This window comes from Brachypodium distachyon, chromosome 1 (assembly GCF_000005505.3).
Source record: "Brachypodium distachyon strain Bd21 chromosome 1, Brachypodium_distachyon_v3.0, whole genome shotgun sequence".
Lineage (NCBI taxonomy): Eukaryota > Viridiplantae > Streptophyta > Magnoliopsida > Poales > Poaceae > Brachypodium > Brachypodium distachyon.
This window is the reverse complement of record NC_016131.3, coordinates 22817605-22956044: the sequence shown is the minus strand read 5'-3', so window position 1 is coordinate 22956044 and position 138440 is coordinate 22817605. Positions and strand designations below refer to the sequence as shown.

At 45.1% G+C, this 138440-nt stretch overlaps 14 protein-coding genes and 4 long non-coding RNA genes across 28 annotated transcripts; 9 read left to right on the top strand and 9 right to left on the bottom strand.

Annotated features, from left to right (window-relative positions):
- The first annotated feature begins 20762 nt into the window (after nucleotides 1-20762).
- On the top strand, nucleotides 20763-27956 carry LOC100826518 (zinc finger MYND domain-containing protein 15). 4 transcript variants are annotated; one of them, XM_010240090.2, is made up of 11 exons: nucleotides 20763-20918; nucleotides 21728-21841; nucleotides 22482-22577; nucleotides 23402-23448; nucleotides 23531-23631; nucleotides 25109-25196; nucleotides 25982-26090; nucleotides 26391-26541; nucleotides 27138-27209; nucleotides 27509-27622; nucleotides 27713-27956. In XM_010240090.2, exons 2-11 carry the CDS (start codon nucleotides 21792-21794, stop codon nucleotides 27803-27805), a joined length of 921 nt encoding a protein of 306 aa, XP_010238392.1. In that variant the 5' UTR covers nucleotides 20763-20918; nucleotides 21728-21791; the 3' UTR covers nucleotides 27806-27956. The 4 variants fall into 4 exon arrangements, 3 of the variants coding, with proteins under 3 accessions (XP_010238392.1, XP_024319388.1, XP_010238379.2); XR_732647.3 differs by having other exon boundaries at nucleotides 20799-20918; nucleotides 22459-22577; nucleotides 27138-27412; nucleotides 27713-27730; XM_010240077.2 differs by having other exon boundaries at nucleotides 20799-20918; nucleotides 22459-22577.
- Nucleotides 27957-28109: 153 nt separating this feature from the next.
- Nucleotides 28110-30601, bottom strand: LOC100826205 (rop guanine nucleotide exchange factor 3). The gene is made up of 7 exons (XM_003563072.4): nucleotides 30189-30601; nucleotides 30001-30117; nucleotides 29766-29920; nucleotides 29606-29680; nucleotides 29244-29519; nucleotides 28805-29140; nucleotides 28110-28454 (listed from the first exon to the last, which is right to left on the bottom strand). Exons 1-7 carry the CDS (start codon nucleotides 30445-30447, stop codon nucleotides 28287-28289), a joined length of 1386 nt encoding a protein of 461 aa, XP_003563120.1. The 5' UTR covers nucleotides 30448-30601; the 3' UTR covers nucleotides 28110-28286.
- Nucleotides 30602-34989: 4388 nt separating this feature from the next.
- On the top strand, nucleotides 34990-38124 carry LOC100825891. Its single transcript, XM_003563071.4, has 5 exons — nucleotides 34990-36354; nucleotides 36494-36552; nucleotides 36679-36807; nucleotides 37179-37314; nucleotides 37579-38124. Exons 1-5 carry the CDS (start codon nucleotides 35656-35658, stop codon nucleotides 37882-37884), a joined length of 1329 nt encoding a protein of 442 aa, XP_003563119.1. The 5' UTR covers nucleotides 34990-35655; the 3' UTR covers nucleotides 37885-38124.
- A 9414-nt stretch (nucleotides 38125-47538) lies between these two features.
- LOC100825577 (ERI1 exoribonuclease 2) lies at nucleotides 47539-48854 on the top strand. Its single transcript, XM_010240062.3, has one exon. The coding sequence runs from the start codon at nucleotides 47627-47629 to the stop codon at nucleotides 48506-48508; it is 882 nt and encodes a 293-aa protein (XP_010238364.2). The 5' UTR covers nucleotides 47539-47626; the 3' UTR covers nucleotides 48509-48854.
- Nucleotides 48855-49008: 154 nt separating this feature from the next.
- Nucleotides 49009-53276, top strand: LOC100825272 (putative disease resistance protein RGA3). Its single transcript, XM_003563070.4, has 2 exons — nucleotides 49009-49345; nucleotides 49799-53276. The coding sequence occupies exons 1-2, from the start codon at nucleotides 49070-49072 to the stop codon at nucleotides 52880-52882; spliced, it is 3360 nt and encodes a 1119-aa protein (XP_003563118.1). The 5' UTR covers nucleotides 49009-49069; the 3' UTR covers nucleotides 52883-53276.
- Nucleotides 53277-55959: 2683 nt separating this feature from the next.
- Nucleotides 55960-62522, bottom strand: LOC100832911 (putative disease resistance protein RGA3). 3 transcript variants are annotated; one of them, XM_014899645.2, is made up of 4 exons: nucleotides 62313-62522; nucleotides 61961-62233; nucleotides 60434-60752; nucleotides 55960-59052 (listed from the first exon to the last, which is right to left on the bottom strand). In XM_014899645.2, exons 3-4 carry the CDS (start codon nucleotides 60716-60718, stop codon nucleotides 56098-56100), a joined length of 3240 nt encoding a protein of 1079 aa, XP_014755131.1. In that variant the 5' UTR covers nucleotides 60719-60752; nucleotides 61961-62233; nucleotides 62313-62522; the 3' UTR covers nucleotides 55960-56097. The 3 variants fall into 3 exon arrangements, with proteins under 3 accessions (XP_014755131.1, XP_014755134.1, XP_003560210.1); XM_014899648.2 differs by having other exon boundaries at nucleotides 62094-62233; XM_003560162.4 differs by having other exon boundaries at nucleotides 62157-62233.
- A 741-nt stretch (nucleotides 62523-63263) lies between these two features.
- LOC100832599 (putative cyclin-dependent kinase F-2) lies at nucleotides 63264-64605 on the bottom strand. Its single transcript, XM_003560161.4, has one exon. The coding sequence runs from the start codon at nucleotides 64470-64472 to the stop codon at nucleotides 63543-63545; it is 930 nt and encodes a 309-aa protein (XP_003560209.1). The 5' UTR covers nucleotides 64473-64605; the 3' UTR covers nucleotides 63264-63542.
- A 2076-nt stretch (nucleotides 64606-66681) lies between these two features.
- LOC100832287 lies at nucleotides 66682-68910 on the top strand. Its single transcript, XM_010240045.3, has 6 exons — nucleotides 66682-67027; nucleotides 67119-67185; nucleotides 67418-67466; nucleotides 67829-67873; nucleotides 68033-68129; nucleotides 68552-68910. Exons 1-5 carry the CDS (start codon nucleotides 66788-66790, stop codon nucleotides 68097-68099), a joined length of 468 nt encoding a protein of 155 aa, XP_010238347.1. The 5' UTR covers nucleotides 66682-66787; the 3' UTR covers nucleotides 68100-68129; nucleotides 68552-68910.
- A 1143-nt stretch (nucleotides 68911-70053) lies between these two features.
- On the bottom strand, nucleotides 70054-75767 carry LOC100824776 (FT-interacting protein 1). Its single transcript, XM_003563068.4, has 2 exons — nucleotides 75429-75767; nucleotides 70054-73349 (listed from the first exon to the last, which is right to left on the bottom strand). The coding sequence occupies exon 2, from the start codon at nucleotides 73312-73314 to the stop codon at nucleotides 70252-70254; it is 3063 nt and encodes a 1020-aa protein (XP_003563116.1). The 5' UTR covers nucleotides 73315-73349; nucleotides 75429-75767; the 3' UTR covers nucleotides 70054-70251.
- A 6669-nt stretch (nucleotides 75768-82436) lies between these two features.
- Nucleotides 82437-85327, bottom strand: LOC106865882. The gene is made up of 3 exons (XR_001405422.2): nucleotides 84449-85327; nucleotides 83930-84055; nucleotides 82437-83352 (listed from the first exon to the last, which is right to left on the bottom strand). It is a non-coding gene; the product is annotated as an uncharacterized LOC106865882 (long non-coding RNA).
- Nucleotides 85328-85407: 80 nt separating this feature from the next.
- On the top strand, nucleotides 85408-91827 carry LOC100824471 (pentatricopeptide repeat-containing protein At4g11690). Of its 6 annotated transcripts, none has more exons than XM_024456515.1 (8): nucleotides 85408-85549; nucleotides 85618-86983; nucleotides 87133-87201; nucleotides 87426-88069; nucleotides 88155-88214; nucleotides 89079-89129; nucleotides 89255-89340; nucleotides 91240-91764. In XM_024456515.1, the coding sequence occupies exon 2, from the start codon at nucleotides 85743-85745 to the stop codon at nucleotides 86973-86975; it is 1233 nt and encodes a 410-aa protein (XP_024312283.1). In that variant the 5' UTR covers nucleotides 85408-85549; nucleotides 85618-85742; the 3' UTR covers nucleotides 86976-86983; nucleotides 87133-87201; nucleotides 87426-88069; nucleotides 88155-88214; nucleotides 89079-89129; nucleotides 89255-89340; nucleotides 91240-91764. The 6 variants fall into 6 exon arrangements, with proteins under 6 accessions (XP_024312283.1, XP_024312284.1, XP_024312287.1 ...); XM_024456516.1 differs by having other exon boundaries at nucleotides 85414-85549; nucleotides 85628-86983; XM_024456518.1 differs by having other exon boundaries at nucleotides 85492-86983; nucleotides 91240-91546; nucleotides 91651-91759.
- Nucleotides 91828-95635: 3808 nt separating this feature from the next.
- Nucleotides 95636-98207, top strand: LOC100831996 (actin-depolymerizing factor 9). Its single transcript, XM_010240034.2, has 3 exons — nucleotides 95636-95763; nucleotides 95911-96176; nucleotides 97705-98207. The coding sequence occupies exons 1-3, from the start codon at nucleotides 95761-95763 to the stop codon at nucleotides 97853-97855; spliced, it is 420 nt and encodes a 139-aa protein (XP_010238336.1). The 5' UTR covers nucleotides 95636-95760; the 3' UTR covers nucleotides 97856-98207.
- A 1344-nt stretch (nucleotides 98208-99551) lies between these two features.
- LOC100824161 (E3 ubiquitin protein ligase RIN2) lies at nucleotides 99552-110151 on the bottom strand. Its single transcript, XM_003563066.4, has 12 exons — nucleotides 109711-110151; nucleotides 108649-108726; nucleotides 106814-106900; nucleotides 106622-106743; nucleotides 103212-103308; nucleotides 102911-103016; nucleotides 102492-102649; nucleotides 102254-102391; nucleotides 102092-102159; nucleotides 101399-101608; nucleotides 100046-100406; nucleotides 99552-99952 (listed from the first exon to the last, which is right to left on the bottom strand). The coding sequence occupies exons 1-12, from the start codon at nucleotides 109924-109926 to the stop codon at nucleotides 99893-99895; spliced, it is 1701 nt and encodes a 566-aa protein (XP_003563114.1). The 5' UTR covers nucleotides 109927-110151; the 3' UTR covers nucleotides 99552-99892.
- A 3917-nt stretch (nucleotides 110152-114068) lies between these two features.
- LOC100831689 (putative FBD-associated F-box protein At5g56700) lies at nucleotides 114069-115841 on the bottom strand. The gene is made up of 3 exons (XM_003560158.4): nucleotides 114898-115841; nucleotides 114627-114770; nucleotides 114069-114505 (listed from the first exon to the last, which is right to left on the bottom strand). The coding sequence occupies exons 1-3, from the start codon at nucleotides 115810-115812 to the stop codon at nucleotides 114131-114133; spliced, it is 1434 nt and encodes a 477-aa protein (XP_003560206.3). The 5' UTR covers nucleotides 115813-115841; the 3' UTR covers nucleotides 114069-114130.
- A 5136-nt stretch (nucleotides 115842-120977) lies between these two features.
- LOC106866517 lies at nucleotides 120978-121705 on the top strand. The gene is made up of 2 exons (XR_001406912.2): nucleotides 120978-121296; nucleotides 121365-121705. It is a non-coding gene; the product is annotated as an uncharacterized LOC106866517 (long non-coding RNA).
- A 4440-nt stretch (nucleotides 121706-126145) lies between these two features.
- On the top strand, nucleotides 126146-132027 carry LOC100823853 (spindle and kinetochore-associated protein 1 homolog). The gene is made up of 9 exons (XM_003563065.4): nucleotides 126146-126356; nucleotides 126450-126574; nucleotides 129370-129485; nucleotides 129560-129653; nucleotides 129754-129815; nucleotides 130456-130561; nucleotides 130654-130683; nucleotides 130753-130866; nucleotides 131665-132027. Exons 1-9 carry the CDS (start codon nucleotides 126251-126253, stop codon nucleotides 131740-131742), a joined length of 831 nt encoding a protein of 276 aa, XP_003563113.1. The 5' UTR covers nucleotides 126146-126250; the 3' UTR covers nucleotides 131743-132027.
- Nucleotides 130337-131658, bottom strand: LOC112270570. Its single transcript, XR_002962826.1, has 2 exons — nucleotides 131107-131658; nucleotides 130337-130657 (listed from the first exon to the last, which is right to left on the bottom strand). It is a non-coding gene; the product is annotated as an uncharacterized LOC112270570 (long non-coding RNA).
- A 4107-nt stretch (nucleotides 132028-136134) lies between the features above and the next one.
- On the bottom strand, nucleotides 136135-137251 carry LOC112269956. The gene is made up of 2 exons (XR_002962226.1): nucleotides 136598-137251; nucleotides 136135-136476 (listed from the first exon to the last, which is right to left on the bottom strand). It is a non-coding gene; the product is annotated as an uncharacterized LOC112269956 (long non-coding RNA).
- Between the last annotated feature and the right edge of the window lie 1189 nt (nucleotides 137252-138440).

Genomic DNA, 138440 nt, shown 5'->3' with positions numbered 1-138440 from the left:
AATCGCAGCTGCCACCCCCACCTCTTTGGCCGTCGGTCGATAACCAGCCAAGGGGGCCGGCGGCCCCCAGTGCCGGGGCCAGTCGTGCGAGCGGCCATGGTCCCGCCCGCGCTGGCCAGTGACTCGAATCGTGGGCCGATGGGGTTGCACCCAGGTGGGGTTGCACCCGGGTGCGTCCGAGGATAGAGCGGAGGGCAGCCGCTCGGGAAACCGGCTGCCTCCCGCGCGAACCCTGGCGGAGGCCATCATCGCTGCGCGGGTCATGGTGCGGTACGAGCCGCACCAGGGCACGCCGACGCACAAGGCATGGAGCAAGGAGCTGGACGCGCTCCTCGCGCTCGCCGCCCAACAGCCACAGGGCGAAGGCAGCCCGGCAGGCTCAGGCTACAGGCAGAATCTGGGGCGCAGAGACGCGCCCCGCACCTCGCGACAGGAGGAAAACCCTCCCCGCAGGGAGGCTCGGGAGGCGGGGACCCGGAGGGATCCTCGAACTCGCCACCCACGGTCACGCGAGGTGACGCGCGCAGCATCTTGAATGCCCGCCAGTAGGAGGATCTGCGTCAGCGCCTGGAGCGCCGGCGCCGGCGCGAGATAGAGCACCAACGCCCGCAGGAGCAGGAGGATGCTCCTATGGGCCCTGAGGACGGCTGCACAGCGTTCACGCGCGAGCTGCGGCGGGTGACATGGTCCCGCAAGTTTCGAGTGCCCGCGCTCGGTACGTACAACGAGTCCGTGAATCCCAAGGATTTCCTCCTGACCTACACGTTGGGGATGCATGCCATCGGCGCCGACGACAAGGTCAGAGCCAACTGGTTCCCGATGGTTGATCAGCGAGAACCTGGCTGCTCAACCTGCCTGCAGGGTCCATCGCCACTTGGGTGGATCTGCGCGAGCAGTTCGTGAGCGCGTTCCAGGGCGGCTACAAGTGTCCGGGAACCATGGCGGAGCTGCACACCGTAGTGCAGAAGCCGGGAGAGACGCTGCGGAGCTTCGTCAACTGCTTCTCCAGTCTCTCCTACTCCATCCCGGATGCGGAGGCTGCCGCCATCATCAACACCTTCGCCAACAACCGCGACCCCAAGATGCGCGAGAAGCTGAGCATGCATCGGATCCGGACGACGCAAGATCTGTACGCCTTGGCGCACAAGTGTGCCATGGCCGAGGAAGGGCGCTTAGCACCCAAACTTGCAGCTAAAGCTGCCGTGAGCCCAGGAGAGGGTTTGCAAAAGAAGAGTTCCCGCAAGCGCAGCGGGAAGCAAGTCCTCGCTACGGAGTCAGGGGCTACCGCGAGGCCTGCAAAGAAGGCCTCGCCCGGTGGCAGGTCTGGCGGCAAGCAGGGCGACGCGCCCTACTGCCCCATCCACGCCAATTCCACCCACGACGCGCAGGACTGCCGCATCCTGCAGGGCATCAAGCAGCGGCGCGAGCAGCGCCACGAGGAGCGCCGAGCAGCCGGCGCCTGCTTCAATTGCGGCGACATCGGGCATCTCTCCCGAGATTGCCCGAACGACCCCAGAGCGGGGCCGAAGCCTGCCGTTGCCCTACAACGGGATCCTTGGTCAGCCGACGCTGTTCAAGTTCATGGCGGCGACCCATTGCGCCTACGGCGTGATGAAGATGCCATCCGTGTACGGTGTCCTCTCCATCAGGTGCGACCTCAAGGACGTGGCCTGGTGCGTTGGCGAGGTCATCAGGGCTGCCGCCGCAGCCGACGCCAGTGACGAGGACGTTGTCGGAGACAAAGGCTCGCCGGGTGATGGCCCGGCAACGAAGAAGGCCCGCGCTGCCCCTCAAGAGCTTGCCGGGGGAAGCACAGGCTCCAGCTCATGCCCCGACAAGGGCCAGAAGCTCAGCGAGGAGGCCGCCAAAGTGAAGAAGCGGCCCCTCCAAGCCGACAACAAAGAACACACCATCACCGTCGGTGCGAACCTTACTGCCGAATAAGAAAGCGCCCTAATCACTTTCCTCCGGGAGAATGACGACGTGTTCGCTTGGGAGCCGTCGGACCTTCCCGGAGTCCCTAGGGAGGTGATCGAGCATCGACTCGTGGTGCACCCGGACGCCCGCCCTGTCAGGCAGAAGATTCATTGGCAAGCACAGGAGTGCAAAGATTTCATCAAGCAAGAGGTGGACAAGCTCAAGGCTGCGGGGGCTATCAGGGAAGTTCTGTAGCCCACTTGGTTAGTTAACCCTGTAGTAGTACCCAAGGCGGGGAATAAGTTTCGCATGTGTGTAGATTTTACTGATCTTAACCGTGCATGTCCCAAGGATCCTTTTCCTGTACCTCGTATCGATCAAATAGTTGATTCCACTGCTGGTTGCGACTTGCTGAGCTTTTTAGATGCATTTTCCGGCTACCATCAAATTAAGATGGCAGTCGAAGACGAGGAGAAAACAACGTTCATCACCCCGGTTGGCTACTACTACTACACGTGCATGCCTTTCGGGTTGAAGAACACGGGCTCAACATTTCAGCGTGCGTTGCGCGAGTGTTTGGGACCCCAGCTAGGCCGGAACGTGGAGGCCTACATGGACGATATCATCACCAAGTCGAAGCGCGGGGACTCGCTGATTGATAACCTGCGGGAAACGTTTAGTAACCTCCGCGGGATCAAACTCAAGCTGAACCCTGATAAGTGCACCTTTGGTGTAGACTCGGGCCAGCTTCTGGGTTTCTTGGTTTCACACAGGGGGATACAAGCCAACCCACAGAAGATAGAAGCTATCAAGAAGATGGAGGCTCCCAGCAAGGTGAAGGATGTCCAGCACCTCAACAGCTGCGTTGCCGCGCTGGGCCGCTTCATCTCAAGGTTGGGCGAGCGCGCCCTACCTTTCTTCAAGGTGATGAAGAAGAAGGGCCCGATAGAGTGGACCCCCGAGGCCGAGGCGGCGTTTCAGGGTCTCAAGCAGTACCTGAAGTCGCCGCCCGTCCACGTCGCCCCCAAGCCGGGCGAGCCGCTGCTACTCAACCTAGCAGCGCCTGACCAGGTGGTCAGCTCGGTGCTGGTTGTCGAGAGGGAGGAAGACGTTTCGGGGACTGAGGCTGCGGTGCAAGGGGCTGAACGGCCCTCGGCAACCGCCTTGGACCTAGGGACCACCCCCGAGCCGGCAGCGTCGGCACCGCGCAAGCGGCTCGGGCAGCACCCGGTGTACTTCGTCAGCCCGGTGCTGCGCGACGCCCGTACGAGCTACCCGCAGGTGTAGAAGCTCCACCTAGGGATTCTGCTCGCGTCCCGCAAGCTACGCCACAACTTCCAGGTGCACCGCGTCACGGTGGTGTCGGGGTTCTGCCTTGAGCGAACCCTCACCAACCATGAAGCCACCGGGAGGGTGGCCGAGTGGAGGATGGAGCTGTCGGAGTTTGATCTGCACTTCACCAACTCCAAGAGCATCAAGAGTGCGGCCCTGGAAGACTTCGTCGCGAAGTGGACATCGACGGGTGTAGAAGAGGAGGAGACGGAGACCAGCCTGCCAGGCAGGATGGACGAAGGCCACTGGATCCTGTACTTCGACGGTGCATTCAGCCTCTAGGGAGCTGGCACTGGGGTCGGCATCGAGTCACCGACGGGGGATCAGTTGAAGTTTGTTGTCCAACTCGATTTCCCGAACTCCACTAACACGGCAGAATACGAGGGTTTGCTCGCCGGGTTGCGGGCAGCAATCGCCCTGGACATCAAGCGCCTGGTCGTTCGCGGGGACTCCCAGCTCGTGATCAACCAGGTTAACAAGGACTACGACTGCCCGCAAATGGCACCATACGTGGAACAAGTCCGCAAGCTAGAACGCAAGTTCAAGGGTTTGCGATTCGAGCACGTCAAGCGGAAGGACAACTTCACGGCTGACGAGCTGTCCAAGATGGGCAGCAGAACGCCGAAAGCCTCCGACGGGGGTGTTCGGCCACAGCCAGGCGATGCCTTCAGTCGCCCCAAGCCGGTTGCCGGGAAACCCCTCCGGCAACCGAAGGAAACCCCGCAACAGTAGGGGTCCATGCCGCTGACGTAGCGGCATGCGTTGGCAGGGAGACCCCTCCCTGGACGGTGGAAATCGCCCACCACCTAAAGGGAGAGGCCCTCCCGGAAGATGACGTCACCGTGGAGCGAGTGGCCCGGCAAGCCAAAATGCACACCGTGGTGGATGGGAACCTCTACCGCAGGCGTGCAAATGGAGTCAAGCTCATCTGCGTGCCCCAAGACGAAGGGCGCGCACTGTTGGAGGAGATACATCGAGGCACATGCTCCCACCATGTGGCCTCCCGGGCGCTGGCTGGCAAGGCGTTTTGGCACGCTTTCTACTGGCCCACGGCCCTGGCCGACGCAGAGCGGCTGGTGGAGACGTGTGAGGCATGCCAGTTCCACGCGAAGAAGAGCAACCAGCCGGGGCAAGCCCTGCAGGCCATCTCGTCCTCGTGGCCATTCGCAGTCTGGGGGCTGGACATCGTCGGCAAGCTGCCGAGAGCAGTGGGCGGCTACGAGTACTTGCTCGTGGCCATCGACAAGTTCTCCAAGTGGGTGGAAGTGCACCAGTGCGGAAGGTCACCGCCCAGGCGGCCATCCAGTTCTTCAAGAACATTGTGTGCCGGTTTGGTGTGCCTAACGGCATCATCACCGACAACGGCACGCAATTCACGAGCACGGTGTTCTAGGCCTACTGCGAGGGCATGGGCACCAAAATACACTTCGCGTCTGTTGCTCACCCAAGAAGTAACGGGCAGGCGGAGCGAGCCAACGCAGAAGTTTTGCGGGGGCTCAAGACGAGAACCTTTGACAAGCTCAAAGGCCATGGGAAACATTGGGTCGAAGAACTCCAGCCCGTGTTGTGGTCAATCAGGACCACACCTAGTCGGGCAACGGGCGAAACTCCTTTCGCCCTTGTCTACGAGGCAAAAGCGGTGCCGCCCCTCGAGCTCAAACACGGATCTCCCCGAGTACGCCCGTACGGCAGCTCCAGCCAACACGAGCAAAGGGTTGACGATCTGAACTTCATCGAAGAGCTTCGATGCCGGGCTGCTGTGCGAACCGCGCGCCACCAGCAGGGACTCCATCGTTACCACGACAGGCGAGTCCGTCCCCGGGGGCTCGAGAACGGAGACCTTGTCCTGCGCCGGATACAAGGAACGAAGGCCGGGAACAAGTTGACTCCGAAATGGGAGGGGCCCTTCCGGGTAGTGCAGGTGACCAAGCCGGGGGCTGTCCAGCTGGAAACCGAAGAAGGCTTGCTGGTGCAAAATAGCTGGAATATTGAGCACTTGCGCAAGTTCTACCCGTGAAGCGGCGGAGCCCGACCCTCAGGTGATGCCGCCCATGCATACCTCTCGAACTAGTGTAGCCGGGCAACCCCCGTGTATAAACTACTAGTTACTGTGAATAAAGATAAGTGTTGTTTCCTGAATTTTAAGATTGCCTCGTTTATTTGCATGTCCCTCCTCCTTTTGTCTCCTGCTCTAGGTGCATAGAAGTTTCTTTCCATACTTGGTTGTGAGCAGGGGGCTGCCGGAGCCTCGAAAACGTAAAACCCGTTGCCGGACCACTCCGGCATGGGGCATGCAGTTGCCGGGCTTCCCCCAACGTGCATCACGGCATGCAGTTGCCGGGCTTCCCGCAACGTGCATCACGCAGTCGCTGCGTCTAGGAAATAAAAGTGCTCACATCCAAGTTTGGCATCGACCCTTCTGTGCCCGGGGGCTGGGAGGTAGGAGAGGAGAGTTATCCATACTGCTCTGTGTTTTAGTGAATTTCGAAAAAAAATTGCAGCATCTCGGGCTTGGTAAGAATCTAATGTGCAGGGTAAAGGTGGAATCTTGCGCACTGTAATGCTCGTGGACCGCCCACGGGCCGAGGCGTGTAGCGGCGTCTTGTGGTGTGGAGTGACCGCATCCCGAGGGACTCGCCGCACTTTGAGGCCCCTGATTCAGGAGGAAGCCGCCACGTGTGCCACAACAACTTGGCATGCGGAGTGGCGAAGACCGTACCGCACTCCAAGGGGCGGAGCGCCACGTATGTTGTGTTGACCCGGCGCACGTGGTGGAAAGCCCCCCCCCCCCCACCGCGCCTATAAAAGGAGCGTCCCGGCCATGGAACGGCTCAGAGCGAAGCCAAGGAAGAGGCTGCGAAGGCGGGTGGTGCTGTAGAGGCACGATGGTGGTGCATGCCATCAGCGCCCAGCGCCAACGGGTGCACCGCCGTCGTGCCCTTGCCGCATCCCCCCACCGAGCCCACTCCGAGGGGTGCCGCTGAGACACGGTGGTGGTGCATCCCACCCGCGCTCGACGCCGGCGGGTGCACTGCCGCCGTGTCCTTGCCACACCTCCTCTAGTGAGCGGCTCCGGGGCGAGGGTTGCCGCGGAGACACTGTGGTGGTGCATTCCATCAGCGCTCAGTGCTGACGGGTGCACGACCGCAGTGCCCCTACCGCATCCCTCCAGAGGGTATCTCCGCAAGGAGCGAGGGTTGCCGCGGAGACACTATGGTAGTGCATGCCATCCGCGCTCAGCGCCGACGGGTGCACTGCCGTAGTGTCCCTATCGCACCCCTCCCGAGGGCGCCTCCAGAGGCGAGGGTCGTCGCGAGGATGCTGTGATGGCGCCGGTGCCGGCGTTCGCCGTTCGCTCCGGCCCACCACAACGTCACTGCTGCGTCCCTCAGGTACACTTTCCCCAAGCAGCGAGGGCTGCTGCGGGGACGCCGTGATGTCTTCGCCACCCGCGTCTGCCGGTGGTGGCGAGGATGTCACGGCGTCCCTACTACACCCCTCGGAACAGGTTCTTCCGAAAGCAAGGGCTCTTCCAAAGGCGAGGGTTGCGGCGGAGACGCGGCGGTAGCATCGTCATCTGCGCTTGTCACCGGCGGCGATCCTGCCGCAGCGTTCATGCCGCATCCCTCAAACAAGCTCTCTCGAGGGCGGTGTTCCAGGCGCACCCCTCCGGTAAGCATACCGAGCACGAGACCAAATGAGAAGCTAAGTGCTTGAACCTGAATGATAGACTCTCTGAGAACTAAACGTAACTGAACGCTGCCTCGCTAAGTGTTGTCCCGAAACCAGCGTGCGGCCGGGGTGTTAGAAGGATGCGTGCGGGGGGAGTGCGCTCCCCGTGCGGCTTCCGGGTCCGTCCCGGGAGGGCATGGCTTGGAGTAGTTACCCCGCAAGCGGAGTGGCTCGCCACTGCTGCTTGACCCCAGGTCGACACTGCGGGTCCGTCCCGGGTCCCTGGTCCGGTCAAGGGTGAGGCGTGCGAGTCCCCAGCAACACAAGGCATAACACACAAGGGCGAAGGGATCCACCCCGCGAGGCAACCCGGGAACAAGGAACAAGGATTAAGCAGAACTAAAGAACTGGATTAACAAAGTAGCAAACGATTACATGAACTAATGAAACAGTAATTGTTCAAACAGCGCCAAGCGCCATGCTTGCAGGAACGAAAACAAAAGGAGGTAAACAAGGAAACGGCAAGGGCCGGCAGGGGGCTGCGGCAGCTAGTTGCCGGCGTCCTCCGCCGGAGGCTCCGGGGACGGCTCGGGGTCCGGCTTCCGCTGCATCCGCTCGACCGCCTCATCGACAAACCCGCTCACCACCTAAATGTGGGTGGGTTCGTCCTCGCTGTCCGACCAGGCATCCAGCAGCGTCTCGAAGGGGAACTCCGGGTCCCGAAGGTGTACCCTCGAAAGGATCGTCCCGACAACCTCCCGGGCGCAGTTGGCAACCTAGTCAGCGCCAAACTTAGCGATCCAGACGTCGAGCGCTGCGAACTTCCCCACCAAGTCGAAGAAGAACGGGATCACCGTGGAGACGTCCGTGCCGTCCACCTCCGCGGCCCGCAGCTCAAACCGAGGCAGCAGGTCGCGCAGCGCTTGGGTGATCTTGAGCAGCTTCTCGGTCTCCAGCTGCCGTTACCCTATCAGCGTGCTGTGATGGAGCCGAGCGTCGAGCGTGGCCTTCTTGGCCTTGCGGAGGCGGCTCACCAGCGACGCGAGCTCCGCGGCCTGGGCCGCGTTGTCCTCGCCGGCCTTGGCGAGCTCCTCCCGGACAGTGGCCAGCTCGGTCTCGAGCCGGGCCGCTTTGTCCTTGGCGGCGTTGAGCTGGATCTCGTGCCGGGCTGACGCGCCCACCGCACTTTCAGTGGCCTTGATCTGCACCTCCAGCTTGACGCGCAGGCCTTGGATCTCGCCGAGATAGTTGGCGATAAGACCGCTCCTCGTCGATCCGAGCCTGGGCCGCAGCGAGCACCTCAGCGTGCTCCCTCTTGGTTTCCGCCTGGCCGCCAGCAGCGAATCCAGAGCTTCCTGGAGCTCGGCGCACTGAGCCTCCAGTCATCGGTAGAGCTCCTCTTCGGGGACGACCGGTGTGGCGTCCTCCTCCGAGGCTTCCCGGGCGAGGCGCGCCTCCTCCCGTGCGAGGCGCGTCTCCTCCCGCAGCGGGGAGAGCTCCTGCCGCTCCTTTTCCACGGCCAGCCGCAGCTCGCCAAGCTAGCTCTTGGCGATCGCGTGGTGCTCCCTGACCTCGTTCAAGGAGGTGACGAAGGCTAGCTGCTGGTCCTTGACAACGTCAAGGAACCGGTGCCCCCGGTCGAAGACGCTCGGATCCCAAGTGATGGGATTCCAAGTCACCCCGGCAAGGGTGCCGAGGTCGGTGTCGATGGTGGCAGCCGACGATGACGAATCCCCCCCGCCCCCGCCACCGTATAGCTGGGCGGGGGGTCGTCCGCTTGCGGCGGAGCATCCTGTTGCTCCTCCTCTGCAACCTCCCCCTCACCCGCGCCCGGGGACTGCGGGGCTGCTGAGGTTGCCGCGCCCCCGGCAGGGACTGCCCCTTGCTGGGCGGCCAAAGAATCCACGCCAGCGGCGTCTGCGGCCGCTGGCGCGTCGCCGGACGCCGTCCCGGGGGCGGCGGCGGCAGTCGCCGCTGCCGCTGCGGCCGGCGCAGCAGGGCTTGGCATGGGGACTGCCTCTGGCTCCTCCGCCGTCCCAGTAACCTCGACATCAGAGTCGAGGTCAACCACCGTAGCGCCCGCTTCCGGTGCGGGCGCGCTTGGGCCTGCAACAGCGAGAAGTATGAGAAGTGGGAAGCTAAACGAGTTGCCCGGAAGCAGACGCGGGGGCTCTGGATGATTACCTTGCGGGGCTGCTGGGCTTGCGGGGGGAGTCTCCCCCTCCTCCTCCGTCCCGGCAAGTGTTGCCGGGAGGTCTGTTGCGGGCGGAAAAAGAAGTAGTTTTCCTGGTGGTCGGCGCCGGCGGAGAAGATCAGGGTCTCCCCGTGCTCGTTGAACCCGCAGGCAACGGCGTGCCGGATCTTAGCCAGCGTCTCGCCGTTGTAGCCGGGCCGGTAGAAGGCGAGCGTGGCCCTCATCGCCCGCTTCTTCTGATCTTTGTCCGCAGCAGCCTTGGCTGCCGCCTCGCTCTTGCTGGCCGCCGGTTTCTTTGGGACTTTCCCTTCCTTTCCCTTCCTGGTGGTGGGGGCGCCATGGGGAGCTAGGGCCGAAGCTAGCAAGGCTCTTGGGTGCAAGATGCGAAAAGGTGGAGGAAGAAGGCTGGGGGGCTAAGTGTTTCCCCCTCAGCGTAGCAGTAAAAGCTTTATAACACTCCGTCGTTCGGTAACGGCTGTTTCCGCACCCAGTGGGTGTGCTGGGATAATTACTAATCAGAGGAATGATGCGAAGAGTGGCCTTAACTTCCCTGTTTAAGGTGGAGGTTATGGCGGAAATCTCGCACCCACTACTCCAACCGTAACGGCGGGTCCTTGGGATGTCGAAGAGATGCAGGCCCGAGGCGAGTCTGGACCCACGCGCCAGTTGGGGCGTAGCCCGGCAACCGACCAGGGAAGGGTTCGCCCGGGAACAGGTGTTGCCGGACCATGTCCGGGGGCTACTGTCGCACCAGTGGCACCCGGGGTGCCACCGCTGCACGACGCGTGGGTCGCATCGCTTGGTTCCCGAAAGGATCTCACCCGGCAAGCTACCAGCCCGGTAGGGCTAGCAGGGCTTCGGGGAATAATCCCGCCTGGGCACCTCCCGGGAAGACACTTGCCGGGAAGAGGCGTTCCCGGGCGCAGGTTCCCGCCGCGAGGACGGGGCCGAGCGAACAGAGCAGCAGCGCCACGTGGGTGCGCGGCGGGCGTCCGGTGTGCAGGGTCGCCAGGACAAGGAGTGAGGCGCACGGCGCATTTAATGCGCAATGACATGGTGCCTACCAAGGTCAAGGTGTGCGTGGTTCACTGGGGTTAAGCAAATAGGGAAGGTTTTGTTTGGAATGATTGTTGGTAGACAAGCATAAGTTCGTCAATCGTTCTTTTAGATGTCGTGAGGACCGTGATTTACAACTAATCATGGTGGCTGGAAGTTAGAGTTGTTGCAATTGATTAAAATGACAGCTGTTAAAAGTTTTAATTATATCCACATGTGGTCAACCAAATTTTCTCTAATTTCTTTTTAAAACGTCAGCGACCCTTTATTTAACATCAATATCATTTGAATATATCAGCTCTCCTAAAATATAATATGCTTTAATCACTCACAATTTGTGTTGCAATAGATATCTCTGATCTGTGAGAGCAAAGTATGGTGCTGTCATTTCTTTTCCATGATCCAGATTCTTGCTAAGGAACTGGTCAGATCAAGACATGCTGTAAACCGTCTTCATGAAAACAAGGCTCAACTAAATTCGGTATCAATGCGTTTCTCAGAAATTATTGGTATGTTTTTTTTATCAGCTTCTGGATGGTTGGCTGAGGTTGTCAACCACTATCCTTTAGATCATATACAATGTCCATGGGGCTCAGGCTTAATTTCGTTGTGCGAATTTCCATAGTAACCCGTTCACCACAGTTCTCTGCCATCACTGCATATTTTGTTATCTTTGTGACACTTCTTTCAGTCATCTGTGCTCCCCAGATCCCAACAAATGTGTACTGATGTTATTTGATTAGAGTTAGATGTTATTTGTTTAGGAGTACATAATGCTGCTCACGTTTGATATTTTGCACACTAGGAAAATGCATGATACTATGACGTTTAACTTGAAGCTTTGAGTCATGTCAGTAAATGTAGTGCAATGAGATCACAATTCTCAAGTCATTAGCACAATCATATTGAAGTCTTAACTCAGGCCTCTGATAGTTTTTTTGATTCACATTTGAGTGCATTTAGTTTTTCGCTGATGCTTGACATCTCTGGGCATGATTGTTTGTTAGTTAGTTAGTGCGCAAATATATTTTTACAATTTTCAGGAACTGAAAGGACGGCGGGTTGTCTTTCAAAGAGTGCCGAAGTTATGAAAATTTGTTAACAAACTAATGAGAGCTCCAGAATTGGCTATCACAATGCGACAATTCAGCAAACAAATGATAAAGGAAATATGTTTTTGTGCTTAAAACATGCTCGTGCATACTAGGCTGGAAAAATTGTTGCGTTTTGTAGCCTTGTAGGGTCTTCGAGCAGGGCGATCTTAGGATCTGTATTCTAACTGCGCTTATTTTCCATCATTTAGGCGGATGTGATGGAAGAGATGGCGAATGACACGATTGATTCGGCTTTGGATTCTGGAGACACGAAGGATGAAATTGAAGAGGAGGTTGACAAGGTTCTTGCTGAAGTAGAAGCTGTGATTTCTTCACAGCTACCAGCAGCTGCCAGGGCACTCTTCACAGCTACCAGCAGCTGCCAGGGCACAGGGGATAAAGCAAGTCTCACTGCACAGGTTTCCAGGAGAGGTACGTAGCTAGACGTTTTACCCATGGACCCTCTGTGTTTGTTTGTATGCATGTCATAATTGTATAATTGTAAGCTTTAAACCATGCAAAATAGAAATCCATGACCGAGTGGCAACAATATGTCTTGAGACGTCAGTTCTGCACTATCTCCAGGACTTACAAAGGCACCAACTTGTTCTTTTCAGGATCCATCCCACTAAATGCATATCGACTCCTAATAGCCCCACAATCAGACTCACTGAACACAAATTTGTTTCTAACCGTGTGCGCTCGGCGATTACCCCATCAAGGCTGACAGTCTGCCTGGCAAAGGATAAGATCGTACCACCATGTCAACCCTATTGAGGCTCATCTTAAAAAAAAACTCCATCGAGGCTGACAGTCTTCAAACGACTCACTGCCCCGCTGCCCCGCATGGCGCCCTACCTCGCGTCGCGGCCGTCGGCCCGTATCCCGCCGTTGCGGCCCCGGCCCGCGCACCCCGCCGTGGTCGCGGCCATGCACTGTCGCCGCTGTCGCAGGCCCGCCCGACGCTGCGCCTAGCCACCGCCTCGTGCCCTGCCCTACTGCCCCTCATCACGTCGCTGCTGCCTTCAAGGTTAGCGCTTGCGCCCTCATCAATTTACTGCTTCGATATGAGATGAATTGTGTGCTATCTCGAGTGATGTAAACATCTGATGCATGGCATAACCAATTTACAAACAAAGTGATGAGGTATCTGAGGCAACTAAATTATTACAATATTTTGATTAGAAGTTACCAATTTTGGGTAAAGCTATTGACAGAAAATACAGATTTGTTGAGGTCTTCTGTAGTAGAGTCGTTGTCGAATCTCGATTGACCATCACCATATGCTCATTGCACATATGTTTAAAATCACTTCCTATTATACATTTGCTTAATGTCATGTGCATTCACATCACACATAAAATAAGGTAAGTATGTCATCTCCCAATCGCACTAGGTGCGCACATTCCATTTCAGGATATAAGCAACACTAACCCCGTGGGTAATACTCACTCCTTAGGTAACTATTAGCAACCAGTGCCTACTAACCAAGTTTTTTCTTTGGGGTAATGGATGCTATTGTTGCTGAGGTGTAAAATTGTGGCATTTGTATCTATGCAGACCCTAAAGAATTAAAGAACTAGAGGAGCAAATAATGCATGAAATAAAGATGCTATTCGGAATAGATGGCATCAAGCCAATGAGAATAAACAGGCTGCAGCTGTGTTGCTCAAGGACATAGACATTACACCACATACACCCATGGCCATGTCCCAAGGTAGCGATGCCCTCTGCATTCTTATTTATTTTATGTTTGGCCTTGTTTTCGTGATCTTCTCAGTCGTTACAGTTAAGAAATGTTCCTATAGTTGAGACTCGTGATGGGACGTCGTCTTTCTCTCCCAATGGAGAACACACCCCAATTCAGGGCATTGGCAGCACCCATAGTGTCGTGGCACGAGGCTTTGACACCGGGGATGCGCGGGCACCCTCTTTTTGGTTCGGCAGTGGGCGACAGGGATCGCTCCGGCGATCGCCGGGGGGCGCCAATGCGAAGCGCGCCAACACACAATGAACACGAGCGCAGGTTTTTACCCAGGTTCGGGCCACCCGGAGCTGTAAAACTCTACGTCCTGCTTGTCTGAGCTTGTATTGACAGGAGAACAAGTGCTTACAGGTTGCTGGAGGGAGCCCCCGGGTGCTCTCTTTTTGGCTAAGTGTTCTTTGCTACTTTAAACTACTGCTAGTGTGATACTACGAGTTGGTCCAGCCCTTTGACCGTTGGCGGAGGTCCACTCTTTATAGCCAAGGGGATACCACAGGTGCCACGGTGCATGATTTACAAGTGGCGAGCAGAGAGCTCGGGCAGCTCCTCCTCGGTGCCCTGGCATACATGCAAGAATACTAGCCCTGTAACTAGGGGTCTAAAGGTCTAAAACCTATTCTTGAGCAGTCACTGTTTGCTTGACTTGACGGGGAATATCCCTTTCTATCGGTTGTTTAAATGCGCCGTGCGCCTCACTCCTTGTCCTGACGAATCCTATGCACAGGGTGCCTGCCGCGCGCCCACATGGCGTCGCTGTTCTGCTTGCTCGGTCCCGCTCTCACAACGGAAACCTGCGCCCGGGAACGCCCCTCCCGGCAAGTAGCTTCCCGGGAGGCGCCCGGGCGGGAATTGTCCCCCGAAGCCCCGCTAGCCCTGCCGGGCTGGTAGTTTGCCGAGCAGCTTGTACACTGCCGCTCAGGGTGTGATCCTCCCGGAGAGCAAGCGAGGCGACCCACGCGTCGTGCAGCGGTGGTACCCCGAGTGCCACTGGTACGACAGTAGCCTCCGGGCATGGGCCGGCAACGCCTGTTCCCGGGCGGACTCCTCCCTAGCCGGTTGCCGGGCTACGCCCTCAACCGACGCATGGGTCCTGAGTCATCTTAGGCCCGCGTCTCTCCGTCGTCCCGAGGACCCCGCCGTTACGGACGGAGTAGTTGGTGCGAGATTTCTACCGTAACCTCCCCTGAAACACGGGAAGTTAAGGCCACTCTTCACATTATCCCCACGATTCGTAATTATCCCAGTGCACCCGTAGGGTGCAGATGCGACCGATACTGAGCAGCGAGGTGCTATAAGGCCCCACTGCTGCGTCGAGGGACAAACACTTAGTCCCCCAGCCTTTCTCCTCCGTCTTCGCTTTCCTTGCGCTCAGGAACCTTGCCAGCTTCCACCCACGCTCCCCATGGCGCCCCCCACAACCAGGAAAGGAAAGGAAGGGAAGGCCCCAAAGAAGCGGGCGGCCAGCAAGAGCGAGGCGGCCCCCAAGGTCGCCGTAGATAAAGAGTAGAAGAAGCGGGCGATGAGGGCCACGCTCGCCTTCTTCCGGCCCGGCTACAACGGCGAGGCGCTGGACAAGATCCGGCACGCCCTTCCCTCCAGGTTCAACGAGTACGGGGAGACCCTGATCTTCCCCGCCGGCGCCGAGCACCAGGAAAACGACTTCCGGGTGTTCGGGCGCTTCATCCTCGCAGGGTTAGTGCCGCCGTTCTCCCTGTTCCTCCATGCGCTCATGGAGTCATATCAGTTGCGGGTGGCGCAACTCCACCCCTCCTCCCTCTGTCTCCTCGCCATCTTCCAGTTCCTCTGCGAGGCGTTCGTCGGAGTAATGCCGTCGGTGGCGTTATTCCGGCACTACTTCTACCCCTGCATCGATAACGTGAAGGCGATGTCGTCGGGGGTGGTGTTCCGCGCCCGCGACCGGCTGAAGTCCGAGTTCATCGTCCGGTCAAAGAAGAAGATCGAGAAGGAGTGGCGGGGCGACTAGTGCTGGGTCCACGTGGAAGACCCCGAGGAGTTCATCTACGCGCCCACCGAGCTGCCGCAACCCAACGGCGGCTGGCGGGATCGGTACCACCGCAACGCCGATCTCCTCCCCATCGTGGAGAAGATCAAGGCCCTGTGGCTAGCGGGGCTCACCGACCTCGATGTGGCATGCACCTTCATCGGCCGGCATGTAGTGCCGCTCCAACTGTGCTCCCGCCCCGCGTGGATGTACACGGGGTCCGAGGACAGGACACGCCTCCAGCGCGGGGACGTGGACCAGGAATCACTCCCAGGTGTGGGTGAAGGGGATCTCTGGCGAGGACGTCCCCGTCACGGGGTTGCTGCCGGGGGTTATCTCCCTCCACGCCGGCGTTCCGGGGCTAACCGACATCATCGCCTCCTTTCCGCCCTGCAACGAGTGGGGGCTGATGGATGATTCCCCACTCAGACCCCGTGTGCTCCTCCGCCTGCACCTCGCGGGAAGCGGGTGCTTGAAGAGAGCAGGGGCGAGTCGGAGGTCAGCTGGCCCTCCATTCCGTCCTCCGACGACGAGGTGGGCCAGCCTGCCGCGACCCGGGTACTCATCCTCGTGGATGACGAGGAGGAGGAAGAGGAGGATGACGTGCCCCTGATCGTGCGCAGACCAAGTGGCTTGGATTTGATACGTTCCATGAGAGGAAAATCATCGCCGGTCTGACAAGATAGATATAGCTGGTAATGAAGAAATAAATAATGTACCAAAAGGACTTAAAAAGGTTAGTGACATGCCTTCTGGAGACACCAAATAGTCTTTTTCCTTCTTAGGTTTGTTACTTTGTTATGCCACCGCATAGGTTTCTGCATCTGCACTCGTCCTTCGTAGTTTTTGCCCCTTTTTGTGCTGTAAGGGTGTGCTACTTCTTCGTCGTCTAGTTTTCGATATTTGTTGACTTGTTTCGTTTTCCGAACCATCTGTAAGTATTTCTTATAATTCATGGTCCCTAGATTTCGTAGCTGGCAAAATTTGTTCCTTTGCCCCATGGTCCGCGTCTTCCAATTGTGGCGCAGAGAGTGGTTCGTCGAAAGTTACAGCCCATTACACCTTGAATAAGTAAATTATAAATGTAAGGTCACAAAACAAATCTTTGTAACATCACAGTGCCCTTTTAAAGAAGCATGTGAAAACATAAAACTAACTAAATATGGTTATTAAATTTATACCTATCATTTGTGAAGAAAAAATTTGTTTCAGTAATTAAGTGAAAGGTGCTACTTGATCTATTTATCTCTCATTATTATTATTTTGAGAAAATCTTTTAGCTTGCCTATTTTTCACAGAAGTCACGGCATGAACTATTAAAGGAACTAATGGATCAACTCCTATAAGAATACAACCTATCTGTGATCAAAATTAATTAGAATATTTTCCAGCATCCGAGGCATGATTACCCAACCGGAACCAGTCCCTCCCGAACCCCAAACAAAGACTAAATCAACTAACAAATCCACAGCCGTCTATGCATTGGACCGATCAAAACAGAGCATTAGCAAGCAGGCACATGCTGACATGCACATATCAGTAAATCAGCAAAAGGAACAGATACATGCGATCGGAGCATAATCTTACAAAAGAATATGTAAAGGAGTAATAAAGGCGCAAGCAACCTCGCGTCCTGGTACTGTGGACTATGCTCTCGAAATGGAGAAGCCAGGACGGAGGTCTGCGCCAGATCTCTGGACTCTGCTCTGGCAATGACGGAGGTCGGCGCTAGTAATAAAGGCGCAAGCAACTTCACCGTAGTATTTATCTGATTGCAGGCTAGCCGCTGTCTCTTTAATATTTCACCGTAGTATTTATCTGATTGCAGGCATGGTATAGGCAGCACAACCGTGACCAACTGCTGATCGAGGATGATGGGTTTCCAAATCATGACCTGTTGATCTAACTGTAACTAAGGGAATTGCACAAATATGCTTTATAGTTCATACTATTACATATCAGGTTGTTTCTCCGTGTTTTTATTGTTGCTGCTTAAACCACCGAATTATTGCAAGTAACACTAGATCCTCGTTGGAATATTAATGGTCGGAGAGTAATGTAATATTAGCATCAATATGTAGTATTCTGCAGGAATGGATATTCTAAAAGGTGCAAGACACAATCATGCATTGTAAATTATTTTGAGGCCCTTAGTTTGTTCTGGATCTACACTTATTGTTGAAAAGGTAGACATTGGAGATCTGTCTCTCTACTGTAGAATCAACTCTTGTCATTATCTTTGTGGTATCTCCTCATACTCCTATTCTCTTTTGATAGCCTTATGGATGAGGCCCCTTTTTTGGTGTATGAAATTTGATACCTGTGTGCAAACATCACATATGAATTATATACTGTCACATTCTATCTTGCATCTCCTGTTGTCACAAGCACTCTTCCTTGCTGTAATTTGTATGCACAGTTTAGCTTGGCTCCTTTTTTGGTGTTTAGGTTAATTAAGTTTGTTGTATAAAATTTTCCATTGTACTGAGCAGGCCACAGCCAGTTTTGAGCCACGCCATTTGCAACCAAACAGTGGTCTTGTCATGACAAATGATACAGGAGACACAAATCTTGAGGAGTCAGTCCCATGCATTGCCCTCTTCAAGAAATGTGATGTCTGCATGTGGTGGAAAGGTCTGACTGGTTAACATGATGGCATTTAAGGTAATGTATAGATTAACTTTCGTTAATTAAAGTTCGCAGGCGTGATGCCTTAAGAGTTGGAAAGACAAGTTTTTCCCAGAAAAGGGGATTTGGTTCAATTAGTTTTTTTAGCTCAATCAGCATAATATTGCGAGCAGATTTGGTATCCCCAGATACTTGTTCATTTTCCCTGCAGAAAAATAACATGTGGGCATGTTAGGCACTGAATAACCATGGGTTAAATCAAGAACCATATCTACCTGCCTCAGATTGTGATTAGTGTTGTCAGATACTCCTTGATCCATAATAACATTTTTTTAGTCGTTTCCAGAGGGGGCGGCGCCGGCCTGGTGCAGAGGAGGGGCGGCGGGCGACGCGGAGGAGACGAGGCCGGTGGCGCAGTGGTTCGGCCGGCATCGCTGAGGAGACGATGATGGCGGCAGGGTCGTGCGGAGGGCGACACGGAGCAGAAGAGGCTGGCGGCGGGTGACCCGCTCACGCGGAGGAAAGATGAGGCCAGCGGCGGGGTGATAAAAGGGGTTGGTTCCTTGGTGGTTGGAGGGTCGCCGTTGAGTTCTGCCACTGTCCACCATTGGTGGATCCTGTAGGACCTTGGCTGGTGAAGGAGAGGGAGACAGGGGCAAGACTGCGGTGGCGGTGAAGTTGCAGCCGAAGCAGGGAAACGTATTGGGGATGAGCCTCTGGTGTTGCTGTCCAGCTTCGGCTACTAGGCATATGCATCATCCTTCATCCTATTGCAGATTTTTCATCTCTTCCTCATCGGGTCTCCCTTCTCTCTGCCTGCTCTTCGGCCTACCGCCATCCCCCAGTCCTGCAGGTGTTTGTGGAAATGCGTGAGAGGCTTGCATGGAATCCGCGTTATCTATCATGGTGAAGAGGATGATCAATGTGGTCACCATGGTGTCCTTCCTCCTTCTCCACACGAGGGGATTTATTCTTATTCAATCTAAATCCTACTTTATTCATCACATACAATAAACCATCACATTCGCAGATTGTAGAATTGTAAATTCTTGTGAAACTCAAATTTCTATCCTTTGAATTCTGACAAAGTTGTTTGCAGGTTGTTGTTTGCTCTTCTTGCAAGCATAGTGATGTTTTATCCAGAAGGATAGAAAATCCAAATAACATTTCTGGATGTCTCCAGGCTAGGCGACAATACACACGATATTCCTGGAAGAATTGGTTGCATTAATTGTAAATTAATACCTGACAATTTGATCATATGGCCTGCTGGATACAGGACGAGACGTTCATGGTCTTGGTTGATCTGGTCTTGCGCTGTGGTGGAGACAGGAGAGAGCAGAATCGACCATGCTGGAGTCCTTCAGAATGAATGACCGCCATGCATGGTCATGGTGGAAACTGCATTCCAGCACGACTTTTAGTATAACCTGTATTTATTGTGTGAACAGATTTGTCTTGTAAGATTCAGATAGAGTAAGGCATCATTGTATTTAAGAATATTGCGAGGCTGAAATTTTTCGTGAATTAGTCTCCGTATTTGCATGTCGCCTGCTATTCGTATTGTACATCCCTGATTGGGGTTCAGAATGCTAGACAATACTACTTGCTGAGCATATTTAGTTTAGAGTAGTCTGTAGGTTGTCTAATCATTTGATTTAAAAGCTCAGTTTGGAGCATGTTGTACTCCATATTTCCATTAGATTTATAGCAATATCATAAAACTGTTTCCTTTCATGAATTATTTGGCTACAATTTTATGCTGAATGGCATTGTTGGGCATTTCAGTTCTTTTTGTTAATTGTTAATGATGGATGTGATCGTCAAATAACTTTTATATTGCGCAGAGAAGAGGACCCTCAGTTTGAGCACCAGGGATCAACAAAGACATATAAAGTCCCTTTGTCTATAATTTCTTGAGCACCAGGGATACAAGCACTGAAATCTTTGCCTCTACGATCAGAAACTTTTGGATAATACCCTGCAAATTTGACTCATTTTGGCTTGAAGCTGTAACACATATAAAGTCCCTTTGTCTATAATTTCTTGAGCCTAGAGCAACTTGTCAAGCTTTGTGAAGGATACCGAGCTGATTTTCAATTTTAATTTTGTTGTACCGAGCTGATTTTCAATTTTAATTTTGTTCCGTAACAACGCACATGCATTGTACAACTTTGTGTTCAGGAGGACCTCGGGCTGCGCCGTCTGTCCGTCCTATCGGCTGGGCAAGCTTGGTATGTGGATGAGCATCGGGCGCTCCAATGGCTCCACGGATCCGATGGCGCCGGAGCCGGTAGAGGTGGTCAAGGACTGGAACGTGGTCCCCCACGCCGTGTTCTGCTCGCCCAGGGGAGCCACCCCCACCGCGCGGGTACGTGCATTTCCCGTGCGCCTCCTCTTCAAACCTCATCTTCTTGTTGTTGACTTCCATTCGGTGTGATTTCGATGTGGTTTCCTCTCCACGGTTGGTTTGCATTGTAGTGCTGCTAGGCGAGCCTGCACGGCGGCCAGGTCGTCTCCTGAAAGAACAAGCGAGGCGAGGAGCTCATCTTCACCAGCAGCAAGGTTAGATTCAGACTCTCAGCCATGTCCCTCGTCTTGCTAAGCAAAGGCCGAGGTTTAGTCTTGCGTGGATGTATCCGCTTGATACCACGACAAGTATCAAATAAAGCTCCTTGTGGTTGATTGATTAATACCCATTTTCCATTTATTTTGATTGAATGTTGTTTCCTTTTCTATAAATGTGAATTTTCATGCGGCAACGCACGCACGAACACTATACTAAGTTATGTAAATCCTCGGTTGATGTTTCTCAGGACACAGCCTTGCATGATTAATTAATGAAAAGATAGTTTGTGATGCGTGCTAAGAATTTTTTTTCTACTTATTCACGCTTGAGATATGAATACATTTACTGAAATTAGCGAAAAATGAAATTAGGGAAAAGGAAAAAATAAAGAGAAAAGAAAAAAATCCCAAGAATTGGGCCGGCCGCGAGGCGTAATTCTAGTAGCCGTGGTCACGTGGCTCCGGCACGAACTTTTTGTGGGCCTAGCAGCCCAAGGAGTCCGGTCCGTTGCTTTCTCATGGGCCGGGTCTGGCACTCCATCGAAGAAAAACGGGGTTGGCTTTATGTCCTCTTTGTCGACGGCGATGGAGTGCGCTGCGAAGGGGTTAGTGGCGGAGCCGTGCGCGGGCGGCGCCCACCGGCGGTGCGGCAGCTGCGGGGCCGTCGCCTACTGCTCCCGAGCCCACCAGGTAAGCGCCTGCTCCTTTCTTGTCTATTCCGTGAAATTTATTGTATTCTTTCAATTTAGGCGAGGGTTTGCGAGTTCGAGTGGGTAGCGCTAGCTCAAGAATGGCAGGCTGCCATTAGCCATCTAAAGAGGGAAAGACGACTAGGAACAGGTGCGGATGTATTCTTGGAATCCCGTGAGCCTGTTAGCAACTTAGCATTGCGACTTTTGCGGTTTTAGGATGAAATTTTTGAGGAAGGTACTATGAGATAGTTGAGTCTGCAATGGTTACATAAAAAAATCCCTTTATATTATTTATTCAGAAATACTAAAAAATATTCTAAAGTGCAGCCGGATGGGGCTCATGGGTACATCAGGATTGAGTTGCATCATTGTGAATTTGCAATGACATTTGTTCTAGCAAGACATGAACAATGCGTGAGAATCATCAGACACCAGGGGAATGTTATCAAACTGTTGCAAAAGTTTCGGGCTCGCTTTGTATTAGGAAAGGATTGTTAAAACACACACTTTGTTTTAGCCTTTCAGGATGGTTGGGTTGATTGATGGATTCCATATTAATAAGCATTTATAGGCTATGCACTGCGCACTAGGAATGGACGGTTATTTCATAACTAGCAAAAGTAGTTTTGATGCTTTGACAGAGGTTGTAACATTGTACTAGGAGATGCGGCGGCATCGAAAGTATTTTGATGCTTCAATAGAATTCATAGCAGTGTACTAGGAAATGGATTCATCTATAATTGTATCCTGTCATTCTATATTCCATGCATCAATAATTTGATATAGCTAGATTAAATCGCTTTTCAGTTCATACATTGGACACTCCATAAAGAAGAATGTGCAAGGCTTGCAACACAAATGAGTCACATTGATGTGCTCAGCCAATTTCCATTCGTATTCTCCATCGAATCTCCCGCTCTGGTACTTCTATCTTTCTGGATAGTGATATCCTGTTTTCTGTGTTTTACATTATGCATTCCATTTTCCTTTTGTGTTCCCCAAGTTTTTTTTTCTGACCTACCTTAGGTCCGTGAACTTATTTGGTATCACATACTATATATTTAACTTTATTGCCTTCTTTCCTGTTCCACATGTTACCTTGCCTTGCCTTTGTATACCTGTCAACTAATTTCATACAATATGATCTAGTTGTCCGCAAACGAGCTTCTAGCGTAATGGCTAGAGGCTCTAGTAGCACCCCTTTGGTCCTGGGTTCAACTCCCATTCGGAGTGAATTTGAGGCTGGAGGGTTAAAAATATCCTCTAGTCTGTCCCATACCAAAGCACATGTCTAAGGCCGGCTTTGATCTCATGTGGCGCCGCGGTGCCGCTGTGTATGGGTGGGGCATGGTTTGGGGATTTTCTAGGCCTGTGTGAGGTCTTCTTCTTTCAAACGATACCGGGGGTTTCTCCACCCCCCCCCCCCCCCCCCCCGCACAGGCCTAGTTATGATCCAGTTATCCGATGGACATTAAAGAACTATTGTTTCTTGAATGCTTAGTAATCCCTTGTTTCTCACACACATTTTATTAATTTAGAATCATGCAATCCCAAATACAAGGTGCTTCTTTTTGGAATCATTCAAAGTTCACCTAAAAGGACTCTGGAAATCGGAATGCAGATGTGGCCCAGAGATTTCTTCTGTCAAGGACTTAAGGTTTGCTTTTCTTTCAAATCCTCCCATGCGAACCAACACATCAACTATATTGTATAATAACCTACTATTTGTTTAGGCACTCATGGTCATCCTGTTTGATATTCTATATCATATCAAGTTTATCAATGTATGATCTTCCATGTTCTGTAAACAATGCTATTATTTAAGTTCATGGTTACATTTTTGGGAAAGTGACTTCTCTTATTAGGTTAATATCGTCAGATAGGGGGCGAGGAGATTCCTGTGGTGTATATAGACGCATTGAATGTTTGGAATGATATGATTTGACTGGCATATTACTGCTGGGGAGCTTTTTCTACTAGTTTGGTCAAAAGTTGTTTAGTCTTATGTTCATCTTGATATTCTTCACTTAGCTTCATATAGGGCATCAAAATAATTTTGCAGTGGGGAACTTCGTTATATATGCGCATATAAGTTATGGCATATCAACTTTCAAAAAAAAAAAAGTTATGGCATATCAGGGTGTGGGGAGCTTTGTTATACTCTGTAATGACAAATAAGGTATAAGGATGCATCGATTTTGTATCTCAACATTTTTTCCTAATCAAATTTACAGTTTTGTCATCACATGGTTCAAACTTTTATAATCTCGAGTCTTGATTCTTGTTTACATGCTGCTCTCGCTTTTCACTTAATTAGGAATTACTGTCTTTGGCATTTCCTGGCGAGTGTGTAAATGTCCCAATGTCTAATTCTTTCTGCAACAAACTATTTACATGGCTTATAATTTTATTTCCTATTCCAATTTTAATGTCAGGTAAATTGACTTACTCTTTATATGTTTGTGTGTGTGTAATGTACAGCATAACAGCTGAATGGAACATGGAAAGCTCCCTTTGCCCATGTACAGGTGCATTTCTGACTGTGGTAATGTTGCTGGAAGCATGTTTATTTTGCTATAATTTAAAGCATCCCATTCTTGTAAAGAACAGAACCTGGAAATTCTTTATCTGCCCCCCTGGCAAGCTGGGAAGAGTACTATCGGTGGAGATCCCTTCCTTTACATTCACCTGCTGCAGTTTTACTTCACTGGGTATGTTGCAGTTCTAACAATCAGTATTCAAAATATCTCATCATACTCATTATGTCTGGCCCTCTCCATGAGCTTAGTTTTTTGGGTGAATTGGTCGGTGCATGCAAATCAACAGCTATAGATCAGATTTCTTGAAGGAGCTTATCATGTCATGATTTTGATGATGCCTTGATTTTATCCTTTTCACGGTCTTCTATAGGCACCTCACTTGTTGTGTTCTCTGAAGACTTTGACAAGAACCAGTTCACTTGTATCCTATCCCTTCATGGACCTCATGGTCCTCTGTATTTTTTTCTTTTCAGGAAAATCTTATGATCTTTATTTTCATTGTACCTCGCGAAGGTTTTTGTGTGGCCTGGTGTCTTTGGGGTGTGTTATGTATGGCAGTACATGGGCTGCACTATAGACCAGCCCCCCTACTATTGTAGTTTATCCTTTAAGCAGGTAGATATCTTTTAGCTGGACCTTAGCCAACTGGAGAGAAAATCTATGATCCATTACTTAGTTTGTATTTTTAGGCTTCTATGTAAAGAGGACCCTCTGTGAGGAATTAATCAATCCAGAAAGAACAGTTACAATAAATCATCCCAGTCTCTAGTCTCTCTTATCCCTAGCAAGCCTCCCAGCGGTAGTTATCCGCTTATTCTGGTTAGAATCCCAGTTCACACCAGAGTTTTAATCCCTTCAGTTTGTTACCTGGGATGGATGATTGTATCATTGAGTGTTTAAACTCTACTCGGTTTGTTAGTGAATGGGCAGATCTCCTGCCACCCAAGCCCCTGAAACTGCATGCCACCTATGCAAGTTTTGCCCCTTCACCACTGCTGTTTGGAATCATGTGCAAGTTTGGTCAGCAGATCCAGCCCTGGGGAGTTCGGCGGCATCCTTCCCCAAGGGTATCAGATTGGGTGGGATGGTCTACTTACTGCAGCAGCAAAGGACATTATGCGCCGTCGGACTGGCTGGCTGTTGTACGTGTTTTGGACTGGTTGGCTGTTATACGTTTTTTGGACTTCTCCAGCACTTGTCTCACTTTTCTTTAGGTAGCCTTTCTGACCTTTGATGACATCAAGCAGCATGATCTAGCTTCTAGTGGGGATGGACCGAGTGCTACCATTTTTGGGGCGTAGTTTGTTTTACCTTTTAGGGGTTTAAGCATGTTCCCCTTAAAAACATGCCAATTTCTGTTAATATTTTTTTCACACTTGTAGATGAAAAGGCAGCAGTCCTGCTGACTGCTCGATTAAAATAATAATTATTTTTGCCCAGATTCCACTTGGCATGTATTCTGTCATTTTGGTTTGGTTTGTGAAAGCTCGCATATTCACTTTCCATACTTCCTTTCGAAGGCCATGAGTGTTTGTATTATGCATTATTTTATTGCTTTGAAAACTAGCGCTACGTTTTTGTTCTAGTAATATCTGTGGAAATCTAGTTATTGGCCACAATCTTCACTGCACTTGGTTCAATTTTGCAGCCACTTACTCTATATCATTGCCTTCAACTATCTCGTATCCAAGCCTCAAGATGTGATGCCAACGACACTCTGCGCATTCACTATTTAGGTAAAAATCATTCGCTATATTGAGTATTTGCGCATGTCATACTTTCTTGGACCAAACTAGTTTAAATTGCCTATGGAGTACACTTCATGCTAGGGCTAGTTGTTGATGATTGCATTTCTGCGAAGTCTTGAAACGCTGTTAAACTTGAACACATCAAGTTACATTATTTGTTGAAGAAAAGCGAAACTTCTTCATGCCTTTTGAATTTTCCTTGAAAGCAAGCTGCTCCTGGTATTGCCATTTTGTTCAGTTTTGGCAGGATCTTTGCTGTAGACACCCATTTATTTGCCTTTACAATGTTCGACTTCCTTAAGCTGTTATTGTGCAGATTGCATCAGACGTTTGTTGCTTTATAGGCTGTTTATTGAGACAAACTTTGCTGTCATTTTTTCTCTTTTGTAAAAACAATGGAACATAATTCAGGGTGTTATAATATCTTGGAAGCTTTGAATGTCATAGTGTAGCTTAGCTTATCATTTTATTGCTTACTACTGCCTCCGTTCCTAAATTCTTGTCGTGGTTTTAGTTCAACTGGAACAGTATGGTTGTTAATAATTCAACACTTCATGTGTTAAGTTATTCAGTACTCCCTCCGTTCCTAAATTCTTGTCGTGGTTTTAGTTTGAATTATTAACAACCATACCGTTGTTCCAGTTTTACCGCAACTCGTCATAGAGGAATTATATTTGTTGAAGTACTGGAACTCATGGCTCTTTCAACCAAGATAGCAGGAACTGACATATATTGCATTCTTCATGTATATTATGCTACTTGCATGTCTGAAGGACCTGAGAAAGAGCTACTTCAGCTTCCGGTGTTTGCAGAGCTGCTTGCACTTTTTCCAGGTGTCCACCTTTGCATTGAACTTGTGGGGCCAACAGTTCCTAGATCTAGGTTAGTCACACATGTTGATTTCATTTTAATGTTAATATTTGCTGGTATTTGCCTGAAATTTAACACAGTTACCTTTTTTATTCCATCTACATTTTTATCCTCTGTTTATGAAGTTAAATAGAAACTCTGTCTAAATTGTTGCTGATGTAGCTGTAGTAGCCTACTAGGTGCACCTTGATCATTACTTTTTAATCTTGGTCAAAAAGGGTTGTACATATTAAGTTATCTCCTAATGCTGACTATAATTGGTTTGGAGTTCTTGCTCTTTTTCATGGTTTCTGATATGATGCCTGCTGACAGGGATGGTGAAGTTCTTAATATTTCCAGCTATGCACATTGTTCTGCTGAGAGCTGCTGCTGTAGATCCTTTGCTGCCTCAGAGGACGTGAATTGCAGTGCGCTGACACTCAAACTATGGAAAGGAGTTTATCATGAGAGATATAGTGACATGGTAAAGGTTCTCTCAACAATAACTCTTGTTTGAAATGTGCAGTTCCATGTCATCCTAACAGAGTTAAGCATGTCATTTACTGAATAAGTGTAGAAACATTGCTAAATATTGTGGACAGCCTTTTGGTTGCATAGTACAGGTTGTTTCCAACAAGTGGTACTAGCTAGTTACAAATTCAGCAAACCAGGTTAATTGTACGAGCTTCACAAAGTGATTTGCTGTTAATTTCTTGTTTTTATGTTTAACTGTCTTATAAGTACTTGCTGGAATCTGTAGATCTCATTTTCTACGATAAGTGTCACAAATAAAAGCATCCTCCCTCTGTTCCTAAATACTTGTCGTGGTTTTAGTGCAAATTTGCACTAAAACCACGACAAGTATTTAGGACGGAGGGAGTATATTTTAGATATTCTAACTGTTCATGAAATATTTTTGGATGTGCATCTTTGATGTGTATACTGTGACCAGGTAAAACTAGCAGCTCTGATTTCTGTATTGAATAAATATGATCTAGCCGAATTTTGTTTCTAGTTACTGGTTTAGGTACTTATTTCATACGCGAATGACTTCCTTACTAATACTCTCTTTCTTGGTAGGACTCAAATCCTCATCTTATAGTTGCCCCAAATGCAGGTTTAGCTGCCTATCCTACTTGGTTGCCGACAATTGTAAGTCTGAGTTTGCAATTAACAAGTTTGTTTCATATTTTAGGCTTGTAGCATACATTTACAACTTGAGTTGTTTGGTCCTGCAATCAACTGATACGTTTTGTTTCTGTAATGCAAACTATCTTCGCCGACTACATGATTCATGGAAGCATGTTTTGACATGATCTAGTCATTACACATCTACACAGCCTCAGTCTTAGCCAGTAGCTACTCTCAGCATCATCGAATATTTTACCTTTGTCTGTAAGAGGCTTTGTTCATTGCTGATGGTTGTCATTTGTATTCCATTTCATTTCAAGGAAATGATTAGGAAGATCGGGATTCCAGCAATGTTTACGGACTTCTGTGAAGAAGCTGCTCACCTAGCCTCTTGCTGCATAAGCTCCATAACTGGTCAACCCCTGAGAGTTCCTGTATGTGTTATGCTCTGTATTTTGTTATTTCTTTGCTATTGTAGTTGTGCATCAAACTAACACCTTCATCATCTGTCATTTCTTATCCAGATCCAGGTAAATCCTTTCAGGCAGCCGATTGCAGAGAATAATAGTGCGCTATACATACCGTGCTACTCGAATTGTTTTATTTTTGGCATGTAGAATAGCCAGTTAGCCACTTTGTATCACCATGAAATATTCAGGACTTCAATTCTGGAGAATTGACATTGTAAAGAGAAAGATACTATGAAATGTATTTAACATGGATGAAATTTCCCTTTGTTCTTTTTCAGTATTTATATGTTTCAGAAAATGTGTTGTAAGGTGCACTCTTCAAATCATGGTTGAAATTGCACCTTGAATTCAAACACTTGATATTTCTTTTAAGTTACGAAAAGCAGAATACTCTTGTCATTTGAATGATGGGAAAAATATGATGTTTGATGAAAGATCTAGCAGAAGAAACTGTAATCTATGGTTGTGACCCTTTCTTATCTGCTGAGGTATGCACACGTGATCAAGCTGTCATATATATAATTACACACGTCATGGCATCAATCCATCTCAGAAAAACAAAGTCATACACACCATTCAGTAAAGTCATCAGTCTAATCATAAAGAATTCTATGTTTGTTCATCATGTTCAGCGTTGAGGAGAGATCTGGCTGAACACCTGCTTCTGCATTCTGATACTGTTCCCTTGCTTTGCATTTTCATCTGCAAGTAGAACATCATCTATCCATGAGACAATGTTGTAGGCCAAACTTTCCAGCACTCTTGAGTAACTTTCTAGTATTGCCTGTCCTATATCCTGTGGGAGAGGAAAACGAAGATCCAAAAAGGTTAGCTTTGAATTCTTTAATGTATAGTGTCTCTAGTTTATTTTAATGCAAAAGAGGCATTTTCTGGTGTATGGAAGAGATGTGGGTCCTAAAACTTTTAGTATACGATTGTTCTATTTGCACGAAATATCATGATTCAGCATAACTGACTTTTTGTATAAGCATTCCCTATTAGTATACGACACTAGTTTGAAAATGAATACAATTTATCCAGTAAGAGATGTGTTGATGAACACTGAAATCGAATCAACATGTAATTTGTACATTTGTTTTATAATTTTATTTGACCACTATACCTCTCTTTCTTAAACTTATTTACCTTATTGTACTGAATCTTGCTCGTATCCAGGGTAGTCTGCGACAAGCCTGGAAACCTTTGTTTCAAGCACAGCAGCAGGCTCCTGGCCCTGCTTGCTAGGATCAGATTCTTGTCCCCATCAGCATTCAGCTCGGTAACATTCTCCCATTTTGTTACCACGTGGGTCATGCTTGCTTTCCTTCTCCACACATACATAGCGGCCTCGACACGGTCTGCAATCTCAAGTGCCTCATGTTCAGAGCTCAAGTTGATGAAGTCAAGGAGGTGGTCTGGTGAAAACTGATCCCCTGAAGACATGTACCGGTAGATGGCATCACCAGTGCCAACTTTCCCAGTCTGTTAAGCAACAAGGATGCATATATCAGAGGGGGAAACTGAACTTTTGACAGACCGTGTGGAGACTTGATCTCTATGGATCAAATCAGTCAACTTTCCATACCTTTGGAAGCGTTTCTATGTATGACAGTGGGATTTGCATTTCAGAGAGGATGGCACTGTTGATCTCCATGGCCATTTTGTGGATCTGGCTAGCTTGGTCCCTCTTGTGCTGCAGTTCACGGTGCACAGAATCGGACAGGCCTGAGTCTGGCACGCATGGCTCAGGCAACCACCACTTGTCCTCATTACGTTGGAACGACTTCTTGCTGTCATTGAAGGACTGCTTCCTCTTGTCTGCATACCAGAATTCAGCCTTGTCAAAGCTGTCCAATATACCCTGCAAACAAGTGCACAGTCAATCATACATTCTTCTACAGCGTTGCTTCATCGGGACTTCCTCAATCATGTGAATCGAGACTTTACAAGGAGCATAGTTTCTAGCTTTTCAAGTGCAGGAAGGTTCATCAGAATGTCCGATCGTGGTGAGGTTGCCATCACCTGTAGCAATCACAAATATGTAGGTGAGCAGACATGCCATGAGGGGAACTTGTCAAGATGTGTGATGTTCATAGGATGACGTTACATCGCGGGTGCTTCCGTCAGGCATGGCCTGGACTGTTGGTGCGAATTCAACTATGTACTCGCAAATGGAGAGGAGGCAATCCATCTCGCGGTTCCACATTGATCTCTTCTCAGGAGGCAGTGACCTCAATCTGTGGCAGGTCCCAAACACAGTTGCTGCGGCAAAAAACAACAGAAGTTAGGCTGCATCATGACAAGTTTTAACAGAGAATTTCATCTGTAATCCCCAGAACTACCATATAGGTTGGTGATGGAATTGGAGATGGCCAAAGCAGTGCAAACACCCTTGCCACCCCCTGACATGTCCTCCCCAAGAAGCAGCTTGGTGTACTTCTCCTTCATCAGCTCCATCTCTGACCAGCACTCATCAGCCAAAAAGAACAGAACAAGACGCGTCAGAGAAAAAATAGGTTGCCATCCATACCTTCATCTTCCACTGACTTCTCGTCGACAGCATGTTGTGGCTTCTTCATGCTCAACTTGCTCATCGTCTGCGAGAGGCGTGATGGTGCTGCCACCTTGGACGATGTCGTACGGCCCATACCACGCCGTGGTGGTGACGGCACATGATGCTCGTGCTCGTCGCTGCTTTCAGAGAATGAGGCGACTCGGAACAGTGGGCGTGCATAGTCGCGGTCGTAGCTGTGGTTGTGGAAGCCCGGGAAAGCTGAACTGTCGCCCATTGATGTTGCTGCTTTCCTTGGTGGCGGTGCCTGCTTTACACCTTCAAGAAAGATGGATGGTACAAGAATGGCGGCATGCCAAGAACAGGAGGCATAGGTTTAAGTCTATGGAACAACAAGGCATAGGCTGGCTTTGCCTTGACATGGATTATTTTAATCCATAGGGTTTATTAAGTACATGGCATGTGAGAAATTTGCCCCCACAATATAGGACACTTTGATTGCATTAGTGGTTGGAGATAGTGGTTGCTGCAAGTTCATGGCTGTGTTAACTGCCTGGAAGGTACACAAAAATGGAGCCTCTTGGAGGTAAATTGGCTAACTGAAGTTGCTAAATTCCGACCGAAGTTTTGACAGAAAGGTTATTCAGTGGGCAGCTGTTTCTTCAATACAGGGGCAGTATATCACTCTGCATATCTGGTAAATACGAATTTTATCTATTACCATTGCTTTCGAAGGTTATAATCATTGTTCACACCTAGAGAAAGGCTATATGGCAACCTTTACTGCATACAATTATTTCATACTGGACCAGCCAAGGCAGCCGACAACATCATACTGCATTAATTGCTAGATCGTACCGAGCTACAGTAATTTTTAGCTCATCGTTACAATCTTCTAACATAGTTTAGGCCCTTCTTTTCTCCTTTCCAGCTCATGGAGGGTGACTTCAGCACGCCAGCCATTCAGCTTACAATGTATGGTGATGTTTTTCCTCCAGGTTTCTAAGTGATATTAGATGTGAATATTACTGTATTACTTATTGCATGTGTCTTGGTAACTGATTTTCTGAAAGCATGAAATCGGCCGTTTATGGATGTATGAACACCATCCACACATTGCATGTGTTGTGCGATTATAGGTGTCTCTGAACGTTGTTAGGGGGTTTTTCAAACAGTTTTTTTAAGCAAAAAAGAAATGCTTCTCAAACAACCCAAACTGGTCCACGGATGGCTTGTAAGCAAAGCCAAGTACTTGGTGCCCGCCATGATCATGTACCAATTGGGAGAAAAATAATGCATCTCACGGCAACAGGATGGTGGTAGCCTTCACGTAAGATCAGTTTATCTTATCTTAATCTGGTGCACATAAAATAGGGAAGAAGAAGAAGAAGGTGGGCGGCGAGTCCGAGGCAACTAACTCACGGCACGAGAGATTGGAGAGAAGGCGCCTGCTTCGATCGGTTACGTAGTTTAGGTCCATCATAGAAATCACAAACACATGGGAGTATCCAACACAAACGATCGTCCTTTAATCTTAGGGAGCGACTGGTGGGCTGCCTATCTTGGCTGGCGCTCCTCTTTCCTGTGCTTCGTCAGAGTTTTTTTTTCTTTCTTTTTTTTGGAGCGATGCTTCGTCAGAGCTAGTTCGTTGGGCGGCCACCATGTTCCCCTTATTCCTCCGACCCGTACACTCGTGAGAAGCCTTTGTGTCATGGCCCAAGTCATAATTCGACCACGTTAAAGCCTTTCTGTAGCTCAACAAATATGCACCACGGCCCATTGTTGCGATTGAAAGGTTCGATCTACTGCACATGTGAGCATTCTGCAAACACAAGGCAGTGGACCACAAGAAATCTCGAAGCTCCCGTTAACCGTAATGGAACTATGTGCAAAGTTTACCCGTCTGATATGAGTTACCATCCCTTGATCACTTGTGGTACCTCAAACATCCGATTACATTTTTCATTCACCGAATTGCATTGTACATTCAGAATAAGGTCATCTCCGGCCAGCGACCCATTTTGTGTCCGTTTGGATCAAATGGATTGCCCAATTTACTTTTGGGCCTGCCACTGCCCCAGCGAGACCACTCATGGACATGCGGGCCAGTGGAGAAAAAAGGTGGCAGGTGCGGACAAGCCCAATGCAAAAACGACCGTCCGCCACGATCCAAACCCGGAGCAAATTTGGCTCAGGAATGGGCCGCGTCCGGACCAAAAGCAGATTTGGCTGTCTGTTTTGCCCAAACAGACAAAATGGGTTGCCCCGATGTGTATGGTCTAAACCCAAGAAAACATGATCCCTAGCAGGTACTTGACATGTCCCACCTCGCCCAGGCCCATCGCAAGAAAGCGAAAGCCGGAATTTGCTTGATCGGGTATCAATAAATGGGAACTGTGCGGCGTTTCTGGGCTCGGGCCCAGTGAAAGCTGATTTTTTTTTTATAAAAAATTGATTTTTGAAGTTAAAGTACATTCTGAAGTAAGTCATGTGCGTATCTATTACTATCTATTAAATTGGAGTTGGTGGTGATGGTACGGTCACGGTCGCCGTAGGTTAACTTCGTTAAAATTACAACCAATATAATATGCCACTGCTCGTTATTTTCTTTTCCTTCAGTTAAAATTACAACCAATATGCCACTGCCCGTTATTTTTTTTTCCTCCAGTTTTTTTCACGATTTTTCCTACTCCATCTTACAACCGACGCCACCACACCTGCATGCCGACCTCGACAGCGCCATAAGTTGCCTACACAGAAAATAAAAATAAATAGTTTGTGATTTTATTGACCCGTAGCAACACGCGGGCACACCTGCTAGTATAGATTAAAATTTCTTAGCTAATACTGTATACTGTGTCGACACCCTCCCACCCTTAGCCACCACCACTGCCATACCTCCAAGACCGGGGTACCATACCGAACTTCTTCTCTGGCGTTGGCAACCCCATCCCCCTCCAACTTGTAACTTGTGCCATGGAATTACCTCGCCGGTGGCTGATGACCACCTTGCCACAACGCTGCCACTCCAACTTGATCTCCACCTCGCTTACACCTTAGTCACCACGGCGGTCACGACATAGCAAGCTCCAGCGCAGGTTGAAGAAGCACACAAAGAGAGAATTGGGGTGAGAGAGAGAGAGAGGAGAAGAGGAGGACATAAGGAGAGACGGCCCCGCACGCGTGACGCATCAAAAGTTGACCTCAGTGGCGTGTCGATGAAAAGTTATTTCACAGGTTTTTTTTTTTGAAACGAGAGCAAAACCTTGATTGAAGAAAAGAGTTGTCCGATTAGGTAATAGAAAAACAGGTACATCAATCCATGATACCATCATGGAACATGGCTGCATGCCTGCATATCGGGCAACACCAGCCGACCTGCTTTCCAACGTGCTCTCAAAACACATCACCGAGCAAAAACTGACTTTGAGGTTGTCCGCGGTGTTATTGTCACCGCACATCACTCCATCTAGCTGGCGACTTTGACTTCACCGCAAACAATGAAAAGATGCATCCATGCCACAACAACCGTAAGAAGCCCACATTTTCCTATTGTCAAACAATCGGTCAATCACGTTAACAACTGACAACTTCGATTCTGATGGTGAACTTCGGGAGGTAATTGTACAAAGCTTGCGCGGCCATGACCAAACAGATACATCAGAAACCAACTACTCCTTCCGTCCAACAAAAGATGTTTCAAGTTTGTCAAAATTTGGATGAATCTAGACATGACTTAGTGTATGGATGCATTCAAATTTAATCAAAATTGAGACATCCTTTGTTGGATGGAGGGAGTACAAAACATTCCATCTCTTATCACCGTGCAAGCCGTCGGTGAGCCGCACGCTACAAGCAAAAAGGCCACCAAACCCGCCGTGTATTCCATATTATTTGGAGAAGACAATAAAATCGTTATGCAATAGATTATCTTTCCTGCCAATGTCTAGCAGCAAATTGTAGGCCATGCAAAGGTCCTCATTCACGGAAGTGGAGCGACTGCTGGCGATGGTTCCAACAGTGTGGCAGTGACTGGTGTGGTGGCGTTGTTTGCAGCTACCAATGCTGTTGTTGTGAACAATGACGATGTAGTTAGGTCTACTTCAGGGTGCCTTCTGAGGTGCCACCAAAGCTACATGCTAGGAGTATGTTTATTTTTCCAGTTTTTTTAGTTGTAATATCTGAAATCTGAAGGTGATTTTGCACTTTTAATCACATAAAGTTTGTGTGCAACGAGCCAACGATTGATTTAGAGGCCGGGAAAAATGCCTCGTCTATTTTGTACTCCCTCCGTTCCTAATTAATTGGTGCAGGTCATTTTGTAAAAGAAAAAATTATTAATTTACGAAATCAACCTGCAGTATACATGGACGTTGATTTTGAAAAACTACCGTTATTTTTTTTGCAAAAGTTCTGGTAGAACGTGGATTGCATGTTGATTTTGAAAAATAATAAGGATATTTTTGCAAAAGTTTCTGGCGCCATTTAATTAGAAACAGAGTGAGTCCTAAGTTAGTACAAATTTTGTACTAAGTGGGATCACAAGGAGTAGTTAACATCCAGTAAATTTTAAAAATGTGAAAATGATGAATTTTGTACCACGGAGAAAATTGACCATCCTACCCGTCCGGCCGTCCCAAGAGAGACGCAGCCCGCAGGCAGAGTGAATGGCCCAGGCAAAAAAAAAAGAGCACTCTTGCGGTAATTTCCCGACACGTGAGTCTCCTCTTGCGGTAATTTCCCTTTTTTGTTTCTTGCGAGGGTAATTTCCCCTTTCTGACCAGCTGCATCATTCAGACTTTCAGAGTCGAGACTATTCTTGTGGTCTTGCCTCAACACGAAGGAAGGTAGCTGGCTCTGGTTTCGCCGCTTCGCTACTGTGTGCGTCGTCTCCGAGTGGACGCTGCTGCTGCTACCTACTCGTCTCCGATGCCTTTCTTCCTGCTTCAAGGCAATTAAGCTCATATAAGCTATCTTCGCCTAGTCCATCGCACCGGCTTACCCTTCCTTCCCTTCTGGTGGGCGTGGAAAGGTTGTGTTGTGTTCCGAGTTCTGCAAGTCCTACAAGCGAGGTTCATTTCAGTAATTTCTCTCTACTTATAATTGCAAAACGAACAGGATACTGCAATTTGATGGATAGAGGTTCTTTGATCTTTGATGCTGCCTGCCACTGCTCTCCTTTTTGAAACTAATCCAATGCATGAATCTCCGGCTGGAAGCCTCAAACTCGATATTCCGCCCCTGCTTATTTCTTGGAATATCCAGTCGTTTGTTCAGAAACCTCATTAGTTCCCCATCTCCTTGTAATCAAAATATTATGCTCACTCTACCATTTCTTCAGTTAGTTCATGCAAACCCAGGTCAGAATAATTTTACTGTCCAAATAGCAATAAACAAGAGACGCTAGGAAGTGTCTTCTGCAGTTTCTCTGAATAACCCAACTTACTGGGGCTTCAGTGGCCGTCTCAACATCGATGTGAGAGTGATGTCCATCGCGTGCTGCGTGCCGGTGGTGGAGTGCGTGTACTGCCTGGCGTGCGCGCGCTGGGCGTGGCAGCGGTGCCTCCACACCACCGGCTACGACAGCCACACCTGGGGCCTCGCCTCCTCGGGGGACTTCGCGCCCGTGCCCCGCCTCTGCCGCCTCATCCTCGCCGTCTACGAGGACGACCTCGACAACCCCCAGTGGGCGCCGCCGGGGGGCTACGGCATCGACCCGCGCTGGGTCGTCCGCCCGCCGCAGCACACGCACGAGCGCGCCCCGACCTACCTGCTCTACGTCGACCACCGCCACGCCGACGTGGTGCTCGCCGTGCGCGGGATGGACATGGCCAGGGAGAGCGACTACGCCGTGCTGCTGGACAACCGGAGAGGGCAGCGGCGGTTCGACGGGGGCTTCGTGCACAACGGCCTCCTCAAGGCCGCCGAGTGGGTGTTCGACGCCGAGTCCGCCGCGATTCGGGATCTGCTGGAGAGGAACCCTGGGTACACGCTCACCTTCGCGGGCCACTCGCTGGGTTCCGGCGTCGTTGCCCTTCTGGCGCTCCTGGCCGTGCAGCGCAGGGACGCGCTGGGGGGCGTCGAGAGGAAGCGGATTCGGTGCTTCGCCATGGCGCCGCCCCGATGCATGTCGCTCAATTTGGCAATTCGCTACGCGGATGTCATCAACGCGGTGATTCTTCAGGTGTAAATGGAGCAATTCCATCAATCGTTGATATTTTCTGCTTATATACGGAGTATATTGTTTGATCGACGACCAAATTAATTACTGAGTGAGTTCTCTGCTTTTATGCTTTCTGATATCTGCATCTGATGATCAACAGGACGATTTTCTGCCTCGCACAGACATTCCTTTGGAGGACATCATCAAGTCACTCTTCTGGTAATCAAACTTTGTTCTTACCTAGTTTCTCATATTTACAGGGGTTTACTATCCCCCCCCCCCCCCCCCCCCCCCCCCCCCAGTGTGTAGCATTTCAGGATGCCTGATGCAGTCCTCTTTGTACAGCTTGCCATGCCTTCTCTGTGGAAATTGCCTTGTGGACACATGTATACCTGAGAGTGTGATGCTGAGAGATCCAAGGCGTCTGTATGCACCAGGCCGGCTTTACCACATTGTTGAAAGGAAACCTTTCAGGTATGGTTTTGCGTGCCTTGCTCATCCAGACCTGTCAAGTAATGCTTGTATACCAATGATCAATTAACACAAGATTAACTAGGTCAACTGCCCTTCCAAAATGATTATGAAGAATGACCATGTAAACAGCTCCGATCGCTCTATGCATTTATTTCACCTTCAGAAAATACAGTACGAGAGCTGCCATTTTTTCTTTCAGTTTTGATAACTGGATGATGTCGACTGACATATTGCCCTTTATACTTAACCAATTTGTTTTCTTTTTTCTTATATTATAGTGAGTGAATTTTTTCCTATTAATGCAAAGGGCAGATAATTCATTAGCTCGTGCAACTAACGGTATTTCTCATTTCTTGAAACAATTGCTGCAGATGTGGAAGATATCCCCCTACCGTGAGAACAGCAGTTCCAGTGGATGGAAGATTTGAGCACATTGTTCTTTCTTGCAACGCAATTTCTGACCATGCTATTATCTGGATTGAAAGAGAAGCCCAAAGAGCAGTAGACGTAAGACTCAGCCTAATAGCCTATCCTCTTACTTGGTACAACTATCATTCACATATTCAACTTTACTAAAATGGCCACCTATCACTGTTGAACAATCAATAAAGCTTACAGCTCAAAAACAAATTGTGCACTAATCATTAATCACACCTTTTAACATTAGCCCATTTGATCGCTAACCAATATATTTTTTACACAAGGTGTTATTCTGATGAACACTTTTACAATGCACAAATTGCCTACAAACTAACCGCTTTATCATTTCAGTTGATGCTTGAGAGTGAGAGAACCATGAAAGCCCCCGAGAATCAAAGGATGGACGCCGAGACCACCTTAACTAGAGATCACGATGAGGAGCAGCAGGCGGCCTTGAGGCGCGCGGTTGCGTTAGGAATCGCAGATGTTAATCTACCGTCAACATATGGTACATTCAGCGAGAATCCAGCTCCTGAGGAGGATTCGGCTCCGCCGGTGCTGTTGGAGAGCCGTAGGAGCAGATTAATGGTCTGGGATGAATGGATCGCGAGGATATTCGAGAAGGATGAATCTGGACAAATTATTCCACGGAGATGATGATGATCGTTGGTAGCGCTGGGGCCTGGGGATTGTACATATTTCGAGGTTAGGAAATCTATTTGTATAGCCTGAATCTATTCTTCGTGTGTACGAGTAGTATAATATGTCCTGTCACTGGTTCGAGCATGTCTTTTTCCGTTTTTCGACATGGTTGGAGCATTTTCTTGAGAACCTTAAAATGGCGTTGGAGCCGGATGAGAACTCTGTCATGCAAAGATACCTGTCATGAACCCAAAATCGACCGAACATGCTATGTGCTGTGGTTGCCGCTGTCACGTTTCTACTTGCCAAAGCACCGGAAATGAGGGTGAACCGGTGGAGGAAAATTGGCGCTTCACGGGATTTTTCAGCTCGCCTAGCGGCAACGAGTTTCAACTCTAAATTCATTATGAGAGAAATAAAAAATGCAGATGCAAACACTTTCAGAAAATTTGTCTTTTGTGTTTTTGTCTTTTTGCGACATATTCACATCTGGATTTGTCTTTCTTCTTTTTTTCTCTATGCATTTTGAGTAAGTTGGTAGATATATATCTTACGAACCCACTCAATTTATTTTCAATCTTTTTGAAAATTGTTTACGAGTGCTACCGTGCTCATCACCTAAAAGGTGGGAGCACTTGATATTTTCTCAGGCGCCATTGAATTGTCTCATCAACCACAACAAAGTAAATGAAAGAAAATGAAAAGAGAAGTATCAAAGAAAATTGAAAGGAAAGAATGCAAGGGATGCAAAAGACAATGACGGTAAAACCTAGCCATGGGAGAAAATTCCGATCTTACCGGGCGGTTCTTCTTGTCTCTCTCATTGGAGCTAGCGTTGCACAATCGGAAAACCGTTGTTTGCCAGAGGCCTTAGGCATTGTTGAAGGCATTCCGTCGGACCTTCAACAAAAGAGTAAATTGTGCGGAATGAGACAATTGTTTTAGAAACCATTGCTTCTGGTAATTTTATCCCAAAATCACCAAGTTTTAGGCATGCTTTAACATTACCACTGATTTGGTTGTTTGGCGTTAACGTATGACGCTAACACCGGTTTGGCCCGGTCAACCCGACAGGTGGGCCCAACCTGTTAGAAACGAGCTGCGCCAAACAGCCAAATCAGTGGTACCCGTCAAAATTTGTCTAAAACTTGGTGGTTTTGCTATAAAATTACCAAAAGCAGTGGTTCCTAAAACAGTTGTCTCAAATATGGTGGTTCCATGTAATTTACATCAAAAGAGTCGATCCAAGGAAACGTCAGTGCGCAGAAAGAGAGATGGTAAGAGGTTTGGCCACGAGTAATGGGGTGAGTTTGAGAAAAAAGTTAGCCTCTTTAGTTATGGTCTGGCCTGCTTCGGCACCGATTCTTGCACGCCGGACAACACGACGGAAGATGATTAATCAATCATATTGATGACGGGATGCAACATGACATGACTAAAACTCGAAACTCCAAAAGACTACACCGACGAGCAACTTGACACGCGATGTAACGAAAAATTCAACAAGCAAAAACAAAGTAGAGAGAAAGACTCGGATTGGTTTGGACAATGATGAAATCTATATTTTTTGTGGCTTTTTCTAGATTATAGGATGAAAAAAATCGAATGTGAGAACACAATTTCTCACCAATCAAATCAGCTCTGACACTGCCACTACTACAGAAAAAGGTTTATCAGTAACGTTCGAAAAACAACATCAGTAACGGTCGGGGCCGTCGTTACAAACATCATCAGTACCATCATCAGTGGTGGGCGGCCCGACCCGACCGTTACTGATGAAGACCATCATCAGTGACGGTCACGTTTCCGCGTCACGTTTCCGCGCCCGTCACTGATGATATGCACATCAGTAACGGTTGCATTGCCACATCAGTGTCGGGCGAGCGACTGACACTGATACATTTTCATTAATTAAAAAAATAATTAAAATCACAGAAAATACGCAGAAAAATATATATTTGAATACACAGCACAGCACAGAAAATACACAGCCACATCATTTAAAGCATATAAATCTATATAAAACCGCATCATTTAAAGCATATAAAGAATACAAATGTATCTCACTTCACGACATTGATTACAAAGTGTCAAAATCTCATAGCAAAATCAAGTTTCAAACTATTGTTGTGAGTGAACCCTAGTCACCATTTGTTCCACGCGTTCGTAGAAGTCCCCACTAGGCTTGATGACCTCATTGTTGATGAGATGGGCGAACTCCTTTTGAATGTTATACACGACCCATTTAGGTCGGTGTGTCATTGTCATTCGGGACCGCTAGTACTCTTCCATTGCCGTGATTGACCCCTTCCACTCAGACTTGAACATGCTGACATTCTCTATAAGGATGTGACAGCAGTAGTAGTCACAGTACACACTGCCAGCCGGCTGTTGCTGGCAAGAGAACCTGTGGTTGTGGTGAGACTCGTCTTTATAGCCTTTACCAGCTAGTTTTTCCTTAGTCGCAACTTTCCAGGCAGTGCTAATGAGTGATTTGATCGGTTTCCAGTAGCGACCTCGAACACCCTTCTTCAGAAGTAGTGAATCGAAATAGTACACCGCGGACCAAGTCAAACAAATGAGTAGTGTCACCCAATTGTCTCTGTTTTCAAAAGAAACAAACTTTAGTATTTAAGGGTGTATAAGAAAGACTGAATTAGAAAAAACAAATGGTTCCATATATAAAATTCAAGTTACTCCAAATTAAGGAAGAAGAGAATAAAGTCGTGGTCCGCGTATTTCTCCAGACATGCCACCAAGTATTTAGACGCCAGGGTTCTTGAGGAATCCTTTTTTGGCTCAAGACCGATGACACCGTAGTTGAACACTGCGAGGTCTAGAATGACTACTTTTTTGACCTCCATTCGCCGCATTTCCCTTATTTGGTAGACAGACCACAGCCTTAAGATGTTGATATCAAGCTTTTGGCGGTTGAAGAGGTGGAACAGTTCGTTGAACTCCACACCAAAGGTGATAGGACGTTGCTGAATGTTCCCAGTTTTTTTGTCAAAGAAGCCATAGTCTCGTGGGATTCAAACATTGATTTGTTGGGCATACTGTTGAGAACCGGCTGATGCTTGCATGTAGAACTGATGAAGCTCTTGCATCTCTCTGGACACGGCACGCAGGAAATCTTCGGTGAGCATCGGTCTTTCAGGATAGTAAATAAGCACCCGGTCAAACTCCCTAGCCACAAAATAGGATCCGTCTTCGAATCTTTGGCCTTGACGGGGGTTCTTCATGAGAATGTCAGGCCTATTGTCTTCCCAGACTCCAGTTATGTCAGGCACATAGTGCATCTCATCTTGATTGACATTGGAGGACTCCTTGATGGTCTTGCCGCCGCGCCCCCTCTTTTTATGCCTCCTCTTATTGTCCCATGCTTTTTGCTCCTCTGCCTTGTACTTGTCATCGATCTTGCGGACACCCATGGACTCAGCGGCACCCAAGAGAGAGAAGGTAGGAGGGACGCTTCCAGCCTGTGCCGACCCTATGGTCTGGCTATCTTTAAGCTATGGAGGCATCAACATTGCCCGCTCTTCATCTCCGCCGGCATCGACAGGAGGCAGTATCCTAGGGGAAAGGCCGAGCGGTGATTGAGAAGTACCTTTGTGAGCGGAGGGAGATGGAGTCATAGAGGGCCGGCGCTGGTTGTAGTGAGATACCAAGCTCCTAGGCCACATAATGCGGTAGTTTGGACAACCACCTAGGATACCCACGCTTTCCTCCGGAGGTAGCGGGATAGCATAATCACCATGCTCCTCGATGACGGAGTCCACCATCACACTCACTTGTGTGTCGTTCATAAGAATGCCGTGCACCAGTGGCGGTGATTGTCTGGGCATCAGGCGGCCAATGGTGCCTACAGGCTTCCCAGGATTGTCTACGTGGATACGACACTTCACCGGTGCCTGCGCATAACAAGAAGAACGCATATGTGTGTAAGATCTTTATTCATGAAGGTAAGGAGTAAAAAAGAGTTTGAAAACTATGCTTACAAGGATGTTGTCGCTCGGACCCGGATCGTTATCCCTGATGCCCTCGCTTGGGTCCGGTTGGCTAGCGGGGGGGCGGGGGGGGGGGGGTAGGTTGTCCATACTAGGAACCGGGCTGTAACCTGGGGTGTATGTGTCATCGTCTTCCATACGTGTGTCGGAGGCGGCCCTGCTCTTCAGCGGGGTGCTCTTTCGCGGGGGAAGAGGAGGAAGGAGGTTCCTCAAACCGTCCACTCCTCCCCCGAGTATGGCATCAAGGGCGGGGTGGTTTTTGGCCAATGCCAACACCAAATGATGGAGGGCTTGCACTGCATATTCTCGAGACACCTCTTGACACACCATAGATGCCTGCTCTCGCGCCTCCGCCTTAGCTTGTTCTATTATTTCAGCAGAAGCGGGAAGCTTTTTCTGGACCCTGCTTCGCTTCGGAGAAGGCGGGAAATAATCATCCCAGCAGGCCCCTTCGCCTTCCCTTAGAACACGGCCCGTGTGCTCTGCCTTTTGCAAGCCGGCGGTTACAGTCGACTCCCACCTCTTGCTCTGCACGGAGTCGGCGGATGTTTCTGACCTCTTGCTCTCCTCCCATTCGTGGGCATTTTCCTGTTATCATATAAGACAGGGCGTGAGTCTATATGGATCATGAGTGTCATAATTAACGTCGAAAACAAATTAACGCACGTGAACCCTTACCGTAAAAATTTTAACAGGCCGCTGCATTGGCTCAATGCCCGCCCACTCCTCTGGTGTCATGTGCTAACGTGCATATTCTCTAGCACGTTTATCCTCCAGCATGTTATGCACTGGAGGCACCCTGCCTGTCGCCTCGAGCATTCGGTCCTGCTTGCGCCAGACCTTCCTCTTCCCCTCTTTCCCTGCACTCCCTAGCCTGTGGTTCAAGGGCTTTCTCGCGCGCAACGTCCTCATACGTTCACTCTTCGCAATGAAGGCAGGGTCAGATGGTTCTTTCTTGAATTTTTCCCATTCGGCCTCATCAGTTATCGACGGCCATTTCTTCTTGATGATCTCATTAGGGTTTGTCCATCCACTTTCTAGCGGTACATTTCCAAGTAGCAAGACCATTCCGCACTGCTATGTTGATGGATGCTAGGAATCGCTCACGCCACTCGTCAGTGACTTGGAACCTCCTTGCAACGTCCGCTATGCACGTGTTTCTAACGACGTCGGAGATGTCATTCCACTCGTCGTTGATCTTGCAATATTTACGTGCAATGGCTCCACAGGTGGTTGCGAAGGCCTTCTGTGCCCTCTCAGGCGACTCCGGGCGGCCTCTGTCAGAGTGCCGGGTGACCACGTAGCAAAACTCCTTCAAATTGTGGCTCCCCCTCGGCGTCTTCTTCCTTGGCTTCTTAGCCGGAGAAGCAGTTGGCTGCAGGTTAACTGAGTGAGTATGACATGGTTGTCATGAGACTTCATGCCAGATAGCTTGTGACTCTTCATGTCAACTAGATGCTTGATGCTCGACGAGTGTTCGATGGGACTTTAATGCCCTGCAGGCACTGGCACATCCTATGCAACTCGTCTTTGTACAGGTTGTAACATGCAAGACGACACCGCGTGATCACCGTCACGAAACCATTCTTGTCGGGTGCCGACACTTGATCTTTCCCCCACAACTCTTTTCTGATAGACATGAGTTTCAGGTCCTTCCGTGCATTGGGTCCATCTTTCGTCTTCTCTGGAATGTTCATCAGCAACCCCAGCACGCTGTCGCATACATTTTTCTCCACGTGCATAACATCTATGCTGTGGCGGCTGTGCCCAGTACTCCAGGTCCCAGAATACGGACCTCCTTTTCCACATGACGCCTTCAGGTTCTTTATATTTCTTCGCAGCAATCTTTCTGGGGACAACTTCAAGATCGTTCACAATTTCGAGGATTTGCATACCAGACTTCTCCTTCGGCGCTGTCCCGTGCTCCGTCTTCCCATTGAACCTTTCCTTGTCATACCTCCAAGGGTCTTTAGCATCCGACCACTTTTGGTGGCCAATGTAAACAATTTTGGATGAAGCGGGCAACTTCTCCGATGTCGTGTTTTCCCCACACTTTGTACAGGCCTTGTAGCCATGCGTCACCTAGCATGAAGTATTTCCATTCGCGGGGTAGTCATGCATGCAGGTCAGAAGCGCTGCTCTCATCGTGAAGTACTCCCTCCTGTTTGCATCCCAAACCACTCTGCCAGGGTTCCAAAGCTGCTTCAGCTCATCCTTCACTAGCTGCAGATATACATTTAGGTCAGCTCCTGGCTGCTTTGGACCCTGTATGAGCATGCACATGTGGATGTACTTTCTCTTCATGATTAACCATGGAGGAAGATTGTAGACAAACAAGATCACTGGCCATGTGCTGTGCTTGTTGTTCATGTTTTCGAAAGGCTTTATCCCATCAGTGTTGAGACCGAGCCTCAGGTTTCTGGGCTCTGCCCCGAAATCTGGAAATGCCGTGTTGAAGTTCCTCCACTGAGTCCCATCGGCACGGTGTCTTAGGACCCCAGCTTCCTGCACATGGTAGTGCCCGTCAGAATCGAATGCAGCCTGCGCCGGATCGTGATAGATGAGATACCTCGCGTCCTTAACGTTCTGCATCCAACGCTCAACTCGGCCACCTGCTGTAAGATACTAGACAGTCTTTTCCGGCCTGCCCTTCATCACTTCTTCCCCATCGTCTTCGCCAGCTCTGGCGTTTTTCTTCTTGTACCTCGATGCACTGCATATGTGGCAGCTCTCATGGTTCTCGTACTCTTCAATGTATACCATGCAGTCGTTTGGACATGAATGATGTTTCACGCAATCTAATCCAAGCGGGCATGTAATCTTCTTCGCCTCGTATGTGCTCTTGGGCAACTTGTTTGGCTGTGAAAAAACCGAAACAAGGTAACTCAACAAGTTCGTGAAGCACTTGTCTGACCAGCATGATGCTGCCTTCAGCCTCAAAAGTTCGAGCGTCACTTCAAACACGTTGTTTTCTTCGCCAGCTCCATCATACAAGGGTGTGTTTGCGTCCTCCAACAATTTTTTGAACTGAGCAGACTCTGCCTCATCTTCGGGGTCCTCCAGCTGGTCCCGTAGGTACGGGTCATCTAGCATTTTGGCAATCCTGCCACGTGGAGCTCCTTCACCTTCCACATTAGCCTCCTCATCGACCCTTGTTTCTTGCTTGGAATCATTCGCCAGATCATACCGCAGGACATCATCATCTTCGCTACCGCTACCGACATCAACCGCATCCTCCCCGTGACAAGTCCAGCGAGAATAACCTTCCACAAAACCCGATGCCAGCACGTGCATTTGAACATCTTCAGACTTCATCATGCATGTATTTTCACATTTGCGACATGGACAACGCATCATCACAAGTCCTTTTCGTTCCATATCACCTTTCGCGACTCCAAAAAACACCGTCCATTCGGTTATCCATCGAGCATTCATTCTTTCCGTGGCGTACATCCAAGAATGGTCCTTCGATCTACAACACAATACACAAGAAAACACAAAGCAAAATAGTTAGCCGGCCTAATCATTAACAAGGGGATTAAGGTGTTAATTAACCGGGGCTAACTAAAAATTTGAAACTAGAGACAATCGGAGAGAAATTGGAGGCCGGCGAGAAAGATCGGGAGGGAGAGAGAGCTCGCAAGGGAGAGGGAAGCTCTGGGCGACGAGGAGGAGGCCGCATTTTGGCCGGCGGCCGGAACTCAAAAATTTGAAATTGGGGAACTTCGGAGAGAAATTGGAGGCCGGCGAGATAGATCGGGAGGGAGAGAGAGCTCGCAAGGGAGAGGGAAGCTTCGGGCTCGAAGATTGGAGCTCGCCGGAGATGGGCCATCCCGGCCATGGAGATGGGCGCCCCCGGCCGGGGGAGAGAGGAGGAAGGGAGAGGGAGGAGAAGGAGCTACCTAGGGTCGCCAGCGGCCATGGCGGCCGATTTCGGCAGCGCTTCGCCGTCGCTGGGGAAGAAGGACCGCAGCTGGTCCGTTAAGACACGCAGCACGACCAGCTGCGGCTCTGCCCCGCGCACTTAAACCCGGTCAATCATCAGTGGCGTTCGTGATTTGGGCGACCGTTACTGATAATAGGAGATACATCAGTAACCGTCATTTTAGTTCGGCCCGTTACTAATGTATCACACATCAGTGCCGGGCACGTTAGGTCGACCGCATGCCCGCCACTGATGTGTGGTACATATCAGTAACGGGAGGCCTCGGCCCGCCCGTTACTGATGTATGGTACATCAGGAACGGTCGTCTCTTACTCGATCGCCACTGATGTCTCTCGCGAGGTATGATGGTACATCAGTGGCGGTCGCCTCTTGCGACCGTCACTGATATATGGCTGGGCGGGGACGGGCAGACCCCGCTCTGTTCATCAGTAACGGTCGCGGCAGCGACCGACACTGATGTTAATCATCAGTAACGGGTCCTCGTGACCGTCACTGATGTATGGCTGGGCGGGGACGGGCGGACCCCGCTCTGTTCATCAGTAACGGTCGCGCCGGACCCTTTACTGATGTGCCGTGAGATATAGACCGTTTTGTAGTAGTGTGCTCCTACGTCCTCTTCCCCTCTGTTCATTTTCATCTTCTCTGAGACGTGAGCAAAATGGTGATGTAACCGTGTAATTGGCACTCCAGCATTCGTGTATGTGTTTAAAATCCGTCAATGTGAGTTAATATAAAAATATACGTGCGAGAGTCGGTATAAAAATCTGTGTGTGGTTGTGAGATTTTTCTTTTGACCGCCGTGTGATTGTGAATTAGTGTATGCATATGTGAATGTGTTGTACTATTCTTTGATGAAATTTGTCCACGTACATGCATATACATTGTTAAACTTTCAAATCCAGTGAAAATTGGTCTTGTACAACAAAAACATGTCTTAGATGTGCCCTTTACATTACTTAAACCTAATTTCCATAATTATAAAGGTATTTAGAACATTTTAGTACATTTCAGGTGTAGCGACAACTACCGGTCACCAAAGCAAAACAAACATTATAAGAGCATCTTCAATGCAAGGTGCTTAGGGAGGTGATTGCACAAAATAAACCGGTTTTTGTTTAAGCACTGGTGCTTGTGTTCTATAGGACAGGTGCTTAATTAGGCACCTCTAGTATAGAAATAAGCATTGGTGCTTGAGAATAAACTGGTTTAATTTTGTAGCACTATCTTAAACACCTTGCATTGAAGGTGCTCTAAAGATCCAACATTCCAGCCACAGTTGGCAACCGCTAAGCTGCAGTTGTGGAGTTATAGCCCAAACAAATACAACCACGAAGTTCTGATGTTGCTACGGTGTGGCTGGATTCCTGCAAAAGTAGAATGAGAAGCCGGCAAATGAGATAATTTTTATCAACCGTCATACCGAGAGATAAGACATAGAATTCACCCAAGATAAATAAGTACTAGATCCGTTTCTAAATGTAAGAAGTTTTGGTTTTGTCTGAAGTCAATTTTTTAAAAGCTGATCTTTTGTAAAAAATTAATATCCACAAATATAAAATTTTAAATTAGTTTTGTTAAATCCAATGCGATACTTATTTAAATTCAGATTTTTTTAGGGGAATTTAAATTTGGATATGACGGATGAAACCGATTAAAGATAGAGCCCACTTAGGATAACAGCTGCAAAACGCGTCCGGCCCAAACTGATAAAGCCTACTTCTCAATCCCGTCGTCTCCTCGTGCCAATCCCGATTCGATATCTGATCATATCCTCGTGCCAATCGAATCCCCTCCTCTTGAACCAATGTCGGCCTCTAGGGCGCCGTTCACGGCGTCGGGCGGCGGCGGGGGCAGAGAGCAGGCGCAGAATCTGCTAGAGTTCGACTACCTCGTGGTGATCGATTTCGAGGCGACCTGCAAGAAAGACGCGCGGATCTATCCGCAGGAGATCATCGAATTCCCGTCCGTGCTCGTCGACGGCGCCACCGGCCGCCTCGAATCCGCGTTCCGCAGGTACGTCCGTCCGCGACACCACCCTGTGCTAACCCAGTTTTGCAGGGACCTCACCGGAATCCAGCAGGCGGACGTCGACGGCGGTGTGGATCTTGCCGAGGCGCTGCGTCTGCACGACGCTTGGCTGGAGGCGGCGATGGCGGGGAGGCCATGGGCCAAGAAATGCGGCAGCTTTGCCGTGTTGACTTGGGGAGACTGGGATTGCCGCACCATGCTGGAATCGGAATGCCGGTTCAAGGGGATCGCCAAACCTCCCTACTTTGACCGCTGGATCAACCTCAGGGTGCCCTTCGAGGCCGCTTTCGGCGGCGGAGGCCGGATCAATCTCCAAGATGCGGTCAAGAAGGCGGGGCTGGAGTGGGAGGGCCGCCTCCACTGCGGGCTCGATGATGCGCGCAACACGGCGCGGCTTCTTGTCGCGGTTATGCATCGTGGCGTCAAGCTCTGCATAACCGGCTCGCTGGCGCCGCCGCCCCCGCAGCAGCAAAAGAAGCCTAAGGTGAGTCCGTGCAATGGCGCCGCTGATGCGTGCTTGTGCTACTGTGGAGTGGCCAGCAGAGAAGGCATGGTGGCGGTGCCAGGGCCGATGCAGGGGAAGTGCTTCATGGGGTGCGGCAACTGGACGCCCGCCATGGGAGCCCTGTGCCCCTACTTCGTCTGGTGTGGCTACTGAAGAACGAAGGATTGAAATTTGAAGGATAGCGTTAGTGAATTGGTCAGATTCAAGATCAGTTGTAGCGTGGCCGATTCTTTAGTGTGAATTGGTCACTGGGTTAGTGTCAGATGTAGTAGGCATCAATGTCGATTGTAAAGTGGCCGATTCTTAGCGTGAATTGGTTACTGAATTCGTAGCTGATTTTACCGTAGTGTTAGTGCTGTTCTTGATGTAACGTGGCCGATTCTTAGCGTGGATTGGCCACTGGATTCGTAGCTGTTTTGATTAGTCTTAGTGCTGTTCTTGATGTAGTTATTATATGAATTATTAATGGATTATTTGGGTAAATTCCGTGGTTGTTCTACTCAGGAAATTTCTTCATTTTTACGAGTACAGAGTAGTAATTAATTGCCCGGGATCGATTGACTTCTAACTGAATCCACAGGCTATTTTCTAATCGAAATTGATCAATAGCTGACGAAGGCCACGACCTGGCCTCGTGGTGTTAGACTGTTAGTTGTTACGCCAAATCGTCTTCGTTTCCTCCTCCGACGCGTTGAGCAGGAGAAGGAAGCGACCATGCTCGCGACCGCGATGCTGCCGGCCGCCGTTCGCTCGGTCGACGGCCTCCTCGCGGACGGCGCGCCCGGAGCCGCAGAGGAGCTGCGGCGGCTCCGGCGGAAGCTCGACGACGCGGCGGGCCTCGCGCCCGACGCCGAGGCGAGGGAGGGACGCGACGCCAGCTCCAGGGCTTGGCTGCGGGAGCTCCGGGATGCCCTGTACGAGCTTGGCGACGCCGACGCAGACTTTCGCCGCGCGGCCCCCTCAGGGCGGCGGCTGGAGTCCCGGAGATCGGTATGCGTTCTGCCCGCTCTTGGATCCCCGTCATGGTTGACTTGCGCACATAGACATGGTTTGCTTTACAGAACATGCAGATTTTGCGGACTGTCCAACACAAATATGAGCGCATACACAATGTGCACTAGATTCATACTTCATTAGCTACTCTTGCTCATCAATTTTCACTATTCATTCATGCTGATTCATTTCCAAAAAAATTTCTTCAATGCTGATAGGGCATGAGTGCGAACAGAAACTGCGGGCACTGTTTCTATAGCGATCTTTTAGGTGCATATGGACTTCTTAAGCAGTTCATGTCAATGGCATTGCTGCTCATTCTGAAACCAATATCTCATGATGGCCTTTTTTTATTGCAACATTTACATGTATACACAGATATGAAATATTAGCATTTTCTACGAGTTTTCTGTGAGTCAATAACTAGAAATAAAATCTTCATGTGTGCAGTTTCGCCACTGGTTTATGTTGCCACCAACTGTCAACGGGATCCGGGACAAAACTTTGAGGACCAGTATCACCAGCCTGAATAAGATATTTGATGCAATTTTGAACAAGGGCTCAGAGCTTGGGCTTCTATCAGGCAACCAGGAAATCCTGAATGGAAGATCTGAATTCACTGCAGAAGTGGTATTGAATGATGATACAGTTGGTGACATTGAAAACAAAAAGAATAGATTGATTGACATACTGACAGACAGGCAAAGTGCTAATATTGTTGTCAGCATCCTTGGGGACAGTGGAATGGGCAAAACTAAATTGGCATGGGAAATGCATAATGATCACCGCACAAGAAATGCTTTTAGCATGATCGCATGGGTTAGTGTTTTCAATGATTTTGATGGTATTGGCCTACTGTCTGCAATTGTTAGTGCCGCCGGTGGAAATCCCAGAGGAGCAACAGACAGAATGCAACTTGAGGCAATCTTGGCTGCTATGCTAAAGGGAAAGAGATTCTTACTGGTGCTTGACGGCTTATACGGTCATCATGTTTTTGAGAACTCCCTTGATGCTCATTGGCATGTTTTCGGTCACGGAAGCCGAATTTTGATCACCACTCAGGATGGGAGTGTCGCAACAAAAATGAAGTCTGCTTATGCTTACATCTACCAAATGAAAGAATTAGCATTTCAGGATTGTTGGTCCTTACTTTGCCGTAATGCGTGTCATGATCAGAGCCTTCATGGCAACACTTTAAGGAATACTGGAATAATGATTATCCAAAAGTGTAACAGGATTCCAATGGCTATTAAGATTATAGCCGCTGTCCTAAGAACAAAGGAGCAGAACAAAGAGGCCTGGCAGCAAGTGTATGAAAGCAAAGGGTGGTCTTTCAGGGACCTTCATGATTCTGTTGATGGCTTAACTGGGGCCATCTATGTGGGCTACCATGATTTACCATCACATCTGAAGCAATGTCTAATTTATTTATCACTGTTCCCTGAAGGATCTGTTATGAGGCAGCAGTTTGTTTGTCAACTGTGGGTTTCAGAGGGTTTCATTGAGGAACAAGATAACTGCAACCCCGAAAGGATTGCAGAGGAGTATTACATGGAGTTGGTATCAAGAAATCTTCTGAAGCCTGAAATTGGGAACCATGACATGACAAGATGCACAATGCATGAAAAAATCAGATCATTTTTGCAGTTCTTTGCAGAAGATAAAGTTTTCTCTGGGGACCTGAAGCCTAGTGTCAATGGAACTTCCAGTGAAGGGCTGCGACAAGTGTGGATTAGAAGCAACAAACCAACTACAACCTTGGATGAAATAGTAGCTGTGGCCAGCTTGAAGACAGTTATTCTCTACAAGAACCCAGTGGGCAATCATGGCTTAGACAAGCTCTTTAAGGGGCTCAAATATTTGCAAGTGTTGGACCTTGGTGGTACTGAAATTAAGTACATTCCAACGTCACTAAAATTTCTACTTCACCTCAGGCTCCTTAATCTTTCCCTAACCCGGATTACTGAGCTTCCAGAGTCCATTGAGTGTCTCAGAAATTTACAGTTCTTGGGTCTCCGGTACTGCAATTGTCTGCACACTCTTCCAAAAGGGATTGGCAAGCTGCAGAGTTTGCGAAGTCTCGACCTTCGAGGAACTAACTTACATCAAGTTCTACCATGTTTGGAAAATCTTAAGCTGCTCTCCACACTACATGGTTTTATAGTAAACTGTACACCCAACCGTGATGATGATCCTAGTGGGTGGCCTTTGGAAGACCTGGGTTCTCTAAATGCATTGAGGAGTCTGCAGATACTGAGGATGGAAAGAGTAACAGATTGTTTGAGGATGCAAAAAGCCATGCTGGATAAGAAGTCGCACCTTAAGGAGCTTGAACTACGTTGTAGCACTGATGATAGACAGGCCGAAGTACGAGAGGATGATGCTAGAACAATAAAAGACACATTTGATTGCTTTTGTCCTCCGCAATGTTTAAAATCTCTCAAAATGGTGAGCTACTACGCAAAACTTTGCCCTGATTGGTTGCCTAATCTCTCAAACCTCCAGCGGCTTGTTATTTCTGATTGTAAATTCTGTGAGCGTCTGCCAGACCTGGGCCAGCTAACTGAACTAAAGTTCCTCACTATAACTGGTTTTTCCAAGTTACTTACAATTGAGCAAGATCGAACAACTGGCAATCAGGCATTTCCTAAGCTAGAGCAGTTGCACCTTAAAGACATGCAGAATCTTGAATCATGGGTAGGATTTTTATCTAGTGATATGCCATCCCTTGTGAAAGTTCGTCTGGACAGGTGTCCCAAGTTGAGGTACCTCCCATCTGGCATCAAGTACTCCAAAGTCCTGTCAAGCATGCATATACACTATGCTGACAGTCTGGAAGTCGTTGAGGACTTGCCTGTGCTCAAAGAATTGGTTCTCCAAGCCTGCAACGAACTTACGGAAATCTCAAATCTTGTATTACTTGAAGCCCTAATAGTCATCAGTTGCTCTAGATTAAAGGATGTCAATGAAGTCCACTATCTGAGGCATGCCCGCATCGAAGATAGAGAACTAAGAAGATTACCAGAATGGTTGAGAAGTTGTGCCTCGGTGTTGCAAACTTTCACTGTAGTTGGTTCAGCAGAGCTACTTGAAAGACTACTTCCCAATGGTCAAGACTGGGGAATCATCCGTGACATCAATAAAGTTTACGCAAACTTACCTGATGAATCTCCATTCTTCACTTACACAAAGGACACTGCGGATTTCCATGTTGATCAAAGAATCATAGAACATAGCAAGCCACCTGTTTCAATAGCAGTTGGAAATGTGCATGAAGCCCTGACCATTTCACTTGGTAATTCTGCTGACATGGTGGGTCGAATTGGTGTGCCTGTAGTACCTGTCAACCAAACATCCACGTTCAAGAGGATTATTCGACGGTACCTTGTTCCCTACCTTGTGGTGGTTATGTTTGTTATGCAGGTGGTTTCCTATTCGCTCCAGAATAAGACGACTAGAGAGATTTGGCTTATCCAGACCCTAATCACCTTCTTTGCAACAGTCCTCTTGCTGTTTCTTGTATTTCTCGACTGATGGTTGTCTTGTCAAAATTAGGACAAAGTGAAAGAGAACAGGGGAAATGAAGTCATGAATATCTTGAAAATATTTAAGACAGAAACTGGTGAACGATGCTCTGCTGTTGCTACATAATGCTGCATAGGGTACAACTGGAGGCATTCTTCTGTAATTTGGTGTGCTACATTATGTGTGCGTAGGGAAAGGAACCGTTGAAATATCTTATCTGGGAAATACATTTTCTGGACAAGCAGCTATTCAGTTAGATTGGACTTAGATCCGTCCTACTTCCTGTAAATATGTGTAATGTATATTCACTTGAGTGATGCAGATTAGCTGGTCATGAAATGTATCTGAACTTGTGCAATTTTAATTAAAGGGCATCAATTTTCTTTGTGCCTTCTTTACTGGACCATGAAACAATCTGTGCATTCATCTTCGAAATTGGTTTTTTTTAGCAAGTATTCATCTTCGAGTTGGTTACGAACTTCTACAAAGTCGTAATAGGTGTTCTGATGCTTATTACCATTGATTGCAATATTTTTTTCTCAAAAACGCATATAAAAACACGTGTCGAAAAATCACTAAAAATGCACAAAAAATTACAGAGCTGAGCGAAAACCAAAATCAAAGAGAAACCTAAGAAGACAAATCCAACCTGAGCTACACAAAATTACAAAGGATGCAAAAAGAAAGAAGAGCAGGTCTGATAAAATCTGTAGGCTAGGATCTGGAGGCCTAATGTAGTACTCCCTCCGTTCCACGATACATCGTGTATAGATTTGTGCACTTGAACCAAGGCAGTTCTTGTTTTTCGTGCCTGACCACTCATATTGGGTTAATAATAAATAGATGTAAGTAGTTATTGGCCACGTGCGAGTACCAAGAGAAAAATGAAGTGTATTGTGAAACAAATAAGAAAAATCTATACACGTTGTATTGTGGAATGGAGGGAGTAACGTGTAGAGGCAGCCTCCTGAACGTCGGTGCCGCCAACGGCCATGTTCCATTTGAAGATAGGTGGGCTCAGCTTCCGGCAGATACTGAGAAGATAAATGCACCCGCAGTCCTACTGTAATCGAGTTGGTGTCACTTTACTCCTAAAATTATAAAATTGCACATTTTGGTCCAAATTTTATTTTAAGCGGCTCACAGGAGTTCAGGCACGTTTGACCCACCTACGTGGCTTGTTGACTCGGTACACGTCAGCAATGGGGCCCACATACTATAACCAATGACAATGTAATTTAGCCAAAAAAAACCTCACAGAAGGAAAACGAGGGGAGAAATAAGAGAGATGGCCCTTCCGCGAGGTTTTTTTGTTAAATTACATTGCCATTGGTTATCGTCTGTGGGCCTGCTTGCCGATGTGTACAGGTTCAGCAAGCCACGTAAGCGGATCGAACGTGCCAGAACCAGTTTAAGACCTCGCGTGAGCCACTTCAAATAAAATTAGAACCTAAGTGTGCAATTTCATAATTAGGACTAAAATGACACCAACTCAATAATAGTAGTACCGCGGGTGTGTTTACCTCACTTTGCAGCTGCATACCGTTTTTTTTTTTAAACTCAGGACTTTATTCATATTATATCAAACAAGTCACATCTACAACGTTAAAGTTGTTCAGATGTAAATTACACAAAGCTGCATACTAATTTCAAATAACAAAAGTAGGTCACCTAACGTGATGTTATCGAATTGCATATATTCTAATTAAGATCTGTGGCTTTTGTTGATTTTCTCTACTCTACCTCCCCTCAGAAATACATGATGTTAATACAACTATAGTCAGAATTTGTCTACGTTTTATTATTATTTTTTTGCGAGTAGTCTAAGTTTTACTACTAACATATATATAAGAAATATCATTACTATAAGGCAGACCCTTGCACTGTAAATGTGAGCACCGGGATTTGAAAAAACCTTGGTTGGTGGAGTTGCGTCCATTTTATCTATATTAGAAAAAGCTTCTCTAATGCTTCATATATGCATGCAATCATTTTTTTTTATCTTGAAAACATCCACGTTTTATTATTCGTCTAGTCATAAATTTATGAGATGGAAAACCGTATAAATATCTAAAGATATTAGCTCCAGGTCATTATACCCTAGTTTAGAAAATTATTTTGTGCGATTTCAAATCAACTAATCTGTAACTAATTTATTTACTGCTAGAGGAATGAAAAAATTCGTATAGATATCACCTAAATATATGTACATGGGACTTATTTTTTAAAGGAAACAAATGACCTAAATAAGCAAATCTTTGTTTCCGCGCGCCCTCCGAGCGGACCTATCGGCTACGAATGATTGCTCGACTCCCACTCCCCGGAAGCGTTGCAACGCGAAGCGAGCTCCCAGGCCTTGCCCCGCCTTGATTCGCGGGGTTGTCGGATTAGGTGGGAGCGGTGGCTGGAGGCAATAGGGGGTGGCGGATGCGTGGAGGAGGCGGCGCAAATGAAGCACCATAAATCGCCCACAGAGCCCTAGATATATCGTGTGGGAGGACCGATTTCTGGTGGTCCATAAAAATTTATACAGGCCGAGCTGTTTAAAGGGATTTGTTCGATCACCTTTTTCACCAAAACCTTTAAAGTTTACGGGCCAGGACTATACAAGGGATCTACTAGAGATGTTGTAATGCTCGTAAAGAAACCTCACGCAGTCTCTAAAAAAACCCATTGGGGGCCGTCATATCTGTGCAAAACTGGTATGACTTCTCTCTTCCAAATATTTGTGTCTTCATCTGTAAAACCGTAGGTGATTTCAACAAGTAAATTTTACTTTGTGCAAGAAATGTTAACGTATTAAAAATATAGATTTGTTAACCTGTGCGGTATGTTTAAGTTCAACTATAGTGTTACAATTATGTTTACATTTCATTTCTTGGTAAGTAAACTCAATAGTTGTTTAATACTCCCTCCGTTCCATAATTCTTGTCGAAATCTTACGTGTATCTAGACACCTTTTAAGAATAGATACATCCATTTTTAGGCAAATTTGAGACAAAAATTATGGAACGGAGGTAGTATTTTTTAACTATATATATTCCTTTAACCAACTACATTTCTCAAGAAATAGGTACAACTACAACTACATTTCTCAAGTAACTGGCCATTGACAAGATTACAAGACAATACGAGTATTCACAAGTATACAAAACAATGCGAGTATATGACTGGTTAAAAAATAAAAATATATCAAAAGGTCCCAACAGAAATTTATGTGTGTATTAGATGTATTTCCCCAACAAAATGAGGTACATCAAAATGGTGGCAATAAATAGTAGAAATGTGAAAAGTTGAGTCCGCACCCATGACTGACTTGTAGATTGGCTGCCCTGCATGATGCTGTTTTTAGTTCCATCCAACAAGATAACATCACCGGCTTCTTTGGGAACAGCAGGCATAGTGAAGCTAGGTGATATGTATAAAGAAGATTGTGCAAGGGACCTCGCACTCCTATGGAAGTAGCTGGTACTTTTGGTGAAGGAGAAGTAGAAGGCACCATCCGGCAGGTTTGCATATACATGATCAGCATTTTGGATGACAGACCAGTATTGGCTACTAGCAGATGAGCATCTGTCAAGTAGCTCTTCAGCGCCAACAATCTCCAATCTCCTGAGGATGAATGGTTCTTGTGGTTGTGGATGGAGCCAATGTGGAAGTTCAGTTGAATTTCTTTCATCTAAATGAACCTTGTGTAACGACGGGACACCTTGTACATGTTTCAGAAGCAAGCAATGCAAAACTTGCAAATCTTCAAGCCTTTTGAGGTTTGAGATCCTTGTCAGCTTTTTGTTCCTCTGAACTCTAAGTTGTTTAAGTGCAGGTAAGCTCTCAATAACTTCCAGGCTATCGGCATGATCTATCTGTAAGCTTGTCAATGCCATGCAATGCTCGAGCCAGTGGGGAAGTGAATCCAGCTTGGAGCATCCATCAAGCCTGAGATTTATGAGTGAAGGCATATCTCCTCCTTCAAGGCCCCACCATGACTTCAAGTTGCTCATCTTACTGATGATCAACTGCTCTAGCTTCGGAAAAGCCACCCCGTTTTCTGGTGTCCCACGGAACTCAGGGCCAATGGTAGATGACAAATTGGAACCAACTATCGCAAGGAACTTCAAATTCTTCATCTGTCCCAGAGATGGTAAACATTGGCAATACAGGCAGCCATCAAGGGTCAGCCGCTGCAGCAGTGGTAGATCAGACGGAGATAACCAAGATGGAAATCCATGTCCATAATAATTTACCAGCTTGACAGAGACAACAGAAGGTCCTGGCTTCAGTGCATCAAAAACATCTTTAATATTCTCAGCTCTACTAATCTCCACTGGTTGGTCATCAGTGCTGCAGCTTAACTCAAGCACTTTGAGATGACACTTCCCCTCCAGTGCTGATTGTCTTGCATGTTCCCCATTGGGTGTTCTCTCTAGCCTCAGTATCTGGAGGCTTGTCAGCTTAGTTAAGGAGCTCAGTTCTTGAAACTTCCAGCCACTTTTATTTTGTGCACCAGCTGACCTTACAAGAAAACCCTGTAAGCAGTTGAGTTCTTTCATCTTGGAGAATCGGAATGGCACACAATTTAGTCCAGCTCCTGAGATGTCAAGGCTTCTCAAATTTATTAGGCGGCCAACAGATTCAGGGAGGGCATTGAGATGAACACAATTCTTCAGAATTAAGAACTGCAGCATCCTCAGATTCTCAATAGTACCAGGAATTTCTCTAACTTGAGTATTAGCAAAGCTAAGATATCTAAGGTGTGCCATCCGTCCTAAACTTACAGTAACACACTCAATATGTGTATTTCCAAGGTCCAGAACTCTTATGTGTGTGAACTTCTGGAAAATATCATTCATGGACTTTTCATTTAGTGAACTCCCAAACAGGAGAATTGTCCTCAAGCTCTTAAGCTTTTTAATTCCGTTCCGGATGGCTTCTGCACTTGCATTTGTGATGGATAAGCGACATGGTTTAAAAACATCACCTATATCTTCAGGATTGCCAGTGAAGTTCTCATTTTGTGACTGAAGAAGTGCAAACGACCTGAAAAGATGAGGCATCTTTGCTCCCACCGCACCACAAGCTTCATTTTCAGGCAGAAGAAGGCCCCTTCCCAGCAATTCCTCATAACATTTCTCAGCTTCCTCTTCAAGTGTTGTAGATTGCGGCTGCGTTGAGTTCTGTGTGGTCACAATGAACCCCTCAGCAATCCACTGGCGGGTGATACACTGCCGGTTGATCACAAATCCCTCTCGATACAGAGCACAATATATAAAACACCTCTTCAGGTAATATGGCAACTCCAGATAGCTCATATTAATAGTACTTCGAATCCTCCTAGAAATCCCACAGAAATTGCTCGAGTAGACTCTCTCCCAGTCATTCTCTTGAGGCTCCACATCCCTTAGATAGCATCCAATTCTCCTTATTGCCATTGGAAGTCCATTACACTTCTGGACGATCCGTCTTCCAACATCTTGCATGTTGCCAGTGTTCTCGTTAAGCAAAGACTTTGTACGAAGCAACCACCAACCATCATCCTCATTCAGGCACTTCACACGGTAAAGATGAATAGCCCCCATCCTCCTAGCAACACGCTCATCTCGGGTTGTTATAAGGACTCTGCTGCCAGTGGTGCCATGTTGTGCTTGTACCTCTAACAGCCCATCCCAAACATCCTCTCCCCACACATCATCAATGACCAGCACAAATTTCTTACCTTCTAAACATGTGCGCAATAATGCCTGTTGCTCTGGAGTCTCTGCTTTTGTATACTTCCCACCTGACCACATTGTCATTTGCTTCAAGTCTTTTGAGACATGAACCCATAACCTGGTCTCAAACATGGCTGCTGCCCTATGGTATACCTTTCGAGCAAGAGTAGTCTTGCCAACTCCAATAGTTCCTACTATAGCAAATAAACGACAGCTAATAGTATTTTCTCTTTGTAGCAGCTGGATTAGACTGTTGCAGTCATTCTCTACCTCTCGACCTACAATATCAGAATCAAGATCTGGAGCAACATCATCTGATCTGATATCTTCTAGTCTTGGATTTAGATGGAGCATCATGCTTTCTGATTTAATGCTATCCAGTTTCTGATTTAGTTCATGTATATCGCTTGCAATCTTGTAGTTAATAGCAACATCTCTGCAACACTTGAAGGCTGACGAAGGATTGCACTCCTGTACACAAAAGATAAGGTTTAATCCCTTTCCACAACTACTAGATATATATAGAACAAGAAAATGCACATTTGAACGATGTGGTGTAGTTTACTCATTTAGACCTGGATTTGCAAAGTAAGCACATTAAGTTACTTCATGGTGGATAATATTTGTGTAAAACAAATTAAGCAGATAATATTGATTCTCACAGTTCATATGGCATCTTGGTCATATTTACTTGTGCCCAAGATTTTCACGATGATGATCCATACTGCGGGACCTTATCATTCTGATCCTGATCCTATGGCAGACTGTAATAACTAAAAGGTAAGAGTAACATAGTTACATCTAATATAGTGGTCCAGACTTTTTCATCATTAATCATGACATTAGAGGTAGAATAGTCCCATGATCCTAAGATCCTTATCCTACAAACATAAAAAGAATCCTAGGATAACCTTGTTTGGACTTATTGGCCTCTTGAGTCTTGACAGTAGGTGGCCACACATACAGATGCTCTAGCATATAGATATGCTAAGGTATATTTAGGATATGAAATTATATCAGTCTAGCACTAGTTTCATATTGTTGAACTACCTACACTGAAGTCAAGCAACAGTTGTTCCCTCTATTCTTCAGCAGTTGATGCATTTTATACATATTTTTGTTGGAACAGCTCAAATGAATGCTCTTTCGGCAAAAATACAGGGGCTTGCCAGCAACCTAATAGGCATTTCATGGCTCAACGCATACTACAACTTGACAAGCATGTGACAAACCAATGAAGTGGTCTCCTACTTCACTTGATGTGATCATTCATAGACTTGATAAAAGTTATAGAAGTTGAACTACTGGAAGTACTGCATGTGTAAGTTTCAGGAGAAATGCTACAGTAGGTTGCTTCCACCTGGCAAAAGGAGTCTGTACTGAACAGGGCCATGCAGTTTCTGTTCTCCACTTATTGTGGTGACAGGTAAGGTACTACTAAAAGGACTGAGATGCTCCGAAGAATGTTCAATACCTCTAATCACATCTTTAAGCTGTGGTTACTGGTCTGAACATATATAACATGTTAGAGGTTCAGCTGATAGCGATGAATTCTAGGATGAAGCCTCAAATCTAAGGATATTCAGGTCAAATATTTTGGACAATCATTGACCTTCGATGAGAGTAGGTGTAAATAAATCTCTATGGACACTGAATACAAATCAAATCCTCAAATAAAAAAGGCAAAATAATACTCCCTCCGATCCAAAACAAGTGTCTCAGGTTTGAACTAAGTCTAGTTCAACCCTAGTTCAAAACTGCGCCACTTATTTTGGATCGGAGATAGTAGAAATCGTAATTTATCCCTGGAAGTACAAAAAGGAAACAAGTTAAGGATTCATTTTCCCCTGACCTGTGGTTGTGATTGGGGTCTATCGGCTTCAATCCTACAGCGGTCAATTATGTTTTCTGCCTCATAAGTAATTTCTCTCAGTTTCTTCAGCCAATCCCTGGTGGCTGCATGTTGTACAATTGTCTGCTCTGCATCCATGATGATAGTCGTGATATGCTCAAGTTTACTCTTAAGTTTTTCGATCTCATTTTTTACATACAGTACTTTGGACAGTTCGTCAGTGGCTAATTTGCCAAGTGACTTGACAACATCTTTGGTGAAGCCTGCTAGAATTGTCTCGATCATAACTCACTTGATAATTATTCAAGTATTACCTTCTCTGCGAAGAGAAAATCGTTATTATGTTAGAAAATGGACAAAGGACTATTTAACTGCCAATTATCACCTTCTGAGAAAAAACGTACATATGAGACAAAAATACATGAAAGCTGTATACAGTATATGTTAACCAATAAGAAGACGAAAAAGATGCATGTTATAAAACTGTCCGCTCTGCATCTATCAATTGTCATGATTAACCTACTGTATGAATATATACGCATGGAAGCTGTATATATCTTCATCAATATGGAGACAAAAAAGTGAACAAAATTAAAAAAAGAACACAACAATTTGTAGGAGCAGTTCGAGAAAAGGACAATGTAAGTGAGGAAAGGAGATAACAGGTAGATAACAACAAAAAAAACGAATCTCGTTTCTAGCTACCCACAAAAAAAACGAATCTCGTTTCTAGCAAGTAATCACAAGGTACACATCGAGTCCACTAGGGTAGTCTTCCTCCGTTCTGAATGGGTGGACTATAAACTCCAGCATGACACGAGGCCTGTGAACAAGCTCCTCTAATGGAATAAATCGTGGAAGTTGGAACACCTACAACAGATCTAGGCAGCAGAAACCACTAGGAGAAATCTTGGAAGTTGGAACACCTACAACAGATCAAGGAGGAACTCAAGGGGCCAAAAGCACCATTTGTTTTCTTACTTGAACTGGCTTAACACTACAAGCGGGAGCTTTAAACCAAAATTTGTGAAAATATTATGCTCTGGGTTTACATTATAAATTAGGTGTTCCGTAATTTCTTTTGTAGCAATGTACCTTGTTGAAGAGCTTAAAGATCAGATATTATTTGTAGGAAATCGTTTGGTTGAAAAATAAACACTCATTAACACCGCAACAGTATACAGTTATACATACATAGTCCAAATACAAATACCTTTTTAGTATCCTGGTCCAGAAGTACCGGTCCGATAATTCAATAAATAAATTATGGCATTCTGAGATGATGTCTACTCAGAAAAAATCAGTTAGAACTATATATGTGCCAACATAGTTTCTTTTTCAAATGATCAGATATTGGATCAGTCAGGAGAATATCTAAGTCTTACCAATGTGGTTGATCCTGTTTGCTAAGCTAACGCCAGTGGTTGTAAATACAACTCGGAACTCATTTTCCTCTAAAGAAACTTTGAATTCATCTGCTTCGGGCTCACTAAACAAAATTTTCTGAATGTATATGCATGTTCATACCACTACTTGTATGTACGTTCTATCCTCTCCTTTCCCAATCAGTGATCCAAGTAGCACTCGTAGACTCCAATTAACACATGGCCGAATTCCCCAATCACCCAACAATAAGAATGCATCCAGATTCACTCATAACCTTTTCCGAAGCAGATTTGACCAATGATAAAAACCACCGACAGAGAGTGCATTTGGGGGAAACCTTTTGGGATCTTGAACTTGAATCCAGTGCTGCGACGCCTGCAAACCGCAGCGACGCGCTACTGATCTCGTGCGAAGCTGCGGAAAATAACAGATATGATCGAACGCAACAGGAGAACAAAGACGACGGCTGCGGCAAGACCAGAGGAACAAATACCCTAGAATCGCAGGAAATCTCGAGGCGACTCTCTTGCCCAATGCCACAAGCGGGGAGAGGTGGTGTTGTTGGCTAGTTCCCTGCAATTTCCATGTGGTCGCGATGCCGCATCTCCTTGTTTTTAATGCTCAAGTCAAGTCTTCCCCCTGGGTTCGTTGGCCGGCGAGAGCTTTGCTGTCAGACTCCCAGATTCAGAAGAAGGAGAAGAGCTGTCTGGCTGACAGTCAACCCCCTTTATTCTTTACCTAAAAAAACAGCCTTTATTTTGTCCAGAATGTTCCTTCAACAATTCACATCTTACATCATTACAGCATAACAGTATAGCGTTTTTTTTTTGGCAAGGATTCAAACTGAAGCTCTCGGATGAGAACTCGAGTGAGCAACACTACGAACAGAGGCGTTTCAAGATTGGAAATGCTCAGGCTGAAAGTTAACTAAAGACCAGAAGAAACCTGCAGTAAAAATACTGGAGTCTGATCTCAAGACCTGATCGAATATTGAAAAAAACGGTGTGAACAACAAAAGTGGTCATTAAGTCTGTAAACTGTTTACTGTTCTCCAAACAAACAACATTCTTCGCAGACAGAAAGGCAAGTACTGAAACAACATTGTTTTCCAACTGCAACTTACAGCAACCCTTTCTTGTCCGTTTTACATAGTAGGCTAATCCCTGTTTAATCAATGCATCAAGAAAGCAGGATATGCGCCTCAGGATGGCAGAATTCAGAGAAGGACAAGATTGAAGTAGCACAATTATCTCTATTTTTTACTCTCCACTTAATACTATTTATTATGATGTTCCCTTGGAATTCCTGCTTGATGTGGCTTCCATGGTGCCGTTTCTCCAAAATCAAAGAGTTAACTAAGCTCCAACAAACAAAATCGGTCCCTGCTCAAATTGATAAAGCAAATAAATGGACATTGTTCATAAAAAACAAGTAGACATTGAACTGCATTCAACAAAATCATCTTTCCAATTAATTTCCAGGCTACACTGATTGTTCAAAGAATTACATGACGAGGAATGTTGGTTCCTATCGTATCAAGTATCAAGTAGAACTAAGCTTACATAAATCTACATCAAAGAATAAGATTAAACTCGATGAGGGCACTGCAATGCAATGCAGTAATCAGAGCCATCGAGGACTACACCTATCAAGTAGAGTATCATCTAAACCAAGCTGGAGTGATGATCTAACTGAACAAATTGACAGCGCCAGGGCACTCTGCTCAGGCGAAAGCAGAGGACTTGCTGAACCACCGGTGCTCCAGCGCTTCTGCCGCGGTGAGCCTCTCCTCCGGACAGAAGGCAAGCAGGCCCATCAGGATCTCACGCCCAGCCTCCGAAAGCTCCGCAAACCACTCCAAATCCAGCTTCCCCGTGGTTCTGATCTGCTCTCCAAGCTTGGACATCTCGGCGAGCATGTCTTTCTCTGTCTCCGCCTCGAACAGGGTCTCGCCACCCAGGAGCTCCGCCATTATGCACCCAAGAGCCCACATGTCCACGGCAGAGCCGTAGTTCCGGTTGCCAGAGAGCTGCTCAGGCGAGGTGTAGATCATCGTGCCGACGCGGCAATCCTCGTACGGCACCCCGGCCGGCTTCTGCCTCGTCGCCGCACCAAAATCGCAAACTTTGAGCCCGCCGAAAATCCCCACGAGGACGTTCTCCGGCTTGATATCCCGATGGATGATTCCGGCTCCGTGCATCTTCTTGGCGGCATCGATGAGCTGGCGCATCTTCACGCGGGTCACATCCTCGGACAAGGGCCTGTAGATTTGCTCGCGCAGGCTTTGGCCGCCGGCAACGAGCTCCATGACGATGAACATATCTCCAGTCTTGGCGTCCCCAACCACCTCCAGGATCTCCACGATCGACGGGTGGCCGCGGCACGCGGCTTGGCATCCGGCCTCGCGGGTTAGCGCGCGGAAGTCCGGCGGGCCGTGGCCGCCATCCCCGCCGCCGCGGACCCACTTCACGGCGACTTTCTTGCTGGTGCGGCGGTGGCGCGCCATGATCACTTCGCCGTAGGTGCCCTCCCCGAGGGATTCGAGCTTCTCGTAGTCGTAGATGCTCCCGAAAGCGTACCGAGGCCGCTTCTTGCCGCCGTCGACGCGCGGTTCTTGATCCGCCGCCGGGCGCTTGCGGGACGATGTCGACATGATCGGAGATCGCAAAGCGCGAATCGGGATTGGAGAGCAGAGCGCGATTCAGAGGCGGGGATCCGTGCGCGCGCGTGGAGAGCAGGGCGAGGATCGGCCGCGAAGGAGAAGAAGGCGAAATGAGAGAGATGTGCGGCGGAAGGAGGGTAGGCTTGCCCTAGGATGGAAGATTTATGGGCATCGGACGGCTGGGAACGCGTCTCCGAGTTCGAACGGGATTCAGATGGCGTGCGCGTCCCGTTTACGCGGGTGGCGCTATGACAACTAAACCGTTTGTTTCTTGTTTCTTTAGCTGGGGCTGACGTAAACGTAAGCAGCTGAACAACTCAAATTTGTTCTTTTTTTTAGCGAGCGAGACTGGAACGTGGTTTTCTTTCGGAAAAATAGTCCATTTTTCCTTAATATATTCTCTCTCTTTATTGTTTCCAAAGAAAAAAGTATGAGTACTAAAACAAATCATGCATGCAACATCATCTGAAGTAAATCTAAGAGTAGAATATCAATAAACCTCTATAATTAGGAGTTGCGTGTGAGAAAATCACAACTTTTCAAAATTTAACCACATAAACACATTTTCATACTATTAGTTACACAATTTCAACTATTTGAATGCATCTATATACTAAGTCATGCCTAAATACATTCAAATTTTGACAAACTTGAAACATCTTTTGTTGGACGGAGGGAATACATTATTTAGGCAAAAGTCAAAATTCACATTTAATCCTAACCAAAGGGAGGCACAATTAGCATATTCTTACATGTGTACAATTAGCATCAGTTTTTTTTTAAAAAATAACGCTTAATAGGGGGGAGGTAAAAAAGGAAGACAAATTCCTTACTTGTAAAACACTTAGCTGGTGGACTAATCAACAGCACACCGACACTTAGCTAGTCATTCCTATGCACAGGACTAGGTTGAGCCCCACGGCATTCTCTAATAAGCCAAATATACATGCTCAACTAACACTACCCACAGTCACCGACCCTTCGTGTGCAATAGATTTTTTTTTTTCAAAACATATAGTGTCTTACCATTTAGGAACTACTCTATGTGTAATCATCCAGAACTTAGCATTATTGAGTATTACCAATTTGTACAAATCTTCTCATTGTCTATAGTTCTGCTCCTTTATAGTGACCTTTGGCCTTTTTCGTTCCTTCTTCTTTTCTTTGAGCCCTCTTTGGGGCTCGTTTTTATTGCCTTTGTTTGTACTTGTGTTTCATGCACTTTCTTCTCAATGAAAATGACACGTCGATCGGCGTGTTCGAGAAAAATATTCTATTGCTCTTATGGATGGCAACATGGACGAAATTCATGATAGTGCTTGCTCATCTCCATTACTATTTAGGGGTTGTTGTGTTTGGTTGCCCTACACAAACTCATGCCCATGGTTGCTTTTCTTTTTAGAGGGCATGCACATGGTTGGTCTTTTCTTGTGTTTGGTTGCTTTTTGGGAGGGAAGATGAGCGCCCTAAGGCCTTCTTTGGCATTGGTTATTTTTTATTCACTAGTGATTTGATATTTGAAGGGGTTTGGTGTTTTCTAAAAAAAAAAACCTTCTCCCTAAAATACTACTTACTCTGATCCTAAATTCTTGAGTTCTTGTTGTGGTTGAACTAAAATAATAAAACAATGACAATAATTTAAGATTGGAGGGAGTAGTGTTTAGTATGAGAGGTGTTTTTAATTGTCAAGTCTAAACAAACCCTTCTACCATTAAAAGTTGTGATGTTTTGTGCGGAAAACTAGGAATGATCTCTTCTAAGGTCACTCCCAATGCTAGTCTCTTAGCACGTCATCTTAAGCATTTTGCTGACATATTGCCTTTTTAATGATGAAACTGTCTCTTATGCTAACGACAGTTTCTTCACGCAAACCAACATAAAGTCATTAACTCTCTCTCTCACAAAACTATTAAATAACTGATACTTTAGATACCAACTTAATATGTGGATGTGGTTTATTGGCATTTTGGGCTAAGAAAAAACACCTCAGGGACAATGCATTGGGAATGGCCTAATCCTCTCTTCACCGAACAAACATTTGGAATTTTTAGTGTTTACTGTTTGGGGCGAATAATAACATAGAAAACATTAAAAAAAACACCGGTGACAAACAAAAGATATGAATCTGACAGGCAAAATGTCGGCCTAGCTTTTTTTTTCAGGGAAAAAAAGGTCGACCTAGCTTTAGTGGTCTGAACTCTGAAGATTAGCAATACCCGAGCCGAAGGAAAAACGTTCCAAGTGTCCCCCTGGCCCCTGCTCTTCCTTCCCCTCGGCGCAGAAACCCAGCCGGAGAAGAGAACTAGATGGAATCCGACTCCGACGCCTCCCCTAACCCACCGCCGGCGCAGGAGGAATCCTCTCAGGAGGATCCTTCGCCGGCCCGCTCCTCCTCCTCCCCCTCCACTGCCCCCACGGCGGCAGCCCCACCTCCCCCTGGGGCGAGGGAGGTGGCGGCGGCGATGTTGGCGGTGGAGCGAGACGCCGCCGCTATCGCCGAGAGCTACGCCTCCCTCTTCGCCTCCCTCCGCATCGCACTCTCTAACGTATGCATACTCTAAGCACAACCAGGATTTTTTTCCTCCGATTGTTACAGTTCACCCAGCGCCTAATTCTGCCGCTTCCACACACGAGAAGGTTACATCGACGTCGGCGGAGAACATGGACTGCTTGAGCGAAGTCGTAGGTCGCCTCCAAGAATCAGGTGAGCATGTTCAGAATTTTACTAAGCTCTCTGGAGTATGTATCATCTGCATCTGAATGTCTAAAATTGTAGACTGTTTGCGTTCAATGGTCACACCCTTTTTTTATAATTCTGTAATTTGGACTGTAGAATTTGCATAGTTTTTTTTTCTGCACTTTCTGTTGTTCATTTTATCGTTGCAGAGGAAAAAAAAATCGTACTCTTACTTTCTGTTACTACTGCATTTTTGCAGCACTTGAAGCGTCTTCGAAAGGAAATAAGTACATCAATTCGTGCCTCAGGTGATCACTTTGAACTAGTGTCTTCATCTTTCACTTGGCTGTGCTACGTGTGGTAGTGCAGTGCGAATGTACACACCCTGCATTGTAGTGGTCTCCGTAACTAATTTCAGAGATATTCTTTTTTCACTAAATTGCAACTTCAGGATAAATCATATACTGCCCGATACTACCAATATTGACTAGAAATCCCGTTTGGTTCTGGATTTCCTTTTAGCACTGTAATTGTTGCAGTTGGAGGAGATATGGCATTGTAGGCAACAGATGTATTACTTTCTGGAAACCATGCACTGTTTTATGCGTTGACATTGGTCAGTTCATTTTGTGTCTTGTGTTTTGTGGTGACCCGGTGTGAAATGTTGCAGGTTAAATGAGGAAATGAGAGGCTTGGAAAGCCTAAGTATGCAACTGTATCCTTTTGTTAGTTGCTGATAACATGTAACTCTGCAGCTGTGTTGTTCAATTGGTGAAAGGTCATTTTAGTATGAATATATGCTTGTGTTTTTTAGTTTCATAGCGTTTTAGCATTGCCCATTTTGGAATTACGTTAAGTCTTAATTCCTGAAAAGAAAGACTATGCGGAAGAATGTTGATTCACTAGACTTGGCTGTTGATCGACTGCTCCACATCCCGTAGTCAGTGTTTGTTATCAGTATCATCTACAAGGTAATTACCACTTACATGCTTTTTTTACCTCACTTACTGCATTTTTTTCTAACATGCACGGATGTGCAGGAAGTGCTTCAGTACATTGTCCCAAAAAAAAAAAGGGACAACTACCGACTATTTTGTTACCAATGCTATGAGATTTTGTGCAATTTATTTTTCACGATGCATGGAGGCACTAGTTCTAATGATAGGCCCCTTGTTGACATTAATTAACTCATTTGGAAAATATGGAACGTCTTTAGTACTTTGCTAACAAATTAATATAGTTAAATGATGGTGTTTATCTATGACATCATGAGTTTGACTTATCATACGCCTTAATTCAGGGCAGCATGCTCCTTGTATATATACCTTTGACATCATTACAATTATTTATTTTTTCCGTATGGTGTCCATGTACTTATAGTTCAGTGCTGCAGGAACTTTTGACGACATTTATTTACCAAGTAGCTGTCACATTTTTGAGTTCCAAGGCAACCAACTACTGTAAATCTGAAGTGGCTTGTATCAGCAAAAGAGAAGTTTTCCCTTCCACAGCATGATGAAGTTCGCCTAAATCTTGACTTTATTTACTCTTCCTTATGTGTACTTGGGAACAAGGCAGTATGCGTTTGTTGAGAAATCACAATTTTCTTATCTTCCATCATTTACCTTCTTGTGATCTATGTCTTGAATTATGCTTCTAGAGTGGGCCATTCAACCTATGGCCACACAAGTTGGTATTTTTCTCTGTAAGACTGAAAAGGGGCAATAAAGATATTTTATTTTATAAATGTTACCTTATCTTTGTGTGCGCACTCTTGGATATATTTCATTGTCACTGCCTTATCAATCATACCCAATTCTGTTTTCTTGCCAACAATTTGAACCATTCTCATATTGTTAAGTCTATGTATATCAGTACTCGAAGACTATATGTGTTATGAAGTGATGTTGGAAACAGTCCTTTTTTCTTGGACACAATTTAGTGTGATCTGTGCAAATTGTGTCAAAGAAGTCATCTTATCACTTCCAGATGTTTTCCATTACCTATGTTGCTTTGTGCTTATCTTTGTACTATGTTCAAATCTTGCAACTTGATAGTGTACCAGTAAGACTTACAATTTTACTCCGTGGTATAAGGGCATAAGGACCCCGTCGTACCAAGTGGAGTCATTTGTTGTTTGCTCCAAACCATAGTAAAGAATTGATAAATCTGTTTTATCTAAATTTTGTTCTTCTTTTTGTATAGAACAAATCTTGAATGTCTGTGTTCAACAAAGTTAATGAGAAATATTGTCCATTTGTTTTCAGCTGTCTCGAAAGTTTCCCTGACTGTACAGTAAATTTGTTGAGTCAAAAATATCATATGTTCCGTTAGTGCTTCTAATAGAAAATCATATGAAATAAGGTAACAAATCATTCTATCACTCTTTGGAGGACTTCATGTGCCTGATAATTTGTCACGGGGTTGTACTGATAACGATAAGAGTTCAGTATAATATCAATTATTTTTAGATTAGCTCTTCACTATTGATGTTGATGTCAGTTGTCCATTATGCTCTTCAGGCCCAGGAGAGTAAAGCTGCTTATTCAAAACAAGTGCAAAGAATGATTTCTTATTTAATTGTTTGTAGTCATGCTGCGACCTGCAAGATAAACAACATATCTTGATTCTTGATACAGTAAGGTTCTGATGCCCATCTTCATAATACAGCAAAGTTTTTATGCTCAGAGATTAAAAATTTGTATGCTAGCAGAAGTGTATAAAACTTTCATCCAGTTCAACATAGAAAAATATGCACATGCGGAGGATCTCATGAACCTCAGTTTCATGCTTACCTTGTAATGCTCTTATACCTTGAGCATGACAAACTTGACTTGGTTAGTTGGTCATAGAAACTCTCTTTTTTTGTACAAACATCTTATGAACATCTTGTACTATACAGCTTAAAGAATGAATCTCTTAACTTTTGACCACAAAATTATCTGATGAACTCGCCTTATTTTGTTCCACATGGTACAGCAATTACATATTATGATAATTTACCTGATGCTATAATACAACAATATACTGACAACAGAAAATAGATACAAAGAAGTGTATTACACAACATTAGTAGCTGATCTCTGAGGTCCTTTACAGCAAAGAATCTGTCTTTGCAGGTAGCCTCCTGAAGAAGTTTACCGGCGCTGCAGGCACCTTGTGGCGAAACCGTGGGTGCCTCATCCAAAAGAACCCAAGGCAGAGTGCAATCACTTGGAATGGTGTAATATACAAAATAATTGCGGTGAACAGGCAAAATAATAGGAACATAGCTGTTGCTCTTGGGTCCCTCCAGCTCAGCAGTGACTGTATTCTCTCACCCTGAGTTGCGATGTCACCAACAACTGTCTGTATCCTCCCGGCAACATGCCGGAGCCTGTCATACCTCATCCTAATCAGGTCTGGGCTCTTTGAGGTTGGGAACGTGTCAAATTCCTCATCAAGCTCGTCTGGATGGGCAACATCAGCATAAGATATCCTCGTGTTCATATGTGGTGGAACACGTGGCCGGAACCGGTAATTCCACAACCCAATCAAGAACATGTACAGGAAGATTGTCGGAAGGATGAGGTCTGGATAGAAGACGAGCATGATGAAGAGCACATGAACCAAGACTGTGGTGACTGGATTTTTCCACTGGCAAACATCACCAAACCACTTCCCTGCAGCAATGAATCCAGAGAATACTTGCATAAGACGGAAAAAGTTTGCTTTGCTTCGTCGCATACTCCACAGGTGAGAGCGGGCGTCTGACATGTACTCAACAACTTCCCTGCGAACTGGTGGCTCCATGCGCCCCAGGCGCTGTGCAACAACCTGGACAGCCTGGTGACGTAGCATTTCCTGCTGGACTATTGACAATGGCTGGGAGTAGTGCATTTTGGGCAAGAGTGGATGTGAGTATGTAAGGAACACATTGAGCAGGGATGTGACTGAGAACCTGATAGCAAGGTGAAGTTCACCCATCTTCTTAACTCCTGATGGGTGGAGAACAAGCAGTGGATATGTGTGCGTGTACACCCGCCTAGTCTCAAGGGTTGAGATCCTGATTCGCACTTTCCCAATGGGTTTATCCATACTGCTGGGGGAACTGTGGCTGTGGCTGTGGCTGTGGCTGTGGCCGTGGCCGTGGTCGTGGTTGTCTCCTCCAATGTGGCAGTTGTCAAACAGACCAATGGTGAGTACTGTTCCATGGTCAAAGACATCCCATGTATACTGCTCATTGAATCGAGGGTTCAAGTTGTCAACTATTGTGCGAGTACGCACCCATTTATGACCATACTTGGCAACACAATATGGATCACATGACCCTCTTTCTTGCCTGGTCTTTGTTGGGGTAAGACCATTTGCACTTAGAATGCCAACTTCAAGCAACCCGATTGGTGGCTTCCACAGCTGCTTCATTGTTGGTCGGAGATCGCTACAATACTGTGTTGACTCATCAAGGACATGATAACCACCTTCAAGGCAAACCCGGAGGCTTATCTTTGCATAGAATTTGTCTTCCTTTAGCTGGTTCATGTCAATCAGTCCTGGTCTCCTCAGATCAAACCACACTGGGCGTACTATCGCCTTGTGATCAGCCCTCTTTTGAAGCCTTGCGATAGGTATGATAGCTTCACCAATTACCTCATCTTTGTCCTGTGCAACACGATCTTCTATTTGTATGATCAAGTCATCCTCAAAAGGCTCTGCTGCGACAAACATCATCTCCTCATTCCACATGAAGTTTTTGGTTGGTGAGCGAACTTGCCTTGTCTTCAGCAATTGGTGACCAATCCTCACCTTTACAAACACATTAGGTATGTGGTGGTGCTCCATTGTGAATATATCCTGTGCCTCAATTACATTGACCCTTACATACCACATTCTTGGTGCAGGGTAGACCTTACCACGGATATAGTTGTGGAAATGGGAATCAATTGGTGTTGATCCTGCATGAATGGCGCTTGGGAAGCATTCATCTGCTTGAGTTCCATACCATACTGCGAGCATTAACTCCCCTCTGTCCCTCATCCCATCCTTGCCCATAAGGCGATACCACTCTGGCGCCAATGGACTGTCAGGAGGGACCCTTACAGGCACCTCATTCAGGTCAAGCATTACTCGGCCGACATAGTCATCCCGAAGGATGTCCTTATCCTTCACAACAACTTCAAGTGTTGATGACTGCACTACTTCCTTAGGGAATGCAAACACCTCATCCCACTCAGGCCTCTGGTTCTTCTCGAAGAACTTTGTTTTCATTTTGTAGTTCCCAAGGTGCACCTCAACATAAGGGTCAAGACTCCCTGTGAGGTCCATGTGGGGCAGCTCACGGGCCTTGACTACACGCACAAAGAGGATGTGCATCTTCTCCACAAGGTCATATGCCCCAGCCTTTTCACCAGGCATCACCCGACCATGAACAATACGCCCACCACCAAGCGTTGGGCTTGTCTCCTTCAGCTGAAAGTCTACAGGCTGCTGTGGACCTGCAGAATACATCCTTACTTGAGGGGCTTCAGGTTTGTTCCCAGCAGCGGCGTAGTTTCTCTGCTGCTGATCTCCATATGAACCCTGTCCCTGAGCGTAGTATTGCTGCCCCGCCATCGGGGCTGGTCGCTGCTGTTCCCGTGGTAAGTGTTGGAATTGCCTCACTTCATTTGTCCTGGTTTCTTGGAAAGGATTTGGAATAGAATTGACAGTTGCCTGCTCTTGGGCAGTGGTGGGTGTGCTTGCAAAATTAAAATCCTGACCTGGAGCGGACACCCTCACTGACGGATCATCTGTAAGGAAGACTCTAAGACCAAGCTCGCCACGAGCACGTGACAAGATTGTGCGCTTCTCCAGAGGGTAATGCAGGGGTGCTGCATCAGATTGGCTGACAAACGATGTACCGGAGATGCGAACCTTGCCGAGGCATGTCTTGTTATTGCTGACACGGTTTGCATGGTACACATAGGCCTCGAGCTCTTTCTCCTGAAGACGTGAAGGATCGGATATGTTGAAGAAGAACTGCTCGTTCCAGACAGGGTTAATGTCCCTGTCTTTTATGGCTGTGCGGAACTTCTGGTCATCGAATTCGACCTCTACAAAGGCATTGGCTGTCCCCTGCTCTTTCGGGATGAGGTCATGAGCACTGACAACTTCAACACCGAGCTTAAGATTGCTCATGTTGGGTCGCCACCTCCGAACTGATTCGCCTTAATCTGAAATAGGAACAAGTATATGTATTTAGTAATCTGTGAGTGCAAAAACTTCAGTAACAAGCCAGCAGCTTGTAACTACCTGTTTTGAAAAATGTATACGGAAATAAGGAAGAAAGTTGTGCCAGTTGGAAGTTGGTTGCAGAAATATTCTTGCGGATGCCCACAAGTTTTACTTCGTCACAACTCCCAAAGGAATAAAACATTGGTAGAAGGAATCAATAGGATATTTGAAGCATATATCAGGTACTAAAAGTGCAATAGATTTTATTGGTGATGCCCAAAATAGTTCCAAAGAATCAAACATTGGTAGCAGGAATCAGTGACGTGCCAAAGAATCAAATACTGGTAGTAGGAATCGGTTGCTTGTTTCAAGATGCCAGGCACGAAATGTGAAAAGGAAATATTCTTCGTGATCCTCAAAAGTTTTTTGTTCCCAAGGAATCGAATGGTAGCAGGAATCAAGGGTTTGTTTGAACCATATATCAGGTACTAAAAGTCGACTAGAAAGTGTTGACAACAACTGAAATTATATAAAGAAGAAAAAGTGTTGTTTTTCAGACCATGTGGCATATATGAAATTTGAGCTTCCAATTTAGGCTTTTTAACATTGCAAGCCATGACTTGTAATAATTGGTGTATTAATTCATCACAACTTGGGCAATCAGTCATTCATTGACTCATCTAGTGCTGTTCCTTTTTCGATGGAATGCAACACTGGCGATGACATCTGTTGGTGCACACACAGTCAGCCAAAATCTAATCCCACATCTTAAATCCACCCCCAGAAAATGAAAATTGCATGCATAAGTATAATGTGCTGCTATGTATATAAAAGCCTACAAAGCATGACCATCAGCGGCATTTGGTAGACCAGACGTGGGTGCAGAGACAGCGAGAGGCCACCGGCCACCTCCTCTCTGATTGAGACGTCCACTACAATAACATGCACAGAAAAAGGTATCCCTGCCCGTTACCCTACAATTTACCAATTAAGACTTAAGACTGTACTTAATTTACCAGTTTAAGACTGTATAATTTACCAGTTAAGACTCTACAATCGCTGCTAGCGGTTAGCAATTTTTGGAACCTAACAGAAGCTTGGATTCTAAACTATATCGAAATGAAAGAAAGCATGAGGTTAGGGTTGGTATGAAAAAGGATTCTAAATTAAAACAACTTGTTTGTGTGGAAGACGCAAAGCTTGATTAACAGGGATGGGTGATGAGATGGCATAAATGAAGCAGCACAAGTCGCACGTCGGAAAAGTAGCATCTGAATCGTTCAATGAAACGCTTATGGGGCTGTGGCACATCATGGACGAAAAGGTAGGCAGGTGATGGAGCTCTCCATAGAATATGGTATGGTGGGGGTGTCGCCATTGAGTTTAGGGGAAGCTCTCCATGATGGATGTAGAGAGGGAGGCCATCACCAGATACCAGAATCAGGCAATAAATATCCTCACCAAATCCATGGGTATCGCCGGGAAATTCGGCCACTTCATTTAACAGATGATTAATTGCTAAGCCGTACTTGTACTAGTAGCCAACAGGAAGCATAGGTGTACCAGCCAAGGGAGCAGATCTGGATTGACAAAAACAAATTTTAGATGCATTTTTTTTTGGAGAACTTGGCTCTGGTTCACATTTAGTCCCAAGAATTTCTTTTGTTTTCGAGAGCGTGTATAGTATAGGATGAATTTCGTAAAAACATGAGGGACAAGCTTGTCGAGAAGAAGAAGAAAAATGGTAGACAGCAACTATGATGATAAAATTGCAGTCCACATGATCGATTTTCAGATAACTCATCCCTAAGACGCTAGACAATAACCACAGTAGAAAGGGACTCGGAAGTTTTGGATCCGGATATCATCAGACCAAAATTTATCAGTCATCTGAGCAACCCAATTAAAGAGAGGAGGAAAAACAGAGAGAGGGAAGAAGAAGCTAGGAGTGAACAAACTTGAACTTATCAACCATCACCAAAGTCGCCAGAGAAAATTGAACATGGAGGAGCACAAGAAATTCAGACAGACAAATTAAGCAATAAAATTAGAGGACAGAGGCAGGCAGCAGTAGTAACCTTGACGACGTGCTTCAGCGCGCGCAGGCAGCAGCTAGCTTGAGTTCTTGACCTGGAATTCAAGAACAAGGGAGAACCGGCCGGGGTATCCTGCGTGCGAATTGCTGCGACGAGAGCAGACAACTGGCTACATAGAGAGAGAGAGAGATAGAATAGAGGAGAGAGATGGAGAGGGGTGGGGTTGGGGGTTTGTATAGTAAGCTTATTAACCTATGGCTGTGGAGCGAGAAACACATGTATGCATGGTTGTTTGGCTGTGCTTCTTGTGGCGTCTGGGTGCCGTGGTTGGTTGTTGCCGTGTTGGATTAGCGCAGGTTTTGTTTCTTGGAGATTGATTGGAACGAGCGAGAGAGGATCGGAGAAGGGAGCGTGTGAACTGTCAAGAGAGACCCGTAGCTAAAAAGGGGCTATCATAGTCTAATGAGTAGAAAAATGGTAATGGTCCCGGCCGGACTGTACATGCAGTCTACAGGTTCGGAGCCGCGGAGGTGCCTCCAAAGCTTTTGTTTTTCGCAGGGCCTCCAAAGTTTATTACTACTTCCGTTTCGTTTCATAGTTCTCGTCGAAATCTTACGTGTATTTAAACACTTTTTAAAAATAAATATATTTATTTTTGAGCAAATTTGGGACAAAAATTATAAAACGGAAGAAGTAACTTTTAGTGGTTGCACGCGCGGAGTGCTAAAGTGCCGTTCTACAAAAAGAAAGAAAAAAAGGCCGGATGGTGCCTTATGAGCCATACTGTGTACTTCGTATATATTAGTATCTCCCACCGGTGAATTGAACTGTGTATATGTACCTACTGCTGATTCACCAGCAGTGATTTTATCCTTAGATTAAGCGAGAGAGCTCAATAATGCACGTACACAGTTGGGTGAGTTTTGCCTGGTTTTGGTTGGCGTCGTATTCGTACCTCGTCCTTTCATCGTGGCCAGCCTTGTTTGTTTGTCTCTTAGTGCTTCCCTTGCTTTAATTCTTTCTTTGGGTCCCTGCTCTATAATCTTCACTTGGACTCCTCTCACGATAATTTTGCTTATATTTGCTACTGTATATCTTTTTAAGTCCTCCTTATATATTATTGCACCGGTCAAGCCGAGTCCTAGTTTTGACTGTTTTGTAGCTAGCAATGATATCATTTCTGTGTTTTCCTTTCATGCACGCATGCGCAGTTTTTCTTTTTTTGCGTGGCTTCCATTTTCTTTTCTTGACTTGACATCACCAGTATTACTACCGTGCATCTGCGCCACGTGTTAGGTTACGATATGGCTAGAGTGGAGTAGCTTTCTCGCTTCCTCTTAATCCATTCATGATTAATGTAATTTTGGCTACGTCCTGTATTATTTTGGTCAATAGAACTATTGTGGCATGTAAACTAAAACAGAAACAACATGATAACACCTTTATACTCCATAGTATGATCAACAAGATATATGCTTGAACCTAACATTTTTTTAGACTTCTGCCACTATTGATCCCATTTCATTTTTGTGCCCTAATCCCCTCCGGCTTACAGGTGGGGCCCACGTTTCAGGCCTACGTGGCATTCCACGTCGGACAGGTATTTTCTCATGTGCGCTTCCTCCGCATCGCTGCATTTGTTTCGGTCCGGCCGAATGAACCGGCCTGGCACGCCAGAGATGAACCGAACCTGTCCAACCCAGGCATCTTCCGAACCCCACTCGACCTGGTGCCGCCCAACCCAAACCCCACACACCTGACCCGACGGGCTCTCTTTCGCTCTGCCTCTCTTGCGTCTTCTACTCAGGCAGGTCCCACTTGTCAGGACGGAGGGGATTAGGACAAAAAACTTAAATGGGGTCATTAGTGCACAAGTTTTGCTAAATACTAAATAGGATTAAACCTGTCAAAAAAAAGTGTAAACTTAAAGATCAAAAATAAAATCCACTCTTTAAAAAACGAATTGCCACACGGTCCAGCACCGATGCAAACAAGGGATAGGATCGAAGCTGAAGTGATTGGAGGCTAGCTGGTCAAGAAGTTGATTGGCCCTTTCTAACCGTTGCTGTCAAGACAATTAAAAAAGAGAGTATTACAAACTTGTTTAATAAAAAATGGAGTTCATTCTAACAAGCACTCTTTTTCCCTATATGTCTGCGTATGTTATCTTTAATACAGCTGTAAAAACACATTTGCTCTCAATTGAAGTGGTGGTCAAGTTGTGGGCTCCAGCAGCAGCTTAGTAGCTACGGAGAATGGTAAATGGCTAGGATTGAATGATGGCAAGAAAAGAAGAAAGAGGGATGCGCAGGACAAAGAAGCAGGAGCGCATGGGTCCAGATCCGAGATATCAACATAACACCCACCCGCTTCATTGTAGTTGACGTGGACTAGGACTTCAAGCAAGTCTGAGCTAAGTCAACACAGAAATCACATGCCAGTTACTAGTACTGTTCCGTTTCATTTCATTTGGGAAGAGAAAATACGAGTCGGAGTAGCTCTGTAGCTGCATGCTTGTTCCACACAAAAGTCATTCAAAAAGGGATGTGTCGATCGAATTCCCCTCTAAAAAGTGTAACATGTCCGCACGAAAATGCATGCACGTTCTTTATTAGTTGTGACTAGAGAAATTTTGAGAAGAAACCAAGGTTGCCTAAAATATCAGTTCTTCTGTGTTTCTCCCTCCAACTCATAAGTGTTGAGAATTAGTACAAAGTTATTACAACTTTACACTAAACTTCTGACACTTTATGTGGATTGAAAGTACTCCTATTTTATGAGTTAATAATCAGTGAGGTGTCAGTGCGCAATATTTTACACAAAACATGCACGACGTTTGACCAGGTGGTGGAGGATGAATAAGAGTACGGGTCACGACGCACAAGGTTGAGTGTTGAAACAAATTCTCTAAAAAACAGAGTTTCGAGTAAATAATTGCTGCAATCATTTGACATCACATGTTTTCTACGCACCCCCTGTTTCATATTGTTTCGAGTTATTGCTGCTCGTGACAAAATAGTTTATTAATTGACAAAAGGGGGCTGAGCTAACCTAATAATTAATTAATTAAGCATCTATACGGGTAAACTCTTTTGGCTTGTTATTTTAAGTACGATTTTTAAAATTATTTCGCTGCTCATCTCCAAATTATGGATGTGTCAAAAATAATCTTGGACAAAAGAAAAAAAAAACTTGCCACCGTCTTCATTGTTGGCCACATGAGCCTGGTATCCTTCTCAGACGGCGGTGAGGGGATAGGGGATAAATGAGGATCTCACGGGAAGATGACACGGTCGTCGGCATGGTGCTCATGTAGTTGTCTCCAAAGACGTATGTGTGGCTTTGTAGTACCTTATCGACTTGACGGTACACCCCGGTAGGGGGTTTGGGCCGCAATTAGAGCTGCAAGTTTGTGACCCTCAGGGTCCTCATTGACCCTCCTTAGTTCAATCAAATGAACTAAAATTTTAAAATGACACAACTTTTTGAAAAAACCAGTTCATTTGGTTGAACTAAGGAGAGTCAATGGGTACCCTGAGGGTCACAAACTTGCAGCTCTAGCCGCAATGCAGGATGGCGGCACGTTGACGGATGGTTGTTGTGATGCCATCTTTGTACTAAAGAAGTTTGATACCAAAATTTCCTTTTTATTGATTTGATTGGCCTTGATTTCTAGCATCCTTTTTAATAATAAAAATATGTTGAGTGCATCTGAAAATGTAGGCGGAAGGTTTTACCTTTAATTTTTGAAAGAAATGGTCTCAAGAGACCCCATTTAATAAAATAAATGAGTTCATTGAAATTCCAATAATTTCACACGGAAGGTCTTCAGAATCGGTATTTCTCAAAATACATAGACATCGTTGATGCATACTCCCTCCGTTTTTTTTCTAAATTCTTATCGTTGTTTTAGTTTAAATTCAAACTAAAATCATGACAAAAATTTAGTACTTATCTCGTGCACCATCAACCAATTGTAAAGCATCCAAATGAGTAGCAGTAAGACATAGTTTTGTACTCCAATATATGCCTTGGCAATTACAGTTGTCATACGATGGGAAGCAAAAGTGAGATCTAGCATGAGCTAGGAAATTAAATCGATCGATGAGGTGGTCGATCAATTTGTCCCGCCGTCTGGTACTCCGATCCTGGAATCGAACACGACGACGCTCTCCCTAGGCTAAAAGGCAAGTAAATCGAGCAGCCTAGCTAGCTACAAATACAATGCCACGCTAGTTGGCTAGCTCGCGAGCATCATATCGTTTCTGAAACTACCTAGGCTAGTAGAGGAAATGGGAATGTTCATTCCTTGTAAACATCATTTAAACGCAAAGGAAAAAGGGCTAGCCAGCTACTTCCTCCGTCCCGAGACATGCATGTGTTCCAAAATCGTGAATTTATCTGTCAAAATATAAATTATATGACTTAAAAGACACACCATTAGAAAGTTTATTTGATTACGAATCTAATGATATATTTTTTATGAAATATAATTTATATTTTGATAGTTAAATTTGTAATTAATCTAGGGCACGTGCGTGGCTCGTGTACTGAGGTAGTAGCTGATAACTAACCACCCGAGGCCTCGAGAGGAGCGACGACGCGCGTCGGCGTCCCGTACGTGGACGACAGAAACGCGTGGGGGCCGGCTGGCGGGTCCGATGCGACGACTGATGCATCGACCTCTCTCCACTGTGGATGACTTGCCGATTAATCAATCTCTCTTTGGTCGACCTGAGCTCGTGGCCCAGCACGTACGACAACGACCGGGCCTCGATCGATGACCGCCGACGCACACAGGCCAGGTCGCGCTGCAGGTTAATAATGTCGACTGTCGTAGCACAGCACAGCACAGCACTGTGTCTGTGTAGTACGGAGCGAGGCCGGCCGGCCAGAGCGCAAGATTTGACCCTAGCTAGCTAAGCTAAGCTAACACGGCGCGTGTGGAGAAGCGTAACCACCGGTGAAGATTCGTGTCGATCAAGTATTCAAGTGCGTGTGTGCTCCATGTCGGCAAAGGCCCGTAGACATGACCAATGCTACTCCCTCCGATTACATATAACTGATGTTTTTTAGGTCAGAAATGGCGCAAACCGGCCGGGGTACAAACAAAAAGGAGAGAACCTTTCTTGTAATCTTGTTCGATCTCTCGGAAATGGAGTACTCGTGTTATGATCGCCATGCCAATATGGGTGCGCCTGCGACTCTTCTGCAACGGTCGTTAATTCTCGGGTGGCAGCTGGTTCGTGCACGTACGCCATGAGTTCCTTCGTTCCTACTGCGTCGTACTACGTACGAGGCTACGATGTTCAGTACGCGCCGACGTCGTTTCTTTTCAAGAAATTCACAGTCGCTATGGATGAATGGATATCACATATTACCCCTACTACTACCACCACCTAATAATGTCAGGGAGTTCGTCCTCTTTCTCTTTTTTCTCTTCCTTCACGCCCATGCAGTTTAATTTCCTTTTCGTAGGGACGTTAATATCAAAAGGACCAAAGAGATATGTACGTTGCTTTTACGGAGTAGCTAGCTTTTTTTTTTTTGAGAATACAAGTAAGTTTATTCAAACTCTATAGTCTTTACAAGTAGTATGGTGCTTCCGATCATGGATCCAAGGAATTACGAAGCAACCCATATAACTAAAAATTACAACGAAATATTTCAAAGACATTTTTTTCGTGATATCAATTTTTGCAACATGATATGTATTTCCTTTGCAATGATTTCCACGGTGGGATCTTTTCATTGTACACAAAATCAGGTTCCTTAAATTTATCTATTCGATCACCAGGTGAATATTTGGAAAAAGGTCCATCCACCTGATCCCAGATTCAGGAGCAGCAGTAGGAACACTGACTCAGGACCAAAAATGGTGATCATGGCAGTTTGATAATTGCAAAAATACAGGTTTTACAGTGGTTGGCGATTTTATGAACCGTTCAACCTAATTAATCGAACGGTGGAAAAATAAGAAGTACTGAAAAGTACTAAAACAAAAGTACTGGAAAGTATTAGAATTATCAATTTATATTTAAACTAAAAGAATCGATAGTTCGCCATTAGATATGCGACGTGCGGCTCAGATGAGAGGTGGGAATCCCACCCATAACTTTAACGCGATTTTGAGAAAAAACCACTTGTTTCTTTCCCTCTGCTCTGAACCGGCACCCTCTTGTCTGTGTCGATTGCAATACCTAGCCCGAGCTTTAAGGAGGCCGACGGCCGACGGCTTTGTGTAGGTGCTAACGGCGGACGGCGCTGTACACAGGCGCAGGCGGCGGTAGCCACGGCCCCATGCGCTGGAGGCAGAGGTTTAACCACACGCACGGGCAGAGGATCCCCCAGGAACGGGGGCGGGTGGAGCTGCCCCCATGCTCTGGCGACAGCGGCAGAACCACGGGCAGGCGGCGTCCCCATGCTCTGGTGGCAGCAGCCCCACGCAACGGTGGCGGCGTCCCCATGATGTTAGCTAAATTGAAATGGAAGACTGATGTTAGCTTAGTTGAATTGGATGCTCTTTGTTTGTTGAATCAAATTAGATGCTCGCTGTTTCCTGAATTCAAATTGGTCCTTGTTGTTTGCTAAAGCTTGCTGTTTGCTGAACCTGTGTCTGCTCTTTAACCTGAAGCTGTTATCTGCTGTACAAAATAGCAATGGTGTTATGAGATAGTACAGAAATTTCTGGAATGAGATATGTACTGAGATCTCATATATTATGACAATGTACTGAAATCTCATCTTTTAGTGAACAAGAAGCATTCAGACTTAGGCAATAGGTTTACATTTTTGTTTATGAATATGAATATCTCATCAACACAAAACACAACATTCAGATTTAGTATTCATATCAAGAGATAAGCTACAGTTTGACATGTATTGTGGAGCTTCAACAAAACCTACCCTTGGCCTTGTCGTAATTTATTATGTTCCAGAAATGTGTCTGCTTTGGCACAAAGACAATCAGATTTACCGAAAACCTGATTTGCGGCAAAAGATAAGTGTTTCATTTCTATGATGAGGTGACCAGAACCATGCTACAAAATGTATGCCATGAGATTTCCATACACTGACATAATAGATGAAATTTATGTACATTCACATCCAAAATACATGAGATTTTTCTACATTCACATTCAGATTGAAAAGCCTGCCTAAATAACTACTCCCTCCGTCCCATGTTAAGTGACTTTCTATGACATGTATCTAGACATTTTTTAAGCATAGATCCATCCATATTTGGACAAATTTGAATCACTTAATATGGGACAGAGGAAGAACTAAAATAGCGCACACCATAAATTTCTGTACATTCAGCAACACAGGAGCTTCAGGCTTCAGCAACACAGGAGCCAACATCTTCAAAAATACATCATCAGCCAGCAGAACACCCAAATTCAGTACAGCAAAACTTTCAGTGCAGCTGGTTCAAAAAAAATCAGCACAACAGAACACCCAAATTCAGCCCAAGTAGCCATCGCCTGGGGCAATACCACACGGCAGGGTGAGACGTATCCACGGTCGCCGTTGCTGGAGGCAGCTCAACCGTCGCTGCAGTCAAGGAGGTCGCCGCGAGTCAAAGGAAGGACATGGCAGGGGCGCTGCAAGGAGCCGTCCGCATCGTCACCGTCCAATGCCTCTTCAGACCTGCCAATGGGGGATGGCGCCGTGGTGGACCTGGCTGGGCTACGGCTTCATCCGCGGGAGCCGCCTGGACGATTGTCGGAGGCGCGTGGGCGGCCGAGGAGGCGCCCCGCCAGCGGAGAAGTGCCGGTGGCGGAGGGGCGGCGCGCCGGTGGTCGACGAGAAGGGCTCGGGCGGCGGAGGGGCCTCGCTCGGGCGGCCGACGCTAGGGGAGCGAGGAAGAGTATCGATGCAGGGAGAGAGACGGGCATTACATCCGGCGGCCCGGGGAAACCAAACAGCCCGTTAGCCAGTTGCGGCCCAGGGAAACAAACAACCTCTGAGTAAAGATCAACGAACATAATTAATTTCGGCGGGAGTACCGAAAAATACTGAGAAGTACACGACAATCACCGTAAAAGAGCTCTTGCAAAAACAATTCATGAATGTGTGTAAGACAAAATAAGCTCAGTTCACCACAAGGCATGTAGATCAAACGGGGGAAGAGAACAGACTACCATGACGTGCATTTCATAAAAAACATGGTTACCATATGCATAAGGAACAGTATAGGAACAAACCACGAAAAGGAAAAAAAACAAATAGCTCATATGGAACTACTCACAACAAAAAGACAACGCCCATCATAGCAGGGTATCCCGATATTACCTATACCTTTTATTTCTCATATATATCTTGAGAGAAAACATAATTTCTCATTTCTCATATGTACGGAATCCGAAAAACTTTACAAGGAATATATGCATCATACAATGTGAAAAACCTTAGCTCACACAGTTTGATAAGAAAGAATGCTCATTCAAATAGACGAAAGAATGCAAGGATACGAGCAGACATCAAGTGGTCAACACAAATCAATAGTTCAATACCACTGATGAGCAAGAGGTAACACTTACGGTTGAGATTCAGGTTAATTCCTTCGTCGGTGGATGGTCATTTTTCATGTACGCAAATTTGACAGATTCTAACAGCCCGTTCAGAAGATTTACCAGTGCAATGACCTCGTTTAGCTGCAGACGGAACTGAATAATAACCAAGAAGAAAAATTGTAAGACAAATCAGCACTGTGAACATCTTAAATGAATTCAAAAGGTAGATTCAGATAGTTTCAGAGAAACAAACACTCAAAGAGACGTAAGTGTTTTTTTCTCTCACGTGAGCTAACTTCCATAATTTGATTTATTCAATATTCACATAGGAGCCAGAGTTCTTTTTTAAGAAAGATGTTATTCCACAGCAAATTGTAGGTAACCAATATGGGAAAGCATCATGTGCAGGTAACTTGGGTCATATAAAGGCAAAATGTTGGGGAATGCTCTCAAGCTGGAACATGGACCAACCAAACGCACGGCATCTACCCTATCTTACTTTGTGTTGCAAACTGGCGGTAGCCCAAAGAGATAAGAACACCATACCTGTTGATTCAAATTGTTCTCTCCATCAACAGAAAACAAAATCTTCAGTCCATAATTGCACTATGAACAGGACGTTGTACGGTGGTGGGTAGACACCAAGTTAGCAGATTCGTCTAGAATATAACCGTAATAAGCAATGTGTACAGAAATTGAGGAGTGCAATCCTGAAATTAGCTTGTATAATGCCTTCTTCTCCTGATACATATCTTCTGAAGGACCTAGAAACCGATTTGCATCAACAAATTTGGCAGCAGTAGATCTTCCAGGATGGCCGGCGGCGGCTGGTGGTGGCCCTGCCGGTCGGGGCGGCTGGATCCGCAGAGGAGGAAGCTCTCCACGCCCACGCAGATCGGGAAGACGGGAGGCAGGGACGGAGAGGGAGCGGAGGACGGCGTCCGTGTTGGCCATGCCTGTCGGGGCGGCGAGCTCCGTGGTGGGCGTTCAGAGGTGGAAGCTGAAGTAGCGGGTGCACAGAGGCGGGGAGAGAAGGAGCGGCGCGCGGGGTGAGAGGGGCGAGAGCGCGGGGGCGGACCGATACGAGGAGGGAGGTGCATCACCATACGCTGATGAAGGCCGCTCGAGGGAAGCCGATGACGGACCGAAGCCCGGTGCTGTTCCCCGCCGAGCGCGTCCTCGACGTTGGCCAACAGGGGGCGGCGGCGGCCATTGTCGTCGTTGTCCGCCGTTGCTTTGTGTGAGAGGAGGAGCGGCCGAAGGCGTGTGCGCGAGGGACGCTGCCGATGACCAGTGGCCCGGTCCCGCCCCTGCCGAACGCGGCCTCGGCTGTGGCCAACAGGCAGCAGCAGCCGTCATCTTCGTTCGCCGCTAGGCCGCTAGGGAGGATTTGGTGCGGTGAAGGGAGAACGGTGGCGCACGAAAGTTGCCAATTGCCACCTCGGTCGGGGGAGCATATCGATCGTGCTCGTGCGCGGTGGCATTGTTGTAATTTTGGTTGCGGAGATAATTGCGGGATTGGAAATCATCGGGAGAGTTGGAGTTAATCGCGGCAGTGATCACGCGTGGGGATAGCGCGCGGTTGTTGTTTTCGCGAGCCTACCTACCACGGACGCAACTACCACGGGCGCGGTGGCGTTGTTGTAGGTGCGTTTTCCCCCTTCCTTACTGATGAAATGAGATGAGAGATTAAGAACTGCTCGATCACATCGCAGCCTCGTGAAGGTTTGCAGTGTTCTTGTCGCCTGGGTGCTTGCTGACTCAGGGTTACCGGGAGAGAGATCTTACCAGAACCAAGCCAAACTTCAGAAAAGGGCAGGAAAAGGTGAATCTCCCCCCCATGGCAGCGACCACAGCCGTAGCCGTGCGCCGTCTCTCCGCCGCCGGCGAGGTGCGATCGGCCCTCGCTTTGCTCGCCCGTGGCGCAAAGGCGGGCGACACGACGCTGGACGTGGCCGCGTGCACAGCGCTCGTCCACGGCTACTGCAGGAGCGGCGACGTGGCGGAAGCACAGAGGGTGTTCGACGTAATGCCGCGCTTGGGATTGACCCCTAACGAGGTCACTTTCACTGCTCTGATCCACGGTTACTTCATCCATGGACGCAGAGAGAAGGGCTTGGCCTTGTTTGAGAAGATGCGGATAGGTGGAATTGAGCCAAATCTCTACACCTACAACATTTTGGTTGGTGAGTGGTGCAGGACTGGGGAATTTGAGCGTGCCCGCCTCCTGTTTGAAGAAATGCCTGCAAAGGGTATCACACGCAATGTTGTCAGCTATAACACTCTCATTGCTGGGCTATGCAGATATAGAAAGATGAAGGATGCCACCCAGCTGCTGGAATTGATGCGAAGAGAGGGTATCCGTCCAAGTGTCGTGACGTTCAACCTTCTTGTCGATGGATATGGCAAAGCTGGGAAGATGTCCAATGCTTTGCATTTCTCCAACCAAATGAGGATGGCTGGGTATCAACCCAGTGCTGTCACGTATAATGCTCTTATTGCCGGGTTCTGTCGTGCTAGAGATATGATCCGTGCAAACAGGGCTTTCTCTGACATGAAGGAGCGAGGATTGGCACCCACAAAAGTGACGTACACCATACTGATTGATGCATTTGCTCGGGAGAATGACATGGACAAGGCTTTTGAGATGTTTGCAGGGATGGAGAAGGCTGGTTTAGAGGTGGATGTGCGCACTTACGGTGTTTTGGTGCATGCTCTCTGCATGGAAGGGAACATGAAGGATGCCAGAAAATTGTTCCAGTCAATAGGCGAGAAAGGTCTTCAGGTGGGCAATGTCATCTATGACATGTTGATTTATGGCTATGGACGAGAAGGAAGCTCTTACAAGGCTATGAAATTAATTATGGAGATGAGGAAAAAGGGCTTTGTTCCAAATTCCGCTAGTTATGGCCTGACAATCCGTATTCTTTGCAATGACGGTAAATGTTCGGAAGCTGAAGCTCTGATTGATGACATGGTGCGTGCTGGTGTACAAACAAGTGAGTCGGTCCGCCAAGTGCTATTGAATGCCAAGGCAAGACAGGGAAGTCCCACTGATGACTTTTTCACTTAGGCAGTCAGGTATGCTGTTTGTGTTTCCGTGCCAAATCATATGTTGTTATATTTGTCTGGAGAAAAAGTAGAAAAATGAAGAAAACCTTTCAGTGCAAGAATCATACTTGCGAATTGCAATGTGTCCAGTGGTTTACTGTACATTGCCAAAATTCCAGGATGGACAATAGTGGTCAGCAAATTCACAGCAGTTGAAACTTGAAAGGAGCACTTTCTGCAATATTAAGGTCAGTGCTTCCAAGTTGTGTAGATAGTTACATACATTTATTTTGATAGGACAGGTCAGGTTATATTCAAGTTAATAAGAAGTCATATTCTTTTTAATAGTTTGTTTTTTCTTGTTGTGTGTTCAACAATAAAAATGCTAAATGAGTTCATGCATATTCTTGTGTTCTCCGGACAATGGTTCATGCATAAAGCACTTTTTCTTATTTCCGTGATTCTGACCTAGAGAAAAATCTGCCGAAGAGTGGAATCGCGGAGCATCCAAATTGACGAAAGAGAAAATCTATGCCAGCTGGCAGAGAGCAGGAATCGATCGATTTGAAGATTTGGACAGATGGGTAGTCGGTCAGGGCAAACAACACCCGAAAGGAAATTGATCATCCGAGCTTCCAATCCTTACAATGGTTGTTTTTGTTGGGCTCCATTGCACACAAAGTGTATGGCTACCGGACCTTTAGGCTTGATCCTTGGGAAGTCTAGTTCTCAATACCAAAGCCGGACAGTTTTGCATCATGTGGTTGAGCCCTTGCTAAGGTCATTCGATGAGATCATCTTCCATTAGAAGTGCTGAATAATTTTTTGTATTAGAATTTTGTTTTTTTTTCCGGTTCTTGCTTTGGTAGTTTACGTGGGGATAAAGAAATTTGCTCGGCACTTGTAAGATTCTCGAGGAATTAATTTATGCTTGATTAGAGTATGTTTCATAATTTCACTGTGCGGACACTCCATGCGCTATAGCAAAAGAATTCCTGCAAACAACAAGTCAACAACTAATGCAAGTGGAGAGATCTCCTTTACAGGTTGCTCCCTTCTGTAAATTATTTGTAACTTATGGCATTCACTAAGAGTGTTTCTGGACAGGTCAACAAGGTATTCTGGTAGTAATTGCATTGTTTTTTATTTCTGCATCACCTTAGCAAATGGTAAAACTCTTCAGTTTGCTCTACTGTTGCAGGTGAAATTAATATATCTCGTGCCACTCTATTCTGATGGGTGCAGTGAAGCACGTCAGAAGGTTTCTTCTGCTCCTCTTTGTCTAATATGGCACCCATTTTATTCCTTCTAATGTGCGAACTCTGAAAATGATATGAATATTGTTCTATGTTATAAAGAATTAAAGAGCGCTTGAGGTATGACATACCTATCGATTTTTTTATACTCTCCTCGGTAGCACAACTTCATCAATGTAAATTGCCATTTGCTTTTGGTTAGCTTTCTCTGAAGTTTCTTCTCAAATTGTGCCTAAGGAAACAATCATTCTTTTATTGCTAACCCCAGTTCTGAACATGTAATGGTTGTAGCTATCAACAAATGAATGAACTAAAAGATGCAGGGTTGGGTTCAGTGCAGGTTTTCCTTTTAGTAGACGCAAATCATTTTAAATATAATAATTACTTCATCCGTTCCTAAATTCTTGTCATGGTACATTGTTGATAGCTAAGTACTTCACGGCATTGTTTAGCATTGTAGACTGATATGCCTGTAGAACTGATGTTTGTATTGTGGAGCGATTGTTTATTGAATTGATAAGGACCATAACCTCAACTTGTAGGCACCGTGTCTATTCAAACACTTCGAAATGCTTGAATGCTAATATTATTTTGTATCAACCAATATTAGATTCTAACTGTTTTTACGTATGCCTCTTGAGCATGCCTCCAGCTCATTTAGTTGTGAGAAGTTCTGATCCATGCTCCATTACGGATTTATCTTTCTTTCGGTTTCCATTACGAATTGAACTTTCCTTTTATTTATGCGGCAATTCTCAGTTTGTCACAATAACGTACATTTGTATGGTGGTTGTGCATTTCTTTTAATCTATGTCGACAAGGCATTTGATGAAAATCCAGGCAGATCACATGCATGTTTGTATGTGCAGATTTTTCGTATCTGTGGCAACTAGGGTGTTTGATGGGAATCCAGGCAGCAGGTGACTTGACTTGAACCTATGAATCTTTATGATCCACTGAAAACGATATTCTGAAGTTTTGTTCCGTTCAACGGTGGTGACTATATTAGTACATCTAACTATTCACTTGATTTTTACTAAACCAGATTCGGGCTTAGCTGCAGAAGGCGGAGGCAGAAGGAAAGGCGTTGCAACAGGGAGCGGAACCTCTTCTCCTCTAGACAAATCAGGGGTAAATTCCTCACTGCAGATCAAGGATGGTGGCCTACTGTGTTGCGGCACTTATCCACTTGCTGATCACTGAGTACTTCCTTTTGGTCATCAATATGCCAAGCCTGTTGTTACAGGCAACATAATAATCTGATCCTGAGGTTCGCTGTACTCAAATTGTGGGGAACTAAAATGACACATAGAAGTTCTTGAAAACATCGGTAGATCTACACTATGGGGTCAAGTTTGTACCCGTAAATTTTGGTTAACAAATAAAGCATTTACAACCTTAAGAAAAAAGATAATTTACTGTTCAAGGTTTACCACTATAGCAGAAGCCCATTTTGTTTTTTTTGCACACAATCATATTTTAATCCAAAATTCGCATGTATACTTCATCCCATACTGTTCTAGTGTAGATTTCTTCAGAATTTTGCCAAACTTCTACTCCCTCCGTTCCTAAATATAAGTCCTAACTTTGTCTTAAGTCAAAGTTCTTAAAATTTGTCCAACTTTCTAGAAACATTTACCAAGATCTACAATATCAAATGAGTTACTATGAAAATATATATAATGGCAAATTTAATAAAACTAATTGAAGTTCTAAATGTTGGTAGATTTTTCTAAAAACTTGGTCAAACCTTAAGAAGTTTGACTTAGAACAAAGCTGGGACTTCTTATATTTAGAAACGGAGGGAGTACATGCCATTTTTGTTTGTGTTTCTAATTTCAGGTTCTGATGTACATAGCTTTTAGTTAATTAATCAGAATTTTGTCTTTGGTTTTTTTTTATCAATTGATCTCTTCTGCAGGAGTCACTTTTCGTGTAATTCATGTACTAGCAATTGCCGTTTTTTGGCTGTAGCACACTAGAACAAATGACCTCGGGAATGCTCTTGCCATAACCATGGTGCCTTTTCCAGATCTGTGAGGTCGATAAGTGATTATCTCCTAACTAAAAGGTCTATAAGATTAAGAAGCTTATATGATTTTAGGACCATATGGCCTTTTGTTTCATTATTCTCATACAGGGACAATTCAGAACCATTTAAAGAGATAACAAAAGTCTGTTTCTTCCATTTCTTCCTAACACATTCATGTTTTTGGTTCCCATTTACCTCTTTCTGTATTCTCTTGCTTTCTTTTGCGTTGGTAGTAGTAGTATGTTTTCTGTAAGAAAAAAAAAATATAAGCAAATCATGTGTGCTAATGCAATATTCTGTATTTAGGTTGGTGTGTTGTGCCTGCCAGTGGCTATAAGGACAATGAAAACCTTATTTTGTCTCTCGTTTATTGTGGGTAATCAGTGATGCATCAACTATGTTGAGAAATTGAGAATATGGGATCCCATCATGTTATTTATGGATCGCGTCCTTCATTTAAATTTTCTTCAGAAAACAACATACTCCCTCCATCCAACAAAGATGTCTCAAGTTTGTCAAAACTTGAATGTATCTAGACATGACTTAGTGTATAGATGCATTCAAATTTAGTCAAAGTTGAAACATCTTTTGTTGGACGGAGGAAGTATCTTATTTTGCTCATCCTTTCTTGAATCCACATCTTTAGCTATTTGCATGATTGTCGTGCTTGAAACATGTCTTATTTTGTCCATCGCAAAGTTGATCTTATTTTCTGCTCCAAGCCAGACCACAAACTAAACCAACCCACTAAAAGTAAAGGCTTTCTCTCGCGGAGGGCACTTGTTTGTGTGCTCCTCTGCTACTTGCTTCCAATAATAATCACCTCTCTTTCCATTGCCTTCAATTGAATCAACGGAATTTTTAATCTAAGAGTTGATCAATCTCTCGTTCTCCTTTTTTTGTCCAATTACTGTGACCTCTTCTTATTTCTTGATCTGGACTGCTATCTTTGCTTTCTTCATGTTCCACTTCATGTTGTATGTTCCTTTGTGCTGCAGACATTGGAGATGCGGAATCGACCGGCAACAATGAAAGGCCTGCTCCGTAGCCCTCAAAGAAGGTGCCGGATTTGAACGGTGATGCTGAAATGCCTGCTCCATAAGCTCCAAATAAGCCGCTGGACTCCGTAGGTAGGTGTGGGTGGCCTGGACTGGTTTGGTATGGAACTTGCATGTTCCCTTGGTTGTATGCAGGGAGCTGGCGGTGCTGACCAAAGGGATTGATGCTTGGATGGTGAGGATGCAGATTGGAGGGATATTGAGAGGATGCAAACAGGTTCATGGCAGCAGCTTGGAGGTGTTGTTGGTATAGGCTATTTTTATTTTTTGGAACTGCACTTCTCTCCATTTGATGAATGATTGGGCTTCATTTGTTTTTGATGTGTTGTTTTTTTTTACAAGGGAAAACAGCAGGCTCCTACTGCGCTTGTATTAAAGTCAGGAGAAAAAAATACATGGTAGCACATATATGCAGAAAACAAAACAAGGAAACTGAGCTTGAAAACCTCAGCCATTTTGATGTGTCGTTTGTGAGCTCTCTGTGTATGTGTACATATATATTGCTCAATACAGCTTTGGTTGACCCCACCAAAGTCGTCAACAATAGTTTTATATTTACCTGGAGCCGTGGTAAGTACTTTTTTTTAGAAAAAAGGCTTTTTCAGCCCGGTTTTATTAGAAAGCCCGGAGATTCAGCTGGGTTACCAGCGATACAAGCAAACAACACACCCAACAACCATCATCCGACCAACAAGTATATGAAGAACCGGCAGCACAACAAAACAATCCAAGTTTTCACTTTCACCACTGCATCAGCTACCTATCCCTACATGAGCGCCACAAGCTCCATTGCCGTGGTAAGTACTTGCGCCCGATCTTGGAAATTTTCTTAGCGCAGCTTGCTGCAGTGGCTAGATCCGGTTCTAAAGCTTCTTAGGCCCTTCTTAGTTATGGGTTTTGACCAACACTGCATAGTGCTCTAGTACTCTCTCTCTTGTAAAGGAGTAACCTGGAGAGAGACTAAATTTGTACGAGTGGTTGTACACAAAGATTTTTGCATATGGATGGACCATGTTCCCTTTTCCTTGTACAAAATAATTCATTAGACAAGGCGTAGATGTAAGTGCTTAAATTGAGAGCAGGGGCGTAGCCAGCATATAATTATTGGTGTCAAATAACACCAATGGTTTCTTTAGGGGGCGTAGCCAGCATATAATTATTGGTGTCAAATAACACCAATGGTTTCTTTAATCTTTTTATAAATAGAGAAATACTTGTAATAATATGCAATGACACCAATGTATTTTTCTGGTTTCGTGGTTGAGAGAATACATCCATAGTCATTGAGCACCTATGTGAAGTTCATATACTTAAGGATCTGTAGGTGTTTTGGATGATTTTTTTAAAGATCTTTAGGATCTTTTTGCTATGTATACAGATGTAACCTTTCTAAGGATTATGCCTAAATTGGTCGTAATTTTAATTCTTGTGATTTCAAAATCTTGTAAACCGAATAAGTCCTTAACCTTTTGTTTTTTTCAAAAGGGAGGTGAACCTCCCCGCCTCTCCATCCTAGCTAATGCATACAACCATGATTTTACAGTAAAAGCACCCAAGCATCAAGATGGAAAAATAAAAGAAAATATACGGCAGGCCATCCTCTTTGGAAATTAGCCTGGCGTCAGTTACGTACCTCCTACTATATTTTAACACCGGAAATAATATTCACTAGCACAACATCGAGGAAGTAATTAGACGAGAACATGGTACTCCAAATGAGAGCCTTCAAGAAAGGAATGTAAACTGGCAGTCGAGGTGTCTCCGAGCGAAAGCTCAGATCCAGTTTTCTGGACCAGGCAATGGCGGCGTCTTCGGATGTCGTACCCTCCTTGAAGGCGTTGCCTTTGGAGCCTTCGTCTAGCGGCAGGGCATTTCCTGCATTGAGCCTAGCTGAGGCCTGCCAGGAATTGCGGCATCGAGTAGCACGGGCTCGCCGATTCATGAGCTGCACATGTCAAGGCAACCTCTTCTTTGTTCCGGTCATTGGAGAAGCCTAGCTCTGCCTACCTTCTTCTGGCGTTTAGGAGTTGTTCCCTGTCCGGCGTCGTTGGAGCAGGTGGCGGTTCGTTTTTGCAGTTGTGACTTGTATGTCGGTTTTGTTTTGTAATGCTCGATGTTAGGGTTTTCGCACGGCTTTCCTTGAATAAGCCGTGCATTGTGTGGTTTTCGGCTCAGTTTTCCAAAATAAACGGAGCCATTCTATTCTTCTTAATGAAATGCAGGAGCACCCTGCCCTCTTGACGAGGTTCCGTCAAAAAAAAAAGATAGGGATGTAAACGGCCGCCGGTTAGAGCCCGTTTAGCCCTGCCCACATCAGCCTTTGATAGCAAAAAAGAAAAAACTAAAACTAAAAACTCTAAGGGAGTTAGATAAGCGGGCTTGGCGGCGCAATTTACTGCGCCGTTGACATCCCTACTTCAAAAAGTGACCTCCGCTCAAGCTTGTTGTGTCAACACCCATTCAACAAAAAGGTATAATGCAATATGTCAATGTTGTTTGATCTAGACCATGAAAACTAGACCATGGACTTTCATTGGGAAAAAACACTATTTAGCTATTGAATCTGCCAACAGGGACGGAGCCAGGAATTTGACATGAGGGGGGCGAAATTAGAGTCTTCACCTATTTTAAAGTGATTTTTAATGAGTTGATTAGTAAGTATTAACTAAAATGAAATTTCTTAGGGGGGGCGGAGCCCCCCCCCCCCCCTCCCCTTGGATCCATCCCTGTCTGCCAATGGCTCAAGATGGCAATGAATCCTCAAAATGTGGATGTACATGGATATCCATTCCATGGATTTGCGGGTATGGAGCGGGTTTTCGATCCATGCATATCCACGAATGGATACCGCCAACTCGTGAAACGGGCATGAATATCACATTTGATTCATGGATATCCATGGATATCCGGTATTTATTAAAATAAATAAATTACTGATATGTGGGTCCATTAGTTAGCTATATCCGTCATATAAATAGTCTCTTTCCCACTCAAACCCTAACCCTGACTCCCTCCTCTCCCTCAGTCCCACACTCCCACCCCTGATATGTGGGTCTATTAGTTAGCTATCCTACTGTTGTTGTATACTCATGTATATGCTGTTGTATATGATGATGCATATGCTTCCGTATATGATGTATATTGCATGGATATGGATAATCCATAGATACCCGGACACCTTGTGGATATGGATGTGGATATTGTTTTGCATCAACGGATATTTTTTGTGGATGGATATGGATTTGGTTGACCCCGTCCAGACCCGCCCCGTTGCCGTCTTTACCAATGACATTACCCTCCTTCTCTACCAGCCATGCACGTACTCATGTAAATCACCATGCATGCTAGTCGTCCACAGACCTGAACAGAAAAAATAAACATGCCATGATCCCACGAGAAAACTGAAAAGGTACGACCGCGCTAGAATAGAGGAGAAAGCAAGAAAGCATATTTGCTCCCGTGAATGGAACCGATGGGGAGCGATCCAAAAGCTCCATCAGGACCAAATTGGGCCATTGACCCACCTTGGATCCGCACCCAAAGCAGCTCCAACTGACCAGCCTCTTGCAATGTGTCGCTACCTAGTTGACCACCATAGACCTGCCACGTTGCGCTATTAGGTGATTGCCGCCATGTGTGAACCATAGTCTACCCAGTCACCCAGATCCTTCGAGGAGCACCACAGATTAAGCCCTAATAACTGTCGCTTCATGCAAAGCCTCCGGCCTCCACAGCACCCCAACGCCAACCACCGCCACTGAATACCTGCACTCGGGTTTCGAAGCTGACCTAGAACTCCATCAACCAATCCTCGAGATCGGAATCGAACATTGTTACATGTGTAGCCGCATCCAATCGATCAGCGTACGCCATCGAAACAAGAAAGGATCCCACACAGCCAGACATATAGCGCCAAGGAGCAATGTGCAAGCCAAATAGCCCTCCTCCTACACACAGATGATGGCGAACTAGCGCGATGGAGCCCTAGGGTTTGACCTCTAGCTAGCATGGCCCACGGGGGTGACACAAGGTCAAGTGTCCTCCGATTCATAAAAAATGTCATCAACTTAATACAGAATTTGTATACATTTTTTATGAATCGGAAGGAGTATTGTTTTTGTAAGTTCTTAGATGATATTTGAATGCACGAATATGTCTAAAGTGCACTAAGGTGGCAAGAAATTAAGAAGTGATTTATATTTTGTTAAGCACCAACGAGCTAGGGACCAAGTCAAATGTTCGTAGCCTCCAAGAATTGTATGCATGGGCCTCAAACTGAGTGGTTGGCTATTTTTCACTCGCCTTCCCTTGTCTCTCGCTCCTCCCCACCGCATTCCTCTCGCGCACAAACTTTTCCTTCCTCCCCTTTCCTTGCAAACTAACACCTCCCTCCCTTATCTCCCTCCAAGCTCCATTTCGATCTCCCGCATTGTGCAGGGTCTTTGAAGCCAACATACAGAAATGGTGATCTCTCCCTAAATCGATCCCTCGCTATCTAATCTATCTATCTAGCTGTCTCTCTTTCTAATCTCCATAGGTTGCAAAGTAATGCATGCACTGGCTCTTGATCAATGAATGTGCATATATGAGTGGATTAATTGTTAATTGTAGGCCAACTCTGCATCTGGTCTTGCGGTGAACGATGAGTGCAAGATCAAGTTCTCGGAGCTCAAGACAAAGAGGGGCTTCAGGTTCATCGTGTTCAAGATCGACGACAAGGCGATGGAGATCAAGGTGGAGCGTCTTGGCGAGACCAGCCACGGCTACGAAGAATTCACCAACAGCCTCCCCGCCGACGAGTGTCGCTACGCCGTCTATGATCTCGACTTCGTCACCGACGAGAACTGCCAGAAGAGCAAGATCTTCTTCTTCTCCTGGTACATGCGTGTGGCCTTCCCTTTTTTTTATTGCGACTATGCATGCTTTCTTTCATTGAAACACCTAGCTAGCTAGCCTTTTCCGTCAAATGGGTGGCAAAATGACACCAATAAGACATGATTAATTGTGTATTAATGAGACATAATTAATTTTAGCGACAGCATTTCCCACCATAAATTAAACATAACTTTATCTACATTAAGGCTATTGCTTTTAAACGAAGGGTTAATTTGGTATATACCACTGCAGTGCTTGTGAATTCAAAAAATATCATTGTAGTGGCATTTTTCAAAGAATCTGCAGTGGCACTTTTTGAAGATGAAAATGGCAGTAGTGTTTTTTAAATACAGAGAAAAATTGCGGTGGTATATATCAAATTAACCCATACATTCTAAAACAATATGTAAAGTGGACATAGAATGAACTAATATGATTGCGATTGTGCTTTCTTTCATTGCAACTCCTAGCTAGCTAGCCTTGTCAATTGTGCGGTAAAATGACACTGCATCCATCATTCCTTCTTATCTTTCAAACAGCAATCTCCAGTACACGTTTTTTTAGTTGTTTGCCATTATTTTCTAATTAATAACACATTAGTAAAAAGTACTAATGAAAAATGATAATTTTAGGCAGGTCTACGTCTAGTGAATCATTTCACACAATAAATAAAATATAAATTTTCATACATTAACGTTATTATTTTTAAATGAATGTGTACATTCTAAAACAATATGTTAAAAGTGTACATTCTAAAACTATATGTAAAATGACAAATTGTGAATCATAAATCCTGTCAAGAAACTGATTATGATTCACAATTTGTCAGTTTTAAACAATTGTTTATTCTGCAACATTACTGCAGGCGTCTGGATAAACGTCATTGCGAAGTTTTACAGACCATTACCTATTGCACAATCCCTGAAATATCTTAGCAACGCGACACACAGATATATAAATGCCATTTAAAGTTTATAGTTTGGAAAACGGGTGTATTCATTCAACCTGGCCCCTTCTGAACACCATTTAGATCCAACTGTCCGTGTTTGACATTGATGTGTGCATTATGATAAACCTCTTTGATTGGACTACTTTTAGATATTCGGATGTTTAACTTGCTTGCTCTATGAGCCAAGTTGCATATGAACATCTTACTGTGCTGAGAACATATGATACAATCGAGGCATGAAATGTGAAATCAGAATATATATTCTTGAATCAATAACATAGTTCACTAATTTTACTCATGTTTTCCGATAGAGATTAATGGACGTTCTGGAACTTCCTTTCAGTAGCTGCATTGAAATAAGCAAAGCATGCACGGTTACAGCCTTACAGGAGATTGATTAATTGGGGCTCATGTTACCTTGGTATTATACCTAGCTAACAGCATTTTTCATACTCCGTATCATTTTAGTACCATTCACTCCTTTGTATACGCCATCACACGCGTAGAATTTAATAGCATGAACCTTTATATGTGCCTTCACTTAAGAATGATGGAGCATTTCCTTCCTTTTTACAATGTAGGTCTCCTGACACAGCAAGAACAAGGAGCAAGATGCTTTATGCAAGCTCCAAGGACAGGTTCAGGAGGGAGATGGACGGCATCCAGTGTGAAATCCAGGCCACCGACCCCAGTGAGATGAGCCTCGACATCGTAAAAAGCCGAGCTCACTGATCAATTCATGCACAAGATCAGCATTTACACGAGCAGCTTCGGAGCATATAACTAAATATATGCATATATGAACCTACCCCAGTCGTTTTCGGCTCACGCCATGCCCATGGATTAACTAACTGATTTGGGATATCTCTCGCTCAAATTTGTTGTTAATTATTCTTTTTTGCTCCATATGCTATATTTTGCTTTTGGGGATAAGTTGTTGGGATATTGATGCGCATATATGATTCTTTAATTTCATTGTTTTTCTCCTCGTGCTTATTCAATTTTTGAAGGTGTGTGGATGCATGCAGTTTGTTGGCCATTCCCATCAGAAATTCATAATGCATTTGTTCTTGTACTATAGAAACTGTTAAACTACTGGGTTACTAGGCCTGTCATGTGCAAACAACCCTTTCCGTACAATCGCTGCGGACGCTTGTACAAAGGGAACGAAAGTCTCTTAAAACGTACCTGAAAGTCTCCTAAGCATACCAGACAGATGTTTAAAATTAAATATTGAAATGTGATGAAAGTAAGAAGTAGCAGAAAAAGAGAATTATGACAAGGAAACTCTCTCTTCTTTGTTACTTCTAACAATATCTTATGAATTTGAAGACGTTCATAAGAAAACATTCAATTCTTAGCGACCTTGTGTAGTGGATTACACGGAGATTGCACAATAGGCCTCTTAATTGTTTTTTTATGTTCTTATATGAGAGGGGTTTTTAGTAATGAAGTGTGGACACATAAATCATTGCTTACATGAATCGTGTCATGACAAGTTTTGTTACTTCAATTATCGGGCATCTAACACTGTTAAATACTCCCTCCGTTCATATGAATAAATATTAGTTTATTTTGCGGTTTTGCTGGAATGTGCTGTGTTAAATTTAGTTTGTAAAATGCCGCACAGAAACACACATGAAAACTGAAAATAAAATGGTTAGGAAAACGGAGATTTACTGTTTTGAACAAACCAGATTATGATAATTTACCTTGATACCAAATTCAGCGTTAATATTCATTGGATCAGTTCCATAGGAGACAACACCGCCATCCTTGGTTTAAGTAAGCGGGAGAAAGCAGAGACGATGAACAGTTGAACACCTAGCAGCACAATCGGATGTTCAAGTTATGAATGACTTGTACACTTTTATGCGTTCCACGTCATTTATTTATAAAACATAATAACGTATGTTACACAATGGATTATCTTCTAAGTCATATTTGTAATTAAAAATTAACGTTTGAATGATCCATGAGACCTGTAATATGATTCGTGATCTCGCAACGAATCTCTTGACCTAAAAAAAGTGTCCTTTCTCGATACATAACATTGTATAAGTCAACCCAAGTCGCTTCTTCATCTCCGGGAATCTGGTAAGGTACTTTTGGAACACCAATGGGCATATTAGATTAATATTATTAAATTTAAGTAAGAAAACTATACTTTAATATGGAAACGTAAGAATGGAAGAGAAAGAAAGAATCTCCGATTTATTGTCTTCATTTTTATTCTTATTCTATATGAATACTATATATTCTATTAATACGTAGATTATTAATTAAAATAAGTATGAAGCAAACATGAAATCTAGTATGGTGAGAAGAATTGTCTTTCCTTGAAAGGATCATCTTTTTGTTAAAAGAAGGTTCACATCTTTTTCCCTGTATTCCAACAACAACTATTCTACGTGACATTATTAAGAAATGGCTAACGTCACCCCATTATACATGCTCTAAGAGCCTACCAACATTACAAGATAATCAATAGTTTTCATCGAGAAATACATGTGAAGTAAGATAAATTTATTTTGGTGTAGCATCTGCATTTTTCTACATATACTAACCTAGCATATTGAGCATAATGTTATACAACTGTAATTACTATACAAAGCTGGCATGTTTTATCCATATGGAACAAAATAAACCAAAACGCTTATTACAAGAACCAAGAATGCTTTAACACCCCGGCTCATCCTTAACTATACAGACTTTCCATATATGAACTTATAGCCAGTGAAGATCATAGCTATATGTTGTATTGCCCTATTATTGCATCAGCAGAAGATTATTCACAGTAGCATTCACATTATTCGTTCTCATCAGATCCTGTAATCTCAGATTAAAGAAAACAAGTATTAGTGCATTGCAGGCGTCACGACAGATGACTACAACTAGAGATAAGTAAAAATAGGAATTTACCTCTATAATTAGCTCGTCAGGCATATGGGGTAAAACTTCTCGTACTCTATCTACCATGGAATTAACCTGTGACATGCTTCCATTAATTGTTCCTGCAGTGCCTCTAAACCGCAAGACAGCAGTAGATGCACCATCAGGACTCGAGGAAGATGATGGAACAATTGAAGGGCCTGGCATAGACTCAGGCCAGAGACTCCAGGTGCCATCCGTATGCCCATAATTATCAGTCACAGCAGCAAACTGCCTCATCATCATCTGAACCCCACTAATCCCCACAGATCTCACTGCACTAGAGGAACTAGGATCATCCATCCCAGGCCTCGACCACGGCGGTGCCCAGCTAGAATCCAGACCAGCACCTCTGCAACAATCAAACCAAACACATCAAAGATTCAAATATTGACATATCTGTCTTCAACACAGGCAGATCATCTTTTGACTACAATTGGTGGTAATCCGTTCACTCCATTGAATCTATTTCCTGTATTGCTCAGAAATAAATGTAACGCACCCATTCAATACGGTAGATATACGTATCACGATCTTTTGACTATAATTGAATGGATTGATGTATATTTTGAGATAATTTGTTATTCAGCATAATTTGGGAACATAGGGGCAAAAGCGCATTTAAGCAACTTGTGCCAAATAACAATAATAATAATAGTAATAATTCTGTAGCAACCCACATGCATTTAGCTAGTATTGATGCAAAATGAACCATATCTCAACATGTTAACAAACCAGTTATATAGTTTTATACCATGTTTGATTAGGAACAAACTTAGTGTTACTGCTTTGGCGATTCCCTTCTCTGTGCTCCCAATTTTCTTTGGCGCCACATGGTACGAAAATGCTCTAATTTCAAAGCGCATGTACTTTCAAATTTATGAAATGTCAACTGAAATGTTACCAGCAAGAAACTGAGGTTCTGAAACTACTTCCACCTATCATGGATAAGATGTGAAGTTGTGAACTACTGTACTACCAGGCATTTGTTCTTTGCTCATGACTTATTAACAAAGATTGCAATATGAGTCAGCAATCAGCAGCTACCAGGAAGATCATCCGATTACTACAAGATAATGAAATATCTAGCATTAAGTACAAGGCATCACAGTAGCAAAAACATTTCACAGCTTACTAACTTTGAAGAGTTGAAAGAAACACAAACTACACCGTTGATATGAACAGATCTAAATATATTTAATGAACCTCTAGGGCTAATTTAGAAGCGAAGGGATTAAATCAAAAAATTTATCCAGTACTTCTAAAACTTACAGAAGCAATTTGTGGTATGCCCAGGTGAAGAATTGCTAAAGATAATAAACACTCTAAGCTTGTGATGCATACCTCCAAACAGTATCTGAAGGATTCGGCTGCTCAACAGGATTTTCATGACCATGAACCCTCTGCTGATTTAAACCCATATTGAGCTGCTCAGCAATAAGCTGAATGTTCGGTACCTCTGCTGTTGTAGACCTAGTCTGCCCTTGAGGTGAAAGAAAGAGTGGCCTTCGACATGTTGGACAAGAGTAACCCTCCATCAATCCTTGATCCAACCTACCCATAGCCCACAACAAATTTATGAGAAGTCAAAAAGAGGATGCAGTTTGCTCTAGATACATTCAGTGGTCAGACATAGAAGCTCTTAATATGATTTACTGAGCAGATCAACAGAAAGGCCCCAGCATGACTTCAGTAATTGATCCTTTCTTAGAAATGGTGAATTTCCCCGTTATTTATCTGGCATGCACAGCTCAGCAATATTAAACAAACTCCTACATATATCATTATAGAATGTTCAAGTTAACAGCCAAGTACCACTAGCCCCATGATTTATTTGGGATCGAGTTGTTATAGACATGTGGAAGAGTATGTTCACAACTGCAGCCCTTACTTCCACATGCAAACAGTAAAACTACCATTCCCAGAGGATGCAAATTAACGAGTCAAAAGGCTTTTTAAAGGAAAATATGAGCTATGAACTGAACTGCAGACTATCAAGTATCACTTGTGGGACAACAAAAGCAACTCAGTGCATACCAAGATCGCAAGCAAGGTAGATGAAATAGATGGTTGCAGGACAACTTTTTAGCTCGAGCCATTGGTCCCTAGGAATTGCAAAAAAAAAAATGAAAAAAAACATCAGATACACAAGCAGTGAAGGACCACAAAACTTCTGAAGATCTATAGATAACTATTTACCCGGCAAATGGCACACTCATCATCGTATGTGCAAATTTCATCATATGTAGCGTCTGGAAGTGCGCCATCAAGTGACCGGAGTGCCTTTCTTAACTTGATGTAGGTCTTAATCCTCTTAAAAAATGAAACTACAAGAGCCTGCATGTGTTAAGAGAACACATATCAGTACATATGAAATGTTTTTCATTAAAATCTAAAAGCTTATAAACAGTTGTTAATAGGTGAATGCCTCCCTTACACGCAAGTTCAATAGGAGAACTGCATCAACCAGGTGGAATGCCATACCACGGAGCCAAAAGATCATTGAATAATGACCAAGTGACATCAACAAACTTATCAAGTCAATGACAAAACCAAAATTCCTGATAAGTTTGCCTCTCCACTCAGAAAAAGATCCTGCAGGTACAAAGCATGATTACATCCTGGCTGCTAAGTGGAAAGAGTTCAAGAAGATTATGGACAAGGACTGAGCAGTCTTGCTCCTGAAACATTGTTTTAACAGATGCCAGAGTACTAATTGTGTTACTCTCTATGTTACTATCATCAGGGCATAACCACAAATTTTGTACAACATACCCTACATGCGTAACACTAGAGTTATGTATCAATAAACTAAATGAACTAACTGAGCCAGGTTATGAAAAGGTAGCTTATCACCTGCAGCTTGTTTATAAGATTTTTGGAAATCAAGATAGTCCACACCACTATCCATTAGATGTCGCTGCCAAATGTCAAATAACTGAAATCCATGCACCATGATAGACTGCCAAGAAAAGAAAGAGGCTATTTAAGAGAAGTTGTAAAGAGATTCAGAAGTACCAACTACACGGAGACAACCTTCATGATGTTTTTGTTTTTCTAGTTAACAGTTATAAACAACAGAGTGCAGCAAAATCAATACAGATAAAAATATAAGGTAAGGAGTGATACATATTTCCCATGATCTTGGTTGAATTACCTGTAGTGACTCGAAGGCAATACTGAGTGGCTCAAATAACATAAGCCAAAATAATTTGGAATTACATGATCTGCAGAACCCTACACAGAGCTTCATCCTGGAGAATTCAGAAAGAAAATAGTAGTGAGTTTGCTGAACAGAAATAGCATGATACCCGTTGTATTGTACAGCCCATAGGGCCAAATATATAGTACAAGCCTACAAGGATACATCCAAATAGGATAATACCATTAATACCGTTAGGAAAGCAAATCATGAAGACCTCTACGATCAGCAACAACACGAAGTTGTGAACAGGAAAGGTCTCACTCATCCAAAAGAAAGAACCTACCGTACCAGAAAAGCAAAGGCTGGACAACAGCTTTTTCTGGACTCCTATGACCTGGACCAACACAAGAGAGCAACGGACATGGACGGACGTAACGAAAGCAAATGAAGTTGAAGTGACTGACTCAACCAGGGATACTAACTAAAAGTAGCAGGAGCCAGCAAGCATGCAGCACAATAGCAAGTCAGCAGCATTAGCGGTCCAGCGCCAACCAGCAGCCTGATTGCTTGAAGCAGCGCAAACACAGCAGCTGCCCGCAAAGTCATGTATGAAGCCTAGCATAGTACAAATCTGCAGCAAGGGGCCTGCAGCTGCATATTCATCCGTGGGGCGGTGGCGATCAGACAATGATAAAGGCCCGTAGTGCTGAATGAAGACCAGAGGTGCAGAGCAGATACAGACAACAGCCACAGATCCACTAAGTGGTTGCGACAAGTAGCAGCAGCAGCACACAGCGGACAGTGCGAGCTGCAACAGGCCAGCGAATGAGCTGTTGAAGAGGGAGACTGCATCCAGCAACAGGCTGCTGACGACAATTCCACATTGGCAGCCGACAATGCCGAACAAAACCGGCGGCTGCAAGTCAACACCGGCAACAGAGACCGACGCCCAGCAGGACGAAGAAGACGAGCCACTGTCGCAAATCTCAGTTTGGGCGCTGATCAGCTCGACTTGAAGACAAGCAGATCAGAGATGCCAATCTTCGATGAGGGAGCTCAGGGACAAAGAAACAGGCAAAGCAGATCTAGCAAGGGGACAATGGCCAGCTGCTGCATGACAACGACGCCGTGTACAGGGAAAATGATTTGGGTTGTCAATCCACCCCCAGCAGTGGAGATAGCTCCTCTCAGGGCCAGCACAGCAGAAGACAACAAGCGACAGTGGCTACAAACGGTACCCTAGAATTAGCTGATACCATGTTATAAATTGCCATGAAGCTTCTATAAATATTAAATATTGTAGCTGTACGTTAAGACAGTATAACAAAAGGAAATTTGAATTTAAGCCTCAACATGATAAGTTGCTACACTGGATAGCTATAATGTGGAAGAAATGCATGGGAAGTAGAACGATTCTGTACCAATGCATGACTATGCTAGTTAAGATCTTTGAAAGGACACATATGTTTTCAAATCCAATTCTCAAATACTGTTTGCCCCATATAAAACAATATCACTGACCTATATGAAGGTCGCACAAAGAGAACCAAGCATAGCTTGGGTGGTCAGCCAGCGAGGTATGTTGCCAGGCCACCAGAGTTAGATCCTCAAAGGTCGCACTTTGGTGTCTCACTTTGTAAAAAATATATATCTATATACTGTCGGACTGCAATCGCGCAGCTCTTACAGTTTAACTTCAAAAAAAGGTTGCACAAAGTGGCTTGCTTGCTAAAAAAATGTTCATATAAGCTTTACATGATGTCCTCCAGAATAACATCGATATTAAAAAAAAAAACTGAAGTTGCGAGTTGCTAGACGGCCTTTGGCGAGGCTTCTGGTCTGGTCACCAACCTCACCAAGAGCTCTGCCACTCCGCTGCACAGCGAGGACCCCGAGTCCGAGGAGATCGCTTGGTTTGGGCGCCTCATTGTTGAGTTTCCACTCCGATACTTGGGCATCCCGATCACGATCTGGCGTCTCACCTGGTTATGAAGGCCAGACAGGTTACACTGGTAAACCCCATCCTCTCCGCCATACCCATCCACAAGCTCTTGGTGCTTGCCTCCCAGAAGAAGGTTATCAAACAGGCAGACAAGATCCGCCGCGGCTTCCTTTGGGTTGGTCGCAAGGAGGTGATAGAGGGGCACTGTGCGGTCAATAGGGGGTGGGTTTGCCGACCGCTCGCCCATGGCAATCACGACATCCAAGACTTCGAGAGGATGGGCATGGCCCTGCGGCTGCACTGGATATGGTTCGGCAAGACTGACCCATCCAAGCGCTGGCATGGCCTGGATCTCAAATTCTCCGCTCCTGAGCATGCCTTGTTCTTCGCCTCCACCTATACCAAGGTCAGCGATGACGAGACCTGCTTATTCTGGGAAGACAGATGGTTAAATGGCCTGGCAGTTAGCATGCTCACGCCTTCCATCTCCTCCATTCCGAAGCGCTGCGCAAGTCCCGGACGGTTGCTCAGGGCCTCGTGGCTCAAATGTGGTTATCTGACATATGCACGGCCTCCTTCTGGAGGAGCTCCCCCAATTCGTTCAGCTTTGGTGTGCCATCGCATCCACCCAGCTTTCTGCCGAGCCAGGTAGTCCTGACTGGCGCTTGACGGAGTCAGGAGTCTACTCTGCCCATTCCTGCTATCAGGCTGCTTTCCACGGCTCACCCACTCCTAATCTTTGAGGCTCGAGTGGAAGACATGGGCTCCCCCCAAGGTCAAAGTTCTTCTTTTGGCTCGCGGGATTTGATCGTTGCTGGACGTCTGAGAGGCTGGTACGACGTGGCCTGCCCACTGCCACACAACCCCTCCTGCGTGCTTTTTGACCAAGCTTTGGAGTCAATGCAGCGACTCCTAGTTGACTGCCCCTTCGTGCGGATCGCTTGGCGGGACGTCCTATCTTAGGTTCACGCCTCCTTCCTGCCCCCGACCCCAGGCAAGCCTCTCTTGGACTGGTGTGACGCTGCCAAGCGCCACACTCCCAAGGAGCACCGCAAAGGACTGGTTTCGGTTGGGTGCTCCTCGCCTCCAGGTCAATCTAGAAGCACCGGAGTGCCTGCACCTTTGACAGCACTAGGCCAGACTCTGCTGTCCTCCTTCGCGACTTGCAGAGTGAGGCGTGCGATTGCGTAAGGGTCGGGGCCTGCCTCCCTGAGGCTGGGACATGCAGTAAGCTTCATCCCCCCCACCCACCCACCCCCCCCACCCCCAACCCCCCTCTCCTCTCTTCTTTTTTCATTTGAGGCTGTAATCAACCTTTTTCCCTATTGAATGCAATACAACGAGATACAAAGCTTTTGTGTTTTCTCGGAAAAAGTGTTGGTAGAGACACTATAATATTAGTAAGAAAAGTCAAGCAAATTTGTGAAAAAAATTCTACTGAACGATTGGCCAAATGCAGACTAACCAGGGAATATATTACCATAGTAGATCAGTCGAAAGAACCAGCAATAATGCAGAATATACACGAAAATATTTTGATGGAGTTGCTGAGGGTGAGGCATTGAGGCGCTCAAGACGTTCTCTGGCCAATGATTGAAACATCTGAATATGACACATTTCAGTTAATATGCTGGGTAGAGTCTTAACAAGTAGACATAGCTACACACAGTACCTTCAGTGAACAAAGAAGGACCAACCAAGCTGACCAGAGAATTATTTGTTGAGAATTAGGAGGTACAACCAATGGGAGAAAAGTTCCCTGCAACACAAGAGAATGCCCTGTCATTTACACCACAAGCACATAAACCAATACATAAAGGATGGAGTGGATTGTACATAACACCATATAGATTATCCACACACAAAAACACCATATAGATTATCCACACAACAAAAAACCATATAGATTAACACTCGTGTCACTTTACACCAGGCTTCGCAAGAATAAACACTTCACCCCAGTTCAGGAGAAAAAATAATTGCACTTCGCAGCAGGTTCCATACACTCTCTGTCACATGCATTGCATTGCATGCAAGTCCCACAGGTCAGTGTAATGGGCTGTATAGACCCACCTGTCATATGTCTCTCGTACATCCTCTCATATCATCCCCCTCACTTCCCCAAATCCATCCCCAGTGCCACAAAACACAGTCGTCATGGCACTTCCCAAACATTTGGCCCCCCTCCAAATCACTCGACCCCTCAACACCCTTCTCTAACCAAACCGTGGACCTACCTCCAATGTCTAGTGGTCCTGCCCCGTGATCCAAAGAGCGGCAACATGCCGGCGAGGACAAAGCAGGGTCATCGACACGGACAGAGTTCACGAGGGCATGGAAGCAGCGAAATGTGGTTGAATATGACAAACCCACCAAGGATGGCACGACGCCAGACAATAGGCAAGCCTTCATGTCGCGACGCTCCTCTGCGATCCTGCTCACTAATCTTTCTTGGTTTCTGCTACTTAAAAAAAATGCCCCTCCTGCAGTTCTGCTACTTTTAAAAATATGTATGCAAGTGCATGTATTTCTTTGTTTCGTTACCCTGCCTCTTTGTTACTCCTTCGACCAAGTGCTAACACCAAGAAAAGGTCAAGCCCAGTGCCAGTGAGCAGACAAGGAACAGTACTCAGAGGAGATACGATGGGCTTCAAGGTGGCTGTGTGAACTACCTGGCAGCAGCAAGAAGAGAATCTCCGCCTCTAGTTATCCATATGGACGGATAGGACCGGGGAGATGGGAAGGGAGACCTAGAAGATGAACCTTACCCATGGGGCCCACTGATGTCTGATACTCTTCCAATCTCACTGACATGTGGGACCCAAGTGCAGCTTCTGTTAGAGGCATCAAGAAGTAACTGGAGTTTATGCAAAGTGCAATAATATTTATGTAGACCAAGCGTGAAGTGTTTATTCTTACGAAAACTGCTGTGAAGTGATAGAAGTGGCAATCTGCCTGGTGTTATGTCCAACTTACTCTATAGGATGACGATGTGACCAACAGAAAATATGTCCACATAGTTGCAGTAAGAGCACTCAACAGTATTAATAAAAGGTGTAAACTAATCATGTTCTGTAGCATTTTCTTGCAATATTAGTAATTCAAATTTATAATCAAACTACAACTGATACTTCCAAGTTCAAATGGAACTGTGAGTTAAACAAAAGCTCAAAACATGCATAATAATGACAGATTATCGACAAGTAAACTACTTTCAACAAACTGCAAAGACAACATATAATGTGTATGCATGCATTATTGGAAATGCGTATGCGCACAACTGCATTTTATTTCGGTTTAAAATAAGCTCATTATCTAGCTGCTTGAAGCTTGAGGAGATACTAATTTTTAGTGTCATCTTATCAAACATATACTTGCCAGAGGACTAAAAGTTTAAGTAGACCAAATTTGTCAGCAGAAAGATTGTTAGGAGCAGTAAATGTACACAAAAGTTCAATGGAAAGAGGGCATAAATTTAGAAGAGAGAGACAGAGAGAGGGTAATTACCTTGTAGATTACATAGTTAATAATGTGTTCCAACACTTTTCTAGTCTCTGAAGAAGTTAACCGGACAAAAAATAAAGTCTGCATGGGAGAAAACTACTGTAAGTCTCACACTGCTGCATTGGAAAAGATAAGAATATGAGCATTTGAATTTGTGGTGATTTACAGCACCCGAGAATATTTTGCATTGCCGGAAATTGCTAACAAACCATTCTGAATGCTCAGGCAATATGCTTTCAGCTAAAATTATGTAAGGCACCAACATAGAGATAGCCGTGTAGCAATATTGAAACAGTTACGCTGCTTTCCAAAAATGGTGATCTGTTTATTTTATTCCTTTGTTCCGCAATCACCTCAGTGTCTAAACTCGCTTTTTCAGTATTCCAGACCAGAAGTTTAACATCCTTCAAAATCAAACTAATAAGGAAATAGTCTAAGATGTTTAAATTGTACAATTCCATGAGTTACAACTAGCACTCACCCAGCTAACAATAATTCAGTAGGTATCGAATGCCATCGTGCCAGCAATCGGAAGTTTGAAGCAGGACCCTACCAACTGCTAAGTGAAAATCTTGTAAGTACTCACATTGCTCTAAATACACAGCCTAACTCAGCTACTTCATCATCTACATACTACACTTGCTTTGTTTTGTTATGATGATCGTATGGTTGTGAACCAAAAGACCTCTTGTTAACCGTCTGTCCAGACCTCGGCTACTTTTACTAGTGTATGTTCAGATTATTGCAACAACAGCACGAACAACTCCAACAATCAGCATCCACGGGTTAAGTGAATCAAATGTGGACGAGAAAGGTTTGCTAAACAAAATTCACACAAAATAAATAAAATAACATGCAGCTAACATCAAGAGCACGAACGTCACACAGGTAGCTAACCCAATTAGCCATCAAAACCCCACCTCGACGAGCTCGATCAATTCGCATAGGCCGCGGGCTGCTATAAAACCCAATTCCCTCACATTCGAGGCCACGACATCATCAATTCGCCTGGAGCCGGAAAAAAATCAGCCGAAAATGATAAACAAGAGGCGATTGACCAATCACCTTGAGCGCGAGGGCGAGGACGAGGAACACGTGCGCTGCCAGATTCGCCAGGAGCGCGACGGTCACGTGCGACCGCAGCACGGTCTGGAGCCAGTCCCCTCCACCGCCACCATCCCCTTCCCGCGGGGCGTCGAGGAGGGAGGTCGCCCACCACTGCAGGGCGGCGGCGCTGGCCGCCGTGGAGGCGGCGGCGACGTAGAGGCAGTTCACCGCCATGCGTGGAGGCGCAGGCGCATCGGGCGTCGGAAGCCGAACCCTACCTAACCTACGGTCCTCGGCCCGGTTGCCTGGGTTCGGCTTGGGGAATCGGAGCTTTGCTTGGCGCGCGGGGAATTGGACGCCGGCTTTATTCGCGCCGCGGGGCGGAGGAGAGGAGGTCAAGGCCGTGACAGGAAGGGAAGGAGGAGGAGGGGAACGAAGCAAAGCAAAATTATTAAGCGGAAGCAAATGAATGGATTAGATTGAATTAGACTCATTCGTGCAACGAGCATTCGACATAAAATGTACGCGTTTTGGCCCCTAAAAGTTGACACTATTATGTTGCGGTTTGTGTCCGGGGCATATCTTGGCCCTTCCTGAGATTGTTTTTATTCTGGGATATAATAATTCGCGTAAGGGCAGGCGTGTTTGTGTAAAGTTGTTGTTTCTGGAAGGGGGGATTTATCTGAAGTGTACGGCCGCGTGCTGGGGGGGGGGGGGGTTGGGGTGCAGGTGGTTTACGTCAGCAGATGGGCCCGGTGCGTCGGTGAGTACCGGAAAGGTGGATTAGGTGGGCGTGAGAGCAGCAGCAAACGGTAGTTGACGGCGCGTGGCGGTTCGGACGGCGCTGTCGCGACCCGGATAGGCTCGGCCCGGCCTGCTTCGGCCGGTCGCCGTGGCCGCGCACCGACACGATGCGGTCGCGCCCCTGCACGTCGGGCTGGGCAGAGGGGGGAGCAGCTTCGGATCAATCCCAGTCGTCCCTGCGGGTGATCCCGTAGACCCTTCCCGCAAGCCGCAAGAGCGACGACAACGGAAAGCTATGGAGATGACTGCTCGATGCTATGGAGATGACTTTTTCGTCCCGAATTAACTGAGTATGTAAAATCCATTTTAGTTAATTCGGTACGAAAGGAGTGTTTTATTTATATCTTGTCAATTTTATAGTCTTAGTCGGATGCTAACTTATGGCCAAAAAAAATTCTCTCCGGTACTTATAACTGTAGGCCAGTGATGGATCCAGAATTTCAAGATTGGTCGGAAAAAGCAGTTTATTTCCAACATTGGATGGGCAAATACACTGCAATTCTATTTTTTCCTTTTTTAATAATTTTACTTATGATAAAAGATTTTGAAATTTATTGAGTGGGACGGACCCCACCAATCACCCGCCTAGGCCCGCCCTTGGCTATAAAGATGTTCACTCTATTCATATCTGACCCACTTTATAGTTTGTTGTTAACTTATAACCCATTTCCGTTCTCTTATCCTCCAACAATATACACTTGTTTGGTCATATAACTTATATCTCATTAGTTAAGTTTGTGACTAGAAACACAGGCTTGTAAACCCGAACAGAGGCATTTAGACAGCTATTTATCACACATTCACACAACTTATAAACAACTTGTAATGATAATCTCTGCCACTTTGCATCCAACCCGTTAAACCCAACAATATACAAATTCATTTTGCAGGCTTGACGGCATGCAATATAATTATGTGTTCTCTGCAAACAATTTATCACACATTATCGCAGCTAGTTACTTTGTAAACAATATTCAATAATGTTAAAAATTGCTTTGGTATATTAACAGATTCAGCCGATTCAAAAGAGGGACACTATTTGAATCAGCTATATCATGTAAACTGAAAATTTTCACTTGTTAGCTAGCACAAAACCTGCAGTATCAACAATAGTAGTAAATATCTTTTTTCTGCAGAAATCCTATTTCAAATTAGTAAGCATAATCACAAAGAGGTGTTAGTATTTCAGCCGACAAAAGAAAACTGATGAGCCCTTGAATTAATTGATGACCGATGAGCCAGAATAGCATCTTTAATGAAGCCTCCAAATGGTACTAGGGCGAGAATTCCTTTTGGCTCTCGGTATCCACACCCTTCTTTCAGCTATCGTCCCGTTCACATTCAAGGCAGCTTTTAGTATTCGCTTTCGTATGCAGACCGTATATCACTATTCTGGCAGAGCACGCGTGTTGCCTTCATTGATTCAGTCTGGAATTGGGTCCATATTTTGGGTCCACTGTACTCTGTTCTGTTCTCGAAAACATGGGCCACTCGGGTGGAACAGTCATCAAATAAGTTTTCAACTTTTCATGTCCAAGGATCAGAGAACTTATAACAGAATTATTAGAAGGAATAACACAAATTCCAAACATTTGATTTTTCATCTCACCACTGATTCTGTTGTCACTGAAAATCGGCACGGATGATTTTTTTTTCTTTTGCACACAATATGCAGCAGTACCAGCTGAACATACGTGGGCAACCAAATTTAAGGAAAATCAAGAGATTGATTCAAAGCTAAATTTAAAAAAAGCTCAAGAACACGGCTTAACTTATGACACTTTTCTTTCTTTTTCTCTCCAATACTTATAATTTTAGGCCAGTGGCGGATCCAGGTTTTCAAGATTGGATGGGAAAAACAGTTTATTTCCAACATTGGGTGGGACAAATACACTACAATTTTATTTTATTTTCCATTTTTTTCATAATTTTACTTATGATAAAGGATTTGGAATTTATTGAGTGGGGTGGACCCCACCCAATCGCCCGGCTATAAAGATGTTCACTCTATTCATATTTGGCACAGTTTATAGTCCGTTGTTAACTTGTACCCCATTTTCTTTCTCTTTCCTTTTGTCTCATCCTCTGACAAAGTAAAAATATAGTACTTCATGTTTAACTTTTGATAGTCCTTTACATCATGCTACGAAACTTGCTCTAAGCTGACATGTGTTTCACAGGAATCGCATCTTCACCAAAATGTCTTTCTTATCTCTCCTTGCTACTACGTACCTCTGATCGATCTCCTAGTTTATAAGGTATGCACGTATTTCTAGGACATCGATTTTAAATATATAATATTGCACAAAAATGCATCATTATATTCATCATTGGATGAACTGTAAATTATATACTCCCTCCGTCCCATATTAAATGACTTTCTATTACATGTATCTAAACGCATTTTGGATATAGATACATGCATATTTGGACAAATTTGAGTCACTTGATACGAGACATTGGAGGGAGTACTTGTTTGGTCATATAACTTGTACTCCTATCTCATTAGTTAAATTTTTACCTAGAAACACGTGCAGGCATGTAAACCTGAACAGAGGCATTTAGACAAGTATTTATCACACATTCACACAACTTATAAACACTTTGTAATGATAATCTCTGCCACTTTGCATCCTTTCCGTTAAACCCACCAATATACAAATTCATTCTGCAGGCTTGACGGCATGCAATATAATTATGTTCTCTTCACACAGTTTATCACACATTCACACAGCTAGTTACAATGTAAAAATTATTCAATAATGTTCAAAACTTACTCTGGGATACTGACAGATTCAGCCGATTGAAAAGAAGGGCGCTGTTTGAATCAGCACAAAACCTGCAGTATCAACAATAGTATTCCCTCTGTCTCGTATTAAGTGACTCAAATTTACTAAATATGGATGTATCTATACCTAAATAGCGTCTGGATACATGTAATATTTTAGCACTTAATATGAAATGGAGGAAGTAGTAAACATCTTTTTTCTGCAGAAATTCTATTTCAAATTAGTGAGCATAATCGCAAAGAGGTGTAAGTATTTCAGCCGGCAAAAGAAAACTGATGAGCCCTTGAGTTAATTGATGACTGATGAGCCAGAATAACATCTTTAATGAAGCCTCCAAATGGTACTAGGAGTAGTATTTAGCCGGCAAAAGAAAACTTATCATAAAACATCACAGGCAATTCAAGCCAACAACGGCACCAATATGAGCAAAACGGATGCATAGCCTAACAACTCGCGCTATTTTTCTCTATGCAAGCACACAGACAACTACACTACATCCTTCGGTGGCTTTCTGCGACAAGGTTTCTGAAGCAACCGTGAAATGTAACTTGTGTGAATTCAGACAAGTGAAATCACCAACTTGTCAGTGACGTGAGAGTTGAGGAGATAAAAAAAGAGAGAATAAACAAAGAATCACTAGTAAATAACAGCATCTTTTGAACGAACCATAGTACTGCAAGCCTCAACACTTCTAGATACTCAGTCTCATACTAGTAGGGATATTCATGCCTTGGTTAATTTAGGAACAAACATGGATGTCTACGAACTCAACAGTGCCTTGCATGTAGAACAGCAAATGGTTCCCCCCAAAAAACATGTATCACAGTCAACCAAACTTGGGTCCATCAGTGAAAAGGGTTTTCAACAGTAAGATCAGAAGCGTTCTGGCAGCTCCAAACATTCTCCATTCTAGGACCTAGAACCAGCATCCCAGCTTCCTCACAGACCCATGGCACACCCAGGGAGAGAGCCCCCAATTTGTTTGTCAACCCACAGGCCTTATCCTCCGAAGCAAAGTTTTCTTTGGTCAGCACAATGAGCAAAGCCTCCAGTTCCTTGGCGCTCCTGGCAATGAACTTGATGAATTCGAACTCACTCTGATCCCCACGGAATTCTTTGACACACACCGTCTTGACGTGGGACTTGACGCATTGCACAGGACAGACCTCCCTCCAGAACTTGGCGTGGTGCCTTCCAGTGGGTTCTTCAGCTATAGTAGACTGCAAAATTAACAGTTCAATTACAGATGGACAATATCGACCAGGAAGGAAGCAACTGATCTCGGGTTGCTAATAACAACTGAAAGAATGTGCGTCGGATATAAATATACTGGGGTCTCACCACGATGTTCAGAGTGTCAACATTGGGAAAGCATCCGAGGAAGCTGGCCAGCATCTTCACCTCCTCTAAGACACCAAAATTAACCTTCAAAGCCAATATCTTGACGCTTGGGACCACTGTGCTTGGGCTCGCCCTTGTGTTAGGCTGCAATGGCCGATCAATGCAAAAGAAGGAGATGTGTCATCTCTGTATAGTATACATCGATCACTGGCAACCAAGATGAAGACATGCCATCAGTTGACAGAGTGGTGGAAACATGGAAAGGTAGTACCTTGATGACTCTGTCACCGATCTGCAGCTGGTGAACTCTTGGCTCCAAGTAACCGAGCACCCGCAGCTTGGGTGCAGAAGCAATCTTCACCTTCACCGGAAGGCTAGCAACTTCATCTTCACCAGATCCAGGGGGAGCTTCAAAGAGGATGAGCCGCTCCAGGAGAGGGGTGTCCACCACGGCGACCTCCTCCTCAACCATGGACAACCAGAAGAGCACGCAGCGCAAGCTTTTGCTCCTGAGCTGGACGCGCTCGGGCGTCTTGTTGAGGATAAACGCGAGGGTCTCCAGAGCCGGGCTGCAGGTGAGCATGTAGTCGAGGCCCTGGTCGGTGATGGTTGTGACGAACATGGCGAGCTCCCGGAGGTGCGGGAAGACGTGGGCGCCGCGCGGGAGGCCCGCGGTGTCCGGGAACGTCCAGAAGCCCAGGAAGAGGCGCTGGAGCGAGGCGCAGCGGAGGACGTCGGCGGGCAGGGGCTGGGTGGCGGCGGTGGGGTCGCGGACATTGTCGGCGATGACGAGATCCTGGACGCCCTTGGCGGCGAGAAGGCGCGGCCACTCGGAGAGAGCGCGCTCGTGGCGCGCGAACCGGCTGCGGAAGAGGGTGACGGCGCGGAAGGGGCCCGGGTGGTCGGCGAGGACGCGGGCGACGGCGGAGCGGGGGAGGTCGGCGTCGCTGATGACGAGCGGGGCGGAGCGCCAGAGATGGCGCCACCGGGAGGCAAGGGCGGCGGTGCGGGCGGCGTCCTTGGCGGGGAGGCGAGAGAGGACGCTCCGGAGGAGGTCGTCCGGGAGAACGCTGACACGGTCCTCGCCATCGTAGCCCGCGGCGGCGGAGAGGGAGGCAGGCCTTGCGATGGCGTCGGCAGCGCGGGGGAACCACCCCATGACTTGCTCCACGAGGGCGGCGGCCATGGTCGGAATGGAGTGGAGTGGAGGTGGAAGCTGGCTGCAACAAGGGATGGTGAGATACCAGGGTTTTTGATGGGCCAGGTAAGAAGCGGCTGAGCGGGTTCTTGTCGGGCCCAGTCGACAGATGGATTGGAACGTTCTTGCAATTATTTTCAACTTCATCATGGTGGGAGTTGATTAATTAATGTTGACTGATTGACTAGTTTGTCCTTTAGAATTTTAACCCTAGTACTCCCTCGGTCTCAAAATAAACGGAATGAATTTGTATAATCAATTATTTTGGAACGAAGTGAGTACTAGTCTAGTCTATTGAAAAAATTTGCTGGCAAAAAACAACCTTGCCTTTTTTTGGTGATAAGACTAATCAATTTACTTTAAAAAAATAATCATCCATGGACATATCAGTTTTTATTTCTGAATTCACCGATTCAGAGGTGTAACTCCAAGGGTGCTGCTGTAAATATTGGATACTTTTTTTCCTTTTTATGGTCAATAAACTAAGAAACCAGGATCGAAGGTGGATGGATTTCAGTTAATGGTCATATATGGAGTATAATTTATATACTCTCTCCGTCCAATAAAAGATGTTTCAAGTTTGTTAAAATTTGGATGTATCTAGATATGACTTAGTGTATAAATGCATTCAAATTTAGTCAAAGTTGAGACATCTTTTGTTGGACGGAGAAAATACCATTGTCCCGGGATATGAGAATGGTCAACAAAAGCAATCCGCGCAAGCACTAATGACAAACTAATGCTAGAAGTAACCCATAGTATATCTTCATTAGAAAGCCAATAAATGCCCCACTAATCCTAACCAGGCGCAAAGATACTTCTCAAACACCACCCATAACAATTGCATACAACAGTAATCATTTTCCTAAAAAGTAAACCATAGAAGGTTAATACTTTGGCTCTAATTTGTTATTTGTTCAACCTGTTACAAATATGCCACAAAGCTTAGCAAAACCTTTACGACAGTAATCAGAAGTAGAGTAGCAGTACATGAGTAAATATTTTGAACAATATGTAGGTAATCTGCACTTTGTAGTTGTGGAGTCATGCATCCAAGAAAACATGTGTAGGATAAAATTAGGATTTGTTCTGTTTTATCATTATAGATGGTAACAATTTTACACTCAACAGTGTAGTGGAGTATCACGTAACTATCCGAAGTAGTGAAAGAAGTAGTAGAAGCTTAATAAGAAGATGGAAATCCTCATCAGAGGATGGAGATTAAATGACTGTTTTTAATGTATTTGTGTAGCCGCATATTTCAGAAAGCGTATGCGCCTAGTATAAATCAGAGTCAGAACCTTTGATCATGGAAGGCTGTGACAAATGCAAAACCATCATGTATGTTCACTTTTTCAGTAAAGAATCCGTAGGTATATAAATAACCACGCGACACAAGCATAGTTCTGTAAGGATATTTCTTTTCACCTGCTATCTGTCAGCATATATGGATCTAGTTGTTGTTTGAAATAAAAATACATATCTACTCCCTCCATCCAATATTATATTAAGTACTCAAATTTGTTCAAATATAAATATATCTATGCTTAAAAAGCGTCTAGAAAAATGTAATAGAAAGTCACTTAATATGGGAAGGAGGGACTATGTCTGAACTTGGACAGTGTAATCGAACAACCAAATTCCTTTTTTTAGGGAAGGAGCGCCTTTCATTCATCTTGCAAACCGCAATTTACATTGTCACTAGCTACAATATTGGTAAGTGCCGGTGGGACTGCCCCGACCAGAAATTGTTGCGGCCATTTGATCTAGCTACAGCAGCAAGTTCATGAGCTGCTTTATTGTTCTCTCTTCCTATTTTAACAACCTGGAAAGAACAACAAAATTCTTGGTAGCCTAAAACTGCTATCATGACTGTTGCGTGAATAATTGCCTGGTTTGCATGCTTGTCTGATCAAACTATCGGGTTAAGAGATATAAACTGAATTGTGTCATTCTTGGCACCAACAATGAGCATACACCTGACCGCTACCTTTTGGAGAGGCATTTAATGCCAAAAATAAGATCTGCTTACTATTATATTCCTGACAGGGATGCAAGCGAGATCCCACGAATGACCCACTTCTACTTCAGTTCTCAAATCTTCTATTTAAAATTTAGCTCAAATTTTGAATAAGAGATTTGGGATTAAACTAGAAGTGGGCCTTTCACATGATTCCATTTGCATCCCTAATTCCATTAGTTGTACTTTAGTACCCCAATTTTGGGTTCTAGGCAGTAGTATATACTCCGTATTCAGTTTGGTAGAACAGTTCCACATACACATCCCTGAGTATACCATAAGGTCAATAAGGTTTTATTCCTGAAAGTTCAGAACTTATGTTGTGTTGTTCTATAAAAGAATACCTTTGACGGCATGATTTCCTAAGTAGAGGGTACAAAACAAGAGAGAACTGAATTAGGCACTCCTTCTTTCAGATCAACAAAAGGCATTCACTACTCCACTTGTCAAATAAATAGTGTTAATCCAGTAGCCTATCTTCAAGTTCCAAGTAAATATCTACTCCCTCCGTTTCATAATTCTTGTCGAAATTTTACATGTATCTAGACACCTTTTAGGAATAGATACATCCATTTTTGGGCAAATTTGAGACAAGAATTATGAAACGGAGGGAGTATTATCTTGGCAACCTTCATGTTGTACGCCGGTAGCAATTGTTCACATAGATACTCGGACGATTAGCTTGGCTCCGTAGACCAATGGTGAAACTAACAATCAATCTAGATTTATTCAAAAAGTATATTCTTAGGCAAGAACCACTAAATTAAATGTAATCATGTTTTTTTTTCAAAAAGACCAAGGACATGTATTAAATCAATCAACCCTTGCATAACCATCTTTAAAGTAAAATAAAATTACACGCAAGTTCTTGTAGGTAAACATCGTCTTCTTTCTTCTGCACTAGCCGGTGGCGCGCCGTGAGCGAAGCTCGATGCTACCTTTGTACCTCTGAACCACGTTGGAGCCAGGAAAATGTTGTTGACATAGTAGCCGGTAAGTCGCCGGTCGGAGTCAGAAGATGCCGGTGACACTGATCTGAGAAACAAACCACCATCCCGGAGAAGAAAACAGCGATGGAAGAGGGTTGGATGGTCATGCCAAGTCCGGCCGGATGGATCCAAGAAGACTTGGCCTCGCTAAATCCACGATGAAGTCGAAACTGGCCGAGCCTCGCCAATCGAAAAAAGAAACAAGAAACCGAGACACGCAGAATATCTGCAAAACACAAACACAAATCTAGATCCACCACTCTAGAAGAGCAGCGATCAACCAAACCGTACTTCTCAACACCGCCGGCGAGATCGCCGTCGACGAGGTGGACGAGGAGTTGGAAAAACTTTATTCTTGACCCGCACAGTGCCGCCATCACCACCATAGCGTCACTGCCGGTTGACCAAATCCTAACTTCTGGGGATCTACTAAAGCACCAACCGTGTGAACGGCAAGGAGAGAAAGTACGTGGAGACGTGTTGCTTGCCCTCCGGCCGGCCGGCCGGAGGACGATGCGATCGGCTGGGTCCTTGGCAGCGTCTAGGGCATGGGAGCCAGGAGCTTTTTTCTGTTTGGTGCTTCAGTATCTAAATATAATCCTGTTATAAAATTACTTATTCTAGATTCTAGAATCTAAAGCTAGTATTCAAACAAAATTACTCATGCCTTAAGGTAAATGAGCCATAATCTTTAGAACATAATCCACCATGTCATAAAATTAGTAGTCCCAAGATTCAAATTCCTAAGATTCAAACATCGAGCTGCACCTATGTGAAATAGAAACATGGCACTAGTACCCCCATAGGTAGTCAGTATGTCACATGTTCACCTAGATGTTATGGTTGACCCCCTTTGATCTGACACTAGCACATAAGTTACCATCTGTTAAGCTGATCCGTAATTTTAGAGGAGTGGGTACAAGAGGTAAGGGAAGCTGTTTTATCTAGGGCACAATTTAGATGTTTCTTTCACTCATCTACTTTCAAAGAAACGCACTAACCAAGCACACAATGAATGGATATTTCTGCGGTGTGTTAGAAAATCAGTTAGCGTTGTGCCCGTGGCCCCTGGGGTGCCACTTGGCACCGGCGCGTGGGCGGTGGCACAAGTCCTGGGCCGCGAAATGAGAAAATGGTTGCACAGTCATGATACGCGCCCCGAGGCCAGGAAGGGGCCAAACTACGGTGCCGGGTTGAGCCTATAAAAAGCCTTCCCCAGCTCCGTCAAGCAACACAAGCGAGAAGCGAGGGGCTTCTCAGAAGCACAGCGGCTGCAGCTCCACTGCAACCTAAGGTTGATGGTGGGCTGACGCCGATGTCACTACTACAAAACACAACATAAATGACGGGTCATCAGTGACGGGCCTTCCTCGACCGCCACTGATGACACTCATCAGTAACGGGCCATTCTCGCCCGCGCACAAAACCCGTCACTGATGATCCCTCATCAGTGGCGGGCGCGGTACGTCCGTCACTGATGACCCCTCATGAGTGACGGGCGTGGTACGCCCGTCACTGATGAAACCTCATCAGTGGCGGGCGGGAAAGGCCGTCACTGATGACCCCACATCAGTGACGGGCGCAGGATGCCCGTTACTAATGATCCAATGCGGGCACAGATGTAGGACCCGCCACTGATGTTCCAGGAAGACCTTTGAAGATTAAAAAAATCCATAACTAATTCACAAAAAATCAGAAAAATGTGATTCTTTTTGCTAAATTCTTATTTTTTTTTCTTGCTTAACATAGTGGAAAAATAATATCAGATGTTAACATTTTAAAAATGACCTATGTAGTACAATCTTGTCATTTTTCCCATAGTTGAACTTTAGTTTTTAAGCCAAATGACAAAAGTGATGACTAGTCATATGGATAAATCGTAATATTGTATCTATTTTTTGCACAGAAGTGCATCTTGCTTTGTTAAACAACATTGCAGATTTATATACAAAAGTTTGGTTAAGAAATAATTTTTTTCCATTTCTTAATGCGCAAATTCATGTTTGAGGCCATCAAACAGACTTTTACACCTAGACCCGCCAGTGAAGCTTGTTTGGACCAAATAACGCAGCTGAGGCCCAACACGTCCGATCTCATCTATATAAACAACCTAACCCTAGCCCGCCCGCACTCAACCTATCTCTCTTCCTCCCCTCCCCGAGCCGCCGCCTCCCTGTCCCCGATCCAGATCCACCCAAACCCCCAACCCCCGAACCTCTCCCTCTCTCCCGAGCACCCTCCTCCTGAACCTCTCCCTCTCCTACGAGCCCCCTCCTCCAGAGCCCCCTCCACACGAGCCCATCCCTCTCACCTCCGTCGGCCCCAAGTGGAGGCGCAGAGGCGGCGCCTCTCCGTCCGTCGGCTCCTCGTGGAGGAGCAGCGGGGGCGGCAGCGTGTGGAGGAGCAGCACCTCCGCCGCCAGCCGCGAGCCCAGCCGGATCCGGCCTTGTCCAGCCGCCGCCGGTACCTCTCTCTCCTCTCCATCTCTCTCTCTCGTACTCTCTCTCACCTTCTCTTTCTCTCTCTTGCAGATTCACGTCGCCGGAGGTGGGGAGATGAGGAGGCCGACGCTTTCTCGGCCGCAGAAAGGAGGAGGTACGCATCTCTCCCTCTCTCGGTTCTTTGTAAATCTCACTCTTTCTTTCTCTTTCTCTCGCAGATTTGTTGGTGGCGGTTCCGCAAGCAATTTTGGCAAGCAACAAGCCGGATGTGTTGATTTTTTTGGTATGCAATTATTTGTATATGTGATCTGTAAAGTGATTTGTTGTGGTGTTCAAAATGGTGCTTGTATTGTATGTATTCAGATTTGTTGCTTCATTTGATTTGATGAATTGATGAACGCTCGGGCCTCTTGCCCTCAATTTTTTTTAAATCACGAAATTAGTATCGGTGTCGGTCGTGGGTGGTGACCGGCACTGATGATGGGCTTACCAGAGCGACCCTTACTGACAGGAAGTCAGCGACGCTCGTCCTGCCCGTTAGTGATGATGTTTTTCGACCGTTACTGATAAACCTTTTTGTAGTAGTGTGCCCCCGGCACCCCCCTCAACGGTCGGGAAAGAGTAAACCACTGGAAAGAACAGCGGCGGATCCTCGAGTTCCTTGCCGTGGTACGACGATAGGGAGCCAGCGGCCTGAGGAAGGGAGCTTTCCCTTTCACCGTGACCGTGGGGAGGAATCCGGAGCTCCCCCGAAGGCAAGGTTAGGCCCCCGGGGCATGATAATGTACAAAGAAACATGTGATGAAGACCTGGTGGCCTCCCGGGGCCGAAGCTCACGTGGCTCTGGCCGCCCCTTCCGCGGCCCCCGTAGCTTCCGATCCGATGGTCCATCCAGAACCTGCCGGGCAGCTGACCCTTGGCGGGGCCAGGAAGAGAATCCAAGGTTAGACCCCCGCTAGACTAATGCACCCACCCGGAGGCTTGACAAGAATCTAGACAAGCAGGACACAGGGTATGACACTTCGGCGGCCCGAACCTGGATAAATCATGCGTGAATCCTTGTGTTTGTTGTTGATCTCACCCACCGATGCAGCTCACATGCCATCCACGAACAAAGGGGGAGTACTGAGCCGAAAGTTAGCTTACTAACATAGAATTAGAAGTGAAATATAACAAAGGTCATATCCAGAACTGGGATTACATCTATTTCCAAGATCAGAATGTTTGTTATTCTTCTCAGCATATCTCAGTTAAACAAAAGCTAAATTAATCACTCTAATAAACTAGATTGAGAAACTCGATCACTAACCATTGCAACATCCAAAGGTATTACATCGATATCCCTTTTAAGTACTCTAGAATGCTTCATTGGACACTTGTGTGCTTCTTGATTGGCACATCAAAAGGCAAAATGATATATCATAATGTCGTATCATACCTGTATTATGTTCAAATTTACTTAATCATGCTTCTGAACAAATAAACAACATGAAGATCTTATTAAATTGGCACTACTTAGTACTGCAGTAAATATACAACTTAAATATTATCCCTGGATCCAACTCTATGCGCATACAAATTTGCCTTAGAGGGTTCTGTATGAAGAAAAAAAAGCATCTTGTCTCTTCAATGTTGTGTTAAATAATGCTAAGATAAGACATAGTTAATAATTAAGTTTGAAATGAGCTAAGCTTGAAGACTACAATACCAATATGTAAAGCCGTAACATAGGCATCAGCATCATGTTCTGTTATCCAATCTTGGTGTTAGTCCTCATTTGGAGTTTATCCGCATTTTCTATTTTGGATCCACCTTGGCGTTCTTATCATCTTAATTGGATCTTTCGTGTTCTGCTCTACTCCGGGTATCTCAGGCAAGTTCAGTTCTTGTCCATATCCTTTGATTGTTATATCAAATGATTGCAAACTACATCCTTCGTATCATCTGCACAAAAAATAAAAGGATCTTTTACAAATTAATATACTAGAAAATCATGCTCCTTGTATTAGATGCTGGAAAGCTAGTTGTTGCTGCAGTTTTGACGTTCATTTGTTCCGCTGCGATGATCTCCTAAGCAAGCTTGATGTCCTCTTGGAGTATTCTTCAAAACTACAGTTGAGCTATGAAATCACGAACAAAGAGTTGATATATTATTACCGAAATAAAGTGAATTAGAATAATCTGTAGTCATAAATTTGATTATCCCTTTCTGATGTAATGTAAGCAAATTATCGTAGAAAAAACACGAAATATTTGCGTCCACGCTAACTAACCCATATTTTGGTATTCATGAATACACAAGTAAAAGTGTGAGATGCAAATACATGTTGAGGTTCAAGAACTTTGGAAGCTCGGAGTGAAGAAAAGTTTGGAGGTAATCGGAGTTATTCTTGATCATATCAATGTCCTGGGCCTGGAGGTCTCCCTTCTCAATATATGGTTGAATTGACATGTTGGTAGTCATATCAATTGTAACCACTGAAACAAGCTTCATTCATGTCGCTTAGACAACAGAAAGTGTACCACATTTGTTTTGTCCATACTGACAACAGGAAATGTTAAAGCTCCGCGTGGGAGAATGGTGTTGAGATCCCACAATTCATAACATGTGACGAATAAAAACATACCCCACTCGCACCGCTCTCTGATGTCTTCAAAGCGTGATAGCAGCTGATAGATAAACCATTGGAGCGTAACGTATCTTCAAAATGTGGTAGGTAATAGCGATCAATATATTTGCGAGAAATATCAACGAACTTGAGCTCATCACATCCCATGATAACTTTGGTTTGCCTTAAACAATGTGTGACATTTACAAACAATGGGCGACAATTACAGACATATAATTTGAGATCATGAGCGAAGGACAACAAATTTTTTAAACAGTGCGAACTCATATACCTACACATAACATTTAATATTTTTCTTTTATAGTTGTTAAAATACATTTAATCTATTTGGTTTTATTTTTTTAATAAGCCTTATAATGTTGTGTTTTTAACATTTAATATTTCTACATGTGGATTTGTTTTTTTGTCATATCAAATTTGATATTTGAAATGCTCGCAAATATGCTCGTGTTCGTATATGAGTTCCTCTCCCTTGCATTGATTTCTCGGAGATTACTCGTCGGCCTCCATGGGCCACGGTGGTCGACAGGAAGGCTCGAGGGACATCACAACGAATATCCAAGCAAAAACTAAGTAATAAGCGGAGTTTTTTTTTCCTTCTAATGGACCATCTACTCCTACTACCGAGTAAGTGTCAGTAACATGGTCGCCGTGCTTGAATCCGTGGGCAAAAAAAAGCAGGTAGGCATGTGGGCATGCTGCAGTGGACGATGATTGAATCTTCTGTCAAGAATTGTCGAGAATACGTGCGGGCGGCCCGTATCCATGATGCAATCGCATTGTGTATTCCTTTTGTTCCATCAGTGTGTTGTCACATGGAACAAACAAAAGCATCATAATTTGCTTCTTGCGGTACTACAAAACTGCCAGGTAGGGTATCAATCAAGCTGAACGATGCCGCAATTGACTATTTTCTTATTTCACTCCATCCTTTCATCTTGGAGATGTGCTATATTATCTGATGAGTCCTGATCAACCTACTCCTATTGGATACATGATCATCAAGGTGCACAGCAAGATGTTCTTCCACTGTAATTTACCACTCTACCTTTCGTTGCTAATTGGTTTATTTTGCAGGATACGTTCATAAGATTGGATTGTTTGTTTATATGAAGATGTGCCATGCTGTAGGATGTTGTTCTCATGAACTATTTACCACCCTTAATGCAGTTGTTGTTTACGACAGTTGTAGTAGATCTAAGGAGCTAGATGGAGCTAGCACATCATTTTAGTTATATGATTTATATGGACGAAGATGAATATTCCTGTTTTTTATAATCAACTTGCATGCCAAATTGGTGCCATTCATTCCTTTTGATGAAATATAAGGTAGTAAGCTGTCTTTCTTCTCTATGATTCAGTCACCTTCCGAAAATATGTATACTCTAATTTTGCGGGTGACACCAATAGCAAGTCAAACTATTGAAGCAAACCATGGGCTTTGTTTGCTGGTGTTAATTTCTAAACTATATAAGTAATGTACTCTATTATCTACTTACTATATGTAATTTATACATGTATTTCTAATATTTTTCAGAACTGTACCTTTTTTTTTATTTCATCATTATGTTGGTCATTTTATCAATTGTCCACTAAAATTGCTACGAGTCCCGCCGCAACGCGCGGGGTATCATCTTGTTTTTCTATATTTTCATGTGGTCTAGAAGGTTCTTGGAAATGCCTTCCAAATATTAATAGCAGTTTAGTCCAAAAATCAATAAAAAGATGTAAAAATCAATAAAAACATGAAATTAAAATTCAAAAAGAGAAGATGTGACGCATGAGTTTAACATATGATTTCTGTTACAGTTCTATTCCTCCTATCCAAAAATTTTGTCGTTGTTTTAGTTCATATTTGCATTAAAACAACGACAATTTTTTTTGATAGGAGGCAGTATTTTTTAAGACTCATTTTTTAATTATTCTACGTGTCCACCTCACCGGGTGATAAGTGATACTTCCTCCGTCCCAAATTAATTGGTGCCGGCTTTTTTTTTGCAAAAAACCACCTGTAAATTTCCGAAATAAATCTACAGTCCGCGTTCTATTGGAACTTTTGCGAAAATTCTTCTGTAAATTTTTGAAATTAACGCGCAGTCCACATTTAATTGAAGACGTGGACTCCAGGTTTATTTCGAAAATTTACAGTGATTTTTTATAAAAAAGACCGGTGCCAATTAATTAGCCACAGAAGGAGTAACTGATATTTTTTTTAAGCAATTTCTTTTTCGCCTGTGTCAGCGCGGAAGCTCAACAGCACGAGGAACCAATACCCAAACTTCCAAAATCCGAAGCTCCTCTTTCCTTCCCGCCCAAACCACCTCCTCTCCCCGCCGGCCGCCGCCGATGGACGCCGCCGCCGCGAACCCCGCGAGCTCGTCGATGGAGGCCGTAGCCGGTGCCTTCCGGTCCCGCGTCAACGAGCTCCAGGACCTCGTCCTTGCCCGCAACAGTGAGCTTTCTTCCCAGCCCAACCCACTCCCCAAACCCTAGGCTAGATCGCCCAGCTCCGTGGGCCTTCACCCGCTATCTTCTCCGTGCGCAGTGTACCCGGCGACGGCGGTGACCGACCTCGCCGCCGTGGACTCTTCGGTGAAGGCCATGGAGGTGCAGGTGCAGGACATCCGCCGCCGCCTGCAGGAGGAGCTCGACGCCATCCCCAAGGCCAAGGTATCATCCTCTGCTCAACCCCCTGGCCCCAGATTGCTTTATCCCGTGCTCTGATGGGTTCTGGTCTGTCTGTGGATGCTAATTTCTCTATTTCCTGAGAAGCTAGAACTGGCGGGGTAGATAAGAAGCAAGGAAAGGGAACCATTAAAAATATCTGGAGAGACTAATCTAGTGATCTAGATGGTGGAACATTTCAGGTTACAGTGAACTTGAGGAGGACTTATTAAAATATTGAAGTGATTTTGTACCTATCTCTTGTTACTACTCTGATTGTGGGGGACCAGAGGTGCAAATTGTGGAGGCATGGTGGTGTTTGTTTACTGAAACGGGCTACATCAAAGATATAGGAAGAAGAACATACACAGGAAATTCATCTCATTTCATCCCCTGTTCCTCTAGCACTACCTTGTAGCTCCAACTCATATGTACTCCCTCCTATCCTAAATTCTTGTCGTGGTTTTAGTTCAAAATAGGATCGGAGGGAGTAGAAAACTTCTCAACCTTGAAACTCTGCCACTAGTTTCACTTGATCTATCTGCAGTAAGCATTATCACTCCTTCAGAAACAATCGACTGGGAACCAGGATCCCACGGCTGTTACTAAAATTCGTTTCCAATGGATCAACAGGCAGACATCCTTGCATTGATAATCAATCTCTTTAGCACATGAAACTCAGTCACTTGATAGCTTTGTACCATCTGCATATAAGCCTTTGATTCCCACTCTAAGGTCATGCCAATTTCATGGACATTCTGATATTGCCAATTGACGTGCACATAGACATGGTCTAATTCACTAGGATCAGTGGCTGAAGTGAACCATATACTGGTTGGTGTGCTGCAATAAAATACAAACCGAGAATGGGCATCCAAGCATCATAGCAATGAAGCTGAAGTGTGTACATTGGTAATCCATAACAAAAATGTGTTGGTTGTCCATTCTGGACTCAACAGCTACCATCGCTTTCTTCAAAGATTTGCAAATTGCTGCCAAAGATGCAACTACCTCATCATGCCTATAGTAGCCGATGCCATTCTGAATCTCTTTCCTGCAAAGACCTTTCTCAAAAGAAAGCAGCTCATATGTACAAGATAGAGGGAATATCTGAGTACCTAGTGTTGAGGCCAGAACAACCTCCCTTCAGTCCCATTCAAGTACTTAGGACCATGCTTGTAATTATAGATGCATTTCTTAGTTCTGCGGCCAGTGCACGTGCTTGTATACTTGTGGAAAAATGTGCGAAGTGCTCATGGAATATCTCCATGACGAGACATAAATTGCTAGCATACAAAATCATGATGATCTCAAAGATCTACCTGAGTGAGGGTAAACAAGATGCACGCTTGTGAAGAAAACATCCCCACCGAACGTGCTCACGGAATATCTCCACGACAAGGCATAAATTGCTACTCCCTCCGTCCAACAATAAGGGGCATATTAGGGTTCGGTTGACCAAGCCTTTGACCACAAATTACTTCATGAATATGTGACTAATGTGATAAAATCATAACCATAAGCAAATATCCTTGAGTAGGAATATAATGGATATGAATCTATGTCATATAATAATTTATTAATAGAGTAATTTGTGGTCAAAGCATTGGTCAAAGGAAAGCTAATACGCCCCTTATTCTTGGACGGAGGTAGTAGCATACAAAATCACTGTGATCTCAAACATCTACCAGAGTGAGGGTAAACAAGATGCACGCTTGTGAAGAAAACAGCCCCACTGAACATGCCTTAAACCTTGCATGGACAACGGGTAAGCAGCTAGGATTTGCCTCCATTGTTGATGTCACAAAGTAGACAACTGCCAACAAAAAGAGAATTCTCCAAGAGACCCCTTGTCCGAAACTGTCAGTCGAACACTCCTTTTTCAGTTATCAAAACACATGGATACTGGGATCAGCACTGAAGCCGCCATGCCTCCATGACGACACCGTCCTTAAGTGTGGTTGCTCACTGTGTTCAGGGCTGAAACAACCTCACACAACTCTGCTGTTGACAGTTGTCATGTGTTCAAAATCTTGTTGAGTCGCCTCATCCCACACGACATTTCTTCAGAGGCACTTGTTGGGTATAGTTCATGACATGTCAAGCATTCTATGGATGCTTGGTGGGCAGAGTTGGGTATAGTTCAGACTGGGTATCAAACAGGTGGCTTGCATCTTGGAGTTTAAGCCAATGGCCACGGGAAATCAGGATGCAAAGCCCAAATGTCTACCAGAGTGAATTCTGCCATCACGAGCTGGCATCGTGGTTGTGGCCCGCCTTTGATCACCAAATGGGCATGAAGGGTGCGAGGGCTGCGGGCGCGAGGCCGGGGAGCAGCAGTATCTACAACATGGTCCTCCAGGATACTGATCATGATGAAGGCTTGGCTGTCGACTGTGGCGGCCCGTGGGACTAGTCCTGGCACAGTCAGCAACATGCGGTGGTGAGCGAGGCCACTGGCACTATCTTTTTCAAGTGGAGAGAAGGGGAAATCAGACAGACAGAAGAAGTGATACAGGAGGAAGAACATATACAGGAAATTTCATTTTATTTGTTTGATGCCATTTTCGTCGACTGCTGCTGCTTTGTCTGTAGCTACTAGTAGAGGTCACCAGTCCATGTAAACCATGGCCTTTGACCCTGGGTCCAGTATATGTGTGGGTGTTACAAGGGGATAAATAATTTTATTCACCGAGTCTAATTTTGTGCTTGCCGCTAACTGCCTTGTACCTAATTTTTTTCAATCTGTTGCTGTAAAAATGGTCACTTTCCACTGGTGATTTCCTCAAATCCTGATGCAGAAACTAGTGGAGAAGTCCTTGAAGCAACAGAAGAAGTTGCAGCACATGCTTGCAAACATGCCATCTGGGATGCATGAGGATGTCTTTGCCACTTCTCTGGAACAGAGCTCATCAAAGTACTTGGTGGTATTATGTATTCTGTTGTTTCTAACTTCATTTGGTGACAAGAATCATGATGTTTATGTTTCAGGATGTTGCCTGAGTGCTTTAATTTCAACTCAACTGTTCCAGAATTAGTCTACTCCGATTTTAAGATTAAGGACGAACCAGTTGCAGCTCCCAAAGTAAACATTTCTGATATTGTGTACTGTTCACTGATCTTACCTATAATTCCCTCTGGAGGTCATATTTCCTGATCTAACGCCTTCTTTTGTTGCTGAGAAGAAGGGGAAAGGGTCAGCACCTCGTTGGTACATATCCACCGAAGAGCTTGATTCATTGTCATCGTGAGTCCTCTGTTGCACATGTAGTTTGATTTCATTCTCGTTGTTTCATGTGACAACAGCCATCCACTTTCTTTATTCTTCTTCTTGTTGATGGTTAAGAGGCTCCTTTTGTACTTTTACATCTGTCTGATACTTCTTTCAGCACAATGCAGCATACGTGATACTCATCTTTTTGCTTCTGTACAGATACTAAAAGTTGCTAGCTAAATGCCTTGTGATTTACGCAGAGTTAAGCCTAGATATGGGATAGGATTAACAAATCTGCTTTCTTTTCATTTGCAATCTTTCTGCTGTGCGTAGGTCTGACATGTACTGAGGCAATGGTTTGGATTATCATAGCCATCTAATCATGCTTCTGAGTAGCGTGACATTTGTTCTTGTTTCTCTACTTGGTCTTTTCTTTTGGGTTTCAAGGTCTTTATTGGACTCATCAGACCAAGTAAATGTGAGACCTTGTTGGTCATGCTTCTGAGTAGCGTGGCATCCAATCAGGCAATGAGATATTTTTGTTGGACATGGGATAGGATCAACATGGAAACTTTCTTTCCCTTGCTGTCTCAGATGATAGTGATTCGAATCTAAAAGCTGTTTTTATAACTTGACACTTGATAAGATAGGATATCCCATTTTGTTACTACAGATACATGAAGGGGAGGCTAACACTGGAGAAGGTTAATATTGCAATAAATGAGGTTGCTACATATGCAGATGCCGATGCTCATCTTGTCGCGTGTCCTAAGAAAAAGGTTCCATTTGTACTCCAACTTTTTTGCTGATAAACAATCACTTCTATGGTATCATTCGTTTGACCACTCTCCGTCTGTCAATATTCTTGCAGTTATCTGAAGACACATGGGAGAGGGCTTTGGTAAGTTCTGGGAATTGCTGTTAATCTAATTTCTTCATATAGAAAAATCATGGCGTAATGTCTGTTCAGGAACTAAGGGACATAGCTGGCACTGAGGCAGTAAAGGGGAAGCATTTCTTTCTGGAAGCTGATATAAAGGGGCCTGGGCTAAAACTTGATCACACAGGCAAAGCTATCCTTACCGTGAGTATTTGCAGCTTTATTAACCACTTGGCCTGTAATGCTATAGTTTATTCTATTCTTTATAATCACAGAAGGTGACAAAAACAATAGATTGTCTTGATACTGCACTTTCCTTCTAATTATTTGTGTCCATAAACAAATAATTGAAAAATAACCAGCAGGATCGATGAGTTGGAGTAGTGTTGACTGTGTGGCTAGCTAGGGGGAGACTCAGCTTCTAAAAACGAGCTTCACACTCACCTTCCTCTCTCTTTCTCTTTGGTATGATAGTGTCTCACACACAAACACACAATATATGAAGCTACATATATTCTTCTCAATGCACCACAAGCTTCGCTTTCTTACAAGGGGGATACATCCTTATATAGGCTTTCTAGGTCGGTTACTGTTCACAGAACAGTAACTTGTAGAAACTACTACAACCTGCTCCTTAACCTATTCAAAACTGACTTGAACACTACTACTCTTATTTCTAGTAAGGCTCCTACATACCCTGGATACTTCTAGACTAAGCTAGCTCCATCTACTAACAGCCAACTAGATTCTTCTAGATACCACAACTTAATTATGACAAGATTAGTACTAACAGACTGTTGAACAAGAAAAAGAAAGAAAATGAAACATGTCATTCATATACTTTCCTTGTGGCTTCAAACAAAATTCACTGCACTTTCCATGGATATGTTACAACTGCAAAAGTATCTGTTGGAAACAAAACCAATTAGTTGTTATATGTTTGTTTCTATTTGTAACTGAAGGCAGTTTCTTTCTGTTTATTCATCTTATACTGTTTTCCAGGTCCTTCGCCATCTTGGTCGCATCCATGAGACTCGTATTGGGCATCACCGGGTCTTCATACTGTCAAAACAATGCTGAATCAAGCGGGGTGCTATGATCATGAAGAGTATGTCGCCAGAGCCACACATTCCTGCAGCCTGTTTGCTACGATGTAGTTTGCAATCATAGTAGATGAATGTAACTTCCAATGCATAGTCTTGTGTTGGTCATTGCATGTCTCCACTACCCAGTAAGACTTGTGCAGTTCGTTTTTTCTCCGTAGTGCAAAACGAGCTTTGCATGTTTCGCTGATGATGTCACCGAGTCTCCCTGCTTACTAGTGATAATTATTGAAAAGTCAGAATTTTCATGCTATATGCATCATTAGTTTGTTACCTTGTGTGTTGTAGTTTCACCTCACCCCCAGGTCTATTCACCTCTAAGTAGCCGAGCAAGAGTTAGGCAGAGAGAAATCTGAAACCCTGATGTATTCCATTTCCGGCGCTGCTGGTAATTCACACACTGGATGGTAGGTACAAGGGCAAGTGTGTAGTTGACAGAAGGGGACGCGGCATGTTGGATCACTTGGATGTGCTGCTGCCTAGTTTTGTGCAGTGTTCCCGATGGCATTGGCTTAGTAGGTGTTCCAGCCGCCTGTCCTTTGCCTTAGATGATCATTACATGCAAATGCAAATTTAATAAGTATGACAGAGTTAATTCATTGACGTACTAAAATGGCTTTCGAGAAAGTCAAGATGACCAAAGTTATTAAATATCGCCCAAGCTAGTCAACGGCAAGATTTTGAGCCACACCGCTACAAAATTATAGAAGTGGCACATTATATGCTGGAGTACCATGCTAAGTCAATTCAAGAAAGAATAATCAGTCGGGATTATTCAAGAAGGAAGTATTTTTTTACAGAAGCAACACCCAGCTGAAAGTATTTTCTTTGAACAGTGTGAGCTCATGAAGGTGGTGCACGCTTGTTTCAAGGCCAATGAATAGATACATCTTCAGGCCACAGTCAGAGCTTGGGTGGAATAGAGTTCCACGAGTTGATGCAAGTGTGTGTTCCTTTTTGCTGAATGGGATTCAGTGATGCCTAGTTCTACACTTTAATCTCTCCCAAGAGTTACTTCTGATCACTTTCCTTTGATGGTCGAGGCTTCTTCCAGCTTACCCAGATCTAAAATTTTCAGATATGAAAATAATTGGAAATTCAGATCGGGTTTCAGAGATTTAATTTCTTCTTTTTGGACCAATTTCTCTAATGGTTCAGATATGGCTCACTCCATTTCTTACAAGTTCAAGGTCCTTCGCAATAAAATTAAGGATCGGAAGAGAACTTGTAAACCTCTGAAGATTTACATGGATTTTTGCAAATTCACTATTTCCTTTTTGGACTGGCTGGAGGAATCCAGACCCCTCTCTCACTTGGAAAGATTTTTCATAAATATGGTTAAAACAAAGTTTCATTCTTATATTCATGCTATTGCTGTAGCAGCCCGACAAAAAGGCAAAGTAAATTGGTGTATACTTGGAGATGAGGACACTCGTTATTTCCATTCCAGAGCTTCAATGAGACTTAGAAGCAATCAGATTAAGGTTATTGATCACAATGTTATTCCTCTTTTTTCCCAGCAAGCCAAACACCAGGTCCTCACAACCTTCTATAAAAATCTTATGGGCTGTGCTGCTACATCTTCCATGGATGTTGACCTCTCTAACCTTTATCCGGAGTCGTTAGATCTCTCAAGTTTATCAGCTCCTTTTTCTATGGAAGAAATCTTTATTGCTATCAAACAAATTCCAGTTGATAAAAATCCAGGGCCGGATGGTTTTGGTTCAGGTTTTTACAGAGATTTCTGGCAAGTTATAAAGGCAGATATCTTCGGTCTGTTCAGCCAATTTTATTCTCATGAGCTTCAACTGGAAAGGATTAATAGATCCTACATGATCCTGCTAAGGAAAAAAGATTCAGACAACTCCCCTGCCGGTTTCCGTCCCATCTCTTTGGTGAATTGTCTTATTAAATGGATTACTAAAGTTCTTGCCTCTAGATTACAGATTCAGATCCCGGTTCTCATTGGTCTTGATCAATCCGGTTTTGTTAAAAACAGGTGCATTGCAGATAATTTGATATATGCTATGGACTTGGTCCAAACCTGCAGAATTAGAAAGAAAAAAGCCTTGATCCTCAAGCTTGATTTCTCTAAAGCTTTTGACACCATCTCTTGGGACACCCTTATCCATATTCTTGAGATCAGAGGTTTCACTGCTAAATGGATTGAATGGATCAAAAGTCTGCTGTTCACAGCAAAAACTGCAGTCGTTCTCAATGGCGCCCCAGGTAATTGGATTGATCTCAAAAGAGGCTTGAGACAAGGTGACACGCTCTCCCCACTCCTATTCATTTTAGTGGTGGATGTTCTTCAAAAAGTCATTAAAAGCTTTGCCACTCATGGTAGGCTTAAACATCCTATTTTTTCTGACCTGCCCTGCCCAGTTCTCCAATATGCCGATGATACTCTTATAGTGCTGCAGGCTGATCTGATTCAAGCTCGTTTCCTTCGGGAAATTCTTGATTCTTTTGCCATCTTCTCGGGACTACACATTAATTTCTCTAAATCCACCTTCGTCCCAATCAATTTAACTTCTGCCGAAAGCGAGGAAATTGCAGATATCTTAAGCTTCCCCATTGCTTCTTTTCCACAAACATATTTAGGTCTTCCTCTTTCTGATTCTAGACTCCCTAAAGCTGCCTTCCTCCCTTTGATTTCTGCTGTTGACAAACGTCTTTCAAGCTTCTCTATGAATTTTCTTTCTAGAGGTGGTAGACTCACCATTACTAAATCTGTTCTCTCGGCTCTTCCTATCTTCTTTCTTTCCTGCATCAGGATTCCCAAGTGGGTTATTTCCGGTATCGATAAAGTTCATAGATCTTTCTTTTGGAAAGGCAAAAACACCTCTAATGGAAGTGACTGCTTGGTGGCTTGGAATAAATTATGCCGTCCTTTTGATGAAGGTGGACTGAACATTAAGGATCTTGAAATTCAAAACTTATGTCTTCTTACTAAATTTGTTCATTGGTTTCCTTCTGAACCTCCATCTTCTTCGGCCAACTGGATCAGACGTGCACATTTAATTAACAATGATCTGGGGGATAAAATTACCACAGGAAGTATGGCATGGAAACGAATCAATTCAATGGTGGATATTTATAGGAATTCTACTCATGTCAATATTGGAAATGGTTCCTAAGTCTCCTTCCGGTTTGACGTCTGGCTGCTCAGAAAGCCTTTGGCCGAGCTTTACCCGGCATTATTCTCTCACTCTACCAGGACAAATATTTCAGTTTTGGGCTGCTTCAATAATGGCCAATGGTTCATTCCTCTGAGGCATCTCACTTCAGATATCGCAAATGCCGATTTTACTTACCTCTCTGGACTGCTTGACTCTATTTCTCTTTCAGCTGGCTCTAATGACTCAAGGAGTTGGAAATTTACTGGCTCGAAGAAATTCTCCGTTCGTAACCTATACAATCTTCTGAACTTTGGCGGCGTTTTAGATCTCCCTGCTCCCCTTGTCTAGAAAAGTTCAGCACCCAAGAAATGTTAAATCTTTGTCTGGTTATTGCTAAAAGGAAGAGTAAAAGTCCGTGCTGTTCTTTTCCAACAAAATGTCATTGATTTTAACTCCTGCCCGTTTGGCTGCGACGCTGTTGAAACTACTGAGCACCTGGCGGTTCTTTGTCCAAGAGCTAGATCAATTTGGAGATCTCTGGGCTTTCCTGTCAATGCGATCAACTCCTCTCAAGATCTATTCACTACAGCTAAGGAACTCTGCCCCTCAATGCTTCTACCTGCTTGGGATGTTGCAGTAATTGCAATTCTATGGAATCTGTGGCTTTCAAGAAACTGCAAAGTCTTTGAAAATACATACTGCTCTATCCCTATGTTAATTCGTCATTGCTCAGAAACTCTGAAACTCTGGAAGTTGCGCCTCAAGAACAAAGAAAAGCTGGCTGTAGATCGATTCATTGAAGAATGGCCCGATTAGTATTTGATAGTTTCAATTCTTTTACTCCCCTTCCTATTCTATGATCTCTCCTTTGGAGTTGATCCATCCATGTAAATATGCAATGGTCTTTGACTACCTTTTTATAAAATCAAGGTAGGGGTCTCCCCTTCCGTTCAGTTAAAAAAAAACACCCAGCTGATCTGCTTCCAATTCATGTTCCCGCAATAAGTAATAGCACACTTGAGATAAGCACATACTACAAAGGCGCAGCACATATCCTTGACATAAACAAAAATAATCTCCCTAAAGATAAATCAAGTGAATTAATTGACAGTAACAGCACACAAACCCGTATATACATGGAGATTGGATGTATTCCCTCCGTTCCTAAATACTTGTCGCTGTTTTAGTGCAAACTTCTCATACAACCGTAAGCACATTACTGCGATTTTGAACATGCAGTAACCAAAAACTAAAGTCAGAATGCCCGCTTTGATACTCTTGTCGACAATCACCAATACCATCAAAATCACATTTTTATGTGTATAGAAAAAGAACATTATGGCGAACAGGCCAACTTGAACACACAATATCTCACAGATCATCGAGTTTTTTTTTTTTGCAATACCACTAATCCTGCATATATATCTCATACATGATACATTAGCACTGCATATGCAAGATCAGGAATTTCAGAGGTTCAAAAAATTCAGAGCCCATAGCAACACTGAATCTAGACACAAAATTCATCAATTCGTTTCTCCTTTTCCTGAATTGATTGCCGCAACTTGCTATTCTGAACTCCAATTAATCTGCTGGAGAGAAATGATTAGTTGATGTTCTAGGGTTCAAGAGGGAGGGGAACAAAGCAGAGAGATGTATGGAGGGAGAGAGAGAGAGAGGGGGGCATGGGAAGGGACTGAGATCCAGTACCGCGTGCCTCGCGAGCCAGCATGCACCACACGTTTAAATCGGACGGCCTGCAGCAATTCAAACCATAAAGCAGTCCGCCCAAACATCCTTTGACGGGGTACTGGAGGTGGACGCGTGGCAGCGATGGCCACCTCCATCTCCCGCTCGTTGAACTCCTCCTCCGCAACTACGCCCCAATTGCCCAACACTCCCAGCCGCCGCCATGGATCTTGGCAAGCGAGTGAAGGAGAGCTTTGTGGGGCTTTGCGCGTGCGATGACGGCGAGCAGCAGGGGCAGCACATGAGGATGGCGACGGATGGGCTGTGCAGCGAGCAGCTGAAGCGGCGGCATGGAGGCATGATGGTTGGGCCTATGGTTTCTTTTTTGGAGAGGGACCACGGGGGGATGGGGGGCGGACGAAGAAACGGTTTGGCGAGAGAGCGAACGGAGGGTGCTTGACGAACGACGAAGGCAGGGAGTGTTTGACAAACGACGAAAATGAAAAGGGTGAAGATAATCTTACGTATTTTTTAGATAGACTAGCCGACGCTAGTATTCCTAACAATTCTTCACCTATAAGCACTGCCATTTCGTTTCTTCTTAACAATTATTCACCTATAAACACTGTCATTTCGTTTCTTCTTACTTTCTCCTCCATTTGACATGTACGAAGCATCTATGCATCGGTCTTTTCTTTCGCGCTTTGTCTAGCGTAAGAGAAATTTCTGGTGCTATTTGCTCCGAGAGATTCCATAGACCCAAAATACAATCGTAGGGTTACAGTGCCATGCCATCTTGTTTTTTTTAATCTCTGTTCAGCATGGGAACATTCATGGATGATGAGCCTAAACAATTAAAACAAAATCTGAATTTTTTCAGACCTTTTACATGACCGTCCCAATATGAACCTGTTGTTTTTAAAACAGCGACAAGTATTTAGGAACGGAGAGAGTATGTCCTTGCGCTTCTCAGCATACTCCAATCGGAAAATAAAACCAGCAGAAGCACTATTGCGCTGAGTATTGGTTATAGCACCAAAGGACAGCATTTTCTATTAATTAATACCAAAGGAAACAACTAAAGGCTTTGGGATGTAGTGTTCTCGTTTGACCTGTTAAGGAATGCCAACCATTTCAGCTGAAGCAAACAATAAATCCTGATATGAATTACGTTTATTTATTTGATCAATGTAAGATTACACTTGACGAAAGCTTTGCTTTTACGGCACAGAGTAAGCAACAGATGTAAACTGCAAATCCAGATTCCAGAAGCAGTCCTAAAATGCGGGTTGATACCAGTACTCACTCTTGAACTTCATAAGCATCATTTGGAGTTGAGTCCACGGACTTCGTCTTCACAGGCTAAGCCAAAGAAAATCAAAACCAAGTTCAGTGCAATACAACTAAAAATTTACAGGCTTTTGACTTGAAGTAAGCCAAAGAAAATCAAAACCAAGTTCAGTGCAATGCAACTAAAAATCTACAGGCTTTTGACTTGAAGTAACTGACTATTTGAGATCCATGCGTCTAGGCCGAATTAGACTTCTTCTCTGTGCCCCGTCCTGCAGTTCGATCCCAATTCTCTAGGCTGCGCCGCCATGAGGCAAGGAAGGAGAGGTGGCAAGCGCGGGGCTGAGAAGTGGCTGCCATAGTTCGCATGCCATCTGTTTTTTTTTTTATAATTAATCTCTGTTTCAGCATGGGAACATTCATGGATGATGAGCCTAAACAACTAAACAACCATGTCAACAAAACCTGAATCAGCCAGGCAAGAAACTCTACGACAAACAATGGAGTAATATTTCTTTTTTCTTGCTTTTTGACGTAACCGAAACTCTGTTCCTTTTCTTCCAGCCACATTCTA

What these genes read in the sequence shown, in the direction of transcription:
- LOC100824776 (XM_003563068.4), bottom strand. Translation starts at nt 73,314, where the DNA reads ATGAGCAATCTTAAGCTCGGTGTTGAAGTTGTCAGTGCTCATGACCTC.
- LOC100825577 (XM_010240062.3), top strand. Translation starts at nt 47,627, where the DNA reads ATGTCGGCCTCTAGGGCGCCGTTCACGGCGTCGGGCGGCGGCGGGGGC.
- LOC100824161 (XM_003563066.4), bottom strand. Translation starts at nt 109,926, where the DNA reads ATGGCGGTGAACTGCCTCTACGTCGCCGCCGCCTCCACGGCGGCCAGC. An exon ending in TTGCCTTCGAGTCACTACAG is followed by an intron (nt 103,017 to 103,211) that starts GTAATTCAACCA and finishes TTTTCTTGGCAG; the next exon opens with TCTATCATGGTGCATGGATT. An exon ending in ATGAGTGTGCCATTTGCCGG is followed by an intron (nt 102,160 to 102,253) that starts GTAAATAGTTAT and finishes TGCAATTCCTAG; the next exon opens with GGACCAATGGCTCGAGCTAA.
- LOC100831996 (XM_010240034.2), top strand. An exon ending in AAGATCTTCTTCTTCTCCTG is followed by an intron (nt 96,177 to 97,704) that starts GTACATGCGTGT and finishes TTTACAATGTAG; the next exon opens with GTCTCCTGACACAGCAAGAA.
- LOC100825891 (XM_003563071.4), top strand. Translation starts at nt 35,656, where the DNA reads ATGTCCATCGCGTGCTGCGTGCCGGTGGTGGAGTGCGTGTACTGCCTG. An exon ending in GTTGAAAGGAAACCTTTCAG is followed by an intron (nt 36,808 to 37,178) that starts GTATGGTTTTGC and finishes CAATTGCTGCAG; the next exon opens with ATGTGGAAGATATCCCCCTA. An exon ending in AAGCCCAAAGAGCAGTAGAC is followed by an intron (nt 37,315 to 37,578) that starts GTAAGACTCAGC and finishes TTATCATTTCAG; the next exon opens with TTGATGCTTGAGAGTGAGAG.
- LOC100823853 (XM_003563065.4), top strand. Translation starts at nt 126,251, where the DNA reads ATGGACGCCGCCGCCGCGAACCCCGCGAGCTCGTCGATGGAGGCCGTA. An exon ending in ACGCCATCCCCAAGGCCAAG is followed by an intron (nt 126,575 to 129,369) that starts GTATCATCCTCT and finishes ATCCTGATGCAG; the next exon opens with AAACTAGTGGAGAAGTCCTT. An exon ending in CTGGAACAGAGCTCATCAAA is followed by an intron (nt 129,486 to 129,559) that starts GTACTTGGTGGT and finishes TTTATGTTTCAG; the next exon opens with GATGTTGCCTGAGTGCTTTA.
- LOC100826518 (XM_010240077.2), top strand. Translation starts at nt 20,814, where the DNA reads ATGGAGTGCGCTGCGAAGGGGTTAGTGGCGGAGCCGTGCGCGGGCGGC. An exon ending in CCAACAGTTCCTAGATCTAG is followed by an intron (nt 26,091 to 26,390) that starts GTTAGTCACACA and finishes GCCTGCTGACAG; the next exon opens with GGATGGTGAAGTTCTTAATA. An exon ending in CTACTTGGTTGCCGACAATT is followed by an intron (nt 27,210 to 27,508) that starts GTAAGTCTGAGT and finishes TTTCATTTCAAG; the next exon opens with GAAATGATTAGGAAGATCGG.
- LOC100831689 (XM_003560158.4), bottom strand. Translation starts at nt 115,812, where the DNA reads ATGGCCGCCGCCCTCGTGGAGCAAGTCATGGGGTGGTTCCCCCGCGCT. An exon ending in TCGGTGACAGAGTCATCAAG is followed by an intron (nt 114,771 to 114,897) that starts GTACTACCTTTC and finishes CGGCCATTGCAG; the next exon opens with CCTAACACAAGGGCGAGCCC. An exon ending in TTGACACTCTGAACATCGTG is followed by an intron (nt 114,506 to 114,626) that starts GTGAGACCCCAG and finishes TTAATTTTGCAG; the next exon opens with TCTACTATAGCTGAAGAACC.
- LOC100824471 (XM_014897386.2), top strand. Translation starts at nt 85,743, where the DNA reads ATGGCAGCGACCACAGCCGTAGCCGTGCGCCGTCTCTCCGCCGCCGGC.
- LOC100832911 (XM_014899645.2), bottom strand. Translation starts at nt 60,718, where the DNA reads ATGATCGAGACAATTCTAGCAGGCTTCACCAAAGATGTTGTCAAGTCA. An exon ending in GACCCCAATCACAACCACAG is followed by an intron (nt 59,053 to 60,433) that starts GTCAGGGGAAAA and finishes TTTTGTGTACAG; the next exon opens with GAGTGCAATCCTTCGTCAGC.
- LOC100832287 (XM_010240045.3), top strand. Translation starts at nt 66,788, where the DNA reads ATGGAATCCGACTCCGACGCCTCCCCTAACCCACCGCCGGCGCAGGAG. An exon ending in TACATCAATTCGTGCCTCAG is followed by an intron (nt 67,467 to 67,828) that starts GTGATCACTTTG and finishes GAAATGTTGCAG; the next exon opens with GTTAAATGAGGAAATGAGAG. An exon ending in GAAAGCCTAAGTATGCAACT is followed by an intron (nt 67,874 to 68,032) that starts GTATCCTTTTGT and finishes ATTCCTGAAAAG; the next exon opens with AAAGACTATGCGGAAGAATG.
- LOC100826205 (XM_003563072.4), bottom strand. Translation starts at nt 30,447, where the DNA reads ATGGGCGACAGTTCAGCTTTCCCGGGCTTCCACAACCACAGCTACGAC. An exon ending in CTGACGGAAGCACCCGCGAT is followed by an intron (nt 29,681 to 29,765) that starts GTAACGTCATCC and finishes TGATTGCTACAG; the next exon opens with GTGATGGCAACCTCACCACG. An exon ending in GCAAGATTCAGTACAATAAG is followed by an intron (nt 28,455 to 28,804) that starts GTAAATAAGTTT and finishes CCTCTCCCACAG; the next exon opens with GATATAGGACAGGCAATACT.
- LOC100832599 (XM_003560161.4), bottom strand. Translation starts at nt 64,472, where the DNA reads ATGTCGACATCGTCCCGCAAGCGCCCGGCGGCGGATCAAGAACCGCGC.
- LOC100825272 (XM_003563070.4), top strand. Translation starts at nt 49,070, where the DNA reads ATGCTCGCGACCGCGATGCTGCCGGCCGCCGTTCGCTCGGTCGACGGC. An exon ending in GGCTGGAGTCCCGGAGATCG is followed by an intron (nt 49,346 to 49,798) that starts GTATGCGTTCTG and finishes TCATGTGTGCAG; the next exon opens with TTTCGCCACTGGTTTATGTT.